The sequence below is a fragment of the Natrix helvetica genome, assembly GCF_964273705.1.
Source record: "Natrix helvetica genome assembly, chromosome: 3".
NCBI lineage: Eukaryota > Metazoa > Chordata > Lepidosauria > Squamata > Natricidae > Natrix > Natrix helvetica.
Genome location: NC_138549.1, coordinates 24,027,676 through 24,153,386, shown reverse-complemented (window position 1 = coordinate 24,153,386; position 125,711 = coordinate 24,027,676). Strand labels below are relative to the sequence as shown.

General features: G+C 41.0%; 2 protein-coding genes across 4 annotated transcripts; one reads left to right on the top strand and one right to left on the bottom strand.

The window, feature by feature from the left end:
- Positions 1-60,133: 60,133 nt before the first annotated feature.
- On the bottom strand, positions 60,134-67,024 carry MSMB (microseminoprotein beta; the record flags this gene model as incomplete). Its single annotated transcript, XM_081948162.1, has 4 exons — positions 60,134-60,263; positions 62,695-62,797; positions 64,602-64,689; positions 67,001-67,024. The coding sequence occupies 4 exons, from the start codon at positions 67,022-67,024 to the stop codon at positions 60,134-60,136; spliced, it is 345 nt and encodes a 114-aa protein (XP_081804288.1).
- A 5,540-nt stretch (positions 67,025-72,564) lies between these two features.
- Positions 72,565-123,168, top strand: WASHC2C (WASH complex subunit 2C). 3 transcript variants are annotated; one of them, XM_081949256.1, is made up of 29 exons: positions 72,565-72,829; positions 75,629-75,793; positions 76,892-76,957; positions 82,898-83,068; positions 84,190-84,283; positions 87,557-87,612; positions 87,835-87,879; positions 88,335-88,430; positions 89,925-90,006; positions 91,314-91,370; positions 92,322-92,428; positions 93,670-93,733; positions 94,609-94,665; positions 96,704-96,862; positions 97,245-97,324; positions 99,577-99,669; positions 102,275-102,382; positions 104,240-104,320; positions 106,623-106,783; positions 108,666-108,798; positions 110,081-110,212; positions 111,099-111,215; positions 111,631-111,738; positions 113,048-113,149; positions 114,131-114,253; positions 116,780-116,971; positions 117,815-118,366; positions 120,479-120,647; positions 121,651-123,168. In XM_081949256.1, exons 1-29 carry the CDS (start codon positions 72,656-72,658, stop codon positions 121,785-121,787), a joined length of 3,681 nt encoding a protein of 1,226 aa, XP_081805382.1. In that variant the 5' UTR covers positions 72,565-72,655; the 3' UTR covers positions 121,788-123,168. The 3 variants fall into 3 exon arrangements, with proteins under 3 accessions (XP_081805382.1, XP_081805381.1, XP_081805380.1); XM_081949255.1 differs by having other exon boundaries at positions 72,566-72,829; positions 93,667-93,733; positions 108,669-108,798; XM_081949254.1 differs by having other exon boundaries at positions 72,566-72,829; positions 93,667-93,733.
- Positions 123,169-125,711: the final 2,543 nt, after the last annotated feature.

Here is a 125,711-nt window from a genome sequence, read left to right as displayed (position 1 = left end):
AACCAATTTGTTCTTTCCTGCACATTTTCAATTTAAAGTTATTAAGACTTGTGGACTTCAACTCCCAGAATTCCACAGCCAGGCATGTTCTGTTCTGATTTAAAGCAACAGCATTTGTTTTTCTCCTTTGCAAAAGAAGTTTCCTTCTTTCTTTTTCTTCTCCCTTCCCCTCCTTCCTCCCTCCCTCCCCCCTCTCTCAAACACACACACACAAAAGTTGGATTAGATTATCTCTCCTACCCCCTTCCCTCTCTCACTCACTCATTCTCTCTCAAACAAATTTACAAACACACCCACACACCCACACACCTTCACTGATTGCAAGTTGGATTGGATATCTTTTCCAATGGCTTGGAAGCAGCTCCTCTGCCACCATCACCCCATTCCCCTGCTGCCTTCCCCAAACACCTCCACCATTGCAAATGCAGCTGGCTGTATGGGTGGGAAATGCCTGGAATGCAATAAAGCCCACCCACTCACCTACTGCTGGCAGGTTGGGGTGAGAGGAGAGGCAGAGAAGCCGGAGGGGAGCCAATCCGAGACTTCCAAAAGAAAGAGGCTGGGGGAAAGTGTTTGTGCTATAGCATGGCTCTTTGCCTGGCTTCCTGCCTCCTCCTGTGGTCTCCTCAGTGCTCGCTTGTGCTCTTCCTCCTCAAGTGTAGTTTGATTGCAGGCGGAGCCACATTGCCTTTTCAAACTTGTAATCAGTTAAGCTGGGCTGGATTTTTACATAGCTTTATTCAGCTATGCATGTGTGTGTGGGGAGACATGGATGGGGACCTGGGGAGGAAGTCACTACACTTGGGGAGGGAGAGCACGAGCAAGCACTGAGGAGACCACAGGAGGAGGCAGGAAGCCAGGCAAAGAGCCATGCTGTAGCACACACACTTTTTCCAGATTGGCTATGTAAAAATCCAGCCCAGCTTCACTGATTATAGGTTTGAAAAAGCAACATGGCTCTGCCTGCAATCAAACTACACTTGGGGAGGGAGAGCACAAGTGAGCCCGGGTCCTTCCCTCCAGCCTTTTGCCAAAGCTCCGCACAGCACCAGGAGGATGAAGTTTGAATTCCCCCCATCTCCCTCACGTACCTTTTCCAGCTGCTTCAGAGAGGGCTTCAATGCTGCTCTTGCCTCAGATCCTCTGAAGAAGCCCCTCCCTCCCTCCCTTCCTTCCTTCCTTCCACAGCTGGAATGGGATCTAACCGGTATGGTAGATTTATGGAACCTCTTCTACCAAACCGGTTAGAACCGGCAGGAACCTATCCCTGGTATGCGTGATGTATCATATTGCACATACAATGCAATTCAATGCAATACAATACAATGCAACACAACACAATACAATGCAATACAGATAGTTCTCAACTTAGATCCCAAGCTCCTTACCTTTGCTTTAAGCTTTTGGCACGTACGGCGCCTGTGCAACGCTCCCCCGAGCAGCTGGAGCATCGCGGAGGCATGCGGAAGCGTCGCAGGCAAGTACGACGCATGCAGGCACCACGCATATGTGCACATGCGCCATGCGTGTCCATGTGGGTGACGCCGGAGCCATTCCAACCGTACCGGTTGGAATGGAACCTGGAACCCACCATTGAGCAGCAGCCAAAAAAGCCAATGCAATCCTAAATTGCATTAACAAAGAGATAAAATCAAGATCAAGTGATGTACTAATACCACTGTATAAAGCTTTAGTAAAACCATATTTAGAATGCTGCCTCCAGTTTAGTCTTTACACTATAAAAAAGATGTTGAGATGCTAGAAAAAGTGCAGAGAAGAGCAACCAAGATGATTAGGGAACTGGAGGCTAAAACATACAATGAATGGTAGCAAGAACTGGGCATAGCTAGTCTAGTGAAAAGAAAAAACCAAGGAAGACATGATAGCAATGTTCCACTATTTGAGGGGCTGCCACAGAGAGGAAGAGGGTCAAGCTATTTTCCAAAAGCACCTGAAGGCCAGACAAGGAATAATGGATGGAAACTGAACAAGGAGAGATTCAACCTGGAAATAAGGAGAAATTTTCTGACAGTAAGAGCAATCAACCAATGGAACAGCTTGCCTTTAGAAATTGTGGGAGCTTCATCACTGGAAGCTTTCAAGAGACTGGGCAGCCATCTGTCAGAAATAGGTCAATTGCAGTCGTAAGTTGCGGACTACCTGTAATTTTAGACCTATATGGCATTGAGTTCTTGGTCTGGTCTATCTAATGGTGCTGACTCTAATAATGGAGGAGGGAACTGTGATGCAAGACGGCTCAGCAGCATTAGATTAGAAATGGATAGTATATGTCCAACATCAGAAAGCAACATTTTGCAAGTGGTTTCTATGTATTATCCAACATTCTCCTAAATTGGTCTTAGTGTTTATTCAGAGTGTCATGCCTCTTATGAAATTAATAATGTTTTGTTTTTGTTATTACAGTTACTTGTCTGTAGAATTAATTGCTATGATCCCTTGTTTTCAGACTGATAAAGATGCAGCCAGGAACTGGATAGAAGTAATGTATCAATGTTGGCAAAAGGTTCGGGTTATACAGAAATATGCATAATTGGATTCAAAGCTGGACAGGCATAGGTCTTGAGAAGTTAAATGAAAAGAAACAGACTTTCGTTAATTCCTCACTTGGCCATTAGCTGTGTGGATCAGAATACTTAAGAAAATGACTTGCCATACTTAAGCTGTTCATATATCAGTAGTGAGCAATCTTTTCTTAACTCAGAACTTGCACGTTATTTCTACTGCCTTGCTGCAGTGTAGCTGATGACATCATCTAAGCAGCCCCCAATCTTTTGGGGCACCATGGAGAAAGGTTTTCCCACCGACCAGAAGGGGAGTGGTTTTGCATGCTGCCTGCATTCCACAGATGGGGTTTCGCTTGTTTGCATGGCCCAGTTGCTGGCATGTTGTGGCCCAGTACCGGTCCATAGACCGGGGTTTGGGCAAGGGTGGGATTGAAAATTTTTAGCAACTGGTACTCTGCCCGCTAGTCTGATTCCTGCATCATGGCATGGGAGGAGGGACATTTTTGCCCTCCTCAGGCTCTGGAGGCTTTTCTCAAGTCTCCGGGAGGGCGAAAACAGTCTCCCCTGGGCTCCGGAGGCCCTCCAGAAGCCAGAAACAGGCCTGCATCCAGACTTCTGGTACTTCCGTTACACCCATTTTTCGCTGTCCCAGAGCCTCCACACAAGGCCTGCACTTACCTGGCATCCAAAACAGGCCATGTGGAGACTCCTGGGAGGGGCGGAGTTGGACGGGGCAGAACCAGTCGGTCATCAGAATTACCGATTCAGAGAACCAGACTAAAATTAACATCTGGTTTACCCACACTGGTCCGAATCGGCTAAATCCTACCCCTGAGTTTGGGGGTCCCTGATCTAAGTGAATGCAGTTGGAAATTTTGGACTTTTTCTTTTTGCATTATTGAAGGATTTTTAAGGGTGAAGTTCTACAAAGTTGGCAGGTTTTAAGGTTTTGTTTTTATTAAGAGTTGCAAGGTTCAAGTCTTTCACTTTGTCTTTCAAATTCAGAAAATGATGTAAAACAACAATCTCATCTGTACAAACTAGAACTGGGATGTTACGTGCAGCCTATGTTTTGTATGTTACCTCACCCTGAATTAAGGTGTGGAAACATTAATGCCAATGTTTCATTAATTGCTCTCCCAAGCATTCTTGACTAGTTCAGTGTCATCATAACAATTCATTTTCCCTTCGGAGGCTCCAGTCCTATTCATAGGTATTGGAAGTATGCCCAAGTGAAAACCCCCAGGGAAGAAGATCAAAATGTAAACACTTAATCTGATGATTTGCGAACAAATGATCTATAACAATCTATTATATAAAAAGAGGGAGTATGAAAAGGGAGAATGCAGACAGTTTCCTAGAAAAAAATGAGTTTAAAACCTGTCTTAGACCATCTGTATTTATGTGAAAGTGTGCTTTGTTATACGTATATAATAAAATTTAATCCCCTGGTAATTAAGGACTGTGTGCAAGTCCTTGGTTCACGCAGGTGTCAAGCCAAAATATGACTTCTTTGATTTTGTTTAAGTATGAATTGTAAATTTAATAAGGTAAAGGTAAACCTTCCCCTTGCACATATGTGCTAGTCGTTCCTGACTCTAGGGGATGGTGTTCAGCTCTGTTTCAAAGCCGAAGAGCCAGTGCTGTCTGAAGACATCTCCATGGTCATGTGGCCAGCATGACTAAATGCCAAAAGTGCACAGAACACTGTTACCCTCCCGCCAAAGGTAGTCCCTATTTTTCTACTTGCATTTTTACATGCTTTCGAACTGCTAGGTTAGCAGAAGCTGGGACAAATAATGGGAGCTTACTCTGTTATGTAGCACTAGGGATTCAAACCGCCGAACTGCCAACCTTTCTGATCGATAAGCTCAGTGTCTTAGCCACTGAACTACCGCATCCCTAGAAAAGCACAAAACCAAGGAAGAAAACCTCCTAGAAGGCATATAAAAGGAAAAAGCAGGGGGTTGGACTAGAAGACCGCCAAGGTCCCTTCCAGTTCTGTTACGCAGTACTAGGGACTCGAACTGCTGACCTTTCTGATTGACAAGCTCAGCGTCTTAGCCACTGAGCCACCCCTTCCCTTTTGGTAAATTTACTATGAATTGTGAATTAATGGCAGGAACTCAGTGTGATTTAAAATCATAGTAAATGGCTAAGAGTTGTGATTAATAAAGTCATTTATATTAATGAATCAAAGCAGGGTTAAAACAAGCCAGTGTTAACCATTTGCATTTCTCATTTTTAGAATCATAAAATGAAGGATTCAAAGGGATCCTGGAGATCATCTAGTCCAAATCTCAACCCAATGCATAAATCCAATACCGCCATATGACTTACAGAAGGTCACCTGTCCTCTGTGTAATTGCCTCCAATGAAGAAGAATATATCCCTTCCAAGAATATCTGTTCCATGTTGAACTACAATTATCATCATCATTTTTCTGCTGATGCCTAATTTCTGCATCCTTGTAAGGTACGTCACTGGTCCTGTCTGATAGAATCTCTCTGAACAGGCCTGCCTTATCTTTATTCTTATTCTGGGGAGGACAATTCTCAGGTTTTCCTGCCAGCTGATTTTTGGCCTTCCGGAGGGCCGGGGGGAGGCTGATTTTGCCCTCCCCAGGCTTCAGGAAAGCCTCCGGAGCCTGGGGAGGGTGAAAAACAGGCCCAACAGGCCAACCGGAAGTCGAACTTCCGTTTTAGTCTTGGTTTGATTCTCACCTGATGGGGCAGACAACTGTTACCTAAGGAGATTAGATTAGTTTGGCATGATTTGATCAACTCACCGGAGCATCTGTTCTGGCTATATCTGCTTTAAGAGGTAATCTAGCTACAAAAAGATTGTGTTGTGATTGTTTAACATTTCATTTTTATGCCATTAATAACAAAAAAAGGAAAATAAAAAAGGCAAAATTCCCCACAAATTATAAATCGAAAAGTATAAATAAAGAACCCCAAGTAAAACTAGCACCATAAAACAAGTTTTTTTCTCCAGAGGGCATTCTGGAGTCCTTCAGGCCTTTTTAAACTTTCTCTCCCTTAGACCAGGGGTGTGTCAAACTCGATTTCATTGAGGGCCGCATCAGGGTTGTGTTTCACTCAGGGGACCAGGGTGGGGGTGGCCAGGGTGGACAAGCCGAGCTCGACGTCACTTGTGTCAGGGGTGCCTGTGATGGCCTGAGCACTCTGCCCGTGAAAACAGGCTCCCAAACTCCATTTTTGGCTCCAATGGCCTCCTGCAACCTTCTGCCAGCGAAAAAGGAATTTGCGAGGGTTGTGCACAGTTTGCGAGGATCGCGCACGGCCCTCCCAAGCTCCTTTTTGGCTGGCAGTGGCACCGTGGGCCGGTCCTTTGCTGTTTCCAGGCCAGATCTAAGCACCTTGTGGGCCGGATCTGGCCCCCGGGCCGTGAGTTTGACACCTCTGCCTTAGATAATCAGACTAATTAAAATTCTTGCTTGAATCTCTAGTCTTTTGCCTTATAGATTTTAAGTTATAGCATGATTTGAGTTGTCTGTATATTATTTATTTCATGCTTGGTTCTAAACCACTTAAGTAGCTTTGTGATGAAAGACGTGGTGCATTATCACTGTAATTTTATATAAACAATCATTTCCTCTGAATTCTGAAATGTTTCTAAATTTCATAGTTGTACAAAAATTGATTTTTGACTTTTAGGTGCTCCTTTAAAGTAGCATGATTGTTGAGATGGAGCTAAATAGTATATAAAAGTACTTGATTTGAGCCATTCTGCATTTTAACCATGTACCATTATTAAAAAAGAAATTCTATAATATTTAAGAGTATTTTGAAAGGAGAATTCTCTACATATTTATGATTTCCCACCGTAGAGAGTCTTAAGCACAGCTATATATGGTTGTTGACATAAAACAAAGGAGAAAAAATACTGATAATGGTGTTACACCTCCTTTTCTCCTTGTATGGTAAAGGCTAGAGTATTTGGGCTGTACACATATCTCTATATTTAGTATAAAGGGATAATAGGTTCTCTTAGCCAACTTGGAACAGAAATTCTGTCTCTTGATGTTTTTTATACAAAGTGACCCCTAAAGTCCAATCTTCTATAATATTGACATTAAAATGACAACTCTGATTTCATGTGTTACTCTTCTGGAAGTGAGTTGTATTACAAATATACTGTGCATACCTTCAAAAGGGAGTAAGACTATGTATACATTTCCATGATTAGTTTCTTTTTCTTACCCTTGGAAATCATATACAAGTGAAAAAGCACGGCAGCTGTATTAAATATTCTGAATGTTTATTGCTTCTGCAGGCTGGGGTAATCTGCCTTAAGTAACACAGTTATAGCTGGGATCCCACCATCATGAAGTTGTTGTCACAGTAACTAGGACAAGCTTTTTTTTTTTTCATTTATGGCTAGGGGCATGCTGGGAAATTCTACATATTAGCAATGGGGAAATGATAATAGACTGAAATAGCTACATGCAAACTTTAGTTATTAGCAAACTCTGAAATGAAGATATTTAGCCTATCAGCCTTTAGACCCATCTTAAGGGGCTCGCATGGGACACATCAATATTTTGCAAATGAAGATGACTCTTGAGATAAATGCATGGCATTGTTGCATGCCAGCTTTCTACTTATCATTTTTTCATAAAATGACTTCAACATAAAGCCAATCGGAGCAGGGAATCTGCCTGGTCTCCAGGGAGGTGCCCTGTTAAGAGGCTAGGGAATGCATGGTCACAACAAATAATATGTTGTTGCTGGAAACATCCGGTCGCTGTCGTTGACTACGATGGAGAATACAGCAAAGCTCAAAGGAACCAGGATATCCAAGATAAATGGCAAACTAAAAAAAAAAAAAAAACCCTCTGCATGGAGTGTTCCATCACTTAAATTTGAATTTGTAGGAGAGGGTTGTTGCAGATGATTTGTGAACCAAAAACCAAAAACCAGGGATCTGTGCTTTCCCTCCATTCCCGAGACAAACAAAACAAAATCTATTTCTCTTGAGTATAACTACCAGCCAGACCTTTTTTGCCTTTTACATGACCACCTTATCTTTATTCTAAGGGCTAGGTTAATGGGAAGATGGGCATTTCCTACTGCATGCTCAGAGTATTTGCATTTTGCCACGGCTGACTTAATGCTATCCATCCATACCTGCTTAGCAGGTATGCATTGAGGAAAAAAAGGTGAAATATCATAGACACCATATTCCTCAGGAGCCCACAATGAATTGGAACTTTTCCTATTTTTGTCTATGGAAATTCTCAGTCATCCAGATCATGGTTATCTCAAAGGTGCCTCCCCCCCCCCCAAAAAAAGCAACTGGACTTCCTTGTTTTTCTTTGAAGATGTTTCACTTCTCATCCAAGAAGCTTCTTCAGCTCTGACTGGATGATGGGAAATGGAAGGATTTATACTCCTTGCAGACAGCTGGTCATTTGCATTCTTTTAGAGAGTCATTGAGGTCACTTGGAGGTTTATCTATGATCTCAGGGTGACCTGGATAGTGCAAATGGGTGTTGAGCCTTCTTGGAACTGCTGAAAAGACTGTGTTGTAGACTGGAGGTAGATAATGTCGTATCCCCCCCCGCTTCTGTTGAGAGAGGGCTGTTCGATTTTGAGATGGATGGCCTCTTCGACCCCTCTTTCAAACCAGCCATGTCCTGTGTCCAAAATGTGGACTTTGCTATCTTCAATAGAATGGCATTTGCCTTTTAAATGGAGATGGACTGCTGAGGGTTTATCCTGATGGGTTTGTTCTCCTATCTTGTGCCATGCGTTTATGCAATGGTTGTTTTCTTCCCCCAATTTACAGATCTGCACATGACTCATTGCTCAGTTTGTGTCTGTTTGTTTTATCCTTGGGGTGAACAAGCTTCTGTCGTAGTATATTCTTGGGTTTGAAATATTCACATACGTTGTGTTGGCTGAAGATCCTCCTGAATTGTTCTTATTTATGTATTATTTAGATGATTTATCTAGCCACCCACCACTTATAATCATGTCTATAAGTGGCATACATCAAATAAAATCTCCCAGAAGCAATGTTTCAATAAATCCATGCAATTTTAACAACTGTTCCAAAAGAAAGGGAAAAAAACCACAGAAGCTTAACGTATCAACAGTATAAAGCTGTTCCACCTCCCAGAAAGCTCATCTATTGTCTTGGCCCAATGCCTGGAAGAAGAGCCACATTTTGAAAGATTTTCATATCATTCTGTTTAGATTTCATGGTTCCTTACAGAGATAATTTCATGGATTGTCTCTTCATGTGCACATAGTAATATTGAGGTAATGCATAGTTATCTATCTCCCATTAATTAAATAGAGAGAAAGCGAAAGAGGCCCAACAATGTTCAGGTTGAGTCTGCTGTTTTCCTAAGGTAAAGGTAAAGGTTCCCCTCACACATGTGCTAGTCGTTCCTGACTCTAGGGGGCAGTGCTCACCTCTGTTTCAAAGCTGAAAAGCCAGCACCGTCTGAAACATCTCCGTGGTCATGCGGCCAACATGACTAAACTCCGAAAGCACACAGAACGCTGCTACTTTCCCACCAAAGATGGTTCCTATTTTTCTACTTGTATTTTTTTTTTACATGCTTTCGAACTGCTAGGTTGGCCGAAGGTGGAACAAGTAACGGGAGCTCACTCCATTACACGGTGCTAGGGATTCGAACCGCCGAACCTTTCTGATCGACAAGCTCAAGTCTTAGCCATTGAGTCATGGTTTCCTAGGCAGAGGTAATAGTTAAAAGGAATAATCTTAAGAAATAGGATTGGCTTTTGCCCCAAATGTGATTGTAGCCTACAATATTATATCTTGTCATAACTACCATTGCCTTGATTGACAACATACTGAGTAACAGGTTATTTCAAGTTTTCACCGAATTCAATAGAAGGTGATATCTTAAGTTGAATAACGGACTACCACAAGCTACCCCTTGCTCTTTTTCATTTATCCAAAATCTATCTGAAACTGTTGCTCGGAAATTTATTTACGCCAATGATATCAATCTCACAGTGATGCAGATTGATGACTACTTCAAAAAAATGTCCAACCAAGCCTAACAAAAATAGAAGTAGCCACATTGTTCTACTATTTATATTGTTATTCATGTATTTTATCTGCATTTTATCTGACTATACACCGCCCCGAGTCCCTTTTTGGGAGAGGGGGCGGTTTAGAAATCCAAGAAATAAATAAATAAATAAATAAAATTAAAGATAAAAAGAGGGAGGGGGGAAGCACCTACAGATATGCAATATTCTCTTACCATAACTTTATAATAAAAATAAAATTAGTGTACATGATTTTGATTTCCTTGTCTGGCCTACCTCAGGGGTCAGCAAACTGCGGCTCTGGAGCCGCATGTGGCTCTTTCCTCCTTCTGCTGCCGCTCCGTCACTGGTCGGCGCCACAATTTTGAGGGGAGCTTCCGGTGGGGGGAGGAGAAGCACAGTGCGCCAGGAGAAGACTCTATGGCAAGGAGAGGGTTTTTCAGTTGTCTCCACAATTGATAGGGCTTTCAGGTATGACAGGTAGAGGAAAAAGTACGCCGCGCTAGGAGGAGACTCTATGGTGGGGGAACTGAACTTCCGGTCAGCACCAGAATTGAACAGGGGGCTTCTGGTTAGGACCTTTGCGGCTCCCGGTGTTTTCTTTTCTGTGGGAAATGGGTCCAAATGGCTCTTTGAGTGTTTAAGTTTGCCGCCCCCTGGCCTACCTTAAGCAATACATGTGGTCCTTGACTTACGTTACAAACACTATTGAACCCAACCCAATTACTGGAGCTAATCAGCTTTTGTGACCTTCTGACAAGCGAAGGCAATGGGGAAGCCAGATTCACGGAACAACCCTGTTACTAACTTAACAAATGTGGCAAGAAAAGTGGTAGAATGGGGCAAATCTCACTTAAGCAGCATATATTAATTTGCTAGGTGAGTGTGACTTGTATGCCCAAGAGTCTAGGCATAGTCAAATATGGTAGTCATCAAAGGCTCTGTAAATCTCTTTGTAGGAAGTTAGCACCCCCTCTCCCCCCCCCCCCCCCGAAAGAAGGCTTTTCTAGGATCAAATCATTCACTTCTCTCCATTACCAGGAAAACACTACAGGCAGTTCCCTCCAACAGTTAAGTTTTATGAATGAGACACTTTTGTATCTATTGGGAAAACTGGAGTATTCCATTCAGTATCCATTTACAGAAATCATTCACAAAGAAAATGCCTTCAACCACAGTTCCCACTGGAGCTGATGGGATTAAGAATTTACATCCCCCTGCCCAAATTCTAAGGATAGGACATGACCTTTAGGACATAATAGGATTTATCCACCGCCATAAGAATAGCAAAAGACATGAGGCTCGCTATATTGCACAACCCCCTTGAACATCTCAATCACCAAACCCAAGAAGTCTATAAAAATCGATCCACTCGCTCAGCCATTTTGTCAGCCACCCCAGACACATGCTGCTGTCACTGAAGTTTCTGGAAACCAAATAAATAGAGACTTTCTCTCCTTGTAGCCAGCCTCCATTTTATTTCCAGCGTCTTTCTCCCAGCTTGTAACTGGACTGGATTTTTCTTCCAACATCTTGTTTTTGCAATTTTCGTGGACCATCATAAAACAAGGCTTTGGTAAGCACAGTACTCACTGGTAGGCTGAATTCATTTTGATGAGTCAATAACTAAAAGCCTTTTGTAGTTTCCAGATCATAGGAATATGGACACAGAGAGCAAATGGAAGGAGGAGAGAAAACCCTACTTATATAATTATTTATCACATGTAGTGATTAATTTTAATCAAATGGAGAAACATATAGATTGAAGTCTCCATGTGGGATTTGAGACTACGTTCTGGGTCTGTTTTTTCTTACCGCTCCAGATGGTTCATTTCTTCTAATTAAATAATCCAGTGAAAAAGTATGGGAACCACGTTCTTTCCTGCTATCGTGCTTGCTCACGATTTCATGATCCCATGAATCTCATTTCCCAGACATAATGAGGGGAAAGGGGAAAAGAATGGAAAGGAACAGATCCAAAGGCAAGGCAAGAGAATTAAGCTGAAGAAGATAAGCTTGGATACCATAACTTGGAGGAATGCAATGTTTGGAATACTTTTAGAGGTTCCAGTGATAAAGACCTTAACGGCCATCCTGGCAAATGGGAAAGAAAATAATTGCATACAGCAAACAAAAAGAGATTTTTCCCTTTGGCTGCCTCACAAAAGCTACATATTGTTTTGTGAAGTTTGAAAAACCACACACAGACAAGCTGGGGGAAGAGGGGGCTAGGAGAAGAGGAAGGGGTGGATAAACCCTCTTTATTCCCCATTTCTGTCACCTGGCATAATGTTTCTCTTAAACCTGCAGTGGGTCTCAAAAGTCTACATATCCCTGTTAAAATACATCTGAGATGTAGAAATAAATCAGACCAAGATTTTCAGAATTTTCATTTCACTTCAGAAATCTTTTTTCCACCTTTAATACAACATACCAGCTGTACAAATCAATTGAAAAACAAACTGAAATCTTTTCGGGAGGAAGATGACAATAAAAACATACAATAGTATGGTTGCCTAGGTGTGCACGCCCTTAAACTAATATTCTGTTGAAGCACTTTTTGATTTGACAACAGTGTTCAATCTTTTGGGATAGGAATTTATTCACATGGACCATCATGTCTTGGGACGCTTTGCCTACTCCTCCTTGCAAAAGCTCTCCAAATCTATCAAATTGCAAGGACATTTCCTTTTCCACAGCTCTCTTCAGGTTACCTACTTTATAATGCCTTGGTAAGGCCACACTTGGAATACTGCATTCAGTTTTGGTCAACACGATGTAGAAAAGATGTGGAAACTCTAGAAAGAGTGCAGAGAAGAGCAATAAAGATGATTAGGGGACTGGAGGCTAAAACACATGACGAACAGTTGCAGGAACTGGCTATCTCTAGTTTAGTAGAAAGAAGGACTAGGGGAGACATGATAGCAGTGTTCCAATATCTCAGGGGCTACCACAAAGAAGCGGGAGTTAAACTATTCTCTAAGGCACCTGAGGGCAGGACAAGAAGCAATGGGTGGAAACTAATCAAGGAGAGAAGCAACTTGGAAATAAGAAGAAATCTTCTGCCAGAATAATTAATCAGTGGAACTACTTGCCTCCAGAAGTTGTGGATGCTCCAACACTGGAAGTTTTAAAGAAGATGTCAGATGACCATTTGTCTGAAGTGGCGTAGTGTTTCCTGCCTAAGCAGGGGGTTGGACTAGAAGACCTCCAAGGTCCCTTCCAACTCTGTTATTCTATTCTACCCCACAAATTTTCAATTGGATTCATGATGCAGGTCTGTGCAACACTGTGTTCCAAGCTACTAAAAGATTTAATCTTAGAACAAATAATGTTCTTGCGTGAAAAATGATAATATATTCAAGTTGCTTATAATCGTTGCTGGGCTCAGGATCAAAGAATGCAACTTATCGCTCAAAAGGAGACCAGCACCATGTGAAAATGGAGAAGATCAAGAACTGCATCACAGCTGTACGGAGAGAGCTTATAACTTTAGACATAAGTAGTTTTGGGGGCTCACAGAGGAACCAATAATTGGTTTGCATTCTGTACATATTCTGCATTTCACAAGTCAAAATTTAGCCGGAGTAGTTCAAGGTTGGGAAAGCACAGGCATGACATTTTCAGTTGCTTCTTATTCTGAATATGTCATCACTGCTCTCATTAATATTTCAGCTGTGTTTTGTTGTTAGTCATTTATTAAAGTATAAACCTTTAACCTTTGAGATATTTTCAGAGGGCTTCTTGCCCAACTAACCAGGAAACATTGTACAGCTTGCATTTCTTTTTGGTTTAATGAATGTTTAAAGGAAAGTGTAAAAAAAAAAACAGAAAAGAACCAATGCTGAGGAAAACATCAAAGAATTCTACGCAGAAAAGAACATTCATTTCCTGTAAAATTCCATGACGGGGACAGAAATGATTGCATAACCAAAGCCTAATTTGAAGGGGATTTTAGCCAACTATTTTTTTAATCTGCACAGAATCACATTAAAGTGGGAAGATCTGAGGATCATGAAATAATATTCTCCAAAATTAATCTTTGGAATGTGCATCTATCTGAATACACTCAAGATTTGTGGGACATCTAGAAAATGTCATTGCCGGAGCATTCTTTCCCATGATTAAATATATAATTTGGAAAATTTTTAAAAAATACATTTTCTGTACAATTGTGATGGAAGCTGCCTGTTGGAGACTAGCAAAGTGATATTAAGATTCATAGCCCCACACGTATGTCAGAGAAGTGGACAGTAGTAAACTGTGTAGAAGCTCATCCATTTCCTAAATTTCAGAAATTGTTCTTCATAAGCCAAGAGGAACTTAAGAGAATTAACCTGAAACTTTATTTCCCCACAAACATTGGCCTCTGGTTGATCTTTCTATCCTACATACTTACCACAAGTTTTATCTATGTTTATAAGGCTGTTTGAAGCCAATAACCTATCCATCTAAATATCTCTGGGGGAGTCATGTAGATATTTGGAGAAAGAAATTCATATAATTGGAAGGAAAACATTTTTGTACTTTGTGTGAAAATGCACCAATGAAAAGGACAAAACGGATTATAATTAAAAGAAAAACAAATTCCAGACCTCAAAAGGAAGAGGAATTGATTTCAGAAAATGAAACCTATATAGGTTTGAGAGATGAAAAAACTGTTTAAAATGTTAGCAACAGGTCCAGTGGCTGAAGTTGGTCACCAAGGTTCACATGTTAAGAACAAATATCATTTTATGTGCTTCCCTCAGCTCTTCTCTTTTTCCCCCAAAACTTTTTATTTTTTGAATAAAAAACAAACAAAATCATCCTCCATTACAAATTGTAGAAAGTGTGTCAATTGGTTACAAAGAGTTTTCGTGCATCTCTTCCACAGTCATCGGCTCTGATTCATATCAAATTATCTATTTTACATCACATACATTTATATATATTGTTATCATCATACCTCATCCTTCATATGACTATAGTTTTAACGTCCCTTTATAACAAACATTCCAAAATTTAAAACAAAACCACATAGTGGCATTCCCTTATCAATTTTCAATATCATCTAACCATATTATACCTTTACAACACATTCAAAATAAAAAATTAATTATGTTTAATAACAAAAAAATTAAAACCTTTTTTCTTAATCATTGTTTACAATTTATATCCAATTTCCCTTTTATCCTATCAATACAAATTATTACATTGTTATCATCAGTCATTTATTTAGCAATAGTTTGACTAAGTTTAACTTACTTTTTCTCCTTTTTTCACTATTTAAATTTTTTACCAGATTTCCTCTTATCAAACCAATACATATATATACATTGTTATCTTTTATCTAACTTTATCCATTAACACTACATTTTTAACATAATGCTCTAATTTTAACAAAATTTTTAAACCTCTTTTCTTAATTATTGTATACAATTTATATCCAAATTTCCCTTTTATCATGTCAATACAAATTATTACATTATTATCATTATTAGTCATTTATTTAGTGATAGTTTGACTATGTTTAACTTACTTTTTCTCCTTTTTTCACCTTTTAAAAATTTATACCAAATTTCTTCTTGTCAAACCAATATATATGTGTACATTGTTATCATTATCAATTATTTACCTAACTATCATTATCACTACATTTTTAACATAATGTTCTAATTTTAACTACATTTAACTAGTGTTTTATTATTAATTTTCATATCTCAACCTGTGTCTTTCCAGTAATAGTGTAGTCCTATTTCTTCTGCTGTGCTTTTTGTCGCCGGCTAGAAGATATTCTCTTGGATCAATCAGGAACTTTGCAATGTCCCTGAGATCAGCAAGACGTACTCTTCCCTGTCACCATCTCTTTGGGACGGTTTAAGTCCAGATGGACTATTCAGCGGCAAAAGTATCATCGTGTTGTCGCGACGTCAGCTCCTTTCTCCCTTCCCTCAGCTCTTCTGACAGAGAGGTATGAGAGAGTTTTAGGAATTTTGTTCACTTGTATCTTGTTTGATCATATGAATCAACCACTTGGATTTCTACCATAAAGTGGAACACCTAGAGCTGCGATGGAGAACCTATGGCACACATGACAGAAGTGACACGCAGAGCCATCTCTCTTGACATGCAAGATATCACCCATTGCTGTTCTGGGTTCCGGCGTGCCGGCCAGCTGGTCTTCACACACGTGGGAGCACCGGAAATCAGAAGAGTAGCCACTCGGCGCGCATGCATGTGCCAGGAAGATGATATTCCTGTTTCTGGCTCGCACATGCACTCTGGCCAGCTGGTCTTTGCACGACCATGGACACCAGAAACTGGAAGACCAGGTGGCTTGTGCACACGCATGTGCCAGAAATCAGAGGATCATCTTCCCAGCGTGCACATACACAATGGGCGGCTGCTCTTCCGGTTTCCGGTATGTGGATGTGCAGTTATGCACATGCACTCCTGTTTTGGCACTTGGTGCTGAAAAGGTTCACCAAGACTGACCTTGAGGTCAGTTTCAGGAAAACAATAGGAAATTATCTTCTGCCAACTTTGCTTGAAATTGGGTGCTTGCCTAAACGTTTGCCTGCTTGTTTATTTGTACTTTCAAGTCACTTTTTATAACTATCTTCAGCAGCTTCCAACCTGACATCTTCCAGCAACAGATGACCTTCACTTGTGGACATTGTACTTTATATTAATGAGGCTGGAGAAGGGAACAGCAATTGTCAAGCCAAACGGTGGCTGAATTGAACCTATTTTGATAAAGAACTGATATGTGAAAGCCAGATTCCAGTCAGAACTCCCTTAGAGCCCCATATTATGCTAGACTGTATACACAATCTTTTACATTAAATCCTCTCAAACTTCTAGAATAAATCTTGGCTGTTAGAATGAATCACATAGCCATAATTTCATATTGTTCTTTCAAGGGCAGGTTATGGGAAAAGAAAAAGAACGTAATAGGTCTCCGCAAGTTAAGGTTTAATTTAAACATCTCCAGGTCGATGGCCAAATAGATGGAGATTCAAAAGACCTCTGATTGGTTGTTTGCAGTTTGACTGCTAACCAGGGAGTGGCTAATATGGACCAGGTTAGGGGTGGGTTCCAGCAGCCGCTACTGCCAGTTTGCCCGTGGTTGCGCTGCGCCCTGCACACGCATGCACAGTACTATAAAAATGCTTCTGCACACGTGCAGAAACCAAAAACAAGATGGTGGTGCCTATGGCACCACCGAGAGAACCAGTTCAGGGGCATGGCAGGCCTGGGTCGCTGCCAGTTCCAGCGACCCAGGCCACCAAATCACTACTGGTTCGGCCGAATTGGGCCGAACCGGTAGGAACCCACCACTGGACCAGATAGATTGATGACCCAGTCTTGTCTAAAGCAGCGACTTGTGTTCTGCTTCATCTTTTGTGACTTTGTTCCCTGGCCTCTTTGCAGGATGTTATTATTTATAACATAAAGAGGTAATCTTGCGAATTTTCCTGTCGTTGAGTTTTTTTTTCTTTTTTTTTCTTTTTAAAGACTGGCTAGGAAGGGAGTAGAATGAAATGAAGTTGACAAATCATCAGTTGTCGTCACCTTGAGTGTGTTGGGAAGTGTATGAAAACAATGACATTTATCACAAGCTATTGAGCCTGTTCGCCCTGATTTATGGCCAAGTTTGCTCTGCAAAAAAATACACTCTGTGATTTTAGGGCTTGTGAATGACCTGGATATGATAACCTCAAGCTCCTTTCAGAGATTGGAGACTACAGCAATATACTCCAAAGTACAATGGCAGGAATTAAGCTAGCATGGAGCAGAGTATCTATTTCCCCACCTCTACCCAGGGGAATATTACGGGAAGTACAATGATGTCCTTTGCACTATATTTATAACTGGTGTCAGAGTCAGACCCACCCTTAGATGGTTGAAAATTCTGTTACATTTTTAGTACATCGAAAAAAAAAAAAAAAACCCCACACACCTTCAAAATGCAGTGCAATACATTTTTAGTGTGTAGTAAAACAGTGCATTTTTTGTTTCTGTTTTTAATGGTCCTTGCCAACGTGTTATGTGATGCTTTATTCATTTGGTTTCTCCTGATTTGGATTTATTCAACTTTTTGTTTTGCTTTTGTTTGTTTGTTTTTTGTAACGCAGATCCACAGGCAAGCCAAAAGTTGTCAAAAGATTTGTGGCATAATCATCAGCTCACTCCTGTGTATCTTTGGGTCCAGCCTGCAGTCACGTTCCTTTTAGGATCTTTGGCCTGCCACGCTCTCTCTTATTTTACTATGCTGTTTCATTCGTGGGGAATTGGGGGGGGGGAATCGTACAGAGTAGAAGGTGTTGTTGTCAAAATAAAACATTCCTCTCTAGAAGCCCAAGGTCATTATTTGTCTCCGCACCTCTGCACCTGACCGGAACTAGATGGGTGGAAATGCCAGCATTGCAGTAAAAGATTGGACCATGTGATGGACTTGTGGGTGTGAGGGCAAGGTTTTGAACATTCAACTGGGGGGAAACCCAGGAAGCTTTCAGATTCAGGTTTCCACAGTTTGTACCAACATGTCTCTCTTATTAAATTGGAACTTTGATGAAAGCTATGCCTTGAACTCTGATATAATTCTGGATGATATTTGGAATGCTGACATTTTGATCAGAATAAGGCTATAGGTAGTCCTTGAGTTACAACCACAATTGAGCCCAACATTTATGTTGCTAAGTGAGAGAGTTGTTAAGAGCGTTTGCCCCGATGTATGACTTTTCTTGCCACGGTTGTTAAGTAAACCATTGCATTTGTTAAGTTAGTAACATGGTTGTTAAGTGAATCTGGATTCCACATTGACTTTGTTTGACAGAAGGTCACAAGAGGGGATCACATAACCCCGGGACATTGCAACGGTCACAAATATGAACTAGTTGCCAAACAGCTGAATGTTGATCATGTGATCATGGGATGCTGCAATGATCGTAAGTGTGAAAAACGGTCATAAGTCACTTTCTTCAATGCTATTGTAACTTTGAACGGTCACTAAATGAGCTGTTGTAAATTGAGAACTAGCTGTATTTGATTTGATAGCATTTCTTCCCAGGCAATATGGATGAGATCACAACCTATGGAACTCTTCCCACATGAACCTGTGGGCACTAAATTCTCAACAATTCTTTTTCCTACTCTAGAATAGTCAATCATGTGAGAAGAACAACTGGAAACTCTTCCTCACTGGCACCACTAGAATATTGAGTTTTACACATTTCCATTCCATTTCTTTGTCCATTGGGCACATAGAACCAAGTCAAAATCAGGGAGTACTTTGGCTGTTGTTATATTTTGTTGCTATGATGGGTCTCACAATGAAAAGGGTTTCATTGACCTAACTCTAATTTCTGGGATTAACATTTCTCCTTAAAGGAAGATGAGATTGCTAGACTATTCAAACAGATTAACTAGGTTCACAGGTTGCATTTAATCATGGTTTAGTTAAATGGCTTGTTGGATACAACTCACTTGGTTTGCTACAATTAACATGCTAAATGATATAGTCTGGTTTAAGATTCTAATGGATGAATTCCCAAACAATGCTATGCCAGAATCACACAAGACCCATTAAGGAAATGTGTGAACAAAGCCACTGGGTACCAATAGTTAGATAAGCTATAATGGCAGCTGTAGCCCTGAGCTGCTTGCATGAAACATAGAAAAAAATTTCAGGACTTTGATCACACCATTGTGGTCACTATCTTGACTTTTATGACTGACCCCCATGAAGGTCCTTGCTTCATATCTGATCATTCTACCCGTTTCTCCCCAAAATACCCAGCCAATAATTTTGTTGCTGAGATACATTTTGATGCTTTTGGGGCTGTGTTTGACTGGCAAGCCTCTCACTCAGCCAAAAACATCCAACGCTTCCTGGGCTTTGCTAACTTCTGCAGGAAATGTATACCAGGATTTGCTCATAAAGCCAAATCATTGACCCAACTGAGTGAGAAGGGAATGAAATTTGCTTAGACTCTTACACACCAATCACCCTTGGAAGAGCTTTAGCAACTTTTTGCTTCCCAGGTCCTGCTTAAGCACCCAGACACATCCAAGATATTTATTGTCCAGACAGATGCTTCAGATGTAGCCATTGGAACCGTTATCTTGCAAGACAGAAAGGGAGACATCAGCCTTCTTCCATGCATGTTTTTTTCCAGAGCCCTGACAGTTCCAGAACAAAATTATGACATCTTTAATAAAGAACTCCTTGCCATTAAATCAGCATTCCAGCACCGGAGACACACTTCCTAGAAGGAGCGTGCTTTCCTATAGAAGTCAACACTGATCACACATCAGACAAACTTCTGATAGACACAGAAGATGGGTTGATCAAAGTGCTGTACAGATTTCTGCTGGAATATAAATTTGAGGAAGAACATGTCAAAGAAACTATGATTGCCTGGGCGAAAAAATTTGGTTACAATGTGGAATTGGCTAAATGGGAAAGACTTTGGACACTTAATCAGAAACTAACAATGGCCACAGCTTGTAAAGAAAATCTGTATAAGATGTTCTACAGATGACATCTTCCCCCAGTACAGCTCTCCAAAATGTTTAAAACTTTGGCCCCAAATTGTTGGAAGTGCAAAAAAACCACCAGGCACCTTTTATCACATGTGGTGGACATGCAATGAGGCAAAAAGATATTGGAAATTGATACAATCATGGTTGGAACAGATGGTGGGAGATCAAATTTTGTTCAAACCAGATTTTTTTCTCCTAGGCATAATACCGGAGAGGTATAAGAAGGATGTGCTCTATCTAACTATCCATGTATTAACTGCAGCATGTATAACTTACATGCAGTATTGGAAAAAAGAAAATATCCCATCAGAGTTGGACATAATTAGGAAAATTCTGGCCTGTGAGGAAGCAGATAGGCTCACCCTCGACTTAAAAAATAAAGGGGAATCAGAATACTATGAAGTTTGGAATTTATTGGTATAAGACAAGGTGACAAGACTGGAAAAAATTGTAAATAATGTGATTGGATAGAAGAATAGATAATGTATTAGGTAGGCTAATAGTTATTGGACGAGATTATTTGTATATCATATGACTGTATGGTCATTACGAATTCTCTGTGCTACACTGTTTTAAATGTAAAAACAATAAAAATATATTTTAAAAAAAGAATCTACACACCCTGCAAAAAATCAAGCCGCTTTTGCCCAGACAAGTCAGATGCAGCCAATTCTTCTCAAGTTTTGATTTTTACATTAAGTACGTCCAAGAACTTAATGCCAGCTGTGCTCTCCCGCAAACCAGAGGATTCCCTTGTTCAACAGATTCCAACACCAACAATAATCCTGCAACCTTCCAGTTTCACCAATCACCACCAGCCACCGAGAGGTTGGGAGCTGCCCAACTGCACCAGGACTTAATCACCAAGATAAAGGAATAGCAACAATGAGATTACTTCTCACAGGCCAGGATAGATGAACTCAAGGAGACCCCAGCAGGTACTGTAACTCTGTTCACGATGGTGCCCTGAAATACAGAGGCAGAATTGTATTGCTCCCCCACCCCACCCCATGCTGGGAAGAGGTACTGCAGCTTTGCCATGCTAATCAAACAGCAGGGCATGACGGTGTGTTCAAAACCCTGCACAGAAACTTAAGAGACTTTTGGTGGACTAGGATAGCTGCAGATAATATGTGGCTTCTTGCCACATGTGCAGGAGGGCCAACAGAAGTTTGCAGGGCATTTTCAACCACTGCCTGTGCCCCTCAATCCCCACTCTTGGTATACGGTCTCTCCAGATCTCATTACTTATTTACCCTCTGTCCAAGGCTTCACTTCACAACAATGGTAGATCTTTTCACCAAGATGGCCCATTTCATATCCTGTAAGTGTTTTCCCAATGCCAAAAACACAGGCCAACTTTTTCTAAGACTATGTCTTTTGCTACCATGGCATGGTCACAGCACTCAAGTCAGACAGAGGAGCGCAACTCCAATCTAGATTTTGGAAATCACTTTTTCAGTTACTAAATGTCAAGGCCAACCTCTCTGTCACTACGTTAATTTGTTTGTCTAATTTCAGCCTCTATTCTGAGTTATACTGTATAAATATTTCTTATCTAACAATGATTTACTGCGCATGCCTCCTAACACGTTTCATAATACGTCACACATTCTTGTACTTTCCTTCTGATCTTCGTTAGCCTGCCGGAGGAGGTGGGCGACAATTGCTCTTGCCAGAATGTAACAATTAGATAATTTGTTTTATTTTATTTTCATATTAAAGTTTGTTTTCATTAGAACATGTTCTCGGATTTTATTTTGCTTATCAAGAGATATGCTTCTCGGAAGGGCTGCGATCCGCACCTCGTTAATTGAAGGTGGGAGGGAAACTTCCCATTCCTTAATACTCTCCTCAGTCCATCATCCGTCCACAAATGGAGAGGCTGAGAAGATGAACCAGGTCTTCCAACAGTATCTGAGGTGCTACAGCGCTTACAGCCAAGACAACTGGCTATTGTTACTGCCACTTGCAGAATTTTCTTACAACAATTCGCTGCACCCATCGACTTCAATGACACCATTTCAAGCCATGTATGGCACACACCCTAAAGTGTTGCCAGACTGTCTTGCACTTGACTCCACAGCTCCAGGGATGCTTGACTTCTTACAAGAGCAACTTGCAGTCCAAGATTTGTTGAAACAGCAACTTGACCAAGTGAAACAGGCTTACAAGAAGGCAGCAGATGCACCTTGGCAGGAAGGTCCACCCATAGCAGTAGGAGACAAAGTTTGGCTTTCTTCTAGGTTCTTAGTCACTTCAAGACCTTCCAAGAGGCTAGACGCTAAGTTTGTAAGCACATTGGAACCCAAAGGTGCTTTTTCAAGAGGCAACTGGATTTTCTGGTTTTTCTTTGAAGATGTTTCGCTTCCCATCGAACAAGTTTCTTCAGCTCTCAAAGCTCATTTGAAGTTCTCCGTCAAATCAACCCTGTGACCTTCCACCTACTATTGCCTTCTTCAATGAAGTGCATCCAGTCTTTCACTGCATTACTTGCCAAAGATGCCTCCACAATAAGATCCCAGTGACACTCTCCACTGCCAGTCATGGTAGAAGGAGAACCAGAATATGAGGTGGAAGAAATTTTACATTCTAGGAAAAGAGGCAAGGGCATTCAATACTTGATTCATTGGAAGGACTACCCAATTTCTGATCGCCAATTTGGTTTGTCAGTTCCACCAGCACTTCCCTGACAAACCAAGGCCAGCCAAACTAACAGCACCCTGCTGAGTTTTACCTGAGGAACCTAAAGATATGAAAAGCATCTGTCCACGCTGTGATGGGCTCATCAAAGAGGCACATCCTCAGTTTGTGCTACTGACATTGTATGACAATCCCACTAAAATGACTTTTTCTAACCCTGTCTCTGGTTTATGTGAAGCAGCTATCATCTTACTTTTGTTTCCATGGTATGAATAGTTTCTGGGCCTCGCTGCAATTCAATTCCCCTGAGGCTAATTTTAATGACAGCCAAAGGCAATTAGCACCTTTATGATGAAGCCAAAAAAAACCATTTGCTGGGCCAGCAAGCACAGACTATACAAAAACCTCCTATGTTGAGACATGAGAATGTGTTTATCATTCTTCTTTTCTGTCTGAATACAGTGGTAGTAATTGACTAGTCACTGTGACCTCCAGAATGGTACTGATGAGTTGAACAGAGAAAATTTCCCGTTATTAAATTACTTCTGAGTAAGAGCCAAGCCACAAAGTCCTTATCTTTAATGTGTACTTTAAGATACATGGATCTGGATACAGTCAGTGGTGGACCGATGAGAAATTTAGATAAGCCCTCTGCAAAAATGCCAGACTTTAATTTGAAGAAGGAATGATAAAATGTGTTTTCCAAATATTATCCAGTGTCCGCCTTTTAAGGTGATGCATGCCAAATGTATTTCAGTTCAGTTCCAAGTACTGATTATTTATGAGATGGGCAAACAGGCTGACTGGGATTTGTAATCAAGACATTCAAGGAAAACTGCCTTGCGTATCTAAGAGGAAAATAAAACTTGGGTTGAGTGCGATTCCTATGGACTAATTGGACACATCTCAATAATTTTCTCGCAACACTATGGAAATTATTTACAATTCCCTTCCTTGTGCATGTCTTTTATTCCCTTCTGTAAATTGTAGGCCTTCTATTTCCAGTGTTCTTCCATTCAAACAACAACTAGTTAAACCCTCCTTTTGTGTAGTGGGGGCATTGTTGATTCCTGGCAATTATCTAGACCAATGTCTGCAGTTTATCTGGCACATTTTTCAGAAATGCTTTATCATTGCCTCCTTTCTAGGGCTTGAGAGAGAGTGACTGGCTCAGCTAGCTTTGTGCCTAAAATGGGACCAAACTCACAGTTTCTAGCGTGGTATTACTGCTACACTAAATTGGCTCTCTGATCTCCCCTTCTCCTTTGTTTTTTTTCAAAACCAATCAGGGTGAGTTAGATGCACTCACTTCCTGCTGCATTATTCCCATACCTATAGGGGAAACGTTTGAGTTATGAATTTACTTTTTAATTTATTTTTAAAATGTGTACAGCTGCCTATCTTAAAGCACAGCTCCGAGTCACTCACAACAGTAATAAAGGTATCAAAACCATAATACTATAAAATAATAAAAATGCAATTAAAGCCTAAACTTAAAAACTCCCTAAATAAATGTATTTTTTTTTTAAACTGGCACTTCAGTCATCTCCTAGACAGATATCTCAAAAGCTAACCTTAGGCTCCTACCCAGTGCCTGCATTTATGGAGAACCAAGTGTTTATGGTCTTCTGGAAGGCTACATGGTTTGGGGCCAGAGGTGGCTGCTACAGGTTTGCCCGGGATTGGGAGAACCACTAGCTAATGTTATGGCTGGTTCGGAGAACCTCCAAATCCCACCCCTGGCTAACCCTCCTTCAAGCCCCTGGATAACAACAACACCTCCTGGGACACCCTGGCACAAGACTGATCGACATGGTACATGCTGATCCACCAAGGCTGCCAGACATCTGAGGACAAGAAGAAAAACTATAGCACAAGAGAAGCGAGCACTCCGCAAAGTCAGCAAAGAAGTGGGTGGAAATGTCTGTGCATCTTATAGAACGAATGTTGCTGAAGCCCCGCCCATAAATGTGAATCAATTAAAAAGCATCCAAATGTAAATCAAGTGACCACAGGGATGCTACAATGGTCATAAGTGTGAAAAATCATCATGACACTTTTTTCAGTGTTGTTGTAACTTTGAACTGTTGTAAGTCAAGGGCTACCTGTATAAATGTTGTCAAGCATCCGAATATAAATCAGGCGTCCACGGGGATGCTGCAATCGTAAGTGTGAAAAACACTTCTTGTAACTTTGAACTGTCACTAAATGAACCTGCAAACATTTTCTTCCTGGAGACAAAATCCCAATGCTTAACCAGGCTGTTAAAATAGTATAGAATATTCTAATAGAATAGAATAGAATGGGAGGGGAGGAGAGGAGAGGAGAGGAAGATGAAGAGGAAGAGGAAGAGGAAGAGGAAGAGGAAGAGGAAGAGGAAGAGGAGGAAGAGGAATAGAATGGGAGGGGAGGGGAGGAGAGGAGAGGAAGGAGAGGAAGAGGAATGGGAGGGGAGGAGAGGAAGAAGAGGAAGAGGAATGGAATGGAATGGGGGGGAGAGGACAGGAGAGGAAGAAGAGGAAGAAGAATGGAATGGGAGAGGAAGAAGAGGAAGAGGAGTAGGAGGGGAGGAGAGGAGAGGAAGGAGAGGAAGAGGAGTAGGAGGGGAGGAGAGGAAGAAGAGGAATGGAATGGGGAGAGGAGAGGAGAGGAAAAAGAGGAAGAGGAAGATGAATGGAATGGGAGGGGAGGAAGAGGAGGAAGAGGAAGAATAGAATAGAACAGAACAGAACAGAACAGAACAGAACAGAACAGAACAGAACAGAACAGAACAGAACAGAATAGAATAGAATAGAATAGAATAGAATAGAATAGAATAGAATATTATTTATTGCCAACTGTGATTGGACACAAAAGGAATTTGTTTCCAGCTCTCAGAATACATACAAGTAACAAAGTGATAAATCATAAATCATCACCTCTGGCTAATCTCTGTTCGCCAGAGTGTAAAAGTGGAACAAAATTTAGATTCAAGTACAACATAAACAACATAAAAACTGGTGGGCATGAGCTTGCTCTACAGCCATGGGAAAGAATGATCAGTAGGGGGGGGGACTTTCCCCCTGAGCCGAAAGTATCAGTAAGCTTCTTCTACATAAAGGAATATATGCATATCATATTTATACTAGTTGGTATGTGTTCTTAAGAAACTTCAATAATCGCTGCTCCTTTAAAATGTTGGAAAGTAATTAAAAATTCAGCCTTTTTCAGACCACAATTCCCACAATGCTAGAAAAGATAAAAACAGATTTATGACAAAGGAAAATGATGTGAAGTAACCAACTGTTGGAATGCCCTAACACAGCCTCCTCCTCCTCCTCCTCTTCTCCTCCTCCTCCTCCTTCTAAATTACAACTCCCAGCAAGCTATCATCCTCAGCAATCTTGGAATCACATTACAAGCCATTACAATCAATGTTGCTATGCATGATGGGAATTGCAGCACATATGCACATCCGCACAGAGAAAGAACCAGAATGAGAAAGGCCCATACCCTAGGAAATCTGCCCTAACGGATATTTGGATGCATGCCAATAAAGTTTTTTTGAATATCAGGAATACGTTTGAAAAATTGTCTCAGGTTTTGAGATTTTAGGGACCCTTGCTTCTTGGTTGAACCATTGTCTTCTTAAGGAAGATGTTGCACTACAGCTTCATCTATAGCAGTTGAGAGATCCAACTTGATTAAGTGAGGGAAAAGGTTCCTCTCTGATCCTTTCCACATTTCTCCTTTAAGACTCCATTAAAGCACAGTCATCCTTTAACAACACCAATCTTTCCCTTCACCTCCCCCACATTGCACTCTACCTAAAGCAATCCCAATCCCAGGGCTGTCATCCACTACTGGGCTGAGGCCTGTTCAAATCCAGGCATTGCAAGAAATGGCCAAGCATGCGCACAAGTGCCTACTACTCACACAAGTGGAGCTTTGCGCACGAGCGCCAGCACCCTCTACTCGAGCAAGTGGAGCTTTGTGCATGAGCACAAGCGTGTCCCCCCCATTCAAGCGCCCTCCGCTCGTGCAAGTGGAGCTTCTCATGTGAGCGCAAGCGCCTGCCTTGAGCGCAAGTGAAGCTTCACACGCACAAATGCAAACACCCTCTGCTCGCCTGCGGAGCTCCATTCGTGTGAGTGGAGGGTCCGTGCACAGCTCACACAAATAGAGCTGTGTGCATGCATGTGGGCCTGCCACTCAGCACCTCCATGCTGGGCTGGGCCGCCCAGCTGGAAAGGTTGGGGACCACTGATCTAAAGTCATTTCCAAGTGGACTACCACAAAAGTGCATGTTCCTTCATAAGACAACACTCTTCCACCAAAACATCCAAGTATGAAAGTAAATGCTAACGCTTTATTACTCATTACCTTGGAAGTGAGGCCAGTTGACTCTGGTAGACATGGCCACCTGCATGTTTTGGGAGGATTTGAGAGCATAGTCAATCCTTCTTTCCTTTGGTCTGTTGGAAGGAATGTCCTTCTGGGTTCAGTTCCAAGTGGGGGAAAAGACACTGGAAACATGGAGGCTGCTTGGAAAAGTGGTTTAATGGTGGACAGGATCACATGGCTTGAGTCCTGAACAGAAAAGGGGACCACATCAGGGGTGGATTCCTGTCAGTTCTAACCTCTTCTATAGAAGGGGATCCACAAATCTAGAGAGCCGTTTAGAACTGGTTCCAGCATCCTCCCCCTGCCCATCTGTACATAATCAAGATGAAGAGCGAGAGTAGGAATTCTGGGAGTTGAAGCTCACAAGTCTTAAAGCTGTCAATTTTGAACACCCCTGGGGTGTTTTTTCTAAAGGGTTAGGGGTGCAAGGGTCTTGTAACTTGGCAGCTTTAAGACTTGCACACTTCAATGCCAGAGTTCCTGAGCCAACATGACTGGAGGAGGAATTCTGGGAGTTGAAGTCCACAAGTCTTAAAGCTGTCAAGTTTGAACACCCCTGGGTTTTTTTTTTCTAAAGGTTTAGGGGTGCAAGGATCTTGTAACTTGAAGAGCGTTGTTAAGTGAGTTTCACCACATTTTACAAGTTGCCACGCCCACCCAGTCACATGGCTGGCAAGCCACTCCCACCCAGTCACATGACCGGCAAGCCACTCCCACAAAGCAGGCCACACCTACAGAAGAGGTTCTAAAAAAATTTGAAACCCACCACTGGATCACATGCTTCCAGATGTTGGGTGAAGAAGAAAAAGAAACCGAGAGGCTGAAAGTTCCTGGTTTTATGCCCTCTCTGGCCTTTGACCTTGAGCTTATATTATGATTGGTTGTCAGACTCCCATGGGGCTATGCTGGGGCAACTCTGTAGGCTGTGAGTCCACGTTTGGTTGAGCATCGCTTCTTTCCAGGTGCCCTGCATTGATGGGTAAAGGGCTAATACTATCATGCCTTAATCCCATCAACCTGGAGCGGAAGGGGAAGATCTTTGTTATGTAGAATAGACTGACTCAGGCATTGTAATGGCCCATTGACAAAGGCGGGGGCTATTAAGAGTGAGTCTGTTTCCTACCTAAAAACATGTTTCTCCATTTCTTATCCAGGGAAATATAATACTCTGCCTTTTCAATATTTCCCAGGATATTTCATTTTTCTAGGAGAAGGGTGGGTTTTAACTTGCTACAGGTCACTAGCCAACCTCCACCACAGCCGTTTCTCTTTCAGTGTTTGTCTTTTCCATTCAGGTTTCGTTTCCTGACTTCCTTTCTAACTTATCACCCACTCCACCCCACCCTTTTTCCTCCTGGCAGAATCAGGGGAAAAAATCAGGGATGTTGAATTGGATTCTCGTTGCTTTTTTCGCTAGTTTCCGTGTACTTGACATTTGCTCCCCTCCTCCTTTGCTTAAGTAAGAGCCCAGTCACATAACAGTGAACACATTTCAGTTCTCTTACTCTACTACACCGAGTTAGATGCCTTATCTTGCTAGACTCTACCTCATTCCTTTCTGAGACTGTTTCTGTTCTGGTGCCTTCTCATATCTTTCTTCCATTGTTTTACCTTTGGAGAGTCCAAATTATGTAAGAGAGGGAAGCTAGGGGGGAAAAAATCAGCCAGGATTGTCCTAATAGGCAGGGTTCCCAAGACAAGTTGCTCATTCTTCTGCAGTTACCTGATTAATGTTTAATAAGGTCTGTGGGTTTTATTTTGCTTTTCTCACTGGGAAGCTTGAGTTGCAAACCAATCACATTGATGATTAGGAAAGACACAATCACAAACCAGGACAATGGGACAGCAACAATGACAGCAGATTGTTTCCTCCTGATTTAAGGATGGGTAGATACCATAGCATTTGAGCAGAGCACTGGGGGAAGGGCCATAAACTTAATGTAGTAATATTCTTGTCATTTGGATGATGCCATTAAAAGGGGAATCTGTGATTCGTTTTGACTTGCTCCTGGACCTATCGGGAGATCTGCAAGGAAAGAACAAAGCATATGCTGTGGCTTGCTAAAGCAATAAATCTCAACCCTGTTTGTGTGGCCAGAAAGAAGAAACATTTCCCAGGAAAAATCGGGAGAAGAGAAAGCAAAAAAAGTGTCTCGAAACAGCCCTAAGGCTGAAATTGACATGGTAGTCAAACTTCAACCTACCCAGCTTGAGCTGAGTACAATCCCAGCCATAGTGAAGGATAACATAGGGAGGCTTTATTACCCTCAGTGAGTTTTTCAAAGCAGTCAGCATTTGACAAACAGCATCTTATGTGTAGTCCCATCAATTTTGTTACTCTTCCTGACTTTCTGGAACTAAAGATGATTTGTTCTGAGTTGTCAAGAGACTTAAAGAGAGAGGGGGGTGGGTGGGAGGGCAAACAGTTCCCTATTGTTCCAACTAGTCCTGTAGCTGGAATTCAAGCCTGAGCAGGAGAAGCTCTTGGAAGGTTTTAGGGTGGGCAAGGAGTTGCCTAGGGAACAGTTGCACTCCTTTCGACTCCTGGCAGCCATAGGAATGACTCTCTCTTTTATCCAGCCTTGAAGAAACAGCAGGTGACATGTTTTTGTCACCATTAATCAGAGTACTTCCTTTGCCAAATGTTGCTCCCTTGCTTGCTATTATTGCTCTCATCACTTCCACCAGCTGCGCAATGCTTTATCATCTATAACAGTGATGGCAAACCTTTTCAGCACCGAATGCCCAAACCGGAACGTGTGTGCATGCACATGCACGTGTGCGCGATGGAAACCCGAAGACCAGCTGGCTGGTGCACATGCGTGCGCAGCCAGCTGGTCATCGCATGCATCAGAGCACTGGAAACCCAAAGGCAAGCTGGCTGGTGCATGCATGCCTGTTTTCCAGGCCATTTTCAGGCCGTTTTTGGGGACATTTTTCGGCTGTTTTCTGGTGCTTTGGTGCCCGTGAAGACCAGCTGGCCGGCGCGCATGTGTATGCCAGAAACCAGAAGAGCAGCTGGCAACGGACAGCACACATACCCACAAAGAGTCGTAGGTTCACCATCATGGATCCATAAAGACTGTTCAGCTCAAGTTTAACTCCAGTTGATTACGTGTTGTAGGAATAACGTGGAAGCAGCTTGCCATTGCCTTCCATGTTATTCAGCTTCTCACCCTAGTCTATTGCCTTCCCTGATGGTTTCCCCATCCAATCACTAAATAGGTCTGACTCAAATTCACTTTCTCATACCAGCCAAGTTGAATTTAACTGCAGAGAAAACAATAGCGAAACTGGAAAATATGGAGGAAGTCATGTTAGTAAGCGAGGAATAGCAAGTCAGCCCCCTCCCCCCAATTGATTTATCTCCATTGTGGTTCAGTTCATTGGGGTACCCTGGGATTTTTATGAAGCAGCAGTTATCAAAACCCACCGTTTTCACCTTTCGCCTGGACTTGGAAAAATGCAGTTTGTTACTTATATCTCACTCTTTTATTTGAAGTATCTTACAGGGTAAGTAATAAACATAGCATATAATAATACAATTGCCCTTTTAAAATATGGTTAAATACTAGTAGAAACAATAATGCAGATGGACAAGAAGAAATTTCTTTATTGGTCCTACTATATTTTCTAGAAAAGGAAACAAGAAGTTGAAAGGTAAAAGTCACAAGGTAAGAAAGTAGAGCAAAATATGACTATAGAGTTAGGAGAGGAATTAATCCAAGATTATGCTTGCCATCTATTAAAAAGTCTAATAATCTTCCTTTTAATGCCTGACCTGATCTGTAAAAACTCAGAGATCTGTTTCACACAATATACTATATCACCACAATTCACACATTGACTAAACCAATATACTTAACCACACTTGTTGAATCCAGTTTCCTGGATGTTCACCTCAACCTTTACATGTATGAAGTTGGCTTTCAAAATCACAATGACCGGTTACATGGCATGCGAAACAAACATTTCATGATTGTGTGTGTGTGTGAACTAGGCCAATGAGATTTTTGGGTTTTCACTCACTGACATGCTTTGACGTTGTTTGAATCCATCCAGATGCTCTTTACCAGACTGTCTAATTCTATTAAACCATGGTTAAGCATGGCATAACATGAAAAGCATGATGTGTGGATGCTGGCTGAATTATCAGCTGCAGTTTGTCCAGCGACTCTGACCAGTTAAGGATGATTTCCAGCATCTGCAGATCTTCTCCAACAGTTAGTGCTTTCATTATGCATGCTATGAAATTGGATGAACCAATACTTGTAAGAGGTTTTTATGGGAAGATTATTTTTGAGGTGTCCAAAATGCTGCCTGGTTGTCCAATCAAGAATTAAGCTTAAATTCAAATGGCTGCTGTTGAACATTGACTAGGCCCATGTTAATCTGTACAACAAAATGCAACCAAGCCCTTTTCATCCCTGTCTTATCTTTTCCAAAAAAGCTCTATTATATGGATCATAGCTTTGTTCCGCTAAGCATATTTATCTTTGACTTCCACATAAATGGCTATGAAAAGCAGAAAGACCACAGCTGAAACGTACATCTGTTTCAAAAACTTTTCCATACCAGTGAAGTAATGTAAACAGAGTAATGTAAAGCAAAAACCCAGACAATGGTCTTCGCCTTACAGACCAAGAAATGGCCACCGAAAAACCCTTATTTGGTGATGGAATCAGTTCCCTGACGTGCATAGTTCAAAGCTGCTACTAATCTTCTTTTGGGTAAGCTTTTTCGAGCTGACATTCAATAATACATAAAGGATCAAGAGTCAGGAATTCAGGGAAGGGGGAAGACTTGATACCTAGTTTGCTCTATATGATTGGTATGTGAAATAGAGAAATCAGCATGGCTGTGTCTCCACTTGCAGGTTTATAGGGCGGACATTTGTGTCATCTTATCTATTCAGATATCAAAGTTTGTCAGACTCAAAAAGTTTATTTTGTTCCTGTGGTAGTGAGCCTCCAGACTTCAGATAAAAATGTAGATAGGGATTTTTTTTAAACTTTTTGAAAACTATGAAAAATTTAAGGAGGTTCTACTGTAGAAATTTTATTTCATTCTTTTCTGACAAAACAAGTTTCTTAACATTTCAATGAGGTTGTTCAATTGCATTTTTTACAAATGATTTCTGAATGTTTCTATTATTTGGCTTAAATTCTAATATATTTTACTATGCTTTATCCACTGGCAAAAGAGAGATTCTGGCTTTTAGCATAGTCTTACGAATGTTTCCTCAGAACTAAATTTCTCTGAATTTAATGGGCCTCCCATTATTCCTATGTAATTGTGCAGAAGACTGAAACGTAACTGCATTGTAAAACTGGAACTGCCATCATTACTTTGGGGGTGAACATTTTAAGTTAGCTCTTTTTTTAAAAAAATAGCTATAAGTAAATATTTACAAAATCTGCCAAGTTAACTAGCAGTGAATGACAAAAAATTTTGAACTGAATCCAGGCTGAGTGAATTTATACAACTTAAGTCTCACTGAAAGGAGTGGATTGCTTTGTGTATCATCTTGTCTGGAGAATTCTACAGTATGGAAAAAATTGTTTGCTATTTGACATATTGATAATTCTTAGTAATATACTTTATCTATCATTTTAGTGATGCAGTAAAGGCACCTTTAATTTTAAGGAGCCTTGAATAAATAAGTGTTTAGTTTTGCATGGATTGTGTCCTTCCTTTCATTACAAAACTTACTTCAAAATACCAATAGCACTTAGACTTATATACCACTTCACAGTGCTTTACGGCCCTCTCTAAGCGGTTTACAGAATCAGCATATTGCCCCCAACAACCTGGGTCTTTATTTTACCGACCTCAGAAAAATGGAAGACTGTGACATCCTTGAGTCGGTGAGGATCGAACTATCAAACTGCTGGCAATTGTCAGTCAGTAGAAGTACCTTGCCATACTGCATTCTAACCACTGAGCCACCAAAGGGATTTTCTTTGGTACAGATTTGGAAATCTTATGTGGTATTAAGCTAAAAGTCTTCCAATCATTATAAAGTATTATTTATATCTTATTTTTTAGTGAGATTGCTTTAAAGATCCACATGAACTATAGCAATCTATTTGTTTCATTCTATAAACCTTCGCAGAATAGGCTGAATAATTGCTAATGTAATTATTGCTTTGTAATATCTATGTTTTTTTATTTTGCACTACTACTTTGAAGCACTATATAATGTCTCTAATGGCCCAATGTTTTCTAATTTATTTCGAAGCAGCAGGAATACACAAAACAAGTACCAGCAGTGCCATTTTTCTTGTATATAGCACCAATATTAATAAAATATAGAATTGGGGATGAGATGGGGGGAAATGGAATTTTCATTTTCAGAAATTGCACAGGTGTTTTCCCCAGTGGAGTAGCTCTGATCCATGTTCAGCTACATCACAATTGTTAGTCAAAACTGTACTTTTATGAGATGTGTGATGAACGGCTTCCACCAAAACCTGGGCAGTTCACAACACACAAAATGAAAACATCCACGTTGCCCTCCAAAACATGAAGCTTCTGAATAACTGGCATTTTGAATCACTGCACTATATATTGATAGTTGATGCAGTGGTGGGATGCAACTAGTCAACTATCTAGAGCAGTGCTTCTCAACCTTTCCAATGCTGCGACCCTTTAATACAGTTCCTCATGTTGTGGTGACCCCCAAACATAAAATTGGTGTCTCGGTTCCTAAGACCATCGAAAATATGTGTTTTCCAATGGTCTTATGCTGTTGCGGCAAACTGGGGCGATGAACCTCAGTCAGCCAGAGATGGGACGTGAGACCACAAGGTGCAAGAGAAAACAGGTTTATTGATGCATCAGAGTTCAGAGTGTTAACACAGCAAAGTCTGAACTGCCCTGGGTAGGCCCAGGACAGGGGTTTTATACCCACCTGGATTCAGGGGGTTTACACAGGCGTGTTCTTCTAAGGAAAAGGAGCTACGAGGGGAGGATACATATCGGATTTATCATTATTGCACATTTTACAGTAATATGTTGGAAATGTACTTTTGGAAAATTACAGAAAGAGAAGTGAAAAAGTTAGCATCAGCAGCCTCTTAGTACCAGTATTAATACACTAAATGGCAGTTTCATATCTTACCCCATCTGTTTCCTTCTGTGCCCAACTCGTGAAGCATGTTGCAACTTTGGTTTCAGTGAGATTTGTAATACATCTTAAGCAAGCTACAGAAGTCCTTTTAATATGTGGACTTAATTGAACCTTTTATCAAGGAGTCTGGGGGCTCCTATACCCATCAGGTAAGGGGGCTATTTACCTGCTGCCTCAATGCGACCCCCATGAAAGGGTCATTCGACCCCCAAAGGGGTCCCGACCCACAAGTTGAGAACCACTGATCTAGAGCATGAGTGTCAAACTTGCAAGGTCACGTTGCTGTCATGTGACGTTTCATGACATTTTCCCCATTCACGGAGCGGGGGTGGGCATGGCCTGCACATGACGCATCCAGCCCGTGTGCCGCCAGTTTGACACTCCTGGTCCGGAGACTATAGGAAATTATAGTCTAGAATATCTGAAATATACGAGGGTAGTTGGATACCCGTGCTTCACTATGAAACTATGTAATCGGGCTTGATAAATTGACACTTACAGCTTGAAAATTAATGAGTAGTTACGATTGGGCTTGATAAATCAACACTTAAAGCTTGAAAATTAATGAGTATTTTAAAAAGGCACTGTATTAGTGCCTCATTAGAGATGGTAAGCTAAATTTCTGTTACTTAGCTTAAATTTCATTGTATTTAGCTGTAGCTGCCTGATTAATGTAGGGGTTATTAGATGCATACTTTTTTACAGCCTCTCTATTGACTTCGGGATGACTTCAATGATACTTTTTTGCAGCTTCCCTTGTGTTTCCTAATTGCATCTGTAAATCTTTTCCTGCGTTTTTTCCTTCTTTTCCCTTTAACTGGTGTTACAGTACAAGAAACATATTTTTCTGTACTGGGGAGGTCAGTGTAAGAAGTGATTTGGCGCTGGGACACTATGCAGGGGAAATTTTGTTCACAATCCATTGGCTCAATGTTGGTCGGTGATTGAAACTCTCCCGCTGCCTTGAGTTTGGAAGCAGTTCCATAGGTGGAAGGCGTAGACATTTGGGTGAGGTAGCGACGTTTAGTACTGTAAGGAGCCCCAGAGTGAAGGAGTGGAACATCTGCCAGTTTGAATTGAGGTAACAGAATGTGAAGCAACTGGCAGTTGGAACAGAGTTCTTTTCAGGTGGGGAGAGGGAGTAGAATGTCTAACTCTTTAGCATCAGAGTGTGTTAATTTAATACTGTATAAGAAATACTAATTATCTAATGATCATTTTAAAAAATCCTTTCTTAGCAAGCACCTAGAAGCCAAGAGGAACATATGTGCAAAATGTCAAATTTGTAGGCTTTACAGTTCTGGAGATTTCATGATGAGTGAGTGGTATTTGCCTTTTATATATAGAGATTTAAAAAGAAGCACACACATTTTAAAAACAAACACGTAGATAAGAGAAAACTAGTTTAAGCAAAATTTTATTTTTAAATAATGCTTCAAAGAGGATTGAATGTACTTTGGGTGACATCAAATATACACTTACTGATAATACCCCTTTGAGAAATGAATATTGACAATTAAGTTTGGGGCAAAAAATACCAACTGAGGTCATTATACTGTGACATTCTATTTAGGTTGCTTAATCTATATTGCCAATAATGCTCTTGAATGAACAAGGATAGGCATTACACATTTCATTGCACACATTGACTGGAAATGTTCTCAGTTATCTGGACAATGCATACCATTTTATCAACCCTTTCTCCTTATTCCATTTCTGGTAGAAAATTAACCTTAGTAATAATAACAATAAAAAGCCCTGTATCTCCTTGACATCACTGATCCTATCCTTTCAGGACAGCCTGTCCCATGACTGGAATATTTAATTGAATGTTGTTCTCAGAACAAAGTCCAATTTTACTTATTTCCTACAAGAGGACAAGACATCTGGCTGTTTGGAGGTCATGAGACAAAATTCAGCAAATGACCTCTAGATCACAGATCCCTGCTTCATAATTTATGAGGTCAGAAGGCTGTCAAAAACTCAGACAGGCTGCAGCTGTTCAAGAACATTCAAAGACACATCTTGTATGATGGTGAAAGTACTAATTGTCTTATTTTCTCAACTTAATTCTTACCACATATATGTCACCTGAATTTGGACGGAGAACCACCGAGTTCTGCTCTATTACAAGTTGAAATAAGCATTTGTCAATATTAGACAGCACTTCTAGCCAGGGAATAGGATTATAAATCAATTCCTTAATTGTGTCTTGGAATGAAAGAGCTAGAATTTTGTTTTGGAAATGCATTACAAAAATAAATGGGGTTTTTTTGCATAAGTTTGACTGCATGGATAAAGCTTAAAAGCAGAGAGGCTGTTTTCTCCTTCCCTGTTCACTTCCCAAGCACTTAATAGCACAAATATGTCTGGAAATATATCTTCTACTGTGTCTCTATGATGTGTCCTTCATCTTGTTTTTGGCTCATAAGACAATCTTAAGTACCAGCGTCAAAGTAGTGTGTTTCTCTTGATTCTAACACTGTCCAAGAGTAAGCCCCATAAGTGGTGGGATTCAACCGGTGTAACAAATGCACACGCTTTGCATTTGAAATCAGCACTAAATCTTACCTTTTCCTGCTGCCCTGGTGAGTAAAAGAGCTGGGACATGGCATTCCGCTCTGGCGTGCCGATCAGCTGGGCTTCAAACAAAGGAAATATAGCACAGAATAGAGCAGGGTTGGGTGGGTGGGCGGGGCCAGCTGATCACCGGAACGACCCTGTTTCCCCAAAAATAAGACCTCCCTGGATAATAAGCCCAATTAGGCTTTTTAGCATATGCGCTAAAATAAGCCCTCCCTGAAAATAAGCCCTCCCCGAAAATATTGCAACACAGCAGCAGCCATGAGGTGACCATGCTCGCCACCTCCTGCACTTCAAAAAATAATAAGACCTCCCTGAAAATAAGGCCAAGTGCTTATTTCAAGGGTCAAAAGAAAATAGGACCCTGTCTTATTTTCAGGGAAACATGGTATCAGTTCACCTGAACCAGTCCAAACTGGCTGAATCCCACCCCTGTGTAACATATTCTAGATTGTGTTTCTTATTAGATTGGAGGGTAGCCAGGGGGCTGCAATGAGGCAAGATAGGAATGATGGGTTCAGGACATGTTATGCTGGCTTAGTTTTATGCTCATTCAAGGATAGGCAAGAGCATTTCAATTAAGCAGTAAGGAAAAGTTCTAAGTTTAATAAGCATAATGTGTTGACGACATGAGGTTAAACAATTGAAGTGGTTATCAGAATCAGAAATGAATATAAAGTTATGGAGTGATAACAATGACAAAAAGTGATGGTTTAAAAGGACAGGTCTACTTTAATTCCTTTTGCCCCAGATTTATAAGTGGAAAACTTCTACACCAGCAAGTTTTGCTTTTTCTTGTTTCCTTATGCCCCATGTTAGACTTAAAGGGGAAAATGGATCCTATAAGCCAATTTTTCTTTGTTTATTTGTTTCTAATTGTCCAGCTCTTTTAAAGAGCTCCATTTCCTAAATTTGTTTAAGTCTCGCCTCTACTAATGCTTCCAAATGGACTCTAAATGATGGGTTTGAGCAGTGTCTTTCAAATTTGGCAACTTTACACCGTGCGGACTTCAGCTTCCAGAATTTCCCAACCAGCATGGAAAATTCTGCGTTAATAAGGTCATGTGCTTGAGTGATTGTTGAAGATGAGACTGACAGCAATAATATTTATATACAGCATATAAACCTTAGTAATCTTGTTTAATGCTTGCAAATTCCGGCCTACATCACCTTTATAAATTTTCCAGAGAAAAAAATTGCAGACTATAGGAATCAGGAGCACTAATCAGGTGACCCTGAGGACAAGGTAAACTTCCAAGTGCTTCAGCGACTCTCTAAAAGGATGCAAATGACCAGCTGTCTGCAAGGAGTATAAATCCTTCCATTCCCCACTATCCCATCAGATCTGAAGAAGCTTCTTCGATGAGAAGTGAAACATCTTCAGAGAAAGTCCAGTTGCCTCCTGAAAAAGCTCCTTTGGGACAACCATGACCTGGATAACTGAGAATCTCTACAGATTTTTAGCCATACAATTTGGGATGAACACCTCTTGAATGGTGTGGAAGTAGGAATGAATTTCCAGAGGAAAAAAATTGCAGACTATAGGAACCAGGATGACCCTGAGAACACTGATAAATCTCCAAGTGCTTCAAGGACCCTCTAAAAGGATGCAAATGACCAGCTGTCTGCAAGAAGTATAAATACTTCCATTCCCCACCATCCTGTCAGAGCTGAAGAAGCTTCTTGGATGAGAAGTGAAACACCTTCAAAGAAAAAGCAAGAAAGTCCAGTTGCCTCCTGAAAAGGCACTTTATAAATGTTGACACCAATGGGAACTGACATGATAAAGAATTTGGATCCATACCCCATCTGAGTTAGAATCCTCCCAAGAGTGACAAATTTGATTGGAATGATAGTATATGAGTACTGATAATTACCATATTTTTCAGAGTATAAGATGCCCCAGAGTATAAGACGCACCAAGGTTTTGAAGAGGCAAATTTAAAAAAAAAAAGTTTTTGCAAACCTTCCAAACATGGCCCGTTTTGGGCGAAAACAGGCCCGAATTTTTTTCAAAAAAAAAAAAAGGCATGAATAGCCTTTAGGAGGCTTGCAGAGTGCTCATGGGAGCAGGGGAACGATCAAAAAACTGCTCTGAAAGCTTCCTAGAGGCTCTGCATGGCCATTTTGGTGAAGGGGGTGGGGTTTCGGGAGGCCAAAAATGCTGTATTCAGTGTATAAGACACACCCAGATTTTCAGCCTCTCTTCTGAGGGAAAAAGGTGCATCTTATACTCTGAAAAATACGGTATAGACAGCTGCACTTGAATTAGGAACTAGATGTGCATTTATAGAGCAAAACTGCATCACGTTATTTTAATGGTGTTACAATCATGACATCAATGTGACTGACAGATTTCATAACAGTCTTAAGAAAGTTTTCGTTGAAGATGTAGCCTTTTCCAAATAAATTTCAATGGCTTTTACAAGCCCAGTTTAAAAGCTAAATTTGGGGAGATGGCAGAATAACAGGATATGATCATTTTTCTTCTAAATCAAAATTATGATTCATTTTCTTCTGTATCTGCGGTTGTATTGAGTAGAATGCGATCACCACAGGGGTAGATACAATCACTAAACATTGATTCAACCCAGATAGTAATTGGCTGAAGCTTGAAGTCTCCGTACAAGTCTTACTCATTGATTTCATTTTCCCCTCCAGCAGTTGTGTGTGCAGACTATTCATTCTTCCCGCTATCTGGGGGAGCTATTAATTTTTGAAAATCCAAATAGGAAACATGTATGGCTCCAGTTAATTGCAGGAAACAATTGGGTGTGTTGCAGTGAACAAATGGGTGTGTTGCATTGTCTGAAACCGGGAAGAAAAGAAAAGTGACCAATCAGTGCTATGATAATACCTCTGAAAGGAAACCCAGCTGATTAAACGTTTTAACTCACTAAGTTATCAATTAACAGGTTCTGTGTAGGCTGATATTAGATTAGAACTATGTCCTCCTATTGAAATCTGTGGGAACATATAATGGAAAAAAGAAAGATCACCCCCAATCCTCGCCTGTCCAGAATCAGCCAGGAGAACGTCAGAGATGTCTGGCAATCTAACACTTTGTTACTCCATCCGACTTATTACTGTTCCAGCTCTTCGGAGTAAGTCCCATATCTCTTTCTGGAATTTATTTTGAATGCCAAGCTTTCGATCCTTCCAAATACTGTTTCAAATGATCTTTACAATAGCATCATGCTGTCTTCAGGATCATATTCTTTTACTTATAGTTGACAGATCTAAAACAACCTGTTTCACCTTTTTCTTCTTAGAATGCCAATGCCACAATTGCAATTGTTTATAAACTTATGTTTTTCTTCCTTTTTCCCTCCCTCCCTTCTGGACTAATGCAAGCATTTGATGCGGCAGGATGGCGCGCGCCAAGGATATTCCACTTAATAAAAGAAAGCATGGATTATTTTGGTTTCCCAGGGCAGATATTTACATTTATATTATAGCAACCTTTATAAAAATCTGGATAGGCAGATTTCAAATAGAAGCTGTTTACACTGCTGAAAAACTAAATTTATATATCCATTAGATTAAAATTTTCAAAATCCTGAAGAATACAGAGAAAACATTTATGGAGAAATGCCCGAACACTGCCAAATTTGATGGATTTCATAAAGGAACATTTCCAAATCTGATTAATTATTGTAAGTCTGGTTCTCGCATATTATTTTTAGAAATTTAGAAAGCTTATTGTGTGGTACATTCCATCTGAACAAATGGCAGCAGCATCCAGAAATATTTTTTTAATATGCAACATGTATTCTTCCATATAGTTTGAAAGAGCTTCCAGATGATATCATTTTCTGCAATCACGAAGCCACCCAGAGTTACCATGTAGGGGAGATGGAGAGCCTCGAAATTTAATAAATAAAAATAAAATTAAAAGTCTTATTTTTGTCCCATTTTTACCTGAAAGAGGATAACACTTGAAGGCAGAATGATCAAGTTCAAAAGTGTATAACCTCTAAACTATGGACATACCACACCACATAATCCCATAGGGTATAGGTGAGTAACATATAGCTTCTGGAAAAAGCAAGCGAACAAATGAAAGATGAAAAAGCAGCTTTGTTGTTGTGATCAAATTCCAACCAAGTACTTACGACCACAATTGAGCCCAAACTTTCTGTTGCTAAGTGAAAGATTTGTTAAGTGAGTTTTGTCCCATTTTACAACTTTTCTTGCCACAGTTCTTAACTGAATATTGCATTTATTAAGTTAGTACAGAGGTGGTATTCATCCAGTTCGCACGGGTTCGGCCGAACCAGCAGTGGTGGCGGCGCTGACATCATCACCGTTTCAGCCGAACCGGTAGTGGCGGCCAAGCTGATGTCATCACGCATGCGCAGAAGATTCTTCACATGCCCAGAAGTGCGTGCTCCCGCTACCGAACTGGTAGCGAAGAAAATAGGATTTCATGCCTGAGTTAGTAACACGGTTATTAAGTGAATCTGGATTCCCCATTGACTTTGCTTGTCAGAAGGTCGCAAAAGGGGATCATGTGACCCTGGGGTCACTGTGACCGTCTTAAATATGAATCACTTACCAAGCCATAAGTCACTTTTTTCAGTGCCACCGTAACTTCAAATGGTCACTAAATGAACTATGGTAAGTTGAAAACTATCTGTTTTATCAGTGTCACAAGAACCCTACAAAATAAAATTGCATGAATGAAAATAAAATCTTAATGAATGAAAGGGATGAGAAGAATCATTCCTTTAAAGATACACACCCCAAGCCCCTCTCTCTCTGAGTCTCTGTGTTAATGTGTATAACACATGAATAATTTCAATTTTCTCAAGAGTTATATTATGAACCCATCATACAACAAGCAAAACATAAACTATATCATAATTCTCAATATTTGTAAAAATCAAAAAGTGTCAGTCATGGCTCCATGTTATTCAATTATCGATCTGAAAGAATTCTTTGTCAGTAGCCAGGGCTGACTGTGTCTCTCATGTGATGGCACAATGTCCCCTTAAGGAAAGCTCTTCTATTTTTCTTGGGAATGTCTGTCTCTTCTTGAGGAAGAATTATGACCAATCTACTCCAGGGTCAAAGATGTCAAACTTTGTTCATTGTATTTATAGTGATATTTCATGATCCTAAATTTACTTTCTAAGGTTAATTTGAGTTGGAGGGAGATAGATTTACAGTTGTAACCTAACAAAATGTTTCATTGTTAATATGAGTTCAGAGGATTTATTTATTTATTTATTTATTATTCACACTTATAGACCGCCCCCTCTCCCGGAGAGGACTCGGGGCGGTGTACAGTCACTAAAATACATATAAAATACATACATAAACAATTAAATTAATACTGGTGAAGGAGGTTATGAGACTGTACTCGAATAATAAATATAATACGTTAAAAAACCTATAAAACCCTTAAAACCCAATTAAAATAATAAATCCCGGGAGATAAAACTAAGGAAGTGCCAGGCCAGCTGATCGAAATAGGTGGGTCTTTAACTTTTGCCGGAAGGAACGGAGGTCGGTGGTAGTTCGAATGTCTGGGGGGAGGTCATTCCAGAGGGTTGGGCCCATCACAGAGAAGGATCTACTCCTAGGTGTCGCCCGCTGGCATTGCCTAGCAGACGGCACCAGGAGGAGCCCCTCCCTGTGTGAGCGGATAGGTCGCAGGGACGTGTGTGGTAGGATGCGATCCTGCAGATAACTAGGTCCTCTGCCATGGAGCGTTTTAAAGATGGTGATCAATACCTTGAAACGCACCCGAAAGGCTACAGGTAGCCAGTGCAGCTCGCGCAGGAGAGGTGTTACGTGGGAGTAGCGGGTACTTCCCATAATAACCCGCGCGGCTGCGTTCTGAACTAGCTGCAGTCTCCGGATGCGTCCCAAGGGAAGCCCCATGTAGAGGGCATTGCAGTAGTCCAGGCGAGACGTCACCAGCGCATGAGTGACCGTGCGCAAGGCACTCCGGTCCAGTAGGGGGCGCAATTGGCGCACCAGGCGAACCTGGTGGAATGCCCCCCTTGCCACGGCTGCCACATGGTCCTCCATTGACAGCCGGGCATCAAGGAGGACACCCAAATTGCGCGCCCGCTCCACAGGGGACAACTGTTCGCCCCCTATGGCCAGCGATGGAGTCAGCTGGCTGAACCGAGGTGCCGGCAACCACAGCCACTCGGTCTTGGAGGGGTTGAGTTTGAGTCTGTTGTCCCCCATCCAGACCCCGACGGCCTCCAAACACCGGGACATCACTTCGACAGCCTCGTTGGGGTGGTTTGGGGTTGAAATATACAGCTGAGTATCATCAGCGTAGAGGTGGTATTCAACCCCAAAACCACGGATGATCTCACCCAGCGGCTTCACATATGCGTTGAACAGGAGAGGCGAGAGGACCGACCCCTGCGGCACCCCACAAGTGAGTGGCCTCAGGGACGACCTCTGTCCCCCTGTCAACACACATTGCTTCCGGTCAGCGAGGTAGGAGCCGAACCACCGCAAAACGGTGCCTCCGACTCCCATCCCCTCCAACCGGCGCAATAGGATACCATGGTCGATGGTATCAAAAGCCGCCGAGAGGTCTAATAGGACCAGGATAGAGGAGCAACCTCTATCTCTGGCCCTCCAGAGATCATCGACCAACGCGACCAAGGCTGTCTCGGTGCTGTGCCCGGGTCGGAAGCCGGACTGGCGTGGGTCTAGATAATCGGATTCGTCTAGGTGTCGTGGGAGCTGCTGCGCCACCACATTCTCAACAACCTTCACCACGAAGGGAAGGTTGGAGACTGGACGATAGTTAGCTAGCTCCATTGGGTCGAGTGAAGGCCTCTTGAGCAAGGGTCTCACCACCGCCTCTTTCAAGGCGGTTGGTAAGTATCCCTCACCCAATGATGCGCTCACCAGGCCCAGGAGCCAGCCTCGTGTCACCTCCCAGGCTGCCAGTACCAGCCAGGAGGGGCACGGGTCCGTTAAACAAGTGGTGGGTCGCAGCCGTCCACGCAACCTGTCCAGATTAATTCTCAAATGTAGTTTGTATGTACCCTCCAATTTAAAAAAAACAGTATAATATGTGGAGCAACCTTCTCTGTCTAGATGATTATGGCAAGCAACCAGGGGTAATTTTACAAATATTAAAAATTATTTAGTTGCTTGTAAATTACCACTACAATGATTCTCCCCCTCCTCCCAATATATGCATTTAATTCAATAGCAGAGACGATAACTACAAATGCAGAATTGATCTTATACTGATATATTTTGGAGGTTTATTGGATATTATTTCTGATTGAATACAGCAAGTAATTTAAAGGACACTGTCAAAACAGGGGAGCAACGAACAAGAGTTTGAAATCAAATATATCCTGAAGAATAATTTATTGATAGAAATAAATTGCCCAAAACATTTTCTAAGTTGAGTACCTCACAAATGGCAGCTGAAAATTCTCTTGTATCAAAATATGTATCACACCTGTCCCGCCTTAGGAAAAAAACCATTTTGACTCCATTTGTGTGAAAGCTATACTTTTACTAAAATCCAAGTGGTTTCAGTAAAGCAAAACCAGAACTGAAGTCTATGGGAAGGTTCCCTAGTTAATTTTCCCTTTTCCTGTTCCTTCTCCATTATCTCACCATTGTCCAGTTACATTCAAAGCATTTGTTTTGTTAGCGGTCCTGCATTGACAGGTTAGTTGGTTAGCTGTTGTGCTTCCCCTCCCACGCCTCTGGCCTTGAGGCCAGTGGTGGGATTCACTTACCTTTGCAACCATTTCCCCAGACTTAGAGAAGGCTAAGTCTGGGGAAATGGTTGCAAGGCTTCCTGTCTACTGGCCTGCCCCACTGTCTCTCAGATCCTGCCTCAACACTGAGGCAAGAAACTCACTCAGCCCAAGGGCACAGCCACAACTGGCTCTGAGTAACCCCTTAGAAACCTCCTTTCTTTGCCTTTTCGCATAGAACACATTCATAAAATAGGGAGTAAATGTTTCTAGATCATGAGTTAATTAGCCATCTCTGACTTTCCTAGGAATTAGAAAGGATACAAGGGGGGGGGACACACAAAATAAAGGAAACATTCTGCAATTGAAATAGTCCGTTTCCTCTATTGAAGAACGAAAATCCATTGTTGAAAGTGCTTCTTTTCTTCGCTGAATAAATACAGAGGATTGAGGTGCTTCATCTGACGAGCAACCTCACTTTATTATCTAAGCTTCTACAGCTGTTTCCTTTAAAAGCTCCTCCTTAGCTTTCATTGAGAAAAGGTAAACAAACTTTCATCATTTCCCCCCATCCTGCATGTGCTAACAAAGCAATGTTGAATCCCCAGCTACTCTCAAATAGCATTCTAGGAAAACGGTGGGAAACAGGTATGAACAACTTCAAAGCTGCATTCTCAGAAGTTTCTGCTATTAGAGCAGAAACCAATTTCATTCTGTTTATATATGCCCCTTTGTAGGTGCTTGCCTGAATTGAGTAGGCGAGCCTGTATGCAAACCATATCTCTACTCATGCATTTACCTGAAGAAGTACAAATGTGACAACATTCTTCTAAATGCCCTTGCAGCTTATAGATCTTTGTATTAAAGGCAGGAAGAGCAAAAAGTCACACCTGTCATTACAGCTTTCCCTTGCTCATCTGCAGGCAAATACTTGTGTGGACTTTGATCAATATAGATTTATTATTTAATTAAAAATACAAATACTTTTGTTTCTACTTGGAAACCGCTTCTGGAATTTGTGCTTGAGGTAGAAAAAAAATGGAAACTTTGATTTTGGGTTTTACTGATTAGATAGTCCCTTTAACTTTAATTTGAAGGGGAAAAGTGCAATCAGGCAATGTCATCCCCCAAAGAAATAAAAAGTCACAAATACAGTTGTGTGAAATCTCTTACTGATAAAAGTAGCAAGCCATAAGGCACTCATTGATGACAACAACATATAATTGGCAAAAGCATGACTCTAATGCCAGTTTAAATCAACTTTTTTGCCCAGCTGCTTAAAACAACCCTAAACCTTTGTATATTGTAAAGCTTTCACAGAAGACCTGGCAAGCATTTGGAAAGCATTGGCCAAGTATTATGGGAAGATATCTCTGCAGAAGCCAACATGTTTATGGAGGCCAGTGCCCATTAACCAGAAGGAAGGAACTGTGCCTTAGAAGCCTAAAATGGTCAATGATTGCTGGGCAGATTCCTGTTCTGACGGCTGTCAATCATATCAATTAAACTGCAGAGGATTGTCCCTATAGCAGAAATTATGTTAGAAGGAGAAATCGTATGTTAAGATTGCAGTAGCTAAGGAAAACATGCCCTAGCTGTGGAGAGCACTAAGAAGAAGGCAGTATCTGTGATCCTGTCGTGAAAATGGTTACTACACTATATTTGTGTGCCATGGTTGGTGAGATACTACCTAGAATTATTACTGGAATTCTTAGTTTTACAAAAAAAAAGTATTTTGATTAGTACCAACTCTGCATTCATGAAGAAATAATGAGTGTTTCGAATAGTCCCAGGAGCTCCTAAAATTCAAATAAGCAGATGTCCCAAGCCCAAATGGCTCTTTCCCATTGTGATGCCAATTTTCCATGTAGGAAAACTAGACGTTATATAGAAAAATTAGAAACATATTAGAATTAGCACAAAAATATTCCAAAATATGTTTCGATTAAACGAATTACATTAAATCTGGGGTATAGTTTTGGCCAGTAATATAGAAACTATATATCTATATACTTACAATTTACTAACTATTGCAAGACATTACTAACACCATGGATAACTAGCTCAAGATGGGTAGTGTTGGATCGGGTAATGGAAAGGCACACTCAGGCTAAAGGCAACAACAGCTCTTTATTGTAACAGAACAAGTATGTACAATCCAGCGAAGGTTGAGTCTGACAGCAGCCCTTTTATAGGGAGCTGTCAGACCCTTCAACCAATGGGATTAAACCTCTGTTCCCACTGGAACAGAGGACCTGGGTGCAGTGGCGTAGCGTGGGGGGTGCAGGGGGGGGCCGGCCGCACCGGGCGCAACATCTGGGGGGGCGCCCTGACTCGCCCTGCGCCGCCCTTTGCCGGACTGTGGCCGTCTCTTTCCTCCCGAGGAGGAGCTCAAAGGGCACCTGAAGGGAAGCAGGTGCCGCGGGGGTGGGAGGCGCACCGGGGGCTTCGGGAAGGCGCCGGCTTCCCGGGGCGCTCCAGGCGGAGCCGAAGGAGAGCGGCGCTGCGCTCCGTCTGCCCGCCGCTGCATCGCCACCGCGTCCTCCCGCTCCGCCTGGAGCGCCCCGGGAAGCCGGCACCTTCCCGAAGCCCCCGGTGCGCCTCCCACCCCCGCGGCACCTGCTTCCCTTCAGTCGAGCCTTTTCCCGCTGCCCTTCGAGCTCCTCCTCGGGAGGAAGGCAGGAGGCCAGCATGGAGAGCCTCACTTGACTGATGCTGACCCAGGGGCAGCTGCAGTCGGGCCGCCCTCGCTTTAGGGGGCGCAAATTACTTGCCTTGCCCCGGGTGCTGACAACCCACGCTACGCCACTGCCTGGGTGGAAACCATTATAACTGTAGCAAGTATCCTACAGGTGGACTTTCAGATAGAACGTGGAACTTCTAGTTCTAGCTCTACTGAGACACTCCCATCTGGAATTGATGAGATGCGAGAAGATACTCTTCATTGCGATTTGATAGGTAAAAATACAAGGATAATAGAATTAGTTGTTTCTGTGTACAAATTGAGTCAGCTTGGAGTCTGACCTCTCTGTTTTATTATTTTATTCATTTTAGGGCACAACTGCAATGGAAGATAGCCCTTGGGCTCATGGTCCATGAATAACCCAAAGTACCCCACTTTATAGTGTACCACTTAATAATGCCTTGGTAAAGCCACACTTGGAATACTGCATTCTGTTTTGGTCGCCACGATGTAAAAAAGATATTGAGACTCTAGAACAGGGGTTCCCAATGTGGGGCCCACAACCCAAAGTGGGGCAATTTGATTTTTAATGGGAGCAATTTGAACCTTGTTTAAACCAGGTTAATGGCCTTCTAGGCTTCCTCCATGTGAGTAGAAGTTCACTTTTTGAGTAACGTGAGAATTATATGTCACAGGGGAGGGCATCAGGGTTTTAAAGATGCTTAGGTGGGGCATGGCCAAGAAAAGGTTGGGAGCCACTGCTCTAGAAAGAGTGCAGAGAAGAGCAACAAAGATGATTAGGGGACTGGAGGCTAAAACATGAAGAACGGTTGTCTAGTTTAATGAAAAGAAGGGGAGACATGATAGCAGTGTTCCATTATCTCAGGGGTTGCCAGAAAGAAGAGGGAGTCAAACTATTCTCCAAAGCACCTGAGGGTAGAACAAGAAGCAATGGGTGGAAACTAATCAAGAAGAGAAGCAACTTAAAACTGAGGAGAAATTTCCTGACAGTTAGAACAATTAATCAGTGGAACTGCTTGCCTCCAGAAGTTGTAAATGCTCCAACACTGGAAGTTTTTAAGAAGAGGTTGGCTAATCATTTGTCTGAAGTGGTGTAGGATTTCCTGCCTAAGCAGGGGGATGTACCAGAAGATCTCCAAGGTCCCTTCCAACTCTGTTATTCTAAGCAATCTAAGCATATACTGTACTAAAGCTAAAGTGGTTGCAGAAGAAGTGAAGCTGGATCTGAGTTTGTCGTGTGCAAAAGATAGAGTTAACTTTCCCTTGTTCCTGACCAACTGCTTGGTTACCACTGACTGTCCAATTAGGCGTTAACAAACTGTTCAGGAAACTGTCTCTCACTTCGCGAGCTCACTGATTCTGCATTCTTTGATGTGACCTTGAAACTGCTGGTGTTTCTCACAGGACGGGATGGCTTGGTTAGGATTCCGCTTGTTTCCCTCCAGTGTATCCCCACCCCGCTGCTCCCTCCCCTGTTACTAATATCAAGCTGTCAGCTTGTGAGGCATAGCTTAGCACAGTGGTGGGCAACCTTTTTTTTCAACTGAGCCAAATCTCGCCAAAACCACGATTGAAATTTACTTTGAGAGCCACATTTTTAAAACCGAAAATACATAGGATGGTACACTGTTTTTAGTTTCAATAAGTTTTTATTGAGAATATTCTGCATTCAAGTATCCACATAGGTGGGGAGGATACAAATAACACAACTAATAAAACAAAAACTTTAGAATGATATTATTTATCGATAACGTTAAATTCCGTAAAATTTGCCTTACAATGTAGAGAAAATTACATCCTGACATTGACTGACAAAGTCACAACCACTAATGTGAACATTGGCCTTGCATTTCCTTGGATAGTTTGAGTAAGTCAGGTTTGTATGTTGTTGTTTTTAATTTCATCTCTCTCTCCCACTTTCTTTCTTTTTTTCTTTTTCTTTCTCTCTCTCTCTCTGGCTCTTTGTCTCTCTCTCCCTCCCTCCCCCATCTCTGTCACTCTGTGTGTGTGTCTGTCTGTCTCTCACTCACTCTGTGTGTGTGTGTGTGTCTGTCTCTGTCTCTCCCTCTGTCTCTCTCCCCTCCCTTCCTCTCTCTCTGTCACTCTGTGTATGTGGGTGTGTCTGTCTCTCACTCATTCACTTAATCACTCACTCTGTGTGTGTCTCTCTGTCTGTCTATCTTTCGCTCCCTCCCTCCCCCTCTCTGTCTCTCTCTGTCTGTGTGTGTGTGTGTGTGTGTGTCTGTCAGTCTCTCTCTGATTCCCTCCCTCGCTCCCTCTCTCTGTTCCTCTCTCTGTCTGTCTTTCTCACTCACACACACACACACACACACACACACTGTGGTCACCTTGTTGAGTGTTCCAATCACATTTGAAACACTCAACAACTGGCCTGCATTTATGGTATTTTGCAGCATTCTGCAGTCATAGGACCAAAATTGGTTGTCACTCGCCCGGGCTTTTGCAGAAGCTTCCCTCCGAAGCCCGAGAGGAGGGAGGGGAGCGGGCACCCGGCACACAGAAGAGCCGCATTAAAGGGTGTAAAGAGCCGCATGTGGCTCCCGAGCCGCGGGTTGCCCACCACTGGCTTAGCAGAATGGCAGCCATGACAATATGGTTAAATCCAATATATTTTTGTACCAAAATAATAAAGAGCATTATGGGTTCACAATGTTTAATATTAGAACGGGTAGGGTTAGGGTTGCACAAAGGGGAAAAAAATTCTGAAGAGTTCCATGACTGAAAAAGTTTGGGAACCACACTGCTCTAAGGTACAGCTGGAGTTATATTTAACTTTAAATTCTGTTTCCCAGGCTGCAACTATGGGTAAGTGTGGGTTTGGTTCCCCTTCCTCTGATAAATGTTTTTTCTTGAAAACAATACAATAGGCCAGCCAATTCAGTGTTTTAAAGATATAAGAGAGAGCCATGGCCAGGAAAACTGCTAGGTCAAAACCCAGGGGTTATCATTTAAGCATTTCTATTTTGACTCAGTTCTTTGACTCCTGAAGAACTTATAAATAAAACACACAGCTGCCTTTATGAAAGAAGGAATCAGAGCTTGGTCCAACATACTATATAAAATATTTTACGACAAAAAAATGTGATTTTTCTAAAGTTGATTATAAATATAATACATTAGATGGTTCAGCTATTTTTCTCTCTTACAATATGATTTTGCAGAATGCAAAGGTTATGTACATGTACTGATCTTTTGACTAATACAGGTAGTCCTCGGCTTGCAACAGTTCATTTAGTGACTGTTCAAAGTTACGATGGAACTGAAAAAAGTGACTTGTGACTGTTTTTCAGTTACAGCCTTTGCAGCATCCCCATGATCACGTGATCAAAATTCAGATGCTTGGCAATTGGCTCATATTTATGACGGTTGCTGTGTCCCGGGGTCAGATGATCCCCTTTTGCGACCCTCTGACAAGCAAAGTCACTGGGGAAGCCAGATTCACTTAACAACCAGGTTATTAACTTATCAACTGCCGTGATTCACTTAACAACTGTATCAAAAAAGGTCGTAAAATGAGGAAAATCTCACTTAACAACAGAAATTTTGGACTCCATTGTGGTCGTAAGTCAAGGACTAGCTATATAGTATAGGCTGCAGAGCACAAATAATTTTGGAAATATATTTCAGAACCTAGAATAGAATAGAATAACAGAGTTGGAAGGGACATTAGAGGTCTTCTAGTCCAACCCACTCCTTAGGCAGGAAACCCATTTCAGACAAATGTCCAATCTCTTCTTCAAAATTTCATTCACAATTTCTGGAGGCAAGCTGTTCCACTGATTAATTGTTGTAACTGTCAGAAATTTTCTAAGTTGCTTCTCTCCTTGATTAGTTTCCACCCATTGCTTCTTGTCCTACCCTCAGGTCAGTGATGGGTTCCGGAACCCATTGCAACCGGTACGGTGCAACGGGGCTGCGCGGGGCTGCGCGTCTACCACATGCATGCGCGCAGCACACACACAGTGTGTGCATGTGTACTTACCACTCGTGAAGCTCCAGCTGCTCAGCAGAGCGTTGTGCAGGCGCCGTATGCTCCGTGCGCGAAAGCCCCGATCGACTCAAATACCGGTAAGGAGCGTGGGCGGGCTGATGGACCCTCCAGAGCACCGTACCGGAACGGTACCTGGTGCTCCCAGCAGGCACCGTACCGGGGCGTACCAGTTGTATCCCACCACTGCCTCAAGTGCTTTGGAGAATAGCTTGACTCCCTCTTCTTTGTGGCAGCCCCTGAGATATGGAGCACTACTATCATGTCACCTGTAGTCCTTCTTTCCATAAGACTAGACATACCCAGTTTCAGCAACCGTTCTTGATATGTTTTAGTCTCCAGTCCCCTAATCATCTTTGTTGCTCTTCTTTGCACTCTTTCTAGAGTCTCAAGATCAGTACCTATCTGCATTTTTTTAAAGCAGCAGTTTCTTTTCTTTTTTTCCCTGAGGTCATGCAGCTGTTTTCTATTCATTGTAATTACAGATTCTCTCTCTGCACATATATATGAATATCTAGATGTATACTATATTATCATCATCTGGAGTAGTTCTGCATTTCCATGACTGGACAATACAGGCCAGATTTGTTATCTTCTGTTGGTAGTTCTGGAGTCGGCTTTGTGCTTTTCGCTCAGACACAAAATGGCAGATGGGTTGTTGACCAGGTGTTAAATCAATTTTTTCCCCATAGTCTTTTACTTACTCACTGCTGTTTCTCCCATTCCCCCCCCCACTGTTAAGTCGGCACAAAAGGCGAGTCATCTGCCAGGACACAATACCCACCTCTGCCTCTCCACAATCCTTCAAAGGTTGTTCCTCAGGAACAGAATCTGAATGAGTTATAAAGCTCTATCTGCCAAAATATGTAGTCACAGCACAGCCTAGAGGATGTATTTAAAATGGATGGACCTTGTATGGTACGCAGCTGTTTTGAAGATATGAATTTTATGATGATATGCTCAGATGAAACAACCCAGAAGAGTTTCCAGGCTAGTAGACTGGCTTTGTGAAGTAAGGTATTACAGACAGGGGTGGGTTCCTGCCGGCATTATTACCAGTTTGGTGGCCAAAACACTTTGCATGTGTATGCACATTTACACCTAAAAAGGTTCTGCGCTTGAGCACAATATTAAAAGGGGGGGGGAGTACATTTTTTTCAATGAAAATTGTTCTGCGCATGTGCAGAACAGAAAATCAAGATGGCGGCCCCGAGGATAAAACCGGTTCGGGCGTGTGTCCGGCCGAGTTACTACCTACTCAGCCGAAATGCAGGTAGGTAGGTAGAATTTTTTTTTAATCCTACCTTTTCTGTGGGTGTGGCCTAGGGGGGGCATGTGACTGAGTGGGTGTGAGTGACATCAAGTTGGCTGTGCCCACTCAGTCACATGACACCCCCCTTCACCTAGCCACACCCACCGAACCGTTAGCAAAAAAATTTGAAACCCACCACTGATCAATAGGAAAGTGGTTAGCCGTTACCTTCATCCAATATTTTTATTTTTTTTATTTACCAATCTAGCCTACAACCTTAGTACTCTCTGAAGGTCTCTCATACAAGAACAAACCAGCATTCTGAGTGATCCCATTTCTTTAAAATGAATCTGGCCTGATGCGTTAACACTCTGTTTATCTGTTGATGCTACATTTGAAGCTCTGTGTTTACTTAACGCTTAAGCAGTACAAACACAGAAAGTTATTTGGAAGTAAATTCTACAGAGTTCAATGCCGCAGAGTTCAAAGTCACTGTTACGTACGTGCATGTGTGCAGGCTTACTCTTTATTGGTATTGTCTGCTACAATAGTGATATATGTTGACTGGTCAGGAGAAATTTGAAGCACTGGACTGACTGGAGTACACAAAGCAGTAGTGGGTTGCAGGCAGTACGCCCTGGTACAGGCATACCAGTGTCTGCTGGGAGCACCGGGTACTGTTCCAATATGGTGCTCCGGGGGGCCCACCCGCCTGCCCGAGCTCCTTACCTGTATTTGAGCTCTTTGGCGCTTCCGCGCATGCATACGGAGCATATGGCCCCTGCACAATGCTCCGTCGAGCAGCTGGAGCATCGTGGAGGTGTCGCAGAGGTAGCAATGCATGTGTGTGTGCGCGTGTGGATGTGGGGGATCCCGGGCCCCATTGCACCATACCGGTTGCAATGGGATCCGAAACCCACCACTGACACAAAGGAACACATAAATGATGCTTGATTTGTTATGATTAGTGCAATTTTTGTAATATTAAAATCTGAACAGGCTTTCAGGGTCTCTCAAAATCCACATTTCCTCTGGGGTAATATCAGGGCATGAAAAGCCGTTAGGTAGCATACAAGGCAGCAGTTAGTGGAGCCAAAAACGGTGATGAATGGATCCTCTCATTTTCCTGTTTCTGCCACCTTTTTCCCCCTCCCTATTCCTCCTTTTTTCCTAGTGTTTCCATGATCATTGTGAGTTGATTTGAAAAGGGACAGATGGGAGAAAGTTTAACTTATTGCCATGTTGGGGTATTATTAGTTTCAATGATTGGATTGATATCCTCTCATATGTACATTCTAGCTTCTGTTGTAATATATTCATGAGTTTATTCTAAATATTTTGGGGTTTTTTTAGTTGACCCATTCAAACCAGCTTAAAGAAGAATGGAAAATAATTATGTTTTAGAGGGATTTAGGCAAAACATTACATTACACAAATGTACATTTAACAAAAATTCTTTCTTAACCAAAGACTTACAAGATTTTTTTTAGAAAAAAAGATTATCGTATATGCACAATAGATACCATAATGCTATTTCCTTTTCATGATATGGGAATAGACAGTTCACTATATTTCCCCATGCCTTTCTATCCTCATAGACCTTATTTGCTTTGACTATGTCTATCACATCTGCTCATTTACAAACAACTCAGCCAGATAAGAAAAAAATGAATCACATAAACAATTCTAGTTGATTAGATCGATTTCTGAAGAGTGCTTGGCAGAAAAATTACCATACGATTGATAGGAAATTCATTATGATTGGTAATGAGTCATAATGACACTTATTTCACACTTATTTCATTTCTCCTTCCAAATCCATTACAAATAATGGTCTCTGATTTGTTGTTGTTGTTGTTGTTGTTTCAAATCATCAAGATTTCCCAGATCTAAATGTGCCTGGAGATAGTTTGTCTAACAAATGCTGTTTTGAAATTTGTGACATGTAGCATTTCATTCTTCAGTAAATCACATAATGTAAGAGTACACAAAATAGCAATGTCAAAAATCTGAAAGCCATTCTAACTGCTCATTTCATCACCATGAGGTCATGAGAATCTAGGGAAATAAAGCAGACACTAGTGAATGTCAATAAGATTAAAATCCTCGTTATTTTAGTCATTGTCTATCCACTGTAGGATGAAGTCCTCTTCCGCATGATTTCAACCAATACGGTCCTGAGTTTTCTTTGGCCAATTGGACCCACAATACTTCCTGATGTCATCGATCCATCTTGTTTTAGGTCTCTTTTGCGGATACTTTTTATCAAGTGGGATCCATTCTATGACTGCCATCAGTTCTTCTTGCTATGTGACCAGCCCCATTTCCATTTCAATTCTTTTACTGTCTTGATAATATCATATACTTTTGTTTGTTCTCTAATCCATATGCAGGTCTTAAAATACCAAAGATTAAGATACATGATATAAAGTTCAACTTGGTTTATAATGCATTAGCCTTTAGATAGACTTCATGCTCTAATGCACGTATGGCTGTTTATTCTAGGGAGTTACAAATGCTCATGTATTTTGCAATATTCTGACATCATCTCTGGAGCTGCTAGAAGTTGTTGCCTGAACATCTGTCTGAGCCTCTGTTGTCATATTTACGCTGCCAAAGCTAACCAAATAAACCACATCATTTTCCAGATTTGCTTAGAGTATGATCTGTATTTCGTTTATAAATATATTCATAAACAAAATCACAGATTTGAAATTAAATGACTAAGTGGGCCCCGTTTTATCATTGGCAATTGTTTTAGTTCTTTCAACTTTATCAAAAGCAGACACTTTTAACATATCAGCATACTCATTATGTATGAGTCAGGTGGGTGCGCTTCGTGTGTGTGAGCAATTCAATAGAAATTGTTCTGCACATGCGCAGAACTCAAAAACAAGATGGTGGCAGTGACTGCAGTAACCGGGGAACAGGTTCAGAGGTGTGGCCAGCCTGGGTTGCTGCCAGTTCTGTGACCCAGGCCGGCATGCCGAACCAGGCCGAACCGGTAGGAACCCACCACTGGTATGAGTCCTTTATTTGATCTTGCTAATTGAACTATGACTTTAGGAATGATATACTAATATACAAAGATATCATTTTAACTTCTTTGCCAATCCTCAATTGCTTTTTTCTATGAAAGGTAGTCCCAATTTACAACGATTCATTTATGGACCACACGAAGTTACAACGGCATTGAAAAAAAGGAACGTGACAGTTTTTCACACTTACAACCATTCTAGCATCCCTATGGTGACATTTCCAAACTACAAACAGCTGGCAACTGGCTCATATTTATGACAGTTGCAGTATTCCAGGGTCATTTGGTCACCTTTTTGCAATCTTTTTCCTTTCAAGAATTACAATTCCATAATAAAGTGATTGAAATGAAGCTTCATTTAGCTTCATTTCAATCACATTATTATGGAATTTTATTTAATCTCATCTAAATTTAATGACTCTGCGTATCACCAGACGTGGGTTGGTCCCGGTTTGGCCCACTTCAGCCGAACCAGTAGTGGTGGTAGCGGGAGGCTCCGCCTACACGCCCGGACGCTTCTGCACATGCGCAGAAGTGTTGCACACAGGTGTGAGTACGAGCGAACCAATAGTAAACCGGTTAGCAACCCACCACTGCGTATCACCTAAAGTCCAGCGTAACTCTTGAAAGGAAAAAAGGTTGTGTACTCTTGGAACTGTAAGGGTGGAGGTTGGAAGGGCTGTCAATTGACGAGGAAGGACCGGTTGTGTCCAAGTAGAGAAGGATATTACATAGACAATTCTCAATCTCCTCCGAAATCCATTACACGACACAACAAGCACCTGTTAATTTGGAAATGCATGAGGAAATATTTGGAGTTTCAACTCTGGAGTGTAGATCTCCCTTCTGCCAGTTGTCCCATTCTGCTTTCTAGAATCCAGAACAATGCAACACAAGTAAATGCATAATATATACTTATGCTTTGCAACATGAATCACATTATTGGGAGGACTTTCAGATTTCTCCCTGTTCTGTGTGAATGGCTAATGTATCAAGTTTCATTCCTGGCCCAGAAGCAAATCACAGGTTTCTATTAACTCCTTAATAATCCATCTTGACTTAATTCCCAAGCATGACTTATTTAGAGTTTTTATTATACACACAAATGAATCTTTAAAATATTGATGAACTATTTGTGGTACAAAGAGATCCGAGACTGTATATTGCACAGAACTCGTAGACCTATGAAAATTTATGACATTATAAATGATAGTATAATTGGTGACTCTGATGGTGTTAATGCTGATGAATATTTTAGAGATGAACCAAAGATAGGGAAATGCTTTGATCCAGAAGGTTATCTGTATTTTGGAAGTTGAGCATCATGCCACCCAGTTTATACTGTTTTAATCAAAAGCCCATCAAATCCCCTAAAGGAGCATCTTTAAATCCTTTAAAACAGCCAATTGCCTAAGGCTGGGAGAGTGCAGTAATAAATAATGAGCTGGATTTATTTCTACTTATCCATGTGCTGAATACAGGAAATTAAAGTCAATCTAGATGGATCCCAAGATGCAAGAAAGCAAATGCGGATTGTGCTTTGATGTCCTTTTAAGTAAAGCCAACTTAAGCATAAGATAAAGAAATCAACTGCACTCTCTCTTTCAGGAAATTATTTTAGCTTAAAGCTTAACAACAAACCGAAGACGTTTTGGATTAATTTCCCACATGCAAATGACATGATCAAAATCACAAAACTACGTTTGATTTACTTTGGCCATGTCATGAGTGCAAATCCATTGGAGAAGTCAATTGTCAAACCTGCAAGTGAAGCTAGCTGAGCCCATCTTGGAGGCTTCAAGGTTGCCACAAAGCAGAAGAAGGGGGAGGGAAGGAGGGGGGAAATAGTTAGATGGGGTTTTGTAGCAAAAAAAAAAAAAGAAGTTTTTCTGTGGGAACCAAGGGCACTCTGACAGGTGGCTGGCCAGGGGAGGAGTGAAGTAACCAAGCAACTGGCCAACACCTTGATTTGACAGTGGGACCAGTGACTTGGGGGAAAGGGGAAACATTTACTTTTTAATTAGGTGAAAGCCATTAGAACTTTCAGAGTTGACTTTCACCAGTTGTGCCAATATGATGTATCCAATAAACTGTTCTTGGAGGAATCTGCCTGCCTCACATTTCTGCTTTCTATGGGTGTGTTACTTGGAACGTTGACATCAATGATGCTAGTGGAACAAGAAGAAGGAGCAAGCAAAGCAGACATTGGCTTGATAACATCAAAACTGATAGAAAGATGAACATCCAACAACCGAAAGAAGTTGCTTAAGAGGGTAGGATGAAGAGCACTTCCCTATAAAAGTCATCAAGAGTAGAACACGACTAAATGGTTAAAATAAGAAAAGTAGATTGAACATTAGAGGAGTTGCCAAACAATCTTAACAGAAGAATCAAGTTAAATGAACTAACCTTGTTTAGAGATAATTTAGAACCTTTAGGTATTAATTTCACTGTGATTAACTACAGGTCCTCCGCAATGTGTGGCCACAATTGAGCCCAAAATTTCTGTTGCTAAGTGAAACATTTGTTAAGTGAGTTTTGCCCCATTTTATGACTTTTCTTGCCACAGCTCAGTGAATCACTGCAGTTGGTAAATTAGTAACACAGTTGTTAAGTGAAACTAGTTTCCCCGTTGATTTTGCTTGTCAGAAGGTCGCAAAAGGCGATCACCTGGACTCCTGCAACCGTCACAAATATGAACCAATTGCGCAAGCATCTGAATTTTGAGCATGTGGCCATGGGGATGCCACAATGGCTGTAAAGGTGAAAAACTGTCATACGTCACTTTTTTCAGTGACATAGCTTTGAACGGTCATTAAATGAACTGCTGTAAGTCGATCATTAAATATGGACTGAACTGATAAAAAATAGTGCCAGCTACACAACACGTGTAATCCACTAGTCCCGTGATGGCGAACCGATGGCACGTGTGCTACAGCTGGCACGCGGAGCCCTCTCTGTGGGCACGCAAGCCTTCGCCCTGCTGAGCTCCACCGTGCATGCGGGCGTGTCTCCTGCCAGCCAGCTGATTTTCAGGTCTCTACTGCACAAATGCGGAAGATGTGGGGGGGCAGGGAGGGCATGGACATGCGCAGGGGGTAGGGATTGTGGTGCCTCCCCCCCGCAACCCGTTTTGTTTCGGGAGGCTGAAACACGCATGCATAGGGGAGCACGGGGGCACGTGCATGCGCACTTGTGCAGGGGAAGGGGCGCATTGCATTATGGGTGTGGGCATGTTGACATGTGCTGTCACACGTGCGCTGTTGCATGTGCACGATTTTAGCACGCAAGGAGAAAAGGGTTAGCCATCCCTGCACTAGTCCATGAGCTGCACTGGCTGCCATGTTATTTCCAGGAGTACTCAAGGTGTTGGTTGTCACCTTTAAAGACCTACATGGCTTGGGACTGGATTACCCAAAATGTCATCTTTTTCCAAAAGTGTCTACCTGTCCAATCTGATTCAACAGATTGGGTATGCTGGAGATCCTATCAGCCCAAAAACCATCAGTGTTTTGGTTAATGGCTTAGGGTTAGGGGTTAAGGTTAGTGTTAGACTAAGGGCTTGGGCTAGGGCTAGTGTTAGCCTGGGTACTAGGTGTACATTATGATTTGAATACGGTTATGATTATGACTACATCTACATTTAGTAACAGTTTTGACTGTTTTGATCTTTACGGCTTTTATTGTTTTATCAATGTATAAAGTACAAAGAAAAGCAAAAATTGGAAATTAAAGGAATAAAAAAGAAAGGGGAAAAAATATGAGGTCCAAGGGAAGAAAGAAAAAGGCTCTGACTTCTGACTCTTTTTAGCACAGTACAATATAACATTACAGCCTCAACTTTTCACTTTTACACATTAGTATATAACTAGCCATTTCTATAACAACAAATCTAAATAGCATAACCAAAGTCAAAGTTTCATTTTTTTTAATCACAAACACAAAAAACATAAATACATTCTCCTCTTTGAATAGAACAATCAACTTAACCATTTCTGCTTTATCTTCCTTACTGTTGAAATAGTATATATTTCTATTTGCCCTTAATAATCTTTATAAACTATCACCATTTATATTCACTGTATTCTTTCAGATGCTTTAACCTTAAAGGGAAATATACTTCTTTTTTCCATCCATTTTAAAGCACTAAGTTTTTGTTAAAACATTTTTAAAAATCAAAACATTCTAATACATTTTTTAAAACTTCCTCTTAACATACATACTTTAAAATTCAGTTTAAAGTTCCATTAAATATAGGCCAAGGTCTCATTTCTCCAAAATACACATTTTTGTAGTAGGAATCTTAAATACTGGGCCTGTTCTAACAGTTTTATGAAGGCAACATTATAGTAATATAATCAATGTAATGCATTCATATAGTAAGAATCCATTAAACATGTATTGTCTTATGTGACTGGAACAACAATTTTTCAGTCTTGAACTTGGTCATTCTCAGAACTACAAAATTGTTGTAATTAAATTTTGTTTAGTAACAGAGATGGAATACTTGAGATCAAAATTGGGAATGGGAGAAAGAAAAAATGCCAGATTTCCCCCAAAACATCTTGGAGTACAAACTTTTAACCAACCCCAGCAAAGACGTGGCAATTTTCTGCAGGATCATCCTTCTTCACCACACGGATGGAGCAACTTTTGCGGTGAAACATGGCAATGCATTTCTTCTTATCATAGTTGATAGGTCTGAAAACTCTAAATAATTAAGACAGATATTCAGGCCATGTTGCACAAAGGATATTAAAATAACCAGTACATTAAAGAAATTGTCTAAGACTCCAATGAACTTGCAAGATAGACTAACTGTTGATACAGAATGCTTATGGTGCTCAGATGCTCAAACTGAAGACTATCAGTGGTTAGAATGCAGTACTGCATTCTCTAATGAAGGGGATTCTGAAGTAAGTTCTTAATCATTCAATTACAATTAAACATTGCACATACCATCTATTTATTGAAATACTGTAGCTGGGAATGACTATGTCTCCTTTGCAATGTTATCATGATCCTTGAAGGCCACAAGTATAACGAATTGTTATGATTACTGGCCACGGAACTCAGATTACTGAGCCACGGTGGTGCAGTGGTTAGAGAGCATTACTGTAGGCTATTTCTGCTGCCTGCTGGCTGCCTGCAATTTGTCAGTTCAAATCCCACCAGACTCAGGTTGACTCAGCCTTCCATCCTTCCAAGGTGGGTAAAATGAGGACCCAAATTGTTGGGGGCAATACGCTGACTCTGTAAATTGCTTAGAGAGGGCTGTAAAGCACTGGGAAATGGCTTATAAAGTCTAAGTGCTATTGCTAAGTGCTATTCTCATTCTGGGACAGCATTGCCCCGGAATTAGATGTGTCTTCATTATCATATCCTTTATATAAATGGCAAAGACAGTTCTCTTTCAGATGGCATTTGGGTAAAAGGCAGCAATGCATAAACAATATTTAATAGTTTATCATATTTTCACACATGCTTTGTAAACAATTTAGAGTGATAGGAATAGGCAAGATGCAAATGTGAATAAATAAATGCAAGCTAATAGACTCCTGCAAACCCCTATAAAACATGTCACGACATACAATAAGAGAAGAGAATAATGTCTGTTTAAAAACTTTGTGAAAATAGTGTACATCTTCTTGTAAAATTATTTTTATTTATTTGTTAAATGTATTTGCCACCTATCTCGGTAGCTCAAACTTTATGAATATTAAAATGCAGGTTTAATAAAAGTTAATGTACCTTAATAAAATCTAAGATTGCTTAGATCTTTATGAGAGGACAGTATAATGAACTAAGCTAGAGTTAGAGTTTATTCACTTAAATTGACTTTTATTAAAACCTGTATTTTATTATTCATAAAAGTTTGAGCTACTGAGATAGGGGGCAAATACATTTAACAAATAAATAAAAATAAATAATTTTGCAAGCATAAATAAATGAGGAATTCAGGACACAGGTTGGTCTAGAGCCACGGCCCCCAATCTCTTGGGTACCAGCACCGGTACCATGAAGAGAGTTTTTTCCACAGACTGGAGGGGGCGTGGTTTCCCATGCTGGCCTGCATCCCACGGATGGGGCTTTGCTTGTTTGCGCGGCCCAGTTTCTGGCATGCCATGGACCAGTGCCAATCCATGAACCAGGGTTTGGGGACCTCTGGTCTGGAGTCAACAACCCAAAAGATGATTTCTGTAGATCAATAGTTGCAGACACTTGAGAGTCAAACAGGAAGATTTGGAGGGTCTTTAGAACAAGAAGGTCAACGACAATATTCTCGCTATTACTTAAAAAAAACAGCAATATGAACCGCCCCCAAAGCTTCCACATACAATCTACATACATGAAGGGAACTGCTTCATGTATTTGACAAAGTAAATTCTATCCTACGAGCACCTTGACTAGATGCCATGCCTGCATAAGTTTTTGTGCGAGCCAGGATCTTGCATTATCAGGTAACCATTCTCACTGAAATATAGATATAGGTACAAAGATATAGATATATAAACATAGATACAGAGCATATATCTATGTATATAGAGTTGAAAGTGCCACACAAAGCCAGGGTGAGCTGGTACCGTTTGCCCTGGTTCGGGAGAACCCATAGTTAATGTTATGGCGGGTTTGGAGAACCTCCAAATCCCACCGCTGGCTGTCCCACCCATCCTGCCTCTCCCCTCCCAGGAGTCTCCATTTGGCCTGTTTTGGTTGTGAGGTAAGTTCAGGGTCCGCGGAGCGGCTTGTGGAGAGGGGGAAATGGGCCTTCCGGAAGTTCCGGAAGGCTGGAAACAGGCCTGTTTCCAGCCTCCGGAGGGCCTCCAGAGACAGGGGGAGGCAGTTTTCGCCCTCCCAGAGGCTCAAGGAAAACTTCCGGAGCCTGGGGAGGGTAAAAACACCCCCCGTCGTGGTGCAGGAGGCTGACTAGACCATGCCCGCCATGGTCACGCCCAGCCAGCAATCGGGCAGAGAATCCATTATTGAAATTTTTGAAGCCCACCTCTGCACAAAGTTGATGTCTTTTGAGTGAGGTGAATGGATATTCAAAATATAGCAACTTTGGAAGAGGTTTATAGTCATCTAAGTATTTAAACATAACAATTCATCAAATCCGAGAGAGCTGAAGGCTTGAACTTACAGGCTGCAGCATATTAATTCTTGGGGTTTACATTCACATCTTTGGCAGTTGTTTGTTTTCCAAACAGCTGGAGCACGGTACCATTTTCCATTCTGAAAGCAGCCTGCAAGATGCAGAACACAAACAATGTAGGACTAATTTTGAATTTCTGGATATGATCCCAGCAACTTTTCAATGAATTTGAGCAGGCAATTTTTCAGCAAGTGGCCAAATCTTTTTCATGTTCTCTTATCATGTAATCAGCACAGACACAATTTGTTTCTAGAGTTTCATTTATCACAAACTTTGCAAGCACCCTGTTCAATTCTGGAAGCTCCACATAGAATTTCCTACCACATGTTCAATTCACTCACATTGATTATAGATGTGACAGTCGAAGTAATATTATTAGGGAGAGCCTTGATTTAACACGAAATAGATTCATTGAAAGATTTTAATTATATACTTGCATGCTGCCAATTCCATTAATGGTTCAGAAAAGCTATGGTCTGTTAACTCAAAAACTGCTCAATAAAATGACAGATAACTTTAAATAGTGGATAGATAGATAGATAGATAGATAGATAGATAGATAGATAGATAGATAGATAGATAGATAGATGATAGATAGATGATAGATAGATAGATAGATAGATAGATAGATATAGAGAGATAGATAGATAGATAGATAGAGAGAGAGAGAGAGAGAGAGAGAGATAGGGAGAGAGAAATAGATAGAGAGATATAGATTAGATATAGATATAGATATAGATATAGATATAGATATAGATATAGATATAGATATAGATATAGATATAGATATAGATATAGATATAGATATAGATATAGATATAGATATAGATATAGATATAGATATCAATGTTGGGTAATCTTTTTGGTACTGCCAAAATGGGAGTGCATGCGGAATCCATTTAGTGACTGTTCAAAGTTACAACAGCTTTTTTTTACACTTACGACCATTGCAGCATCTCCATGGTCACAGAATCAAAATTCAGACTCTGACTCATATTTATGATGGCTGCAGTATCTAAGGGTCATGTGATCACCTTTTGCGAACTTCTGACAAGGACTCAATGGGGAAGCCAGATTCACTTAGTAACCGTGTTCCTAATTTAACACCTGCAGTGATTTACTTAACAGCTGTGGCAAGAGAGGTCATAAAATGAGGCAAAACTCATTTAACAAATGTCTCACTTGACAACAGAAATTTTGGGCTGAATTGTGATGGTAAGTCAAGCACTACCTGTACTATATAACCCTCTTTTAACCCTGCTTCTTCTTTCTATAACATCTTAAAATTACATCTTTATTCCTGGATAGGGCATTTTTGCTTTAAAAAGGAAGAAAAAGCCAACAGCTCAAACACCTCACAGGTTTTCAAAAGGGACTATTTTAGGCAGAGTGGGAGGAATTAACTGAACCAAGGAAAGACAGCTCCCAGACAGTTTCAGAGAACATTATGCTTTATTGTTACTGTAGTTCTGATCACTCAGAAAGCATCACTAAGGATCCACTTCTATGAGTCTTCAGGTTGCAAAACACTTTTATCAGAATTTTAAACCAATTTCAAAAATACATATTTTTATGTAGGAATGTATTGGTATTTAGATGTAGGATTGAATGATTTAATGTAATAGGCCATTCCAATTACCGAGATTCTATTTTTTTAAAAATCTTAATCAACGATAGTAAACTCTTGCATTAAATTTGTATGTTATAATATATGATTTGTACAGTGAAATTGTGTGATATTATTTTCATCAAACTGAAATCGGACTTTGCCTTCCTTCTTTGGATGCTGCTTTATTTTGCATTTTGAAAAAAACCAATAGGAGACCCTGGATAACCATAATTACCACTATTTCAATTTCTTTTCTTTTCTTTGGAACACAAAACAAAATTCTTACCCTTTTTACCGACTGGTTTCACAGAACATTGAGCGTCACATAAGTTTCTTAAAAGGGCAAGGATCAGAAGGAAAACCAGAATATGCCTCTGTAAAAAAAAAAAAAATAGGAAAGCAATAAAAGTTAAATTTGGTGGGTAATTATGGTGGATATTAGTGAAGGCAAAATCTGGAATTAACCCAGGAGTTGCATTTGAACATTAGGTATTACACAATTCTTGCAGGAAAATGCAAAAATCCACTCCTCTGCTTACAATAGAATCCCTTATGCCACCAGGCTCAAAATTTTGGGCTAAGCATAGTACACAAAGTACACAAAATTGTCTGCTACAACGTCCTATCTGTAAATGACTACTTCAGCTTCAACCACAGCTTCAACAATTGATAGAAAATCAAGGTAAATCGCTCCAAACTCGATTGCAGAAAATACGACTTCAGCAACATTGCCTGGAATGCTCTACCTGACTCCGTTGTTACATCCTCAAACCCTCACAGCTTCAACCTCAAACTGTCTACCGTGGACCTCACCCCACTCCTAAGAGGTCCGTAAAGGGGGTGTGCATAAGCGCATCAGCGCATCAGCGTGCCTACTGTCCCTGTCCTCCTGTCCCCATTTACTTGTATTCATTTCCTTTGTTCATGTCAATGTTCATACTTATACCTGCTATCCTGTACATGTTTGACAAACTAATACATAAAAATAAAATAATAACATAAATAAATAAATTGGCCACAATCCTTCCCTTAGGATTTGGATCCCTTCAGCCATAGCTGCACATGAGCCTGATCTCAGGAGGACCACTATTCTTCCCTTCTGGGTCGCCTCAGGAGCTTTCAAAGAAGAACACAGACATTCTCTCTTTCCTTGCTTAGCGATTCTGTCTCTGGAACTGAACAGCAAGTGAAGATAATATGGTGGCTTCCTCGGAGAAAGCTGGTAGGTACTGGATGCAAGGCCTAACCATTTCCAGTCCCCATTTCTTTCCAGCCTTAATTTTGGTCCAGCACCCAGAACTCCCCACCCTACATCTCTTCTTCCTTATCAGACGTTCACCCTGTCTGGATGCTTCTGCTTTCCCCTCCCTCATAGGTTGTCTATCCTTCTATTGGGACAAAACCCAACTCTAGGTTTACTGTATCTAGTTGGTGTAGAAAAATCTTCCATCCCGTCTTTAGGAACTGTTTGTGGACACCCTAAAACACTTCAAACATTTAAAGCTATTTTTGAGAAAGGGGGGACAACTTCAATTAGTTTAATTTTGAATATGATTCCTGTTTTATTTTATGTTATTGTTCTGATCTCGGCTTCCCAAGAGCGTGAAGCAAAGTCCTTGTCCCAACAAAAAAACCCTTTTATTAATTTACTGTGAATTTTTCTCATTCACATCCAACAAATTCTTTTGCCAGGCCAATATCTGCAAAATTTGGCGAGAAGTCTCGGAGAGTCACGAACCAATTAAGCAAACTAATTGTCTCCTGCAAACTCCCCCCCCCCTTTTGCTCATCTTTTATTTCCTCTGGGAGGGGCCATTCATCGTCCACCTGTGGCCTTATTCCCAAGTCGATCCTTGTTCTTTAGCTGTTTCCTTCGACTGGCAACTCTGTGCATGCGCACACTGGGAACAAGCTCCAGCTGTTTGTCTGCCTCACTGATGTCTGACTCTGAAGGCAGCTGATAACTGGCATACGTTCCTGGCCCCCACTCTGCCTCCAACACAGAGCCCTCTTCAGACCCTTCCCCAGACTCCAGGACTGGCCCATATTCCTCCCCAACTTCCTCACTGCCTGAATCTGCGGCCAGCTCCACTGTTATTGCCTTATCTCTATTTATTTTTTGGAGATGTTCCAGGAATCAGACCGGCTGTCAGCCTGAAAAAGGTTAAGCATTGCCAAGCTAAAAAGATGTAAGCCAGAATATCATAACCAAATCTTTTTGCGTTACTTCCAACTAAATATTCTCCATTCAGGGTATTCATGAGACAGGAGCAGAAACAAAAGAATCCTCTAGGCACTTACCATAACGGAATCATCTACCTTTCATAGATTGCTCTGAGAATTTGCAGGCACTGTTCTGCAAATTTATAGGTGGATGCAAATGTATGCATTATGTATGTACTGCCATGTGAGCAGAGTTTGACAACTGACAAATTTGCTAATTTGCCCTAGTCACTGCTCAGGAGAGGTGACTTTGGAGAGAAATTCCAAAATTTCTGGAACTAAATGCTTGGCCAATTGATTATGAGAACTGATCACTGGTGTTCCTTTACAAAGGCCAAATTACTGCAGCGTTCATTCTACTTTGAGCCAAACCGGGGGGGGGGGGGGGGTCTGTATGCCAGCAATTCATCAAAGCATTATGTACAAAAGGACATATGTGACAATGTGTTTTGTTCCACTGACCTGCTCCAGGGTAAAATAGGTCATGGGGAATGAATACCAAATGATCCCATGCAGGGCCTTCATTGTTTTGTGTGCAATTCATTTTTTTTTGGGGGGGGGGGGGGAATAGTCACCACAATAAAGTGTTTTGTTTCTAGATCACTGATTCCGAAGCTCATCAATTAAAAGCAGACTGGATTCAGTGTTGGTTACCTGGAACGTTACCCCCCCCCCTACCTTGTTTGGTGAAGTCTCCAAGTCCATCTGGTAAACCAGCCTGTGAACTAGAGAGGTTTTTGCTCCAACTCCCTACGTTCTGAATATCGTTGGCCAAAACTCTGGATAATTTCTCACCAAATATCAGAGAGTCACTTAAATCCATAATTAATCACAGATATTTTTTTTAAAAAACAACAACAACATTAAAGTAGCAGACTTTCAGAGCAGTATTCAACCTAATCAGGGAACCACTTCTTGATCAGATTCATATCTGGCTCAAACATTGAGAAATCCTTTTGTTTCTCATATCAAATATTAGATAACCAGAGTATCATTAAGCTAGATATACTTTTGGAAAGCGTATTGCCATAGTGAGCATGATGTTCAAAGTCACAAAAAAAAAACACCAATTAGCGTACCAGCTATCCTTCTATGCAGTGGGATCCTTCTGCAAGCGGCTATCAGGCGTGATGGTGTTGGAATCCTTATGCTTGTGTTGGATGACTTTAATCATCCTGTCCTCAGGGTTGCATTAGGTAATGCTCATAATCATGGGTTCGTTCGTCCTAAGTAACCTTGAGCCCAACAAATAAAGACTGTGTTGGACCTGCCACAACTTTAAATGAAAATGATTCTTGGCTCTATTTGTTGAGAAAGGTGTAGTTTATTAGATATTAAGAAGTATATTGAAGGTGTGCAAAGCCAGCACTGAAAATCATGCGCCAAAATCCCTACGTTTTCCTTTTCCTTTACTTAACTGTCTCTCAATGCCCACCCCAGCATAACCAGTCAGGTTCAGGCAAGATATTTTCGTAATGGTCAGTCCAAGTGTAGTCTGGAAAGTGCCCCCTTTCCTTTTCCCAGTTGGGTGACGTTGAGGCAGCGCCTTGAGGAGATAAAGCACTTACTTTTATTTCCCAAAGCATTGCCCATTCATTTCCCCTCTGCCACCCCATAGCAGCGAACCACAAGCAAACATAAGGTGGCAGGAGGAGACTGAGGCACTTGATAAGATTACTTCTGAATGGTCTCTCTCTTTTACCTGATCAGGGGAGACTATCTGATTAGTGAGGAGTCTAGGACAACTCATGGACAAAGACAATCCCTGAATATATGAGCAGCCAGCAAAGAAGATGAGGCAGCAATGGAACAATCTGCTGCTTTTGTATTACTGTTGCACTGGCAGATTAACGTGGGGTTACTTTCTTTCATTTAGCTCACATTTTGAGCATAACCTTATAAGAATGGAATGTTCAAGTTTTCCTTTAGTAACCAACTTGCTGTAACTAACTGCAAGATAAGAACTTTCTCAGGCTGAATAACAAAGGCTTTCTTTTCAATTGTGCATGTTAAGAAGTTTCAACTTGGCTGAAATTGTATCTATTCACAACAAATTCTATGGGACTCATGATGTCTTTTCCAGTGGTCGGTTCCAATTTATTTTACTACCATTTTGCTCGCACATGCATGCTTGCGTCTGGGCAGGTGGGCAGAACCTCCCGCCGCCACCATTACTGGTTCACCCGATTCGGGGCAAACTGGCAGAAACCCACCTGTGGTCTTTTCCCATGCTAACATTTTACTTTTGATACTTTTCATGCAATGTGCTTTTCAATTCTTTTGTTGACATATTATTGGATATTTAATTTTTCATGATGTAACTGGGCAAATGATTGTTCCTATGCCAATCAACTTTTACTTTGTTGTGCAAACTATAAAAAGAAATGAGTGTTTATGTTCCTCCCTCTCTCTCTCTCTCTCTCTCTCTATCTTGTAAAACCAGAATCCTTTTTATCTTGGGAAGTTCCTAATAATAATAATAATAATAATAATAATAATAATAATAATAATAATAATAATAATAATAATAATAATTTATTAAATTTCTAGACCGCCCCCTCTCCCCGGAGGGACTCTCCCTGGAGGGACTAAATAAATTGTAAATTAAATGGTCTTATCTCAGTATTTAATTGGGGTCCAACATACCATTTGTCCATCAAAAAGCACCTCCCTTTTTGAGATCCTGTACTCCCTATTTGGGGTAGAGTTGGGTCGAATGGATGAAGCTGAGCAGTTTACCAGCTGGATGCCCTTCCTAATGCCTATATGGAGTTCAGAGCAGATATTTTTTTTCTTTTTTCTCTCTTTTTAAAAAGTTTACTTTTTAATTTTTTATAAATGAAAAATTGGGTATGTCTAATTCACAGATGTCAAACTCACATCATCATGGCATCATCATGTGATGTATCACAACTTTTTCCCCCTTCGCTAAACCGGGTGCGGGCATAGCCAGCACATGACACATCCAACTCACGGGCCGCAAGTTTGACAGCCCTGGTCTAGTTTAATGAAGAGAAGGACACATGATAGCAGTATTCCAATATCTAAGGGGTTGTCACAAAGAAGAGGGAGTCAAGCTATTCTCCAAAACTCCTGAAGGCTAAAAAAGAAGAAATAGATAGAAACTAATCAAGGAGATCAAACCTAGAACTAAGTAGAAATGTCCTATACAGTGAGAACAATTAGCCAGTGGAACAGCTTGCCCTCAGAAGTGGTGGATGCTCCATTACTGGAAGCTTTTAAGAAGAATCTGGATACCCCCTTGTCTGAAATGGAATAGTATCTCCCGCTTGAGCAGGGGGTCGGACTAGAAGACCTCTTAGGTCCCTTCTATCTCTGTTATTCTGTTATTGCTATATAGCATATTGTGTGAAACAGATCCCTCAGTTTTTAAAGATCTGGTCAGGCATTAAAAAGAAGATTATTAGACTTCCTACAGATAGCAATATACCTAAAGTTCTGTTCAGGGATGAGAATGGAAAGCAGGCTGGGTTATTCTACATGAGCTTTGGGTCTTTGGGATCTCCCCTCATCTCAAGAGGGAATATTGTGCTGCCAAATTACGACACTGTCAACCTAGAAAACTCAAAGGAATATAGGAATTGGGAGTGGAGAATGCTGAGGATAATTTAGGAATTGTTCACTCCTATTTTCATCCAGGTCATGGTTGTCTCAAAGGTGCTTTTTTAAGAGGCAACTGGACTTTCTTTGTTTTTCTTTAAAGATGTTCCATTTCTCATCCAAGAAGCACTACTCAGGTCACCCTGAGGACAGGTGGCCTCAACGACTCTCCAAAAGAATGCAAACAACCAGCAAGGAATATAAATCCTTCCATCCCCCACCATCCAGTCAGATCTGAAGAAGAAGAAAAACGAGAGGGTCCAGTTGCCTCTTGAAAAAAAAGCATCCTTGGGTTCACCCCTATTAATGATCCCTCTTCTTGAAATATAAGAAAAACATGGTTGTTCTATTGTTACTGCCACTGGACAACCTCCAACTGGGGCTTTGTAACCTTGAGAGCTGTATGCAACAAAAATTCATTTTAATCTATGCTGATTAGTTTTGTCACATTCAAAGTGACAAAAAAGTTTTCTATCCTATCCCTATCCCCATCTATCCTATCCTATCCTAATCTACCTTATCTTATCCCAATGCCAATCTATCCTATCCAAATCTATTTTATCCAACCCCAACTCCAACCAAGGCTATCCTAATCTATGTTGCTTTATCCAAATGCCAATCTATCCTATCCCAATCTATTTTATCCAACCCCAACCTATCCTATCCTATCCCAATCTATTTTATCTTATCCCAATGCCAATGTATCCTATCCTAATCTATTTTATCCAACCCCAACCCCTCCTATCCTATCCCAATCTATTTTATCTTATCCCAATGCCAATGTATCCTATCCTAATCTATTTTATCCAACCCCAACCTATCCTATCCTAATCTATTTTATCCAACCCCAACCTATCCTATCCTAATCTATTTTATCCAACCCCAACCCCTCCTATCCTATCCCAATCTATTTTATCTTATCCCAATGCCAATGTATCCTATCCTAATCTATTTTATCCAACCCCAACTCCAACCAAGGCTATCCTAATCTATGTTGTTTTATCCAAATGCCAACCTATCCTATCCCAATCTATTTTATCCAACCCCAACCTATCCTATCCTATCCCAATCTATTTTATCTTATCCCAATGCCAATGTATCCTATCCTAATCTATTTTATCCAACCCCAACCCCTCCTATCCTATCCCAATCTATTTTATCTTATCCCAATGCCAATGTATCCTATCCTAATCTATTTTATCCAACCCCAACTCCAACCAAGGCTATCCTAATCTGTTGTTTTATCCAAATGCCAACCTATCCTATCCCAATCTATTTTATCCAACCCCAACCCCTCCTATCCTATCCCAATCTATTTTATCTTATCCCAATGCCAATGTATCCTATCCTAATCTATTTTATCCAACCCCAACTCCAACCAAGGCTATCCTAATCTATGTTGCTTTATCCAAATGCCAATCTATCCTATCCCAATCTATTTTATCCAACCCCAACCTATCCTATCCTATCCCAATCTATTTTATCTTATCCCAATGCCAATGTATCCTATCCTAATCTATTTTATCCAACCCCAACCCCTCCTATCCTATCCCAATCTATTTTATCTTATCCCAATGCCAATGTATCCTATCCTAATCTATTTTATCCAACCCCAACCTATCCTATCCTAATCTATTTTATCCAACCCCAACCTATCCTATCCTAATCTATTTTATCTTATCCCAACGCCAATTTATCCTATCCTAATCTTTTTTATCCAACCCCAACCCCAACCTATCCTATCCCAATCTATTTTATCTTATCCCAATGCCAATGTATCCTATCCTAATCTATTTTACCCAACCCCAACCTATCCTATCCTAATCTATTTTATCCAACCCCAACCTATCCTATCCTAATCTATTTTATCTTATCCCAACGCCAATTTATCCTATCCTAATCTTTTTTATCCAACCCCAACCCCAACCTATCCTATCCTATCCCAATCTATTTTATCTTATCCCAATGCCAATGTATCCTATCCTAATCTATTTTACCCAACCCCAACCTATCCTATCCTAATCTATTTTATCCAACCCCAACCCCAACCTATCCTATCCTATCCCAGTCTATTTTATCTTATCCCAATGCCAATGTATCCTATCCTAATCTATTTTATCCAATCCCAACCCCAACCTATCCTATCCTAAACTATTTTATTTTATCTTATCCCAATTATCCTAACCTATTCTATCCAGTCCCAATCGCACCCCACCCTATCCCATCTCCTTCCCCGTGCCTTTCTCCATCCCCATCCTATCCTTTCCCATGCTCTTTTCCTCGTCCGTCGCCCTTCTGCCAGTCCTGAAGCGCTGGCGGAAGCGGCTCCGGCCGAAAAATCACTTGACAGGCCGTCGGGGCAGCCCACTTTAGGGCGCTTCCGAAGCGCGGGTCACGTGGGAAGCGTCAGCTGACGGACGCCATTGCCGCGGCTTTTGAGAGAGAGAGGGAGGGGGGAGGAGAAAGAGAGAGGGCGCTTCTTCTGCCGGAGCTGCGATGTCTTCTCCCACCTCGTCCTCCTCTGCCTCGGATGACACGGAGGCTTCCTCCGGAGCCGGAGCCACGAAGGAGGCGGCGGCGGCGGTGGCGCTGCTGCTTTGGGAGCGCGCCTGGTCCCTGGAAGAGATTCGCTCCAGGAGCCAGACCTGGTCCCTAGCGGCCGACGCGGGGGTAAGGACAGGCGGCTTGGGCTTGGGCTGGCCTTGCAGCTGTCTAGCTGGACACAATTCATCTGGTGCTTTTTGTTTTGCTACCGCAAAGGTTTAATGACTATTTATTTTGTTTTGTGTTTATTCTGTAATAGTTTTTACTTTAATAAAATCATGACTGCATTATATACATTAATTCGGGACATTTCACAGAATAATGTGGGTTTCTTCAATAATTCTATACTCTATACCAGGGGGCAATTTTAAGACCTGTGGACTTCAACTCCCAGAATCCCTCAGGCAGCCATGGCCTGCTGGGGAATTCTGGGAGTTGAAGTCCAAAAGTCTTAAGGTTGCCAAGTTTGGAGACCATTGCTCTATACTCTGGGGAGCACCGAACCAAGGTCCAGGCCAGGGGTGGCGAACAAGTTCGACAAAAAGAGCCAAAATTTTAAACTGTGAGAGTCAGAGAGCCACACCACGCAGTGACCTGCCAAAACAGACCCGGAAGCAATGTTCCCTCTATTTTTTTTTCGATGTGAGCAGAAAAGTATAGTGTTTGAGCGGCACATTTTCATGCCTGAGCACCCGAATTTTTTTCACAGATGTCACCTAAGACAACAACGAAATCAGTATTATTTGAAACTCAAAGTTATGTTTCTTCAAGGTACCCACTTAATTCAAAGTGTTATATAATATCAGTATCACTTAACAACGCTCCTGCTTAGCAACCAAAATGTTGGCTCAGAAACTCTGGCATTTGAAGCACGCAACTCTTAAAGCTGTCAAGTTACAAGACCCTTGCACCCCTAACCCTTTAGGGAAAAAACCCCCCAGGGGTCTTCAAACCTGACAGCTTTAAGATTTGTGGACTTCAACTCCCAGAATTTCTCCTCCAGTCCTGTTGGCTCAGGAACTCTGGCATTTGAAGCATGGAAGTCTTAAAGCTGTCAAGTTACAAGACCCTTCCACCCCTAGAAAAAAAATGCAGAGGTCTTCAAACCTGACAGCTTTAACACTTGTGGACTTCAACTCCCAGAATTCCTCCTCCAGTCATGTTGCAGCGACGTCATCTGCGTGGATCTGCTCCATCTTTGCTTTCTTCATTGTGGGCAGGGCTTCTGCTGAAGATGCCGACGAGTACGAGTTGCCACCAGAATAACTGCTGCTACCTCCTCCTCCTCCTCCTCCAACAGAATCACCAGATTTGCTCCTGAGCTCAGCGCTGGGTTACCTCTGCCCCCTCCCCCTCCTCCGTGCTTTTGAGGAGCCATGAGGCTTTTTTTCCCCTGCTCCCCCCCCCCCGCCTTCCTACTGGCTCCTGCAGCCTCATGGCTCCTCAAAAGCACGGCGGAGGAGGAGGAGGGGGCAGGGGTAACCCAGCGCTGACTGAGCTCAGCTGCTCCGAGCGGAGGGGAGGCGCCGCTGCCACGCACGGAGATGCCGGCTGGAGCTTTGGCGGCTTCATCTCAGCCGCAGCGCCAGGCGGCAAATCCGGCAGTGCTGCCTGTTAGAGGAGGAGGAGGAGGAGGTGGCAGCAGTTCTTCTGGTGGCGGTGGGGGCTTTGGGGCTTCACAACTAGCCTCAGTCGCCCCGTGCTCCTCAAAGCAAGTCTGGGAAAGTCCTTTGCAGGCGGCCCGTTCTAGCTGCCTGCAAAGGACCTCCCCAGCTTCCGAAAGGGAGCGCGCGATCCGAGCCACAGTATACAAAATAATGATAAGAGGCAAAGAGCCTCATTCATTTTGGCCGGGAGCCGCATGCGGCTCGAGAGCTGCGTGTTCGCCACCCCTGGTCCAGGCTATGGGCGGCTGCAGGGAAGAGCGTTCCAGCTCAACTTCAATGCCCCGATTTCCCCGGGCAGCTTCCTTTCGCTGAGCGGGAGGTTTCCTTGCCCTGGTGACTTAGAAAGGAGCCCTCCTTCCCCTTGGGGAGCTGTTCAGTTAGGCTGCTCATTGCTCGGTAGGATGGTTCAATCAATCAGAATAGAAGGACCTTCAAGGTCCTCTAGTCCAACCCCCCTTGCTCAAGCAAGAGACCTTGTACAGGTAATTTTCAACTTACGGCCGTGATTGAACCCAACATGTACGTTGCTAAGTGAGAAATTTGTAAAGTGAGTTTTTGCCCCGTTTTACCACCTTTCTTGCCACGCAAGTGAATTGCTGTGGTCGTTAAATTAGGAACACGCTTGTTAAGGGAATCTGGCTTCCCCAGATTGCTTGTTAGAAGGTGGCAAATGGGGGTCAGATGACACCAAGGTACCGCGATTGTCATAAATATAAGCCAGTTATCAAGCATTGGAATATAAGTCATGTAACCATGGGAATGCTGCAATGGTCATAAGCATGAAAAGTGGTCATAAGTCACTTTTTACAGTGCCGTTGTAACTTCGAACGGTCACTAAGTGAACTGTTGTAAGTCGAGGACTACCTGTACAATTTGAGAAAAGTGGCTGTCCAGTCTCTTCTCAAAAACCTCCAGTGATGAAGCACCTATAATTTCTAGAGGCAAGCCGTTCCACTGGTAAATTGTTCTCACTGTTAGGAAGTTTCTCCTCAATTCCAGGTTGCTTCCCTCCATGATTAGTTTCCATCCATTGTTTCTTTAGGCCCCTTTGTTAGTTGTTGATTCGTCTCTTCATATTATGTTATAACTTTCTGGAAATGCATCCAAAGGCTTCGCAAATTTAAAAAATAGCTTTGATGCTCCATATATTTTCAAACTTAACATGGCAGTGCTTTTACAGTTTCACCTGCCCGCCATCTCTCCCTCTCCTTCCTTCCACACTGCAATTTAAAATCTGTACAAAACACATTTTTGGCAGCTTTTGCAGTTTCTGCAAGAATTCTCCCAGCAAACCATCTCCAGGACCCATGAAATAAAGAAGCAGATGGACAGACTGATTCATGAAACTAAAAGTGTAGATTGTCGCCTGCATAATGTCTTCAACGGTTTCCTCATGCTTTCAAATATGCAGTTCATTGAAAATGTGAGTATGTTGCTTTTATACATTGTGTTATGGATGGAGAAAGATTAATGTCGGATTTCAGCTCTGATAAGGAAAAGCGATCTGAAAGAAGTTGCAGTTTAACATGTTATTTGTTTATTTACAATAGTTCTGTTATGTATCATACAATGCATCTTTAATTGTTGCAAAACTTTTTATACAATTTAAAATACCTGCATATCAAATAATTGAAAATTAAAGGTTTAAACAAGCCAGTTTTATTATTAGTGGAGCCATTATTATTGTGAGAATCATCCTGTTGAAAATTATGCTAAACCCATGCTAAATTCAATTTCCTGGCATGTATCATTTTCTGATTGGCCAATTTCCTGACAGGATTGGTCCAAAATAATCTGTCAGCTTCCATGCCTAAGAGAAGACTAGAACTCAGTCTCCCGGTTTCTAGACTAGCACCTCAACTACTAACCAAACTGGCTCTGTTTAAAAATTAATCAGATTTTCTTCTCTCTGGGCTGAGTGGTCTCCCACTGGCTCCATGCTATCACCTCCATGCTTCATGTGTATATCCATGAATGCATAGAGCCTCAGAGTCAGGCCATCTTGTTTGACCCTACTGGTGAGGGATTACAGCTCAGCAAAATAGTTGACTATGCATAAAGTCATGGCCATTACAGTGGGATTAAGGGATTTTGAGGAGCCACAGTAGAAGTGACAGATGAATCCCAATCCAACTCAGATGTACACAAGCTAACAAGGAGTTGAAAACAGTGTGATCAGGGTGAGTTGGTGTTTTAGAGAAAGCGTTTATTCCACATTCATTAGTTGTATCTTGTTAGTGAGCAGGCTACAACCAGTAATCTGGAGAGTGAGACAGAGGAGTAATCTTTGGTCACCTTCCAGTGACAAGTTGGATCTCCCAACAGTCATTGCCAGATCAGGCCAGACCTGGGCTAGGCTTTCTCAAAACTGAAGGACATCACTTTCCTGCTATTTCTCTGGCACATGAATAGTAGGTGTAATTGACATTAAGTATTATTTGAAATTATTTGTTTATAAACACTTGATGATGATGAACTTGCATCCAAATCTTCATTTGAATTACTTCGTTTATATTTATAGAGAGTTTATGATGATGAAATGGATGAACTCGTATCCAAAACTGAAGGAGGAGACAAATTAGAACAGGCAAGTTTAATACATAAAAACAATGTCCTTTTGGGTCAAATCCAGTCTGTTTAAAATGCTGTAAGAATAAAAACAAACAGAAGCACGCACTTTAATCAGAATGTTCTCCTTCATTGTTGTGAATGTAACCAATATTTATAGATAATATACATATTTATAAATATAAATTATACTTTATAAATAATGTAAATATAAATTATATAAAAATATAATATAAAAGCCAGCTGGCCTGGGGTCCAAATGGGAAAGTTCTACACTGGAGGTGGCTGCTGGGTTGATGACAGACGCCAGTCACTGCCATGTTCTCTGTACTCTACCTGTCCATCTTTCTTTTTTGATCATCATATTAGTTGTGTTTCTTGTTGTGTTCTCTTTCATTGTTTATTTGATTGTTCTGTGTCTTATTTCTCTTCACACTTTTCATTTCTTCCGTTTTATTGTTGCAATCTGCCTCGAGTAGCAGTGAGATAGGCGGCAAATACATTTAACAAATAATAATAACATCATCAAATATCCCCATCTGCCTATCCTACACTTTGGGAAGGACTTGATAGGTCAGTGATGGCAAACCTATGGCAAAGGTGGCACACAGCGCCCTCTCTGTGGGCACGTGAGACGTTGCCTCAGCTCAGCTTCACCGTGCATGCGCTTGCGCCTCCCACCAACCAGTGGTCTTTGGGTCTCTGTCGTGCATGCATAGAGGTGGGGCACATGTGGGGGGGTGCATTGCATTTGGGGGGTTTGCACGCACTTTGGGTACTCAGTCTGGAAAAGGTTAGCCATCACTGTGATAGATGGACAAAATTGCCAAACTCAATCTGGCTAACTGTGCGACGAATCATAGTTTGCCAGGCAGGCTCAGTCATACATACATCCCCAAGAGAGTGGCGTATGCGCTGAGTCATGCACAGAGTGAGATTACCAGATAATCCTCTCTCTGCTGGAGATTGAAAAAATGGTTGTTTTCATCTGTGGACAAAACACCAACAAAGTCACTGGACCAAGGCTGGGAAAAAGTGACTTCACTCCCCACAGCACCTGCTTTGTTTGAAGAGTTTCTGTTTTTACAAAATTAGGCAATGTAGTTAATTGCACTAGGATCCTCATTTGTTTCTGTGTTGTACTGAAATCTAAATTTTCTCTCCACAAGTGAAGGAATTGTTTACAACTCCAACGTTTTACGCATTGTGATGTCCCCAAGGAAGCACCCTTTTATTCTGTAAAATATTCTTGCTCTTTAATATTTTGCACTCTTCACTTGTGATCTATAATATTCTGGACAGTGTGTATACAGTACTATCAGGTCCTTGAGTAGAACATTTTCCAGAATTTTTCTTCTGTTTATTTAAGTTACCAATAACTTGAACAGTTTTGCAAGTTGTCCTCTCCTCCACTGAATGTTTATGTTTTTTAATTGAAAATTGAAAAGAGATACCGTATTTTTCGCCCTATAAGACGCACTTTTTTACTCCAAAAAAGAGGGTGAAAATCTGGGTGCGTCTTATAGGCCGAATGTAGCCACCTGGGCAGTGGTGGGTTTCTGCCGGTTGGTCAATGAACCCGGAAGCTCCGCCCCTGTCACTCACTCGCAAGTCCTTGGCGTTTTTTTGCATCGGGGCTTGCTGCAAGAGAGAGGGAGCAAAGACCTTTTCCGGATTGGTGGTGGTGGAGGTGCGGGCCCGTATTCACTAAAGCAAGTCCGGGGAAGTCCTTTGCGCCAGCTGGAAAAGGTCTTCACTCCCCCCCCCCCCTTGCAGCATGCCCCGATGCAAAAAATGGCGAGATCTCTTCTCAGAAATGTCTTCTCGGGCTGGCCGGATCTCTCTCCAGATCTTGCGGCTTTTTCAGGGTTTTCTTTTTAAAAAACACCTGTCCGAACTATCTTGAAAACCTGCGATGTTGCTTTGGGAGGGGGCAGGCGGCAGCATTTGCCCCTGCCGCCCTCCCTGGGCACCTGCAGCCTTGGAGCCTGCAGCTTTAAAACAAGCCTTTGCACAGCTGCCCGTCTTTCCCCTCCGAAAGCAACCTCGCAGGTTTTCAAGATCGTCTGCAGAGGCGTTTTTAAAAAAGAAAACGGTCTTTTTTTGGGGGGGAACGGGCTGTGCATGGAGGAGCTGGCGGTCAGGGCGCCCTGAAGCAACGCCAGCCAGCATGTCCCTTAAGGGCAAGGGCAGCAGCACTGCAGCCACCTCTGCCCTGCCCACTTCTCAGCAACGTGCCCCCGCCTCCTCCTCCTCCTCAGCAGGCAGGCCGGGCAGGGGCGCGGGCACGGCTCAGGAGGGAGCAGCCAACGGGGGGGGGAGCCCTCTGGCCAGCCGGCGGCTGGCGCGAACTCCTCTCCTGTTCCTTCTTCTGCGGGGGGCGTTGCCTTGGTTTGACAGCCACCTCGTTTCCAATTGGGGGGTGGGGGAAAAATCCTCTGCATGGATCCCCCCAATTGGAAGGAGGAGGCTCCATCCACGGGGGGAGAGATCCCCCTCACATTCCTCGTCTTCCTGGATGGGCTCCAGATCAGTGAAGCCTCCTCCTTTTTAACCAGGCGATCTCTGTCTGTCTGTGACTCTGCCAGAGAAAACGTAGAAGGCGCGGTCACGCGCCCACCCGCCTGCCTGTCTTATCTTACACAAGTTTGCCGAAGCGGCTTCTCTCTCCTCCTCCTGCCAGCCGAAGGAAAAGCCCCGGGGAGACGGGCTCCGCGCGCTGCTCTGCCGGGCTGCCGATCCTCCGCTGACCCCTAAAGAAGAAGGATCGGCTGCGGGAGTCCGGCAGAGCAGCACGCGAAGCCCGTCTCCCCGGGGCTTTTCCTTCGGCTGGCAGGAGGAGGAGAGAGAAGCCACTTCGGCCACTCTCTTCCAGACGCCCAGCTGGGACCGAAAAGGCACCCTTTTGGCCAAGAAGGGATCAGCTGTGGATGTGGAACCGCAGGGTCTTTTCAAGTGCGTAAGCTGAGCAGAAGGAACATCCGTTCCTCAAACCCGGACAGCGCTACTGCCACCTCCCCATTGTCCGAGTTGCAGCAAGTGAAGTGCCACGGGCGGCAGGGAAAACGAGGCTTCTTTGCCAGCCTCCCAGCTGGCAAAACAGAAATTTTTGCCAACTGGAAGGTATGTGTGTGTGAGGGGGGGGGGGAGTGAGAAAGAAAGAGTAAGAGAGAAAGGAAGGAAGGGAGAGAGAGAGACAAAGATAGAAAGAGAAAGAAAGAACGTTGGGGAGAGACACAAGAAGGATGGAGGGAAGGAAGGGAGGGAGGGAGGAAATAAGTGGGGGAGAGAGACAAGAAAGAAAAGGAAGGAAGGAAGGAAGAAAGTGGAAGAGAAAGGAAGGAAAGAAAGAAAGAGGGAGAGAGAGGCACAAGAGGGATTGAAGAAAGAAAGTGGGGGAGAGAGACACAAGAAAGAAAGAAGGAAGGAAGAAAGGAAGAGAAAGGAAGGAAAGAAAGAAGGAGAGAGAGACACAAGAAAGAAAGGAAGAAGGAAGGAAGGAAGAAAGAAAAAGAAAAAAGAGACTGAAAATTTGGGTGAGTCTTATACACTGAATGCAGTTCCGCCCACCCCCACCTTTTGGCCTTCGTGCATTGCGTTTCAGACCCATTCAAGGCTGCAGGGATCGCCAGAGCACATCCGTCGCTTCCGTGCATCACATTTTTGGCCTCTGCGCATCGCGTTTTTGGTCTCTCTCCTTGAACGGGTCTCAAATGGAGTGTTTGGTAGCTGAAAACTCGAGGTGCATAGGTTAAAATGGCAACCCGGAACAGCTGCTGCCTTGTCTGACCGGTTCCACGCTTCGCCTTCTTTCCTCACTGGAGCGTCCTCTGATGACCAGCTGTGTTTTTTAAGCTGCCTATGAGCCCCAACGCACATGCTGACAACCAGTGAACCTGTTGCTAAAGTTCACCTCTGGAAACAGCTGATTTTGGGGGGAGGCCGATCCACCTGCCAATCAGCTGATCGTGCTGAATCAGGCTGATGTGCTGAAGCTGACCAGGCGGTTTGCTAAGGACGCTAGCCAGATGAACACCAATGGATGCTGGTAGGCAGAGGCAGAATTTCTTTTTCTTATTTTCTTCCCCCAAAACTAAGGTGTGTCTTATATTCCGGAGCGCCTTATACTCTGAAAAATATGGTAACGGGATAATTTTTTTAGCCTTCAATATTCACCCGCGTTGCCAGTTCACTGGATCTTAGGTGGCTCTGGACTCCTAATGCTGCTGTTGAACACCAAGTCAGTTTGTATTGCGAGTGCTATCATATGTGGCTTGATCTTGGCTGACGCAGCAATCCTGGGTTGGCCCAAAGAAGGACTTCGCCTTTCAGAGTTGTGCTTATCTGAATTTTTAGCTCGACACCAGCTTGACAAGGATGGTTTTGTCAGATTATCTGTAGATTGATTTCCCTGAAAGAATGATTGACCACTGCATGTCTAGTCTCTGAGCTGCATAGTGGACATTGTTCTAAAGTTTTTGTAAAAGGTACAGGCAACAGAAGCACGAAACTCTAGGAATTCCCTATTGCTTGGCAGACACAGTGAGAACTATTATTGCATCCGGGGAGAGGGGGCGGTCTAGAAATTTAATAAATTATTATTATTATTATTGTTGTTGTTGTTGTTGTTATTATTATTATTATTATTATGCAAAATTCAATTTTAATATTTTCTTTGGTTAATTCTCCTTCCCTTTTTCACATTCTGACTAATGTTAAAACTTGTTCTGTATTAGCATTGTTGATTGTATTTTGAATATAACAAGACCCCCCCTCGTTCTCGTAAAGATAAAAGTGTGCAGAGGGGGGAAACACCTACAGACTTGCAAAATTCCCTTTATTACAACCTTATAATAAAAGTAAAATTAATATACATGACTTTGGCCTACCTTGAACAGTACACATACTCGTTTACATTACCACAATTGGGCCCAAAATTTCTGTTGTTAAGCAAGATAGTTAAGTGAATTTTGTCCCATTTTATGACCTTTCTTCCTACAGTTGTTAAGTGAATCACTGCCAATTGTTAAGTTAGTAACATGATTGTTAATCATGAGTCTGGCTTCGCTATTGACTTTGCTTGCTAGAAGGTCACATAAGGTGATCATATGACCCAGGATAAATACCATATTATTTGGAGTATAAGACGCACATTTTTCCCTCAAAAAAGAGGCTGAAAATCTGAGTGCGTCTTATACACTGAATACAACATTTTGTGCCTCCCGAAGCCCCGCCCCCTTCACCAAAATGGCCATGCATAGCCTTTAAGGGGCTTCCAGAGTTCTTCTGGGGGCTGGGGAGGGCAAAAATGAGTGAAAAACAGGCTGTTTTTTGCTCAATTTTGCCCCCTCCCAACCCCCAGGAGCACTCTAAGCTTCCTAAAGGCTATGCATGCCCTTTTTTGACAAAAAACGGGCCCGTTTTTTTGAAAAATGGGCCGTTTTTGGGAGGTCTGCAGAGTGTAAAAACTTTTTTAAAAAATTTGCCTCTTCAAAACCTTGGTGCGCCTTATACTCTGAAAAATATGGTACATGCCAATTGACAATATTCACATTTTGATCATGTGACTCTGGAAATGCTGCAACAGTGATTTGAAAAACAATCATAAGTCACTTTTTTTAGTTCCCTTGTAACTTTGAATATTCACTAAATGAATGATTGTAAATCGAGGATTATATTCTATCCTCATTTCCTTATCTTTTCTAATAGGTTAGTTGGAGGTTCTGTGTCTTATTTTGAAACATCTTTTAAGATTTATTGAGTTTTCTAAAAGTTAATCACCTCGCCTCCATATAACCAATTTTGTTGTATTTATTTTGTACCATGACAATAAAGGCTATACTATGTTTTGCAAATCAGTTCTGTTGCAAGTAATTTCACAATGATGACCAAAAATTATAACTTCTTCCATTGTACGTGAAAAATATGGGATCAAAATCAATATATTTTGACTTTGTAGGAGAAAACCCGTGAACAGAAAGAAGCTGATTTGATTCCCAAGATTCAGGAAGCCATCAATTTTGGGCTGCAGGTATTAGACAGTGCCTTTGAACAACTGGACATCAAAGCAGGGAACTCTGACTCTGAAGAAGAAACCAATGAAAGGCTGGAACTGATACTGGAGCCAAAGGTAATAGAACTTGGTATTTCTGGTCATTTCAATTTTACTGGCTTGACTTATTCAGTAGTAAAAGCTATGTAATGACCTCAGGCCAATCTTGATACATTAAATCAGGGGTGTAAAACTCAAGGGCCGCGGCCGGCATCCAGCCCTTGGGGCACTGGTGGGTTGCGGGACGGGAGTACCAGTGCCTGCCGGGAGCACCAGGTACTGTTCTGGTATGGTGCTCCAGAGGGCCCACCTGCCTGCCCGAGCTCCTTACCTGTATTTGAGCTCTTTGACACTTCCGCGCACGGCTCTTGATACATTAAATCAGGGGTGTAAAACTCAAGGGCCGCAGCCGGCATCCAGCCCTTGGGGCACTGGTGGGTTGCGGGACGGGAGTACCAGTGCCTGCCGGGAGCACCAGGTACTGTTCTGGTATGGTGCTCCAGAGGGCCCACCTGCCTGCCCGAGCTCCTTACCTGTATTTGAGCTCTTTGACACTTCCGCGCACGGAGTGTACGGCGTCTGTGCGATGCTCCGCCGAGCAGCTGGAGTGTCACAGAGGCATTGCGGAGGTAAGGACGCATGTGTGCGTGTGGTGTGCTGTGCATGTGGGGATGCCAGGCCCCGTTGCACCGTACCAGTTTCAACAGGATCTGGAACCCACCACTGCCGTGGGGCCACCCTAGAAACAACGAAGGACCAGCCCGCGTGCCTCTCCCAGTGAAAATGGAGCTCGGGTGGGCGTGCACAGCCTCCCTTGGCTCACTTTTTGCCTGTGATGGCTTCCTACAGTCCTCTGCCTGCAAAAACGGACCTCGGGGGGCAGTGCCCATTTTCATTGGCAGATCGCTGCAGGAGGCTGTCCCAGCTGAAAACAGCCTGGGCAGCCACTGAAGCCACCACGGACACCCCAGACATGAGTGACATCGAGTTGGCCACGCCACCTGGCCATGCCCACCAGGCCACGCCCCCCCCCGAGGTCAAACACAACCCTGATGCAATAATTTTTACTTGTTATTGGTAACGTGGCAGGTAACTAATTGAAATCTCAGGAATTGGTAATTAGCCATCAAGAGGTGTGCAGATTGTTATAATTTGAAGTTTAATCTTTAAAAAGTGTTTTAACTTTTTTTTTTTTACAGGATCTTTATGTTGATCGACCTTTGCCGTACTTAATTGGCTCCCAACTGTTTATGGAACAAGATGACGTTGGGCTTGGTGATCCTTCCAGTGAAGGTATGTGAAAGAATTAGTAATACATGCTTACAGTTAATTTATTTTTAAGGCTTATTTTAGGCCACTTACTATTGATTAGGGACAACGCTGTGGCTCAGCAATTAAGACACTGGGCTTGTTGGCTGTAGAGCCAGCAGCCCAGGTTCCAGACCTGAGCTCCTGTCCTCGCCTAGCTCCTGCCAACCTAGCAGTTCAAAAGCCTGTAATTGTGAATAGATAAATAGGTACCACTTCGATGGGAAGGTAACAGTATTCCATGACATCATGCTGGCCATATGGCTGTGGAAACCTCTTCAGACAACAACATCATCAAAGCGAAGATGAGCACTGCGCCCTATAGTTAGCAATGTCTAGCGGAGTAAAATCCACAGGGGCTTCCTATTATTCACTAAGTATAAGTGCAAAATATTTAATCTTCAGTGATAGAATATTCCAGAGAAGAGTATGAGGATTCCGCTGTTCTGAGAATGGTTTAGCAATTTTCTAAATTGCACTTAATTATAATATGGCATATAGTACATCTAAAACATCACAAACCATTTGTGCATGTATGTATGTAGGTACGTGCATATGTATGGATGTATATAAAAAGAAAGATAGAAATAAAGAGAAAGAAATGTATAAAGAAGTGACTTCCAATCTTCATCATAAGTATAAACAGGTTTTATAACTCTTCACCTCTATAGGAGGTGAACAAACTAAGTTTACAGAAGTTACAAACAGTTCTTTCCATAACCATCTGTTATCTATAAACAAATCCATAACAAACAAATCCATACTTTTTAATCTACATTAGTAAAAAATCTATAAAAAGGGTTTCCAGAATTTCATAAAACTATGTCTTATTTTACTTCTCATCAAATAAACCAACTTTATATTCCTTTTGCTTCTGAAAATCTTAACTATTAATTCATTCATATATTGTTGTGGTATTTGATCTCTCAAGTTCTTTTTTATCCTATTGCATAGACTTCTTGGAGGCTTTAACAAGCCTCTTTTGTATGTGCAGTAAAGAGTTCTTATCCAAGTCATTCTTTTGGCCCGTGACTTGTATTTCCACTTTAAATTTTTTAAATCAGAAAAAAACATAATTCAAAAGACATGCAAAACATTTTTAAAAATTAAGAAAGATAGAGAAAAAGTATATTCAACTACCATTTTTTTACATAAGTGCTATATAGAATGTTGGGGTTATAATTCCCAGAAATAAAAGTAAACTTATGTGATAATACAGGCTGAAAACAAGTTAATAAAAATAAATAAATTCAGAGTGTAGGTAGTCATTGGTTTGCAACCATTTATTTAGTAACTATTTGAAGTTATAATGGCATTGAAAAAAGTGAATTATGACTGTTTTTCACACTTAACAACCATTGCAGCATCCCCATAGTCACATGACCGAAAGTTGGATGCTTTGCAACTGGCGTGTCTTTTTGAAGGTTGCCATGTCCCCGGGTCATGTGATCACCTTTCATGACCTGACAAACAAAGTTGATGGAGAAGCCAGATTCACTTAAGAACCGTAAGAACTTAAGTGTTATTGGCATAACAACTGGCAGTGATTCACTTAACATTATGAAAAGAGAGGCTGTAAAATGGGGCAAAACTCAGCTGCAGAAACCAGAATAAATGTTGGTTTCAACTGTTAGTATAAGTTGAGGCCTCTCTGTATAACCAGTTAAAGCAGTGCTTCTCAATTATTTTCTGTCATGCCCCCCCTAGGAAGAAGAAAACATTTCGCCCCCCCCCCCCGCGCGACTGTAAATAGTATAATTTGTCTATAAAATTGTTATAAGTACACCTCTGCATAACATAGCACACCGGTCTTTCCTCGTCTCCCACCGTAGTCACATGCTTTCTTTCCTCTTTCCCTCTTACTTGTCTATCCTTCCTTCCACCCTCCCTTCCTCCTTCCCTTCCTTCCTGCCTCCCTTCCAGTTCCCTCCTTCCTCTTTCCCCCTGCCTGCCTGCCTTCTTTCCCTCTTGCTTATCTATGCTTCCTTCCTTCCTTGCACCTCCCTCCCTTCTGCCTGCCTGCCTTCTTTCCTCTTTCCCTATCCTCCTATCCTTCCTTTCTCCCTCCCTCCTTCCCTGCCTCCCTTCCAGTTCCATTCTTCCCTCCTTCCTTCTGCCTCCTTCCTGCCTGCTTGCCTTCTTTCCTCTTTCCCTCTTGCTTGTCTATCCTTCCTTCCTTCCACCCTCCCTTCCTCCTTCCCTTCCTTCCTGCCTCCCTTCCAGTTCCCTCCTTCCTCTTTCCCCCTGCCTGCCTGCCTTCTTTCCTCTTTCCCTATCCTCCTATCCTTCCTTTCTCCCTCCCTCCTTCCCTGCCTCCCTTCCAGTTCCATTCTTCCCTCCTTCCTTCTGCCTCCTTCCTGCCTGCTTGCCTTCTTTCCTCTTTCCCTCTTGTCTATCCTTCCTTCCTTCCACCCTCCCTTCCTCCTTCCCTTCCTTCCTGCCTCCCTTCCAGTTCCCTCCTTCCTCTTTCCCCCTGCCTGCCTGCCTTCTTTCCTCTTTCCCTATCCTCCTATCCTTCCTTTCTCCCTCCCTCCTTCCCTGCCTCCCTTCCAGTTCCATTCTTCCCTCCTTCCTTCTGCCTCCTTCCTGCCTGCTTGCCTTCTTTCCTCTTTCCCTCTTGCTTGTCTATCCTTACTCCCTCCTCCCTTTCTTCCCTCCCTCCCTGCCAGCAGCTCCTCCAGCATCCCAGGGGCGAAGGGGTGGCGGTGGCAAGATCGGGCGACCGCCGCCCCTTTGTCCCTTCCCCAACAGCGGCTGTTGCGCTTCCGCTTCCAGACGGAATCCTGGCGGTGGAGCTGCTGGCGGGGAGGCGAGCTACCTGCATAAAGACGCCGCCGAGGGCATGGCAGAATATATCCCGGCTTGAAGTGGCAGCGCTGGGGACTGCTCAGAGACTCATCAGAGCCGCGGGCTGGAGCTGTGCAAAAAGTCTGCTTGGGCTGGGGGGGGGGGAAGGGAGGGAAGCCTGGGACAGCCATGCTTCCCTCCCTCCCACCCCCGCCCGAGCAGGCTTCTTGCACAGCTCCAGCCTGCGGCTCCAATGAAAATCCACAGTCCGAAGTGCTGCCACTTCCAGGCGGGATATATTGTGCCTCGCCCACGCCGCCGCCGTTGCACCCAGATGGAAAGGGAGCCTTCGCGCCCCCCTTTACGGAGCCTCGCGCCCCCCCAGGGGGGCGCGCCCCACTATTTGAGAACCGCTGAGTTAAAGAAACAATGCACAAATCTTGTCTTTTCCCTTCACCTATGGAACAAAAGGTTCAGTGGATGGTGACCACGGAAGCCTGATGGACAGTGAAGGAAAAGAAGAAGAGGTGAGTAAACTATCTCTTGAGGAATTTTAGGAACTGGAAAGTTTAGATGTTTATTAGTTTATTATATTGGGGGGGAAATATTTTTTAAAATTAAATTAAATTTAAATTAAGTACTTATTAATCCCTGTCATAGAGGAAGAGGTCCAAGAGAGCATTGACAGCATGATGTCACGTTGAGTGCCACTTTTCTTAAATGTGTGTTGTTGTTGTTTTACTTTTTAGGAACTGGAAGAATTTGGGACTATAAGTGATGAAGATCAGAAGCAGGTAAGAAATGCGTTTTGTCAAGTTTCAGTTCTCTGCAAGTAACCATTGAGTTGAGAAAATAAGTAGCACGAGAAAATGTTTTGATAAGATGCCATTGACAAAAGCAAGTTTTCCTCTTTTATTTAAGTGTGAGTATCTATCTTAAGTAGTCCACTCCATACTGGACAGAAGAGAAAAGTGTAAGGTGCATTTCTTCCCCTCCCCCCCCCCCCCCATCTGTCTCCAGATTTTTTTTATTTCTAGGCACCCAGATTGAAAATTATGGTCTGTTGAGGTCATTTCAACACTTATTTTTAATACATGTCCACTTCTTTTAGCATCATTTTTCAAGATGGAATGTTTACTATCTCAATAGTAAGTCAAAACAGTCAGTCAAAAACTGTCTAGATCTATTTCACCATCTGAAATTTCTTTCTCAAGTGCAGTAAAACATACCGGTATGTTTATTTTTCCAGAGAGCAGCAGTAATGAGTGATGAAGGTGAAGATCTTTTTGGTGACTATGAAAAGGGGGAAGAGGAAGATAGTGACCTAGAAGAAAATACAACATTGGTAAGGAATTGCTGCTCAACAACATCATCAGTTTTATGAGAAAGCGTTAATGAAGCATATTAATAAGATGCTTATAGCATGGATTATACCACTGAAAAGTACAAAGCATTCATGTGATCAATGAAATTGTTGTTTATAAAATACTTGTTCCAGTACTGCTATATTGTGCCAATCTTAATAATATCCCAGATGCTTTAAGACTTCCTCCTTTTGCCAATTCTGAATCTGCTGTTTGTTCTTTTTCCTATGACCAGAATGTTTATAAGAATCTAATCATCTTAGCAAAGCATAATACAAAAAATTCATACCTTATTTGAGGGGCAGCATGAGTACAGGGATACGCAAAGAGCTAGTTTATTACATTTTTTCCATATTTGTGCCTTTGATATAAAAACTATACTGGGTAGCGCAGAGCAGAAAAACCTTACTGGCAGCAGAGAAGAGTTAGAAAGGAGAGAAAATTAAAATAGCTCAGTCATAACTTGGTAGCACAAACTGAGATAGTAGGAAATTAACAATTGAACTGAAAGGTGATAGAATGGTAGTTGGACTGGATTAATAAGGGAAACCTCAATATGTACCGTACTTTTCGGAGTATAAGACGCACCAAGGTTTTGAAGAGGCAAATTTAAAAAAAAAAGTTTTTGCATTCTGCAAACCTCCCAAAAACGGCCTGTTTTTCATGGAAACGGGTCCGTTTTCTTTGTTTTTTTAAAAAAGGGCATGGATAACCTTTAGGAGGCTTATAGAGTGCTCCTGGGGGCTGGGGGGGGGGGCAAAATTGAGCAAAAACAGTCTGTTTTTTGCTCATTTCTGCCCTCCCCAGCCCCCAGGAGCTCTCTGAAAGCCTCCATAAGGCTATGCACGGCCATTTTGGTGAAGGGGGCGGGATTTCTGGAGGCAAAAAAAGCTGTATTCAGTGTATAAGACACACCCAGGTTTTCAGCCTCTTTTTTGAGGGGAAAAAGGTGCATCTTATACTCCGAAAAATACGGTAGTCCTTAATGGAGGTACATCTACATGGAGGGAAGTAAGCAGTGGGATACACCAATGTTCTGTCCTAGACCCATGCTTTTTAATATCTTCATAAACAATGAGCGAATAGAGGGGAAACTCATCAAATTTGTAGATAACATCAAGCTGGCAGGGTTTGCCAACACCCAAGAAGATAGGCTCAAGATCCAGAAGGATCAACTCTAGACTGCATTAACCATGTATAGTCCAAAGATCACATGAAGTGTTAGCACCGCTTCATAATATCTTGGTAAGACCACACTTGGAATACTGCATCCAGTTGGGGACTCCTAGATCCCTCTCGCAGTTCCTTCCATGTGCTCTTATTAGTTTGAAAAATGTGTTTTTCCCTCTAACATTTTCTAGCCTACAATATGTCTGGCTTTAAGTAAGTTATGAATATATATATATTTTAAAAATAACAAAGTGTGTCTTTTTTCCCTCTTACCCATTTCTACCTCCTTACTTGGAACTCAAAAGAAAAGACCAACATCGTTTACTGATGAGCTTGCAGCCCGAATCAAAAGGGAAGAGCTAAGTAAAGAACAGAAAGAACAATTATGTAAGCATAAGTCGACGTCTTTTTTTTCTTTTGCTGCATAAAGTATGATAGAAAAAGCTTCGCTAATGATATTTTAAAAATAATTTTTATTTCCAGTAGACTGTTGTACTACAACCTATATTTTAATATCTTTTAATTAATGCACAAAGGTATTCACTGGAATCAAGGAGAACTATTTCAATGTATCTTACACTTTGAAATATATACCAGATCTAGAAATTACTTATTTGAATAAACTGTTTCTACTATGAAAAATATTCTTTGTCCGAAGCTGAATGTAATTCTCTTTTGTTAAAAATATTCAATACATCCAAACTCAAAAGAATTTTTTTTTTGCTGCCTGGGTATTTATTTATCCCAACCTTCCTTCCATGAATATTGCCGCAATTTCTAATGTTGGATTTTCCTCCTTACCAGAGGGAGCCCCCTTGTGGAGTGTGAAGCCATTACCATGGCAACTCCACAGTGCTGTACAGTAGAAGCCATTTTAAGGCACAGCAGGCTGTATCTTAACAGAAAACACACCCCCTTAGGGGTGTCTTTCCCCCACAGTATTTGTTTCCAGAGTGTAAGTAATCTGTGTACCAATTTTGGGTGAAAGAAATAAAATCAGACTGATCTGATAATAACAACGTAAGATAAAACAAGTCAGAATGATTAGGATATTTAGTAAAGAATGGCGATTCCTGATTAACATCTGAAAAATGATAACAATACAAAATAACATCTTCCATCATTTCAATTACTCCTCTACCACATGGATCCAGCCCCTCTCCAGAAAGGATCTTTCAGTATATCTTTTCAGTAACAGCTGTTGGGAGGGCATTAAATCTAGCCAGGGATAAATCCATTCCAAATTTTGGAATCATTATGTGACTTAAGTTATTCCAGCTAATTCCAGAAGGTGTGTAGAATAGGTCAAGAAGATGTTTTTAGCCAGAATCGATAAGTCTGCTCTGCAGCTTTAAGTCAGTGGCCCATTTTAAGGTCAGATAGTGTATGTAATCATAGCCCATAGTCATCATAGGGTGGCCATGAAAAGCCATAAAATTGCAGTTTGTCATGGGGAGGGAGGGGGGAAGGAAGGAAGGAAGGAAGGAAGGAAGGAAGGAAGGAAGGAAGGAAGGAAGGAAGGAAGGAAGGAAGGAAGGAATGAATGATGGAATCATAATTAAAGGGGCAAAGCCGGGGGGGGGGGGAATAGAGAGGTTAAACCTATAGGAAAAAATGAAAAACCAGGCAGATGATAACTTTTCTGTTCATTGCACTTTTAAATGTTTCATATGTAATGTTTTCTTTCTGAACAGATACGAAAAATAAGACTACAGTCACTATCAAGGAAGATGTTGATGCTGACTCAGATGGTAAGTTGGGGGTGGGGTGTGGATGGGTTGTCCTTAGGAGCTGCATTTCTTACGAGAGGAGAAAGACATGAGAGCCACCTCATTTAGGAGGGTGAAGGATGATTTAGGTATATTCACCACTTTGAGTTATAAAAATAAATGCAGGATAAAAAGAAATCCTGAGTTAGCCATTTTCTAAGGTTCTGAATGTCCTTACTGTTGAATAGTATTGTGCCTTGGAAATATTGTGCATTCATTTTATTATTTATATTCAGAAAAAGTCAGGTCAGACTGAAAAAGTGTGAGAGGCTTTTGTTTGTCCTATATTTTAGCTATTTTGTTGTCTTTAAAATCTTTTCTCTCATACAAACCCCTTTTCAGTGCATTTTTAAGTGCTATGGAAACTATACTAGACGGTGAAAAAAAATGACTTTCTTACATTCTCAGTTAATTGGATAGAAAGAAATTTTGAGTTTTGAATCTCCAAAAATTATCCAGGAGATTGTACAAGCACAGCTTCTGTGCCTCCTTTGCCCTAATCTTCTGTGGAATGGTTAGTAAGTGCAGTTGATGGAAAACTTCAGTAGGGAAAGTTTGCTCCTAATCATACTACTGTGTTTCTCCAAAGATAAGACAGGGTCTTATTTTCTTTTGACCACCCAAATAAGCGCTTGGCCTTATTTTCTGGAAGGTCTTATTATTTTTGAGGTGCAGGAAGCGGCAAGCATGGTCACCTCATGGCTGCTGTTGTGTTGCAATATTTTTGGGGAGGGCTTATTTTAGTGCATGCGCTCAAGAGCCCGATTGGGCTTATTATCCGGGCTGGTTTTATTTTCAGGGAAACGGGGTATCTTACTATCTACCCGAGAACTTCATAACTTCTATCATATACAGTATCTTACTATCTAGCTGAGAACTTCGTAACTATCTTTTTTTTTAGCTCCTTTGACAAAAACATTTATCTTATTCTAGATGAGGATATCTTTAAACCTCCCAAGCTAACTGATGAAGATTTCTCACCGTTTGGTTCTAAAGATGGACTCTTCAGTGGTGGGACAGGACTCTTCGATGATGACGAGGTTAATATATGGTTTATATATTCCTTTATGGAACTAGCGAAGGACATGCAGCTATTTGGATGCAAGGCAGAAAGCTACTTTGAACCTAGGTGTATGTATCTCCATGAAGAGGCAGATGCATCAATGCCCACCAAAAGATTATATGATAAACTTCTGTACTAGGATGCAAACACAATCACTGCAGCCTTGATGCCTACTTAAATTCAGGTACATATCTTCCTGGAATCACATAGCTAACCCTGGAAAAGGACATGGCTTCTTTCAAGAGGGGTTGAGTGGAGCACACACTCACACCCTCTAAGGCCCCTTTCCCCCCACTTCATATTTAAATAATTGTATGTCCTTAGAACTAGGCAAAACGTCTTGATGGAACGTCTGCTCTTCTATGCTATATGGTTGTGTAAGAATACAATCTGTATTGTAGTACAGTCTTTTTTTCTTTTTTTCTTTTTTTAGATTTGGTTTCCATAGGTTTGGTCTTCTACCCCTCAGAACATTACAGTCCTGTTCTGAACAAAATTAAGCAGGAAAGAATTAGCATGTTTCTCACTGGGTTATTATTATCTTGGTCAGAAATCAGGTAACATAACCGAAGGAGTGTGAATTAGGTAGAGGATGGTATGTGGAAAAAATACCTTGCCTATAATTTAGACAGTTTTACCAAATCTGATGGTTCAGAACAGCTAAAGAGGCAGGCCTCTTATTCCTAAAGTCCCAGGGCCTAGGGCTAATGTGGTCCACAAGATCTAGGCAAGTCAGTTTGGTGTAGTGGTGAATGTGCAAAATGAAAGTCATAAGTCAGGAAGTAACTGTAATGATAAGCAATATTGTGGCATTCTTTTGTGCAAATTAGGCCATTATGACTTGCTTAACAACTATGACTTTTTTTAAAAAATCTTAGCTTTGTATTACATAGGAACAAATTTTGTCTACATTATACATATGTTTTATAGTGTCTTGGACTATAGAGGGATCTCTCACACCAAAGTTTGATGAAATCTGAAGTTAACTGGGTTTTTTTTTTCACATTATAAACTGCATTTCATTATGAGCGCTAAGTACCTGTTACTATATATATATACACGGAAGCCTAATAGTCAGAAACTGATATTTTTTAATATGTAAAATTGTATGAAAAATAATTTCTAGTGTTTTTTCCAGTACTTGTAGTCTATTATTCTGTTTTCCGAATCTAAAATACATTCTGTTATGAGATATATTATTCTGTTTTCAATCAGAAGGATCTTTTTGCTGAATTGCCAAAAGAGGAAAAGGAAAAAGAAGCACGAATTCCAATAAATGATAGTAAGAATTTTTGTAAAACTTAATGATTTAATAGATTAACACAAGAAAACTTTGTAGTTCATTTGGGAAAGAAAGATGGTCTTTTTTTTTTAAACGTTGCTTTGGAAGTATATTGAGACAAACATGATCCGATCCTAAATGAGGATATATTTAAGCCTCCCCAAGTTTAGTAAAGAATATTGTAGAATGCAGCTTTATTTTTCCAAGTGTAACTATAAAATGTGGTTACCCCCCCCCAAAGAGCCTTTCATTGATTCTTTTTTATTTTCATGGGATATATGTAAACCTTTACTTTCCACACACTTGATTGGCACCTGTTGCACTGAAAACAGAGCTTCCATAACTCCATCAGGGTCATCTTCCTTATGCTCTACACGAGCGACCCTCAACCTTTAGGGTACCAGGGACCGGTTCCGTGGAGAAAGGTTTTTCCATGGACCGGAGGGGGTGTGGTTTTGCATGCTGCCTGCATGCTGTGGGTGGGGTTTGTTTGTGCAGCCCGATTGCTGGCATGCTTCGGATCGGTGTTGGTCCACAGACCGGGGATTGGGGACCCCTGCTCTACACAGTAGGACTTCACTGTTTCCCCCAGCCCTTACATTCCATCTACTTACAGGTGATTGGAATCATATTAGGTAGCGCCATATCCACTTCATCAAAGTCCTTGGGCAAAATGACTCCCAGCAGACATCGTAAGATGTCATCATCTTACAACTGTAATATTGTAAAGTGTCACACCTGTAACAATGTAAGATGCCATCCCTGTGCCCGGGAACAGTCAGGAGTAAGGCAAATATATACTTAAAGGCATAGTTACCGAAAAGGAAGTTGACTTTGGGATAGTTTCAATTTGATCCATTTTCTGTGCTTTTTAGAACCATCATTAAAAGCAGTAAAGAAAGTTCCTCCTGGAGCAGTTTCTCTCTTTCCAGGTATGGATAATAAAAAAAATTGACCAATGATCTGCAATTTTTTAAAATCTTTACTTAATTGACCTTCAACTACGTAATTCACAAGTATGTCTGTAGAATGGAGCCTTGAAATCATTTGATCAGCTTCATTGCAGAAGCAAGCTATCATTGATGCTTTAGTTCAGGGGTGTCCAACTTGAGAACTTTAAGACTTGTGGACTTCAAGTCCCAGAATTCCCCAGCCAGCCATGCTGGCTGGGGAATTCTGGGAATTGAAGTCCACAAGTCTTAAAGTTCTCAAGTTTGGACACCCCTGCTTTAGTTGATCTAAACAAGTGGCATTTGCATTTTCTGTGTAGGCAATAGATTCAGCTTTACACATCATACTAAAAGTGAAGTCTTCTTAGTTTTGGTTTTGTTTTGTTTGATTTTGGCTTAACAACAGAACCTACCTATCTGTTGCCCAACACACAACATGAGTGGGCTGGGTTATTTTTGCATACAGATGAATTCAGTGGTGAGATTCAGCCAGTTCGCACCTATTCAGAAGAACCGGTTGTTAACTTTCTAAGCAGTTCGGAGAACCGGTTGTTGGGGGAAAAAAATCTCATTTGCTTTTTTCCACTTTACAGGGCTAATCCTGTAAGGAAGGCAGGAAGGAAACATTCTGGTGTTGTTTCTAGCCTAATCTTTATTGCCCTGCTTACAGAAACTGCCTCTCTGGTTAACCCTTATTACATTGTAACAGCTAAGGCGAAGCGCCCATCGTCCTGAGTGACATTGAGTTGACCATGCCCACACGGTCACATGACCACTGAGCCATGCCCACCCACCTGGTCATTAGGGCACAGAACCGGTTGTTAAATTATTTAAATCCCACTACTGCCATGGTGCTTTACAGCATTCTCTTGAGTGGTTTACAACATCAGCATATTGTTCCCAACAGGCTGCATCTTTCTTTTTACCGACCTTGGAAGGACGAAAGGCTGAATCAACCTTTAGCCGGTCAGGATTGAACTCCTGGCAGAGGGCAGTGTTAGCCTGCAATACTGCATTCTAACCGTTGTGCTGCCACAGCCCTTGCATGTTTATAACATTTCTGGAGATTGAACAGCTCTCATCTGGAAATGTTCTGGCATATATAGTTACTACATCCTCCAACCACTTAGATCTTATTGCTCTCGTGGACATAATAAGATGATGTCTGATGAACACATAAAAAATGGGATTGATATTATCTGAAATTTAGAAATTGCCTTTGTTCCTGTGTTTAATTTTTTCGCAACCATATCAACATTTCTAAGTCGTGTTTCTCTTTCAAAAAACTGGCTTTATTTTTTGAAAGGGCTATGCTGGCTTTTTCTGTCCTCTATTTTTCCTCATTGGAGTTGTTAACATTTCATATTTGTTAACATTTCCTCTCTTATTACCTTCTTTTTAAGGGAAATGTGTTTCTTCCTATTACTTTTCCTGTTATGAAATTTATTGTTACTCAATATTTTTAATATTTGATTTTTAGAGTCTGGGATACGTTTTTGAATTCACCCAGTTTTAGTGTTTTTTAAAATAAAATAAAAATCAGCATTATATGGTCATTTTTTAAAACCAAATTTCTGTTACTTTCACTTCCTTCTGTTAAGTATTCTGTAATGGTTAATATTAAACTTGGAATAGATCATTCTCTTGCATATCTGTTTTGGATTTAAAATCATGTTCTGTCACTCTAAATACTTCCTGCTGGTGAACAGAGAGATTAAAATAATCTTGATTTAACAGTGCTATAGATTTGAATATACATTTAAAATTTTTATCATTGCTACTTCTGGCAGAACAGTTTTGCTTTAGAAACCTCTTCCTAGAAATATTGTTAAAAATAAGATGACTTCTAGTTGACATATCGGTATATTTGGAAGTTGAACAGTGAATTTTATGCCAAATGATTTATAAGGCAAATTCTTAAATGTGATTGTTCCAATGAGTTTGAATTTTTTTTAAGCGAAACAATTTGTAGAACTCCAGCTCTAGGTATCAGATGACTATTTTTAAACCCTGTTCATAGGTATGCATGATGTATTTAGCCCTCCTTCAGTTCCACTGGAAAAAGAGAATAAAAAGTTGACTGAATCAATCACAGATAAGTCTTCTAAGCTATATGAAGCTCCTGGTCTGTTTGAGGAAGATGAGAACTTTGAACCTAGTAAAAGTAGTTGCGTTATAGGTAAGTTTCTAAAACTAAAACATGTTAATTCCTTCTCCTCTATCATAATTAAAAGAGCTTAAAATCTCTTTAGGCAATGTATCTTAATTTGTGACAGTGCCCTTGATAGTGAAATATAAGCTATTTTTCTGTAGTTTCCTGTCACATTAATAAAACTTTATTGTGTATTACATTTAATTTATATCTTTAATTATGTGTGGAAGTATCCAGTAAAATATAGTACAATAAAGTATTTTTATTAGGTGTGAGATCCCTCCTTAATTATTTTTATATACATATGTATGAAATGTTTTACCAGTATTACTATTTTGTTAATTGACTTCCTCTGTTGCTGATAAAGTCTGATCCTAAAGTGAACTCTTTGTGTCTTATTTTTATACAGCCAAACCTTCTGTGGATTTCTTTGATGTTGATGGGGATCTATTCAGGGAGAAGCCTGACATTGTCAACAGTGCAAAAAATGTAATTTTTCTTTTCAAACTGTTTTTTTTTTAAGTGCTACATTGAGGATTAGTTTATAATGTGACTTGCTTCAGTTTCAACATCCAGTGAACTTAGATGTGAGTCACTTTAAACCCCCCCCCCCCTGGGCCCCCCATGCTTCCAAATCCACCAAATATTTTGCAGTTAGTAAAAAGCAAATAGTGTCAGACCTGCCACAAGTTTAAATCTCTAAATAAAAATGTTCCTTGATGCCATTTGTTGAGAAAGGTATAGTTTGTTACAGATCAAATGTATTGCAGTAATGCAAAGCCAGAACTGAATATTGCGCACCAAAATCCCTAAGATCTCCTTATCATTCTCTTACCTGTCTCTCATTGCCCACTCCAGTGTAACCAATCAGGCTGAGGTAAGATCAGTCCAAGAACAGTTTGGTATGTGGCCTCCTCCTCCGCCTTCCAGCTGAGTGACCTTGAGGCAGAGTCTCAAGGAGACAGAGCAGTTACTTTTGTTTCCCAAAGCATTCCCCTCTCATTCCCCCTCTCCACAGTTCATGGCAGTCTGTCGCTGCATAGTAGCAAAGAAAAAGCAAGCGTAAGCTGACAGATAGCTCCTCCTTTGCTCTAGATGTTCCTCAGCATTTTTTCCGGCAAAGGGATGGTTCTGCGTGAGTGGCGGGCAAGCACATGCAGCTCCATTTGTGTGAGCGATGGGCACCCTTGTGTGCCACTCAGGCAAATGGAGATGCACACGTGTATTTCCCCGCTGTTCATACAAGTGGGGATGCGCATGTGCTCGCCCGCTACTTCCGCAGCCCAGTTCCAAACGGTTCAAGACCTGGAGGCTAAGGAGAAGCACTTCCCAGAAATAGCACATGATACTTGGAAAAATCTGTTCATCGTTTACATCTTTGTACATTTTTGATGGTTGGGAGGCGAAACTTTTCGTGGAAATGGCTCGGTATTATCTAAGTTGGAAAATAAACTCCAAAATACAAAATTGAGATACTGTATGTCATGAAAAGAGGAGCTAATATGTTTCTGTATTACATTGGAATTGAATTACACATAATATTGTATTTATCTTTGATTCTATATTAATAAGCACTGGTCCCGGGCCAAATACAGTTTAATGTGACCTGACAATCCTACCCAAAATTGGTGGTATTTCCTCCTTGCCTACTTTTTTTCTCTCGTCATTTCTTTTGTCCTCCATTATTACAACAGTAATTTCCATGCTACTGGTGAGGGAGTAAGCACAGGATAACTATATTTTATTTCCAACAAGGGCACAAAATCCTTAAGATGCTTTCTGTCCTTCTAGCTCCTAATTTTTTGCCCCCTCTTTCTTGCAGGTGGGCAAAATCTGATTGTCTGATTGAGACACAGGGAGCAATGCCTGCTCTTTGGTCACATAAAAAGAAAAGTCCTGATTAATTATGACATAAAGGAATTGGTAGCAGGAACAATGCATGATATAACAAAATATGCTGAATTAGCATATGTAAATAAATTATCTGATTAGGTAATTATTTGCAAAAAAGATGATACCAGTAATTGAACTTCTACTGCACAGTTATAATCTAGGTTTAAGAGTTAGCTCATGGTAAAATCTTTGTTTTCTGTCTCACATATTACCATGTGGTTGAGAGGGTTTGTGTTCTTTTGCTTAATTCTAAAGCATAAGAAACAAGGGCATTTTGTTTTCCCTTGTCCTCACTAGAAGGGGATGTATACTCTATGTGCCAGTGGTGAGTTCCAGATCCTGTTCCAACCAGTATGGTTGGAACGGGCCCGGCGGTGTCGACATGGACTCGCACAGCATGCACATGCGTCTTAGCAGTTCCACGAGCCTCTGTGACGCTGCAGCTGCTCAGCGGAGAACAGACGCTGTACGTGCCGTGCACGGAAGCGCCAAAGACTTAAAAGACCGGTAAGGAATTCGGGCGGGCAAGTAGGCCCTCTAGAGCACCGTACCGGAACAGTATCCGGTGCTCCGGGCAGGCTCCGGTATGCCCATACTGGGGCGTACCACCTGCAACACACCACTGCTATGCGCCCAATCAAAACTGAAAGTTCAGAGGAAAAGAAAGGAAAAACAAAATGCCCAGAAAGCAGCCTGAAAGGAAGAAAATTCCTCATAATCAGAAACCAAATTTAGAGTGGGGGGAGGAAAATCATAAATCAATGATTGGAAGTAATTTCAAAAATGGACTGCTTACAATTGACACCTTTCAGGTTTATTAATATGCATGTGTATTGTGTGTTTTTAAGAGTCAACGTTCTTCTGCTGAGAGGTTTAAAAATTCAACTCCAACACCTTTCACGAGTCAGAAAAGCCTATTCTCTGATGAGGAGGATTCTGAAGTAAGTTCTTAATCATTCAATTACAATTAAATATTGTGCGTACCACCTCCTTATTGAAATACTGTAGCTGGGAATGACTGTGTCTCCTTTGCAATGTTATGATCCTTGAAGGCCACAAGTATAATGAATTGTTATGATTACTGGCCATGGAACTCAGATTATTACTGAGCCACGGTGGCACGGTGGTTAGAGTGCAGTACTGCAGGCTACTTCTGATTGCAATTTGGTAGTTCAAATCTCACCAGGCTCAAGGTTGACTCAGCCTTCCATCCTTCCGAAGTGGGTACAATGAGGACCCAAAATTGTTGGGGGCAATATGCTGACTCTGTAAACCACTTAGAGAGGGCTGTAAAACACTGTAAAGCGGTATATAAGTCTAAGTGCTATTGCTATTACTAAGATTTCTAGAAATGGTATATCTACATTGCACTCAAGGTGCAACTCAGTGTAGTTGACTTATTCCATGTGTAGTCCCCAATGGAACTATATCTACATGGAAAGAAGGAAGCAGTGGTTTACCCCAAAGTTCAGTTTTAGGCCGAATACTCTTCAACATCTTCTTAGATGATTTAGATGAGGGAATAGAAGGGGAACTCATAAAATTTACAAACAACATTAGACTGGCAGGAATATCCAATGCACTCCAGAAGATAGGCTCAAGATCCAGATGGATCTCACAGACTTGAACACCGGGCCCTATGTAATAAAATGAAATTCAATATAGAGAAAAGTAAGGTTCTACACACAGGCAAGAAATATCAAATGTACAGAAACAGATTAGGTGAAACCTGGCTCAATAGCAGTAACTGGGAGGCGGATCTTGGAATCCTAGTGGACAATCATTTAATATGAGCCAGCAGTGTGCAACAGCAGCCAAAAAAGCCAACACAATCCTAGGTTGTATTAACAGGGATAATACATGAGGTATTAGTACCATTTTATAAAGCCTTAGTAAGACTATACTTAGAATACTGCATCCAGTTTTGGGCACCATATTGTAAAAAAAGATGCAAAGGCTCTGGAAAGAGTGCAGAAAAGAGCAACAAAGATGATTAGGAGGTTTGTCTAGGATAGTGAAAAGAAGGACTAGGGGTGACATGATAGCAGTATTCCAATATTTGAGCCACAAAGAAGAGGGGGTCAGCTTATTTTCCAAAGCACCAGAAGGCAAGACAAGAAACAACGGATGGAAACTAATGAAGGAGAGAAATAATCTAGAACTAAGTAGAAATTTCCTAACAGTGAAAATAATTAAGCTATGGAACAGCTTGCCTTCAGAAGTTGTAGGTGCTTCATCAGAAGAGACTGGGCAGCCACTTATCTGGAATGATATAGAGTCTCCTGCTTGAGCAGGGGGTTGGATTATGTTCTGACCCAGCCTTAGCAGAAGCAAGAAACAGACTCCTTGCCACAAAAAAACCCTCTTTATTTACCTCTTGTGAGTTAATTGCATTCACTCACTGAAAAGTCCAGGCAATACTCCTTCAAGGAGTTAACTGCAGTAACAGACCTTATCAATTCCTTACGATAATTGCAAGGTCGTGAGCTCCCAGCCAAAAGGCTGCAAATTAAGTTCTGCCAAGCAGTCTTTGTGGCACAAAACACAATGAGCAGAATCTTCAGAAATACGAACTGTTGCCTCCTATGACAATCACTCTCCTTTCCTTCTATATATTCCCCAGCCAGGGAGGGGACATTCACGTCCACATGTGCCTTGCTTCCCAAGTCGACTCCTTGTCATCCATTGTTCTCCTCTCCTAACTGCTCTGTGCATACGTACATCTGGACAGACCCCAGTTTTTTCAGCCCTCAAAGGCAGCTGCCTCTCCAGTGGCTGGGAAATGTCAGACAGCCCTGGCTCTATCTCTGCCTCCGACACAGAGCATCCATCAGAGCCTTCCCCAGACTCCAGAACTGGCCCAGATTCCTTCCCAACTTCCTCATCGTCCGAGTCTGCCGCCAGCTCTGCTGGCAACTGGTGGGCCACAACAGATTAGAAGATCTCCAAGGTCCCTTCCAACTCCGTTATTCTGTAATTCTGTTAAGTTGAAAAATGTAGGTGAATATTTCATTATAAACAGTGAGAAGAGAGTCTCTTGTTTACTGGTGTGAGGATAAAAGGGCACATGTTCTAGCACGATCAAATATCTGCTGCAAACTAGAGACTCACAACTCAAATCTCTTAACATTTGCCTTGACATGTAACTTGATTAATAGGTTCTCAAGTGGAGGAACTGGCCTTCCTGTTACCTATATCTGCCAGAGCTCAGGATAGCACCTGACCAACAGGGATTGTAGAAGGGTGTTTCGGGAGTGTTTTCTTTTAACATTATTTTATCTGCTAGATAGGGAATCAATTCTTGGGCTCAGTATCTTTACTAAAATGTTTGACAGCACAAGGATGCTATTGCGTGAATAGTTATTTAGTAATTATATTATATTATATTATAGTTCCACAAGAACAGAAATTGACTCGAAGTCCTAGCCTTTCTTCCATTTACCATTTTGTTGTCTTCTGCCATTCAGTTGGCTGCTTAAAATGTTCCAAATGGGTAAATGCACATCTTTAAAAATGCTACGTGTGGCTTTCTTTCATATGCAACAGGACCTGTTTTCTTCACACCAGCCTATAGAAGTGAAGAACTCAACTTCATCATCTACCAAAGTGATGACAAAAACTGCATTGTCTTTGTTTGAAGATGAGGAAGAAGAGGTATGTGACACCTGAAAACAACATTTTACGGTAAAAGGTCTGCTAGGATGACTGTAAAACTGAGAACATTCTATTTTTATTCATCTGTGCTTGAAACTTAATAGGTGCTTTCACAAGTCAATTTGCCTAAGATCCCCCCAAAAAAACAGATCTGATGTAAATCTACGATCTTGAATTTTATTTCACAAGCAATGAATTGTTAATGTTAAAATATAACAAATTTGTCAAGACCACTAGAGGAGAGATTAAGAGAAAGGAGATGTGAAATTCAAAATACAAACTCATGTATGCAACAGTTTCATTTTGTACCACCAAAACAAAGCTTTCCAGAAATACTCTTAATATACATCGTAATTTCAATTTCAGATGTTTTTCTCCCTTTTAAAACCATCTTCCTCTGTAGCACTGTTTCACTCAGGGTTTTATTTTTATTCTGAGTCATAGCTTCCTTTCTTTCTCCCCAATCCTTGTATTGGGTTGCTTGCTCAGCTGTAATCCCCCTATCAACCCCTGAAACAGCAAGCCTCCGGCAGGCCATCTCAAGGTTGGCATTTTTTGGGGGGGGAGGGGCGCTTGCAGGGGCATAGCCTGGACTAGAACTCACAGTGGCGGTGATGATCAGCTGCACGGAGAGGAATCCGCCAACAATCAGCTGGGGCCTGGAGCACCAGTTGGAGGCCGCGACGCTGCTCCCCTGCTCCCCTGACAAGCCGGCGCATCATCAAACAGCTGGGCAGCAGACCTGATTGGCTGGGAAGCGAAACACCGATCAGCTGGAGGGTGGAGAGCAGGCTGGCAACTGAATGACAACCTAGGCACAGGCGAAAATTCTCGGCCTTTCACAGCGGCCAGAAGCCATGTGGGTGGGGCAGGTGCGTGCAGGGGTTTTAGGTCCGCAAGAGAGCAGCAGCAAGTAGCATTGACTTTGTTTGTCACTCCATGCCGGGTTTCTGAGCTTTCCAAGATAAAATGCTTCGAACAAACTGTTGCTTGCTGTTTCTTGGTGCTGGAAGCTCGGAATGTGATGCCCCTACTTTCCTGTCCTACTACACGAGAGGTCATCAGTTCATTGTATCGGCAGCCACAAAGAAGCAGCAATCCTGTATTCACTTCAGCATAGTCAGGAACAATGCTAAAAATATACTTCTTGACTATTGAGCTGATGCTTCTTTTTAATATCAGCAGCTTACCGAAGTAAAACTGAAAACTTTTTGTTCTTTTTTCTTTTTATTCATAAACATTTTCCATTCATATCATTTATAAAAAAGCAAAGAAAGAACGAACAAGAAATATTAACACATATACTAATAATGATAATAATAGTGTAACAGAATAATTTTAACTAGATTTCTTTTTATATTAGCTTAGAGATGGACAGATTGACATTAAAAATAAAGGACAAAGAAGACGCAGAATATTACTTAACATGGAATAAACTTTACACGTGGTTAGAGATAAAAGGTAGAAATTAGATAAAGATAGATTATTGCTATGTATGAATTAAATATAAAGATGGTTTATAATTATAAATATGCTAATATAATTAACAGAATTGCAAAAAAACTGATAACTTTTAAAAACAAAACAAATTTAATATGAAACATGTATTATTTCTCATCACAAAAATGCAAAGTTAACCATCTACGTCAAACATATCTGCTTATCAATTCGACAGAAATTGCCCATTGCCAATCTAGGATTGCAGGGCAGACAGTATGGAAATAGTTTGTCCTAAACACACAGTTTGTTTTAAATTCCCATTTTTTTCCCCCGACTGTGAAATATGGAGACTGGTAGAGATTGGTTTTTCCTTGCTTGCAGTAAATTAAATTCTTCTTGGGTTTTTTTTTATTCCAGGACCTCTTTGGATCTGTGCCAAAGATGTCAAAATCTTCCCAGGAGAGAACATCCAACTTATTTCTCAGCAGTGATGAAGAGGTACCATGTTCCGAGGTTATTAAAATGTGGATCTGCAACATGAAGCCAAATTTGTTTACTATAGAGCCTTCATTGCTTAGGAATTGTTTACATAGGATGGTGGTTTCATTTGTTCTACTTTAAGCCTATATACAGGATATATGCAGTGCCTACTCTGCCCTCTGAAGTTCTGATGGCCGCAGATATAAGGAGTAGGATCCAGAAATAAACATGATTTTAAAAAAACATGGAACAACTATTAAATATCTTCTGTTGTTACAGGGTTGCTTTTTCTTCAGTATGTAGATCATGAGTTCAGTTGGAATTTTGAAACAGGGAGGTTGAATTTGTACAATGAAATTGGCTGAGCCTCCCTTCGTGCACTCCTCCCAACACAATGCAACTCACAGTGAAAGACAAAAAAAATCCCTGAAATCCCTAAATTTGTGCATCACATGACTATAGGAAATTCTGGGCAGTACATAAAGCAACCGGGCAGTAAAAATAAATAACAGAAGACGGCAAAAACTGGGCAACTAGAAACGGATCCAAAATAATCAAAAGTCTGGATGCAAAGTCAATACTTTAAGGACCTCCTAAATACCAGCAAGGAAGAAGCCACACAGAACTCAAGAACCTAATTCCAGAGGGCAGGGACTATAACACAGGGAAGATTCTTCCAAGGTTCCAACAAACACCATTGTTTAGCTACTGTTGGCATACAAATCTTCCTGATTGAATCAGCCAGCAGATACTATGTGAGACAGGCAATCATTCAAGTAACTCAGCCTTGTGCTTATAAAATCACACCCAAAAGCACACTGAAACCAGGGAAGCTCACCAAGCAGAGCTATTATATGGTCATATTGAGGCATGTCCATCACTGCCTTCACTGCTCCATTCTGGAAAAGTTAAAACTTCTGAATAGTCTTCTAGGGCTACTCTAGAAAGTAGATGTAGTAGTATGTAGAAAAACTAGGCCACGAGTCACTGAAGGGCGTTATGCATATTTTATCAGAAAGATCTGATGAAGTGTTAATACCACTTTATAATGAAGTGAAGTGTATAGTGAAGTGTTAATACCACTTTATAATGCCTTGGTAAGGCCACACTTGGAATACTGCATTCAGTTTTGGTCAACACGATGTAGAAAAGATGTGGAGACTCTAGAAAGAGTGCAGAGAAGAGCAACAAAGATGATTAGGGGACTGGAGGCTAAAACATATGAGGAGTGGTTGCAGGAACTGGTTATGTCTAATAGAAAGAAGGACTAGGGGAGACATGATAGCAGTGTTCCAATATCTCAGGGGTTGCCACAAAGAGGAGGGAGTCAAACTATTCTCCAAAGCACCCGAGGGCAGAACAAGAAGCAATGGGTGGAAACTAATCAAGGAGAGAAGCAACTTAGAACTGAGGAGAAACTTCCTGACAGTTAGAACAATTAATCAGTGGAACAGCTTGCCTCCAGAAGTTATGAATGCCCCAACACTGGAAGTCTTTAAGAAGATGTTGGATAGCCATTTGTCTGAAACGGTGTAGGGTTTCCTGCCTAGGCAGGGGGTTGGACTAGAAGACCTCCAAGGTCCCTTCCAACTCTGCTATGGTATTGTATTGTATCCCTAATTTCAGACTGAAATTAGAAAAAGATTAAATTAAAAAGATTTATATTCATAGGTCGTATTCATAACCTGCTTTTCATTAGGATCCCCTAAAACAGGGGTCTCCAGCAGTAATGGTTTTCTCTTACCTTCACTACTGGTTTGGAACTGGAGCGCGCACTCTCGCACGGGGCTTCTGCGCATGCTCAGAACCTTCTGCGCCTGCGCAAAGCGTCCATGATGGCGGGTGGGCAGAGCCTCCAGCCACTGCTGCCACTACCGGTTCGCCCAAACTGGGATAATACCATCTCTGGTCTCCAGCCCCCAGTCCATTAAACAGAACCGGTCCACAGAATCTGAGAAACCTGGCTGCACAAACAAGCAAAGCCCCATCCACAGGATGAAAGCAGCACATGAGACCATACCCTCTCTGGTCCATGGAAACAACCCTCTCTATGGAACCGGTCCCTGGTGCCCAAAAGGTTGCAGAGGGGGGCGGGGGCACTGCCTTAAAGCAAAAACTAATATTTAATCTTAATTTTGATTTCATGCTCCTAAGAAAAACATTTGTCGTTATATGGTGAGATTTGTTTATTTGAGGGTTCGTATGTCACTATTTTGGTGGGCCTTGGTTGTGGTGCATTCATTGATGTGCTTTGATTTGAACCTCTGTATCTGAATAATGAATTGAAGAATAATTACATGACAACATGGTATATTTTTAGGATCATTGTAATAATAAAAAAGAGATGAAAGCCACTTCTGAAGGAAGTAAAAAAAAGGAACCGGTGAAGTCTGCTTATGGGGCCAATCAAGCTATTAAGAGAGACCTCTTTGAAGAAGGAGGAGAAGGAGAAGATGATTTCATTGTTGCCACAAAAGACAGGTAAAAGATTTAGCTGCAAGAAAACAACATGTTCATTTATCAATACTGTATTTTATTCAATACTAGCTGATAACCGGGCGTTGCCCAGGTATTTATGTATTCTAATCCTGTATTAGACAGGAAAAGCCGTGATTTTGGCAGCAATTAAATTAGTTACAAATGCTTTCCCTCTGCCCCAGAAGCATCAAGGAAAGTTATACCACCTTGTTATTTTGCTAGCTGATCCATTATCATTTGGTATGCTTTTTTCTGATCCTGATTTAGAAGTGGCTGCTTGTCTGCGATATTTGCACTAAGCTGTTTGAGGTTGTAGTTCTTTTCTCGTATGTAAGTACGTTGTGTTGGCCATACATTCGTGCTCAAAAATAATTAAAGCCTTGTTCAAAATATCTGGACCAAATGTAACTTCTAATATTGGATTTTTCCCCTTACCAGAGGGAGCCTCCTTGCGGAGTATTGTGAAGCCACTACCATGGCAATTCCACACGCTGTACAGTAGAAGCCATTTTATGGCAGTACAGTAGAAGCCATTTTAGGCATAACAGGCTGTATCTTAACAGAACACCCATCCTGACGGGTGTTAGGGATGTCTTACCCCCAAGTATTTGTTTCCAGAGAGTAAGTCATTTGTATACTAAGTTTGGTTGAAATTGCTCAAGGCGTTCCAGAGTTATGCTGGAAAACACACACACACACACACACACACAGAGAGAGAGAGAGAGAGAGAGAGATAATTGGTGTGAAAAATGGTCATAGTCACTTTTGTCAGTGCCATTGTAACTTTGAATGGTCACTAAATGAATTATTGTAAATCAAGGACTACCTGTGGTCATTAATAGGGCAACAATGTGAGTGGAACAAGGTAATTCTTTAAATATTGTAAAACAAATAGCTGTGCTTCCATAGAGTAGCCTTGAGCACATGTGCTACATGAAATTCTTTAATCTCTACCAACTGTGCCACTATTTCTATAGATTTTCTTCTTGCTGACATCTTTGGTGACTAAAAAAAAAGTAATTGTTCTCAGTTTATGTTAGTCAAATAATGGCAGGGTTGGGTCTTATTAGTACTTGGAAGAGTTGCCACCAGGGGCTGGAAGCTACATGGGAAGTCAGAGAAACATACCACAAAGAAGTGAGGAAATACCAGTAAAACTGCATGATTATATCCATGTTGTAATCAGGAATTGGAGAGCCAATTTGGTAAAGTGGTTAATACATCAGGCTAGAAATGAGGCTGTAATTTCTACTTCGATCTTAGGCACGAAGCCAGCTAGCTGACTCTCAGCTCCAGGAAGAAGGTTATGACAAACTGCTTCTGAAATCTTGCCCAGAAAGTTTCAGGGACTAGTCCAGGCAATCGCCAGGAATCAACAAAGGCACAAAAAAGAAGAAAACATAGGAATTATTCTTAGTTAGAGATTTTACAATTAGTTAATGTAGACAATATAATACTTAACTGGCTTAGCACTTAATTTTACCTTACTGATAAAATATTTGTGAAAATAGTTATAAAGAAATAATTACAGAATTCTACCCTGTTTCCCCGAAAATAAGACCTCCCCAGATAAGCCCAATCGAGCTTTTGAGCGCATGTACTAAAATAAGCCCTCCCCCGAAAATAAGCCCTCCCTGAAAAGATTGCAACACATGAGGTGACCATGCTCACTGCCTCCTGCACCTCAAAACCAATAAGACCTCTCCGAAAATAAGGCCAAGTGCTTATTTCGGGGGTCAAAAGAAAATAAGACCCTGTCTTATTTTCGGGGAAACGCGTTAGCAATTAACTAAATCTCAGATACATTGTTAAAATACCATTGTAGTAAAAGATAACCAGGTAATAACAGATCCATCTTGGATCAAACTTTTTTTATTTATTTCAGCAGTAAAAAACCACTTCAGAAAAATGCTGTTCTATTTGAAGATGGTTCCTTGCACTACAGCTCTCAACCAACCTTAACCAGTCCTCAACCAGCGTCATCTGATGCCCAAACAATAACAGTGTGTGCTGATCAAGTAAGCCGTAATTCAGATTGTGACTTTGTAAACATTAAAGGCTTAGCACTCTCATTCACGTGATACCGACTCGTTGCACAGTGCATCCATCTAATGAGGTTACAGCCAGTTAGATGCATCTAATGAAGGTTTGAGGGGAAAAAGATGACACTTCTGAAGAATCATTTCTCTTAATAATACGTCAGCTATGGGATCCCAATCTGGAAATATTTGATCATATCAGTGGTGGCTTCCAGATCCCGTTGCAATGCATCCTTACCTCTTGTGACGCTTCCGAGAGCCTCCGCGACGCTCCAGCTTCTCGGCAGAGCGTTGTGCAGGCGCCGTGCATTGCGTGCACGGAAGCACCAAAGAGTTCAAATACAGGTCAGGAGCTCAGGCAAGCGGGTGGTCCCTCTGGAGCACCGTACCGGAACGGTACCCGGTGCCCCGGGCAGGAAGTGGTACGCCCGTACCGGGGTGTACCACCTGCAACCCACCACTGGATCATATGTAAGAATAGCAGAGCCTTATAGCAATTTGTCAGCTTATTACATCTATTATGAGAGTTTGTGGATTAGAATTCTACTTTAATCACATACACAGTGAAGCGGTGAAATCTGTTTTATTTATTTTTACAAATAAGGTGGCAAAGCTATCCAACACAGCTCCTTCCTCCTACTTTCCCCACAGCAATAACCTTCTGAAGTGGGTTGGGTTGAGAGAGAGTGACTGGCCCAAAGTCACCCAGCTGGATTTCATGGCTAAGGTGGGATTTGAACTCATGATCTCCCACTTTCAAGTATGGTGCCTTAACCGCTTGACCAAACTGGCTCTATCCACAAAATCTTACTATAATAAATTATTGTTTTTTAAAAAATATTATAAATGATGTATCTGGTTAACAAATACAATAGGGATCTTTTAAAACAGTAATTTTTACTACGATGTCATCTAAATTTAAATCCCAGTTATAAGGTAGCTTCCTATTTATCATCTGGGTAACATAATAAATCACAAATAATAATAGAAACTTTTAAATATAAAACATTGGCTATTTTGATGTTCAAAAGCAACTGTTAGGACTGGATTTTCTAGTGAAGCAGATTAAGATAAATTCTGTAAACAATTAGCAGTTCCCTCCAATTGGAATTCCGTGAAGTTCTGAGCTAATTTTAATACAAGATATATATGTGTATCCATCAGTTAAGTACTGATTGTAAAGTATGGATGATTATACTTGTAAAAAATACAGTTTTCCAGAGAAGGGTAGAATCCTCATCTTTTACTTTTTGACCATCAGGAAAATTTCTTGGAAACACCTCAGAAGAAATTAGTAGAAAAGAAGGCAGGACCTTCGGAAGAATCTGGTACACATCATGGTTATAATGTTGGAGAAGGAGGAAATGTACTGGAGCAAGAAAGGAAGGACAAAGTAAGGAAAAGCTTTATATATGATACATATGTGTTGCTGTACCAATGGTTCAACACTTTATAAAAAAATCTCTTTAAGATTTCAGTCCTTTCATATTTTCTCATTGTTCCATATGCATATTATAACCACTTTTAGCCCACTTTATCATACATCATCTCATTTCTGTTTCAGATTTCAGTAAATGTTTTATTTCAACAGTTGCATGTTCATTTGTACACAATTCTACTTCAAATTTATCTTATCCTGTTCAAAACCATGAACTATATTTTTCGAAACCTTTCTGAGAGTTGTACATAAGAAAACGATTGATAGGTTGATAGGTATATCCCTCTGCCACCAGTTTTCTTTTATTTTAAATTCCCCTTGACAAAATTCTAATTCTAATCTGACTGTGGCAAAAGAAAGCAAAAGTAGTACCAATAGTAATGGGCACCTTGGGTACAATCATAAAACAATAGAGCATCACTTGAACACCATCAGCATTGACTATTCACCATCCGTCAATTGCAAAAGGCAGCTTTACTCGGAACAGCTTACATCCTGAGACAATATCTGTAACACCATCAAACATCCACATCTGCTTATTCCAAGTCCTTGGCAAGGACTCAATAAATGGACAAAAATGTTAAATGCATTCTGAACATCTGGCTTACTGTGCATCGAACCATAATAAAATTCGAGGAAGAGCCATTTCAATCTTGACAAAAACCATCCTGACAAGTTCAGTGACAAAAAGGTTTGTACATCACATGAGATGAAGAATAAAGTGCCTTATTGGATTGAGGTTCCCTAACTCTGGATTACCAAATCATTTGTGGTATAAAATCAAGCTGTTTAATCCATTTGTCACGGGCCCAAATAATAACTTCTGTCTGTGAACTTCCAGCTCTTTTTGGAGAAAGATGCCAAGAAAAAGATGAGAAGTGTATTCAGTTTGTTTGAGGACGAGGAGAAAAATGAGGTTGTGGATCCTAGTAAGAATAAACAGATTGGAATGGGGAAGGTGAGTAACATGCGGATGGTGGAATGGTACGATTCACAATGGCCAGGTGGATGTGAAGGAATGGGCACAGATGGGTTGACACATAGCATTCTGTATGACCAGGTGGGCGTGAATGGCTGGACGTGACCAGGTCGGCATGGAACAAATCACCCCGGCCACTGGACGTGGGAACAACTCGATGCCCCACTAGGTTCTTGCCTCCCCGAACTGCTGGCAGCCAAGCACATGCCTCCTGGAGCCCATGCTGGAGTCTGGCTGTGGTCAATCCACTGCCTCCCCCAGAAAAGCTTCCTTTCAGATCATGGGAGGGGAGAGTTTTAATTTACTAAAATCTCTGGATGGGATCTGCTCTGTTACATTTTGTTATCAGTTTTTGACACTGTGTTTTGAAAACAATTCAATGGGTTTTTTCCAGCCTTCAGAGAAGAGCACAGGTGTGTTTCAAGATGAAGAACTTCTCTTCAGCCGTAAACTGCAGGAAGACAATGATCCTGAAGTTGACCTTTTTGATAACAAAAAAGTGGTCAGTCAATTGTAAATGCTCTCATTTTTTTTTGTTTACAGATTGTTTTATTCCCAAGTTGTTAAATAACAAGCAAAAGTTGGACATTTCTGTTGATTCAATGGATTGCATATAAGCTTTAAAAGTGTTTTTAAAGGATCTGCTAATTGAATTTAAAGTACTTATAAGTAATTATAAGGATGGAAATATAACAGTGTAGGAAGCTATGGACCTCCAAATACTGCTAAATGATAACTCTAGCAACTCAGCCAGCAGAGAAACAGAGGGAGTATAAACTTTAAATAGGCATGTAACTTTTTTTAAGTGAAAAGTGGACATATTGTATTTTTTGGAATATAAGATGCACCGGAGTGTAAGACGCACCAAGATTTTTTTTAAAAAAAACAAAATTTTATTGATTTTTAGGGAATAAAAAGGAAAGGGGTAATGGAAAAGGTTACAAATTTTGGCAGTTGCAGTGTGCGGCAGGTGTTCCCTCCCCCCATACTCATAGTATACATTTAGACAAAATTCAATACAAAATAGCAATATTTAGTCAGCATGTAAATTCAGGTAATAATTTCAATCACTTTATATCAAGCATGAGACGCACCAAGATTTTGAAGAGGCAAATAAAAAAAAAAGTTTTTGCACTCTGCTGATCTTCCAAAAACGGCCAAAATGGGCTTGGTTTTTTTTTCCAAAAAAGGGCATAAATAGCCTTTATGAGGCATGTAGAGTGCTCCTGGAGGGGGGGCACAAACGAGCAAAAAATGGCCCATGAAAACGGGCCCGTTTTTTGTCAAAAAAGGGGGATGCATAGCCTTTAGGCGGCTTATAGAATGCTCCTGGGGGCCGGGGGGGGGCAAAATTGAGCAAAAAAAAGGCCTGTTCTTCACTCTTTCCTGTCCTCCCCAGCACCAGGAGCACTCTGGAAGCCTTCTAAAGGCTATGCATGGCCATTTTGGTGAAGGGGGCGTGATTTCAGGAGGCAAAAAATGCTGTATTCAGTGTATAAGACGCACCCAGATTTTCTTTTTTGAGGGGAAAAAGTGTGACTTATACTCCGAAAAATACGGTAATTCTTTTTAGACAGTATGTCATTTCATCATTGAAGGATTAACCTCCAATTGTAAGAAGTACATAAGAAATGCCTTTTTAATTCTAGTTGTAGATTAGATTGTGGCAACTCAGAGTTGTGAACCACAATCGGATACTACATTCCTATAAAATTAATGATTTGTTAGAAACAAGTAACAAGTATTGAGGAAATAGTTATTTGCTTATCCTATCTATATGATATGTATGTGTATTTCTGTTTCAATTTCAGATTTCAAGCCCTAAAGCAAAACTATCATCTGGAGAATGGCTGTTTGGGACCGATGACAACGTCGATGATGGTCTCTTTAGCAATTCTGCCACAAAGCCCTTGGTACTTATCATGTTGTGATTAATAGTTGAAAAAGCCTCAGATGTTGCTTTTTGTTTGGATTGCTTGAGATTGTTTAAACTAGATAATAGAGGTATGCAAATTATTCTAAGTTCTGAGTGAGCTAGGCTTCGAGCAAAACATTTTTGCCCTCATTTTTGCCTTTCAAGACCACCACTGCTGTTTGGCTATCACAACTTTTGCTGCTCTACAGTTTACAATGGAACTTCCTCAGAACAAACTAATGAATGCATACTCAGGGATAATTGCCAGAAGCAACATATTACTTCGGAGAATCTTCTGAGATGGCCATAAGAATCTTTTTGCTACTTTTGACTTGCAACAGTATAGTTAGTATTTCCTTTTTGTTTAAAATATTTTGTTACTTCAGTGCAATTTACACACTCACACATACACACACAAAAATTGAGAACAATAGTATAGAATATAAATAGCATTGCATCAGGATCCGAGAGTCTGCATAAAGTTTCTTCAGAATCCAAACTTTCAATTTTAAATTTGGCAAACAAAGTTATAGTTGGTTTACACAATATCAAAAGGCTTCAGGCTGACTGGCATTTTTTTTTTTACATTTTACAGTTCAACTTTATTTTAAAAGAAAAAACAAAAGCTGAGTGGTGGGATGAAGTTGTAGATCTCTCTCTATTTCCTTTTTTCTTAATTTGACATGCTTTTACCACTAACCATGTAAAAGTTTAAGCTGACAGATAATTGGGATAAATACTATTGATCTTACCATGTTTATAATGTTTAGACTTGATAAATTCGGTATACTAAAACAAATTAAGTTGATTTTAAATTATTCTAAGATGTTTTTGTAGTTATAAATTTTGTTTTAGCGCAAGATACATATTTCGGTTTTTAAATGTTAAATGACATTGGCAACTTGCAACTGCTTTCATAATTAACATATAGCGCAACCTTGCTTCTTTAATATGTTACTTTAATTTTATTCTTTGGAAGGTACCAGAAAAGAAAACGATAATAAAGAAAGAGAGCCCTGTTTTGTCCTTGGAAAAAGATAGTAAAGTTCTGCAGAATAATCAACATGACAAACAAGGAGAATCAAAAATTCAAGCCACCGAGGTTTGTAAAGTACAATTTTGAATTACAGGTTTGAATATATGAAAATTGCATATCTTAACAAGGAAAGGCATTTGTATGTTCCAGAACCATTAGTAAGTAGGATAAGTATCTTCAGATGGAAAGACACACACACACATGCACACACACACACGCATACACAAATCACACCAGTTGTACTATTCCCATTTTGCAATGCAGATTGGAGTAGAAATGGTAAACCAATATAAGTTTAGACCAACTCCATTTGTTATACCTCCCTATATCTGTCTATCCTTGAAATTTTTCCTTACTTCAATTGCATTCCTGTCTCTTCATGGATTGTTTTTCTTTGCATTTCAAATATCTTTTGTGTGCTTCAGTAATTCCATCACCATGATTACTTCTTCATCTTCTCTCTCCTCTTAATTCATTCATTTTTCTTTCATATAAATGTGGGGCTCAATCAGTTCTGTCAGGTGACCAAAATCATATCAGTACTGTACATTCATATTGGTCACTTTTTAATTTTCATTCACTCATCAGCTATTTTCTGTCTTATTTGTTTCTTTCTTCCTTGCTTACAAAGTAAGAAGCTTCATCTTCATTCTTCTTCTTCTTGTGCCATATTCATCATCAGACATTGCCGATCTTGTTGGCGATCCTATTTTTATCAACAGCTCCACACAAAAGTGCTGTTGACTTTTGTCCAAACCAGTACCTTAGATTTTGATGCCATGATGTTCTTTTTCTGCCTGGACCTCATCTACCTTCAGTCTTTCCTTGGAGGATTAAGTGAAGTATGCCATACTTTTCTGGGTGTCTCATCACATGTCTAAAATATTCTAAATCTCACTTTTTCTTCATTGTACACTATTTCTTCATTGCACACCTCTGAATTTGTTCTCACCCATCAATCCCTCTGGAAATGTAGTGCCTAGAATTATACAGGTGTAGCCTCATTAGTGCTGACTAGAGAGAAGTAAGCCTCTCTGGTATGATGCTTCTTATAGAGTCCAGAGCTGCATTAATTCTTCTAGTTTCACTCTTCCGATTCATGTCAATGAAGCTTGTTCTTTTCAGGGACATTGTAGAGAATAAAAGGGGTAACATTGATATAAACATGCAAACTATTACAAGAATGGTTTAAAGCAGGGGTATTAAACTTGATTTCATTGAGGGCCGCATCAGGGTTGTGTTTGATCTCAGGGAACCAGTGTGGGCATGGCAAGCTCGACGTCACTTCTGTCAGCATCTGTGGTGGACTGAGCACTCTGCCTGCTAAAACAGACTCCGGAGCTCTGTTTTCGGCTGCCAGGATCTCCTGCAACCCTCTGCCAGTGAAAATGGAGCTCAGGAAGGCAGTGTACGGCCCTCTCGAGCTCCGTTTTCACTGGCAGAGGGTTGCAGGAGGCCCTGGCTGCCTAAAACAGATCTCGGGGGCCTGTTACTGCTTACAGAAGCACTGCGGGCTGGTCCATCGCTGTTTCCAGGGCGGCCCCATGGGGCTTATCTAAGTACCCCGCAGCCTGGATCTGGCCCCAGGCCTTGAGTTTGACACCCCTGGTCTAAAGTGTTCCTTAAGGGCTGAGAAACAAGATAACATTCAGAAGGAGCAGGATTATGTTAGTCTATCTTAATAAGTTTACCTAAGCAGAATGAATAGAGACCAGTGGTGGGTTGCAGGCGGTAAGCCCTGGTACGGGCGTACTGATGCCTGCCGGAAGCACCGGGTACCGTTCCGTTACGGTGCTCCGGAGGGCCCACCCGCCCGCCTGAGCTCCTTACCTGTATTTGGGTTCTTCGGCGCTTCCGCACACGGAGTTTACGTCACCTGCGCAACGCTCTACCAAGCAGCTGGAGCGTCACAAAGGCGTCACAGGAGGTAAGGATGCTTGCACACCCGCTGCCCGCATGCTTGTGGGGGACACCGGGCCCCGTTGCACCGTGCCGGTTGCAACAGGATCCGGAACCCACCACTGATAGAGACGGATTGTATACGTGAACTCTTTACAGCAACATTTGTATATCTAAGATTTCACTGAAGCTGGCAAAGTAGAAGTTTCTGCAAGTAAAACGTAAATGCAATACCAAGCAGTGTGCCAAATACAATATGGGTAGCGATGATTATAGGAGAAAATCTTTGTAGTGTGACATAGACCATTTCACAGCAGCAGCTGACAATAGCTCAATGTTTCTTTTTTCAACTCCCACTCAAATGAGATTTTTGCCCTGAGTTTATGTCTTTTAGGTACATTTTATCTTCCCTTTCTTCCTGACCTTTAACCCTCTCTCTCACTCTCTTTCTCTCTCTTTGGGTTTCGGAGACTTCTCCATCCACTCTAGAAACAGGTTTGTAGATAAAATTAAGAATTGTCCTGTCAGAGTCAAAAGCACTGTGGCAAGTCATCCTTTTTCTGTACTTATTTACTGTTAAGATGATTTTGCATTACCACCTCCATTTTTACTGATCCCTCTTGAATCTTTTCCCCAAACACGCATTTGCTTGATCTGCTGCCACAAATAATAAATTTGATTTTACTTTATAAGGGAGAATTGGAAATTAACCCAAAAGATAAACTATACAAGAAAACCACTACTGTGAAACCACCATCAAAGGGACCATCTCACTTACCTGATGACACAAAGCATACCAAAGTAGCTTCCACAAGAAATACTACAGAGCTGGGAGTTAGTTTTGATAACCCTGTGAAAGCCAACACACTGCAAAATGTCAACAAGGTAATTTGATAATGAAAAAAATCTTTATAAAGATGATTAATTTAATGAACTACATAGGACTCATTTTAGTTGCCAAAGTATTTACTGATGTAGAAAAAAATGTAGTGAATGAAATAATGTATAAGCATTTCCTTTTCCACATGTTCACAGGGAAAGGGAAGAAATATTATATTCAACTTAGTATACTTAATTTAAATTGAACAGTGAGCAGAGCAGAAAGAACCATTAAGTTAAGCAAGGGGTCGGCAACCTTAAACACTCAAAGAGCCACAACGGTCCTAACTGGAAGCCCCCCGTTAAACTCTGGAGCCGACTGGAAGTCCAGTTCCCCCACCTTTGAGTCTCCTCCTAGTATGGCATCCTTTTTTCTCTGCCGACTGGAAGTCCAGTTCCCCCACCACAGTCTCCTCCTAGCACGGCATCCTTTTTCCTGTACGTGGCTGAAAATCCTATCAATTGTGGAGCCGACCGACGATAGGGAGCCACATCAGGGGGATGAAAGTGCCACATGCGGCCCCAGAGCTACGGGTTGCTGGCCCCTGGGTTAGGCTACTCGCAATGCTTTTCTTAAGAAGAGAATTTTTGAAGACCTCTCTCATTTCAAAACTGCCTGAAATGCAAAGGAGAAATTGTGAAGAAAAGCGCTTCACCCCAGGTCTCCTTCAGTTATCGTATTCTGATCTATCGCCTCGTGTAGATGGATTCTTTCCTCTCTTGTCCGAAGGGGAGGAATACCAGCTTGAAAATAGCAGTGCTTCTTTTAGAAATGTGGCATTGTCTGCTCTTACTGCTTGTCAATTTGTACTGTTTCTCACTTTGCATCCTTATAAACTCAAATTGCAGGGAAGAATCAAAGTGAGTGGGAATCGAAGGCCACCCACCAGAACTGCCAGGCGATTAGCCGTTGAAGAACTTGACAAAAATGAAATGGATACTGCAGAGAACAAGTGTCTGCCTATCTTAAAAGGAAACTCTGGGCCACCCACTCTATTACATCATAGCGAGCTGCCTAGAAAGAAAAATACTGAAAAAGCTTGCTTGGTTCCATCAACCCACAGCAGCAACCAACCCAATGAGTCAAAATCAACAGCCTATTCCGATGTGAATGATCTCTTTGAGTCCAACAACCTTTTCACTAAGGATAGCAACTCTAAGACAACACTGGAAGTTAAGGGCATTGTAAGCAAGGTTGCAAAAAGCGAGGAGCTGTTTCCTGCTGCACAAGAGGGGACAGACCTCTTTCCCTCTAGAAAGACATTAAGGAAATTAAGTCCGGTCCCTTTCCCGGAAGAAGAACAAGATGCATTCATCACTAGTAAGAAAACTGTGAAGAGAAAAGAACAGGAGCTCCCATCTCAATTACATCAAGGTTTCCCTATCCAAGACATTTTTGAGGTAATTTTGAAAATTTTTCTCTTCAGACTTGGATTCTTCTGACTTGGTATTGTGCTGTTTTTGTTTATTCCACGGGCATTAGAGTGATGGGGCAAACAACTTGGCATGAATGCAGTTTGTTTAAACAGTAACCAAAAAGTGAATAAGGAAAGATGGGATAGATTTGGATTTTTTTTTAATCATTCATTAGCAACCTCTCCAGTTGTGTTAGATCGTTTAAAAAAAAGCTCCAAACAGTGCCTGAAACTGGGGACTGGAGACTAAAACATATGAAGAACAGTTGCAGGAACTGGGTATGTCTAGTTTAATAGAAAGAAGGACTAGGGGAGACATGATGGCAGTGTTCCAATATCTCAGGGGTTGCCACAAAGAAGAGGGAGTCAAACTAGTCTCCAAGGCACCTGAGGGTAGAACAAGAAGCAATGGGTGGAAACTAATTAAGGAGAGAAGCAACTTAGAACTGAGGAGAAATTTCCTGACAGTGAGGGCAATTAATTAGTGGAACAGCTTGCCTCCAGAAGTTGTGAATGCCCCAACACTGGAAGTCTTTAAGAAGATGTTGGATAGCCATTTGTCTGAAACGGTATAGGGTTTCCTGCCTAGGCAGAGGGTTGGACTAGAAGACCTCCAAGGTCCCTTCCAACTCTGCTATTGTATTGTATTGTTCTCAATAGGATACAGATAATCTGCTTCTTCTAACTAGATATTCAATATAATTTCCTAAATAGGAAATATTAGAGATGAGGGAGCATACTACAGTCTGCCTCAAGGCTGCAGACTTAAAGCCTTACCCAAAGGAAAGCATTGACAATCTCCTCAATCCTGTTTCTCACATCTCCACTATTCCCTGAAGGATCCAGGAAGCACATTGGTCAAGCTTAAAAGTGGCAGGAATCATGTTTAGATGTCCCATCCACGTCCTCAAAATCCACAGACCAAAAAGATTCCAAGCTAACAGTCAGATATACCTGCTATTCATTCATGAGAAATCAAGCCTTATTGATGACTAGAAGCCTCTTTATGCATAAAAATTTTAAAAATGAAATTGTGATTTATGCTTTTGATGATTAAATAGGATAAATTATAAAAAGAAGCGTAAGATGGTGTGACTGTCAAGAGGGAAGTTAAAATATATTTATACTTAGAACTGCTGTGAATATTATTGGGAGCCATTTCTCTATATCTTTTTTCCTTTTTTATTTTCCTTCAGCTTGTTTTCATTTCTTAAACTTCTTGCTTTTTCTTTGATTTTGTTCTCTTTCTTCTCTTTCCTTACTTTATATTAGTGTTAGTTTTAATATCAAACGATGTGCTTATGGGGTGAGGAATTTAAGGGATTAAATTCAATGAATTAAATGAATGGAATCATTTTATGGAACCATATTTGGCAGGCTGAAGATATGATATTCTTATTTACCACTCATATTCCTAAATACTTTTCAAGTTTCAAATTAGAATAGTTCATATTCAAATTTACAACCACATAGAACTAGCTGCTTAGCAGAATTGATTCCTGAAGCTTAGATGCAGAAAATGAAAGCTACTGTATTTTATTTTATAAGCACTAACCAGAGAAAATACCGTGTTTTTCAGAGTATAAGACGCACCTTTTTTCCTCAAAAAAGAGGCTGAAAATCTGGGTGCATCTTATACACTGAATACAGCATTTTTTGCCTCCTGAAACCCTGCCTTCACCAAAATGACCGTGCATAGCTTGTAGAAAGCTTTCAAAGAGCTCCTGGGGACTGGGGAGGGCAGAAATGAGCAAAAAATGGGCCGTTTTTTGCTCAATTTTGCCCACCCCCCAGGAGCACCCTACAAGCTTCCTAATGTCCTTTTTTTGATGAAAAACGGGCCCATTTTTGCGAAAAAGGAACATTCTACAAGCCACCTAAGGGCTATTCATGCCTTTTTTTAAAAAAAAAAAACGGGCCCGTTTTCGTGAAAAACAGGCCATTTTGGGGAGGTTTGCAGAGTGCAAAAACTTTTTTTTAATTTGCCTCTTCAAAACCTTGGTGCGTCTTATACTCTGGTGCGTCTTATACTCCGAAAAATACGGTACATGCCTTCAAAGATCATTTTCATACTGAGTAATTCTTTTCTTTATTCAAGGATGATATATTTGCAGTAGAAACTGTTAAGCTGCCAGACAAAGCAAAAGAGGTAGAAGTCAATTTGTTTGATGATGATGTTGATATCTTTGCTGATCTTGCTGTAAAATCAAAGGAAAAGAGTACAAGAAAGAAAATGGAAGCTGTATCTATATTTGATGAGGACACAGGTAAAAAAAACACCTAATATTTGTAGAAAGATCTGCAATTCACTGACAAATATATCTCTGTAGAAATAAGTTGAGAAAGAATTAGGTAATGATTTTGCAATTTTTTTAAAAAAAATAAAAAACTACCTGTCATTAGACTAAGGGCACTCCCTTGGATTGGGAGGATTGGGGAATGTCAGAATATTTCATATATTTCTTCAGACACAAAGAAGGACCATGACTAATCCTGTTTCTTGTTAGAAATGTTGAGCCTCGATAGGAAGAGATTATCTTCCATGAAGGAAGAGTATGATATATGCCAAAAAAAGAGGTGGAAAAACACTTGTGCTTCACGAACCTAATGGGGCTTGCTGTCTTAATAGTATTGGTTCAAACTAGATTCCATAGTGTATCTTTGAAATTCATATTTTTGGAAATTCATATTCTATCCAGTGGGAAGTGTAATTATTGAGACTGTAGCAGTTTGTTTTAAGCATTTTCAGTTAATTTAAAAGCCAACCTTGACAAGAATGACTACATCTATGGCACGTTCTCTTTCTTAGTATAGCTAGCTTCTGATTTGGCATAGTAAAGGGTACACTTCTCAGAAAATACAATACTAGGACAAATACTAGATTTGATTTTAAATCAGTATAGATAGTATGATACTCTTAACATATTTAATAGTTGCATTTTTCTGTACATTAGAAATTAAAATTGGAGGCCCTATTATGAAGGGGCTCCACTCAAAGCTTTTGAGTCTCCTGCAACCCTGAGTCCTTTCAATTCAATCAACACTAGGATTTCCCGTTTCTGTTACTTCAGACCTACCATATGTTGTGAGCAATGCATTATTGATGTCTTTGCTAAGAATATGCTTAGGAGCCAGCAGACTTTTTATCAACATCCTTCTCTGTATTCCTGTTAATATAAATGTAATTCATCATTTTCTTTAAAAAAAATGTCTATGAAACAGTTCTGGTCATGAACAAGCACAGATTAACGGTTTTCTTCCTTTCTCTAGATGATATCTTCTCCCCTGCGAGTCAATCTAAGACATCAACAAAAAAGACCACCTCTCAATCACTCTCAGGAAGTAAGTGTGAACCTAGAACAGCAAGCACTTTTGACGACCCACTCAATGCATTTAAAGAGCACTAATAAAGAGACTGCTGGACAATTTCTTTTCAATTTGTCACTGAATGCTAATTCCTTTATTTTCTAATCAAATACTCGGTGACAAAACAGAATATTCCTGGACTCATTCACTTGTGTGTTTTACTCCACGTGGCATTTTTAAAAAATGTTATAAAAGCTATTTGAGCAAACAATTGTCCTAATCAGCTTGTTACTCGGTGATGTAATATATATATATAGAGAGAATATAAATAAAAAATACAGAACATTTAATGTTGATAAATGGCATTTACAAAATCAATATTTTCTGATCTGCTATTTTGTAAGCCAACTCACTTTCCAGAATTAAGTTTATGATTATAGCTCATGATTATGAGAATCTGAATTCTCCTTTTGGGTATATCCTTGGTTACTGATAAAAGATTATTTCATTTTACTGGAAGGGATGGGTTTGGATGGAATGGAGTTTTTTTTACTACCATATATACTTACAGATAAGCCCTTTCTTCAATAAAGTAACCCCCCCCCCCTTTTTTTTTTTTAACCAAATTATAGTTTTAAAAGATGCCATCAGTGAATAAACTGTCTTACATTTTTTTGTGTTCCGGTAAAAAAAAAAAAATTAAGGTCTGCTTATCTGCCGATGGGTTTACATGCAAGTATATATGGAATACATGTACTTTTAAAAAAGAATACCGTATACTCTCTCAGATAAGCCTATTTGTGGATGAGCCAAACCTATTTTGGGGTACTCAACATTCTTAGTTTACCTGTCAGTATGTATAGTATTAAAATATCTCTAATCCGGTTTCAGTTAATCATATATGCTTTAACTGTTTGCTATTTTTCTTTCCCTTCCCACACACATACCCTCATTAGCAATTTCTGGTGAGTAAGTTTAGCCTGAAAATTATGTCTTATCTTAGACATATGGGATTGCATAAAATTAACCGTCAAAAACAGAGTAATCACTGATTTTGCATTGGATCAGAATTCCATTTGTGTTGAATCTGTTTACCTTAATGTTGTATCACCACCAGACAGTGATAAAAATGCACATTTTGGGTTAAATGTATTGTTCGTACCAATTATTGGATACTGTTTCATGTCAAGTACTATGCACTATTCAGTCTGTTCAAAAAGCATGGTACATGCATTCAAATAGTTATTTGAAGGAAAAGAAGGATGATTTCTCATTGAATTGATTGAATGAATAACACTTAAAAGGCTGCAATGTCAGAGTTGTTATACTGGCTTATATCTGAAGTTCTTGCACTTGTAGAAAACTAGAAGCTGGGTCCGTCTATGTGTAATCCTAAATCCCCACAATGTAGCATTTAACTTTTATTCCTTAAACCCTTCCCTCGGGAGGAAGAACAGTATAAAATAAAACTAATAAACACAAGTTATTGTATGACACTCTCTGATTCAATGGGGGCAGGTGGGGTGGGGTGTCATAGCTACTGTCCTGGACAAAACCCAGAGCATCCAGGAGTACATCAGCAAGATAGCTCCCAAAGATGAACTGCTGAGATTAAGCAGAGATTAAGCATGGCAAGAGAAGACCCTGCATGGGATGTACCATTGACTGTTAGCTGAGGTGACAACCAGTGGCTTAAAGGCTGGACTAAAAGCATGAAGACTGTCATGAAGTGGAGCTTTAGATTTCCAATTGCACCCGTGTCACCGTTGTCACTTAAGAAGGCTGCATTATGCCATTATCCAACAAGCCAAGCCTTGGGGAAGGGTGCAATTGCCCCCACAGCCAAGCGTTTCCCAGAATCTGCCATGCACTGCTTATCTTCAGGTGATGTTCTCACTGTTGATAGGCAATCTCAGTTCTTCAACAAGAAGTTTGGGAGTTTGAAGGTTCTGAACAGTAACTTAGCTGTTCTTAACACTGCACTCTTCTGGACAGAAAGTTCTGACATTGTTCCTGGGATATTTTGGAACCACTCTCCCAACTTAAGACTCATAGCACAAAGTGCTCTTACCACCTGTGGGATCATTTTAGTCTTTAGTTTCCACATCCTTTCTAATTCTTCCTTCAGGCCCTGTTATTTCTCCAGCTTCTCATACTCCAGAGATTGTGGAAGAACATATATCACCCATAGGGGTAAGAAGGAAATGTTTAATATAAATTTCTAATACGCTTATATGAGTATCATGGGTTTTTAACTTACTATATTCTGTACAAATGAGCCCCATATTTCATTATTCATATAAAGTCCACATCAATAAGCAGCCCACTCTTAAATAGCAAGTGTAATTAGTTCTTCACTCTATTGTGTAAATGGGGCCACAGATTAATCTTTCCTATTTGCTTAACTTATATGCTGCCCATCTTACCTAGAGGTGGCTCTAGGCAGTTTACAATCATTTTGTATTAAAGCAATAACTAGTAACATTGCATTAGCTTAAAATTGGCAAAGATAGGAAGTGGGATAGGAAGATGCATAAGAGGAAGAAGTGGGGTCTTATCTTATTCTGCACCAGCTATAGCTGCCAAATATTCTTCAAGGGTAGTCCCATGTAGATACTATTGCAATAGTTCAACATAAGATGACTAGGCTTGAGTGACTGAGCGAGTGACAGTTATACAAAGGCTCTTCTGACCAGGACAGCCACCTGCTCTTTGAGCAGGAGTTGTGAGTCCAGGAGAAACCCACAAAGTTGTGCCTTCAGTCTGTCTGGGTGCAACCCCATCAAGAATTAAATATGTTAATCGTCCAGGATTCCTAAGCTCTATACACGCAAGGCTTCCAATTCAATGCTGCAATAAGTAACCCATTTATATCGTCCAGTTGCCAGATTCCATATTAAGTATGTAATTCAAGAAAATATTATTCTCTGAAAATTTTAGCTTTTGTCATACACATTTATATGGTTCATTCTCCCAAAACTAAGCAAGTATAAGACATTGTAAAAATGTATTTTAAAGAAGCATCGTCATTATATTCAACAAATGCTGTTCTAAACAATTTTTCCTATACCAATGTAATGGAATCTAATAAATTCTTAATATTGTTTTTGTTACGTAAGTTATAGTTTAAGGAAGGTCCATTGACAGTCTTGCTATACAAAATCAAGACACTCGCATTGTCTAGAGCTGTGATGGCGAACCAATGGCACATATGCACATGCTGGCCAGCTGACTTTCAGCCTTGATTTTCAGCCGTTTTTCACCCTCCGGAGGCTTCCCTTCCACTTATAATAGAATATTTTGTTATTTTACTAAAAGCATACATTATTTGTACCAACACTGGGATAGTACAGTGAGGTATCATCTCAAATAAAATCAATTTGAGTAAATTACATTCTACCCTGTAAATCTCCCCAAGTTGTCTAAAAGTACAAGCCAAGGATTCCATGCAAATATTAAAAAGCAAGGATAAATGTGGCATTCTTGCTTACTTCCGCTGAACAAGAGAAAACAGCAGAAAGCATACTATTAACCTTTATTTTAGCTTGTTCACTTTATAAATTTAAAAATCCAAACCTTTACCGTATACCGTATAGTTACACCGTATATATAATGCGTATTATGTATATTTTGCCAAAAGCTTTTTCAGCATCTAATAATAGGATTACAAATTGGCTTTCATTTTTATTCAAGTTGAAAATTTTTATTCAACTTGAGCATTCTATTATAGGTAGTGCTCACCTTATGACTACAATTGATCAGAAAAAGTATGTTGCTAAGTGAGAGTGTTGTGAGTTTTGCTCCACTTAACGACCTTTCTTGCCACATTTGTTAAGTGAATCACTGCAGTTAAGTTAGTAGCACAGTTATTAAGTGAATCTGTCCTCCTCATTGCCTTTTCCTGTCACAAAAGGTGATTGCATGACCCTCGGACACTGCAACTATCATAAATGTAAGCCAACTGTCAAACAACTGAATTTTGACAGTGATCATGGGGATGCTGCAACGGTCATGTGAAAAATGGT

What these genes read in the sequence shown, in the direction of transcription:
- WASHC2C (XM_081949254.1), top strand. Translation starts at nt 72,656, where the DNA reads ATGTCTTCTCCCACCTCGTCCTCCTCTGCCTCGGATGACACGGAGGCT. An exon ending in TAAAAGTAGTTGCGTTATAG is followed by an intron (nt 96,863 to 97,244) that starts GTAAGTTTCTAA and finishes ATTTTTATACAG; the next exon opens with CCAAACCTTCTGTGGATTTC. An exon ending in CTATCCAAGACATTTTTGAG is followed by an intron (nt 118,367 to 120,478) that starts GTAATTTTGAAA and finishes TCTTTATTCAAG; the next exon opens with GATGATATATTTGCAGTAGA.